Raw genomic sequence first — 144,179 nt, 5'->3', positions numbered from 1 at the left:
TGTTTTAGCAGAAATTACTTTTGAAAACCAACAGCTGGTATGATTTCTTTATATTATTAATAAATATTCTCACTTTTGGTCGATTTTTAATCAATTCATATAAATATTCTGAGCGACATATTGCCAATAGCATTTGTAAAGTAGTCTCACATAACTTATAAATGTGTTTTTTTGTCTTTATTAGCGAGACTTTCAGCCCTGGGCTTATAAATGTTATATTTAAATATTTCACCGAACCTATTCGGAGGAAATGGCGGTTTGCTCAATTCCTGCATCCGTCAACATATTGATTTGATGTTTAAAGTTAGGCCGATACAAATATTTAAAATCTATTTTGTCTCCCCTCCCCCCCCCCCTCAGATTTTTTTTCCCAAAAAATAATATTTTGATGGGGCAACCAAATTTTTTCGAGTAATTTTGAGGATTTTCAAAACATTCTTTAACAAATCCGAGAGGAGTTTATTTTTAATTTTTTTCATTTTAATATTTATATTTTATCTAACCCCCCCCCTTTACCTTTCGGAGACCAGAACGACAAAAAGTTAATTAAATATTTGTAAAGGCCTTACCAAACTTATAACAATAAACGGTAACATTAAAAAATAAAATAAATTATTTAGGAAACACTGTATTGCAACAAAAGGGTGTGACTGGTTATACTGGATGTCAGCTCGATTCATTGTGTTTTTTATGCTCGACCACGGAAAGTGCATTTTGTTTCAATCAGCCGATGTTGTCCATCGAAACATGACAAGTTCGGTGTGCTGATTGAGCTTGGGTCACAGGTTGGCAGCGCTCGTAGATCAACTTTATTGACTCATCTAATGCGACAAGCCGTATCTGGGGGTTTGATATATAGTGTGGATCGTTTAGCATATATGATTTTAAAATTCCTTTGCGTTTGGTGTAAACCGATTTTAGTGAAACGAACGAAGATCGGTCAAAACGATGATTAGTGACGAAATAGTGGCCCGAATATGTGTTAACTCAATAATATTCAGTGATCTATTCATAGGTCACACACTTCTCGCATGGAAATAGTCAGACTATAAACAGATTGATGCGATGAACTTTATTTCAATATTTCCATCACAAGTAAGGTTGGAATAATTAATGTTGCATTGCTGGATGTAATAATGAATTTTAAGCTTGAATATTACTTTTCAAGTAGTTTTTTTTAAATATTTTTATGGCGTTTTAGCGGAAATAGAGAACTTTATCATCTACAAGTTCGTCTCCCCTTTACTTCCACTATGCTTCTTCTTCTCTTCTTCCCTTTTTCTCTTCTTTATTTTTTTAAAACACATTTTTTCATGTGGCCAGGGCTCTGCCAAAGCGAATCAAGCGTCTCCCAAAATTACAAATCAGTCAAAAAGTCGCTTGATGTGTTTTGGCAGAACCCCGACAATGTGAAAATCATGTACCGCATTGAGAAAATATTAAAAATTCAAATAAGGATTCGTATTGATATTTTACATGAGTAATTTACTATGCGCATCCTCGCCTATTGTGGGGCCTCCTTAGTCGTGCGGTAAAACGCGCGGCTACAAAGCAAGACCATGCTGAGGGTGGCTGGGTTCGATTCCCGCTGCCGGTCTAGGCAATTTTCGGATTGGAAATTGTCTCGACTTCCCTGGGCATAAAAGTATCATCGTGTTAGCCTCATGATATACGAATGCAAAATGGTAACTTGGCTTAGAAACCTCGCAGTTAATAACTGTGGAAGTGCTTAATGAACACTAAGCTGCGAGGCGGCTCTGTCCCAGTGCACTATGGTCCAGGATACAGATTTACGCGGAAAGATGCATTTTACGCCAAAACTATATTTTTTAGAAAAAACTGTTGATCTACAAAATTGTTCGAAATAGTAAGGCCATCATTATGGTTCTACCAAAAAATAGGGTGGCCCATCATATTAAAAAAAAAATAGAAAATATTTTTTTTTTCTCGGGATATTGACATGTTATGTTCTACTAGGCGCCTGCCTAGGATGTGGTGGGGTTTGACAGTGGGCCCTGTTAAACCTCTATAAAAAGCTGCATGTATCCGCAAGTAGGCTCCGCCAAAGCGACCGTGTGCCGCTCAAAGCGCACAAGCCCAATTCCTGGTGTTAGGTGGGACGCTAAACAGCCCTGACACGACGGCCCTCCGACGAGACAGGAGGTTTGCGCAGGCCCAATAAGCCGCCTTTAAAAACAACTATTACGAACGACATAGAAGATAATACGACTCGATACAATCGGCAACGACCTAGGCGACGAATAAAGGATCACGATTGGAAGCTTGGAACATGGAACTGCAAGTCGCTAGGCTTCGCAGGCTGCGACAGGATAATCTACGATGAATTACATCCCCGCAACTTCGATGTCGTAGCGCTGCAGGAAATCTGCTGGACAGGACAGAAAGTGTGGAAAAGCGGGTGTAGGGATGTTGAGCCGTTACCTTCGATTGGCACTGGTTCCGGTTAATTTTTGGGTTTCGGTTGGTGGGGTTTTGGTTTCCTTGGATGGTTTGGGGTTTTCCTTCTTCGGTTTTCTCGCCTTTGCCAAATGATCTGTACGCACTTTTACACTGCCAAACTACATTTTATTCACTCACAATACACAACATTTATTAATTTACATTACACTACACATTTTAGACATTTAACTCTTAACATTTATTTCTTCTTACAGACTAGACATTTAGGTTTGTGCTATTCGGTACGGCGATCCATTTTTAACTAACTAATGATGGTGGATTTCTCGGGTGATGGGTTCGTGCTGCTGTATCATCCCTTCGCCAGTTACGTAATCAGTGACCGATCTCAAAAAGGGGTGGGGAACTTATTGGTGCGTTCCTCAACATTCTCCCCCACCCTAAAATTTGTTGAATTTTTGAAAATAAAATAAAAGAACCTCTCGGAACACGGGTGGACGGCATGGCAATGCAATGAGTTGGTTTCTTTGGTTCTCTTCGTCTGGCGGTTGATTAGCTGGTGGTAGTAGGCATACTTTCTCCACAGGACGCTTTAGGTATCCAGTGGCGGTTTTGACGGACACCACCCTAACGACTCCATCGCTGCCAGGATGTACTTCCATTATGCGCCCAAGTTTCCATTGGGCCGGAGGGGAATTTTCGTCCTTCAGGACCACGAGTTTTCCAACGGTGATCTCAACTGGTGGTTTCCAACGCTTTGTCCGGCTCTGTAGTAGCGACAAGTACTCCGTTCTCCACCTACGCCAAAATACCTGTACCCTTTGTTGAATCACCTGAAATTGGGTCAGTCGGTTCGTTGGGAGGTGTAGAAGATCCGGATCTGGTAGCTTGCGGAGCGATGTTCCAATTAAAAAAATGGCCAGGTGCAAGTGGTTCGAAGTTTTTCGGATCGTCTGACATCTCCGTAATTGGCCTGGAATTCAGAGAAACTTCCACCTGTACCAGAAGAGTAGTCCTCGATCGTCGCAGGGTTATCACCGATAACATTCAGGATGTGGATTTTGCTGATCGCACTGCTGCCTCCCATAGGCCTCCAAAATGGGGAGCAGCAGGGGGATTGAAGTGCCATTGTATGCCTTTCTGAGCACTGTCTTGGCTGACCCTGTCCTGGTGATGCTTACTGGGAAGTAGATCGAAGAACTGCTGCAATTGATTTCTTTACCCAACGAAATTTGTGTCATTGTCTGAATACACATCAGAACAAAAGCCTCTTCTTCCAATGAACTTTCGGAATGCCTGGATGAGGTCGGATATTAATTCTAGGTGAACCGCTTTTGTGCACATGCAAACGAAGAATGCAACATATCCTTTCACTGCGGGTTTCTGGGGTCCTGGGCGGATATGGACGGGGCCGAAATATTCGACGCCGGTCTTGGAAAATGCCCCTCCGACTGTGACTCTTGCCGCAGGCAGCTCTGCTGCACCGCGGTTGGCTTTACTCGAAAGCAGCGTTGGCAATTATGGACAACGTTCCTTGCCACACTGCGCCCCCCTAGAGGCCAGTATTTCTGCCGGATTGTTGCCAGTAGCAATTGAGGCCCTGCGTGGAGCAGGCGCTGGTGATAATGTTGGATTAGCATTCTGGTGAACAGATGACGAGCAGGTAAGACCATGGGGTTTTTGGCATTATCCGACTCCTGTGAGTGACCCAATCTCCCGCCGACTCGGATTACATTGTCCCTTGACAACTTTGGATTGAACCATCGTAGTGATGAGCTCTTTGGTATTGGTTTCTTCAGAGAAAGAGATTTCCATTCGCTCGAGAATTCTTCCTGTTGAAGTTTGCGTATGATAGTGATTTCGGCTTCACCTAACTCCTTCACTGTTAGAAAACCGGTCGGCTTCGGATCCTCCTTCCGCAGTATTCGAATCAAACGCTGCCAGATTGCTGTTCGCCTCAGCACATCTGTGTACGAAGGGAACTTGGAAATGTACCAGCCCACAAAACCTTCGGGCTTTTCATTAGCACAATGTGCTGTTGAACGAAACTCTGCTTCAACATCTTGTGCAACGGGAGTTGCTGATGAACTTGGCCAATCTAGTTTCATCTACTTGAGCCATGGTGGGCCTTCCCACCATAGTGTACAGGTATGGATTTGATCGGGTCCAATACCACGGAATATTAAGTCCGCCGGATTGTCCACTCTGGCAACATGGTTCCAGGAATATTGTTCGGTAATTCGTTGGATCTTGGCTACACGATTGCCAACGAATGTTGTCCACATTGAAGGATTTCCCTTAATCCATTGGAGAGCGCAAGTTGAGTCGGACCAAAAGAACACCTCCATTGGAACCTGGATCGACTCTAGGATTTTCTCTGCCAACTGCGCGGAAAGCAATGCTCCGCTTAGCTCCAGCCGGGGAATTGATTGGCGCCTCAACGGTGCCACCTTGGATTTTGATGTCAATAAAGCAGCCCAAACTTCTCCTTTGTGATTCTCGCTCCGGATGTACGCACATGTTCCATATGCACGCTCTGAGGCATCCGAGAAGATATGCAAATGAACCTTCGCTGATTCTGGTAAAACAACGCAACGTTGAATGATCAACTCGTTCAGTCGGGGTAGCTGATGGTGAAAAGCCTGCCATTCTGCCATCAGCTTCGGGGTAAGGGCTGATCCCAGCCTAATCGGTTTCCTTCCTCATCTTCTTGCGTCCAAAGTAATTGCATGAACAGCTTCGCTCGCAAGATGACCGCTCCGATCAAACCAAGTGGATCGAATAATGAGGCTATTATCGAGAGTACCTTCCGTTTTGACAGATCCTCGTCAAAATTTGGAATACCGACCTTAAAGCGGAATTTGATACGATCGGTTCCTGGTAACCAAACCAAACCTAGGGTTTTCACGGATGGGTCGGGGTCTAGCGATACTTCTTCGGTATTGGCGATCGCTAGATTTTCCTTGGGAATGCCTTCAATACTTTTGGACAATTCGACGCCCATTTCCTCAACGAAAATCCACCTTTGGATAGCATCGAATCAAGTTGGGTCCTCAGCTCCATAGCTTCCTCTTCGGTGTTCGTACCAGTCAGGACGTCATCCATATACACGTCCTTCTTGACAGCCCTTGCCGCCATAGGGAATTGTGTTGCTCATCTTCAGCAAGTTGCTGCAGCGTGCGCGTAGCTAGATAGGGAGCAGGTTTGGTACCGTAAGTAACAGTGGTTAGCTCATACCATTGGATTTCGGATTGTTCATCTGTCCGCCACAAAATGGTTTGGAGAGGAATGTCGTCTTGACATATGAGAATTTGGCGGAACATTTTCTCAACATCGGCAACCAACATGATGCGTACCATGCGACAACGTAGGATGATTGATCGTAGATCGTCCTGGATTACTGGCCCTACCAGCAAGGCATCGTTGAGAGACGTTCCTGAACGTGTTTTGGATGATGCATCGAATACAACTCTAACCTTAGTCGTTGTGCTGTCCTGTTTGACAACTGGATGGTGTGGAAGGAAACACCTTTGGAGGGAACCCTCTTTCCCTGTATCGACCACCTTGCGCATGTGCCCGAGTTGTTCGTACTCCACCATGAACTGCTTGTACTGTTCGTGTAGCTCTGGATCCCTATCCAGTCTACGTTCCAACCATAAAAGTCGTCGAAGCGCAATGTCCCTTGACTCGCCCAATTCGACTAATTTGTCATGGTTCCTTGGATACGACACGGTGTACCGTCCATTTTCGGATCTCCGCACGGTTCGCTTGAAATGCTCCTCGCATCTCTCCTCTTCTGGGGAATAGTTGTTGCTGGTTTCCAATTCTTCGCAGCTCCAAAACCGATTGATCAGCTCCTCGAAACCGGTAGCCATTGCTGTGTAGCAGGATTTTTGGACTACAGCTCCGGCATCGTTGACCACACCAGAAACAATCCAGCCAAAAACAGACTCATTCAACGTCGGGAGCCCATTTCCCAAAGATATCTTTCTGGATTTGATGAGATCGAAGAAATGTTGGATACCAATCACCAGATCGACAGCAGCTGATTCGAAGAAGGATGGATCTGCCAGTTCTACACCTTCAGGTATTTTCCAATCTGCACGTCGGACACTTGTAGTTGGAAGGTTCGACGTAACGGTCGGAAGAGTGAGGTATTCCATTCTCTGCGAAAATGGCGAAACTCGCGACTTGGTTTTGGCTTTGACGCGATGTCGCACCTTCATATTGGACTGTCCGATTCCCACAACGTCGATGTTCGAGCGCTTTCGCTTAATCTTCATTTTCTGACAGAGGCGCTCTGCCATGAAATTACATTCCGATCCTGAATCAAGAAGCGCCCGAGTTGGAAAAGCTACTCCTTCATCGTCCTCCACTAGAACGATGGCGGTGGCCAGCAATACTGGAGCTGAGTGGTTGATCGCCATATTGGAAGACACTGTTGTATCGACTGCGTTAGAATTAGTCTCACTGGAAAACTGTGCACTACTGGTGCTTGGTCGATCAGCAGAGGCACCTCTTCTAGAGGTATTTTCGGAATGGAAACACACTAGTGTATGATGCTTTCCCTTGCAACTACGGCAGACATATTTCGACGTGCACTCGTTGGCCTGGTGGCCACGTCGGAAACAATTTCTGCACAGCGAATGGCTCCGTAGCAGTTTATCTCGAGATGACACAGACATCCTCTGAAACGCTGGGCATTGGAAGAGCAGGTGGGATTCTGAACAAGCTAAGCAGCGTAATCCAGTGTTGTAAACTGCATTGTGACTCGATCGGGTGAGCGATGGTTTTCGGGAAGGCATCTTCGGCGTTTCTCTTTTCTCGGAAGGTTTCAACGGAAGGGATCCAAGAATCTTGATCCTGGTCTGCAGAAAGTCGATCAAATCCTTCACCTTATCCTGCTCCTTTGTAGCAGAATTCTCCTCCCAACAGCGCCTTGTGGTTGGGTCCAATCGGGAGCACATGATTTCCACCAACAGCAAGTCCTTGTAATCTGCTGGCTGGACGATTTGATCTAAAGTTTGGATTACACGTTCGAATTTCTCCAGCAACGATTGAAGTTCGGATACAGACTCCTTCCCGAGAGACGGTAATTTGAATAGCGTTTGCACCTGACGTCTTTTCAGCAACTTGCTGTCGTTGTACCGATTCATAAGTGTCTTCCAGGCTACTTGGTAGTTGATATTGGTGATGGCTAGTGGATCTATCAGCGACTTGGCTTCCCCCGCCAAGCAGCCCTTCAGATAATGGAACTTTTCGACATCAGGTAAGTCCGCTTTCAGGTGAATCAACGAAGTGTACAGGTCACGAAAACTTAGCCATTCGTCGATGTTTCCATCGAAGGTTTGCAGCTTAATCTGCGGTAGACGCACGTGTTCCGCCACATCATGCATCCCAGAGCCCTGTGCTCGATCGGAAGTGGCCTGTCTAGGTTGCTCTAGCTGCTTCAGTCGATCCAAAATCCTCGCCTTGTAGTCGTAATAGCGGTTACCATACTCTGCACGCTCCTTGCTACAGCTTTCATCTCCATCGGGATAATCATCATGGGTCTCGATTGCATTCAGCGCCTCGTTGATGTTTTCCCAGAGCCCGTCAAAGTTCTCCATTCGAACAGTCAGTTGATTCGCTGTGGTTTCTGCATTGATTTGATCAACGAAAGTACAGATTTCGTTGAAGAGACACTGATGAGACTTCGCCTTGGTTAACAGAATTTTCATCGACGGCAGCTTAGGCATGGTTACGAATTTCACTTGCACCACAGACACAAAGAAATAAAGACTTCGGTGTAATAACTGCGATTCGTCCTAGCTTCGACAGGACATAAACTGTAGAGTTTTATTTACCTTCGGAAACAATTCGGTGCGCTGCTCTACAGCTATGCCGAATGAATGCTGATGTCAATCAAATCGTCCTCAATTAACGTTTAGTATCGGTTGACTAATCCAACTTCAACTCGATTCCCAAAATTTTCGTCCAAATTTGCAATGCCAGATCGATAATTCGAAAGGAAAACTTCAATGTAGTATCAACGGCTGAGTCCAGCTTCGGCTGGACATATACCAGTTCTCACTAACCTCACAAACAATTATTTGCTCCAAAATATCCAAAAACGGCAAAAATTAAAAAAGTTTAAACTTTTTCAAAATGTGCGTAGAGTGCGTTTTACACCGGCTACCCCCTCGCACATATGTTCCACAAAATTTCGAGAGACGTCGTAGGTACATTTAGCCAGTCAGTCGTGCGCATTCATAACAGATTCGGAAACAAAACAATCGGTGTAGTGAACTGTCGATCCTTGCTTCGGCAAGAACATATACTGAGTGCAGTGCAATATAATTATTTACCTTCGAAAAAGGAATCTCGTACGGCTGCACTCTTCCGGGTAGTGGTGTTGTACGGGTGAAGTGAGTTGGTAGTGTCGATACGCTAAGCTAATGCGATTGTGCTTCGGTGATTGATGACCAGGGACCATTAATCAATTCCAGTGATGTGTCGTCGGTTCGGGATGGATGCCATTGTAGTGTCTCGGTTGTGTGCGTGTCTGGACCGACCAGGGCACCTTGCCCATGGGTTGGTGATGAAGAACGTCGGAATCTGGATGCTTACAGCAGTAAGTGAACAGCTGATTGATGACGACGATCGTGATGGGTTCTCACACAGGGTGATGATGATGCTCCAATTTGCGATCGGTCGCGGGTTTTGGCGATGGCGAAATTTTGTCTTCGGGTGGAAAGGTAAGTGGCGCAATGGTGATTTATGGCGTTGGGGTGCTTCGGATAAGCGCGATTCTCAATGGCGATGATTGAATCCTCAAAGTGCGGGTTTTTTGATTGCCGAATGTCTCCAGACATCCGGTTCGAAGGACCAAATGTAGGGATGTTGGGCCGTTACCTTCGATTGGCACTGGTTCCGGTTAATTTTTGGGTTTCGGTTGGTGGGGTTTTGGTTTCCTTGGATGGTTTGGGGTTTTCCTTCTTCGGATTTCTCGCCTTTGCCAAATGATCTGTACGCACTTTTACACTGCCAAACTACATTTTTATTCACTCACAATACACAACATTTATTAATTTTCATTACACTACACATTTTAGACATTTAACACTTAACATTTATTTCTTCTTACAGACTAGACATTTAGGTTTGTGCTATTCGGTACGGCGATCCATTTTAAACTAATTAATGATGGTGGATTTCTCGGGTGATGGGTTCGTGCTGCTGTATCATCCCTTCGCCAGTTACGTAGCCAGTGATCGACCTCAAAAGGGTGGGGAACTTGTTGGTGCGTTCCTCAACAGCGGGCATCGAGCGGCTACCTTCTACCAAAGCTGTGGCACCACCAACGAGCTGGGAACCGGCTTCATAGTGCTGGGAAAGATGCGCCAACGAGTGATTGGGTGGCAGCCAATCAACGCAAGGATGAGTAAGCTGAGGATAAAAGGCCGTTTCTTCAACTATAGCATCATCAACGTGCACTGCCCACACGAAGGAAGATCCGACGACGAGAAAGAAGCGTTCTATGCGCAGCTGGAGCAGACATACGATGGATGCCCACTGCGGGACGTCAAAATCGTCATCGGTGACATGAACGCTCAGGTAGGAAGGGAGGAAATGTATAGACCGGTCATCGGACCGGATAGTCTGCATACCGTATCGAACGACAACGGCCAACGATGCATAAACTTTGCAGCCTCCCGCGGAATGGTAGTCCGAAGCACTTTCTTCCCCCGCAAGAATATCCACAAGGCCACATGGAAATCACCTAATCAAGTAACGGAAAACCAAATCGACCATGTTCTAATCGACGGTAAATTCTTCTCCGACATCACGAACGTACGCACTAACCGCAGTGCGAATATTGAATCCGACCACTACCTCGTCGCAGTATGTCTGCGCTCAAAACTCTCAACGGTGATCAACACGCGTCGGAATCGTCCGCCGCGGCTTAACATTGGGCGGCTACAAGACGGTAGACTAGCCCAAGACTACGCGCAGCAGCTGGAAGTGGCACTCCCAACGGAAGACCAGCTAGGCGCAGCATCTCTTGAAGATGGTTGGAGAGATATTCGATCCGCCATTGGAAGCACCGCAACCGCTGCACTAGGCACGGTGGCTCCGGATCAGAGAAACGACTGGTATGACGGCGAATGTGAGCAGTTAGTTGAGGAGAAGAATGCAGCATGGGCGAGATTGCTGCAACACCGCACGAGGGCGAACGAGGCACGATACAAACGGGCGCGGAACAGACAAAACTCGATTTTCCGGAGGAAAAAGCGCCAGCAGGAAGATCGAGACCGTGAAGAGACGGAGGAACTGTACCGCGCTAATAACGCACGAAAGTTCTACGAGAAGTTGAACCGTTCACGTAAGAGCCACGTGCCACAGCCCGATATGTGTAAGGACATAAACGGGAACCTTCTTACGAACGAGCGTGAGGTGATCCAAAGGTGGCGGCAGCACTACGAAGAGCACCTGAATGGCGATATGGCAGACAACGGTGGCGGTATGGTAATGAACCTAGGAGCACGCGCGCAGGACATGCGACTTCCGGCTCCGAATCTCCAGGAAATCCAGGAGGAGATCGGCCGGCTGAAAAACAACAAATCCCCTGGAGTTGACCAACTACAAGGAGAGCTGTTTAAACACGGTGGTGAAGCACTGGATAGAGCGCTGCACTGGGTGATTACCAAGGTTTGGGAGGATGAGGTTCTGCCGCAGGAGTGGATGGAAGGTGTCGTGTGTCCCATCTACAAAAAGGGCGATAAGCTGGATTGTAGCAACTACCGCGCAATCACATTGCTGAACGCCGCCTACAAGGTACTCTCCCAAATTTTATGCCGTCGACTAACACCAATTGCGAGAGAGTTCGTGGGGCAGTACCAGGCGGGATTTATGGGTGAACGCTCTACCACAGACCAGGTGTTCGCCATACGTCAGGTATTGCAGAAATGCCGCGAATACAACGTGCCCACACATCATCTATTTATCGACTTCAAAGCCGCATATGATACAATCGATCGGGACCAGCTATGGCAGCTAATGCACGAAAACGGATTTCCGGATAAACTGATACGGTTGATCAAGGCGACGATGGATCGGTTGATGTGCTTAGTTCGAGTTTCAGGGGCATTCTCGAGTCCCTTCGAAACCCGTAGAGGGTTACGGCAAGGTGATGGTCTTTCGTGTCTGCTATTCAACATCGCTTTGGAGGGAGTAATACGAAGGGCAGGGATTGACACGAGTGGTTCGATTTTCACGAAGTCCGTCCAGTTATTTGGTTTCGCTGACGACATTGACATGGTACGTAACTTTGAGAGGATGGAGGAAGCCTACAGCAGACTGAAATGCGAAGCTAAACGGATTGGACTAGTCATCAACACGTCGAAGGCAAAGTACATTATAGGAAGAGGCTTAAGAGAGGTCAATGCAAGCCACCCACCACAAGTTTCTATCGGTGGTGACGAAATCGAGGTGGTTGAAGAATTCGTGTACCTGGGCTCACTGGTGACCGCCGATAACGATACCAGCAGAGAAATTCGGAGACGCATAGTGGCTGGAAATCGTACGTACTTTGGACTCCGCAAGACGCTCCGATCGAATACAGTTCGCCGCCGTACCAAACTGACTATCTACAAAACGCTTATAAGACCGGTAGTTCTCTACGGACACGAGACCTGGACGATGCTCGTGGAGGACCAACGCGCACTGGGAGTTTTCGAAAGGAAAGTGTTGCGTACCATCTATGGTGGGGTGCAGATGGCGGACGGTACGTGGAGGAGGCGAATGAACCACGAGTTGCATCAGCTGTTGGGAGAACCATCCATCGTTCACACCGCGAAAATCGGAAGACTGCGGTGGGCCGGGCACGTAGCCAGAATGTCGGACAGTAATCCGGTGAAAATGGTTCTCGACAACGATCCGACGGGAACAAGAAGGCGAGGTGCACAGCGGGCAAGGTGGATCGATCAGGTGGAGGACGACTTGCGGACCCTCCGCAGACTGCGTGGTTGGCGAAGTGCAGCCATGAACCGAGCTGAATGGAGAAGTCTTTTATGTGCAGCACAGGCCACTCCGGCCTTAGTCTGATGATAAATAAAAAAAAAATGTTCTACAAAGTTGTAGCGTAGCTTATTCCAATCAATTTTGCTAAAAAAACTTTTTCTGTAGCTCTTAAGTTGGCTGATTTAGAGCAATTTTACCTAATTGGATTAGGGTGTACCTCAAAAAAACAGTATTTTTGATCTACTTTTTTTGTTTTAGATTTCTCGTCTTCAGGTGACTTTTAGAGCTCAAAAAAATGCAACTTTTGATGGGTAAATATGCTCAATATCTTTTCCGATCAAAAGTTATAATCGTCAAAATTACATTTTTTTTCAAAAGTTGATATCTCCGGTTAGGGCAGACCAAAAAAACATATTTACACGGCATTTGAAAGAGAAATTAATATTCTTTATTATGTCGAAAAATCGGGGATATGTTATTTTTTTATCAATTTTACTAAAATCATGTTTTTTCAAATAAATTAATATAACTCAACAACGGAAGAAGATACAGACGATATTCTTATAACAAAACACGCGTTTGGAAAAGCCCCAAAGGTCTTCAGAAGATGACATTCGTGAGAAATGGAAAATAAAAAACTACAGCTTAAACACTTTTTATAAATTTTATCATTATCATTGTATTGCAAGATTTACGAGAAAAGATGCATTTTCAGTTTGAAGCATACTTTTAAGAAACAAAATTTGTTCTACAAAGTTGTTCTGGATACTTGGGCCCTTTTTATAGAGTTACCGAAAAATAGGGTGGGTCATTTTATAAAAATAAAATGTTCTACAAAGTTATAGCGCAGCTTTTTCCAATCAATTTTGCTATATAAACTTTTTATGTAGCTCTTAAACTCACTTGTTTAGAGTAACCTTACTTACCAGGATTAGGGTGTCCCTCAAAAAAGAATATTTATGATCTGCTCATTTCATTTTTTATTTTTCACAGATGTCACCTTCTGAAGACTTTTGGGGTTTTTTAAAACGCGTGTTTTGCTATAAGAATATCGTCTGTATCTTCTTCCGTTGTTGAGTTATATCAATTTATTTGAAAAAACATGATTTTAGTAAAATTAGTGAAACTTGAGATAAAAAAATAACATACCCCCAATTTTTTGACATAGTAAAGAATATTAATTTCTCTTTCAGATGCCGTGTGAATATATTTTTTTGGTCTGCACTAACCGGAGATATCAACTTATGAAAAAAATGTATTTTGACAGAAAAACGATTATAACTTTTGATCGGAAAAAGATATTGAGCGTATTTACCCATCAAAAGTTGCATTTTTTTAGCTCTAAAAGTCACCTGAAGACGACTTTTTCGAGAAATATAAAACAAAAAAAGTAGATAAAAAATACTGTTTTTTTGAGGTACACCCTAATCCAATTAGGTAAAATTGCTCTAAATCAGCCAACTTGAGAGCTACAGAAAAAGTTTTTTCAGCTAAATTAATTGGAATAAGCTGCGCTACAACTTTGTAGAACATAACATGTCAATATTCCGAGAAATAAAAAAAATATTTTCTAATTTTTTTTTATATGATGGGCCACCCTATTTTTTGGTAGAACCATAATGATGGCCCTACTATTTCGAACAATTTTGTAGAACAACAGTTTTTTCTAAAAAATATAGTTTTGGCGTAAAATTCATCTTTCCGCGTAAATCTGCATCCTGGACCATAGTGCAGTGTGGGAATGTAATGCCAATGAGAAGAAGAAGAAGAAGATCCTCGCCTATTAGGCCGACTTCCGGTATAATAAGCGTTTTGTAAATTTACTGTAATTGTTTTGTAAATTTAAATAAGACCATGGTGTTGTTATTTTTACAGCTACCTATGCTATAGATTGAAATATCTGTCCTTATTGTTGGGTTGTTAGTCACTATTGAAGTAACTTCCATCACAGATTTCTCTCCCTTTATTTACAAATTTCAGCTCATTTATCATTTCATCACATCCGCAGACCAGCGTCAGCAGAGTCATAAACAAACAAGACGTGAATTTGCAACCAGTATTTACCAACGGTTTTCAAATTTGCATAATTCATCTCGAACAAACTGTTACCTTGTCACATCTCAATCAATGACCCACGAATCCATCTTTTCAAACAATAGACGCCTGGGCTGGAACGTGACTTTCCACTGAAATCTTCCAACGTGCAAATTTGCCACATGTTAACGATCTTCTCCGAATCTGTATGCATAAGACACCCTTTTGTCCATCCTCCAGCGGAGTGAGTCAACCACCACACGGCTAACTAACTAACCCATTTGTTTGCTCGTTTATCTTCCTCCCCCCGAACAGCGCTCAAAGGCACCGCCGACGAATTGCAGGCCGAGGGTTACTACTGTCACACCTATCTGGTGGACATCTCCGACCGGGAACAGGTATACGAGGTGGCCAAGAAGGTCAAGCAGGAGGTTGGCAACGTGGACATTCTAATCAACAATGCCGGTATTGTCGCCTGCCGGACGCTGTGGGACCTCTCGGACAAGGCCATTGAGAGCACCTACGCCGTTAACATCTTATCGCACTACTGGGTTAGTACACGGCAGCGCACGTACCAACAGTTTGGATGATTTACTAATGTCGTTTCGTGTAAATATGTTGTTGGAATAACAATAATCAACTAATTTTTAGACGGCGCGAGCCTTCCTCCCGGAAATGATGAAGTCCAACAAGGGGCACATTGTGACCGTTGGATCGGTTGCTGGACTGCTCGGAACCTACGGATGTACCGATTACAGTGCCACCAAGTTTGCTTGCGTCGGATTCCACGAGGCACTATTTACGGAATTGAGGGTAAGTCTTAGTATTTATGCAACGGATTTTTTCAGTGATGAACTCTTTAGATATTAAGAAAAATCGCTTAAATAAATATTTTTAAAAAAAATGAATAAACGGATCCTGGAGTCGCTGGGATGCCCGTGGGGAACCTGTGAATGGGGACATTTAAGTTTTAGCACCAAAATCAGTCATTCGACGGCTCTTTTTCATGGTTTTTGATCAGGAAGCGAATTAAGAATATGCTTCCAGGACCTACGGATTGGCCCCGGGGAACCTGTGGAAGGGGACATTTTAGTTTTAGCACCAAAACCAATCAACGGCTCTTTTTTCATGGGTTTCAATCAGGATGTGAAGTATGAAGAACAAGAAAATGGAAATCCCTCGACTTTGGGTCTACAAGCGTAACTAATTATCAGTCAGCTTTTTTCATATATTGTACATTCTTTAAGTAACACCAAAATTAGATATACAATAATTAGATATACTGTCCGTGATCTATCCAATTCGGGGTCAATTCCAGGAGGAATTCCTAGTTAAGGCTCTTTTACACGGGATTTCCTGCACGTATATTATCCAGCAAAGCACACCAGACGAAGGGAGCAGACCTCCAAGAATTCCTACGGAAATTTCTCCATGATTTCCCTCGGAAGTTCCCCCAGGAATTTCTCCGGAAGTTCCTCAAGGAATTTCTCCGGAAGTTCCTCAAGGAATTTCTTCGGAAGTTCCTCCAGGACTTCCTCCGGAAGTTCCTTTTTTTAAGCTTTATTTAGGTGTTCTTCAAATCTTAAAATTAAGTTCAACACCGATGTCCTGAAGTTCCTCCAGGAATTCCTCCAGAAGTTCCTCCAGAAATTCCTTCGAAAGTTGCTCCAGGAATTCCTCCGGGAGCTTCATTAGAAATTTCTCCGGAAGTTTCTCCTGGAGTTCTCCCGGATGTTCTCCCATAAATCCCTCCGTAAGCTACCCCATGAATCCCTACTAAAGTACTCCCGGGAGTTCTTCCGAAAATTCCTCGGGAACCACTGGAGACTCTTCTTCAAATCCGCCTTGGACCACCTTCAATTTTTTTTTTTCAGGAATCTTCATAAATTACATTGAGAAATCTATACTTTTTTTCTTTATTCAAGAGGTTTTCAGACCTAGGCTGGCTCACCTCTTAAAATCTATACTATTGACCTCGAAGATCCATCTGAATTCCTTCCGAAATAGACATGGAAATCCTCTAATTAACAAAAATTTAATTGCGTATTTCTCCAGAAAATGTCACGCACATTCTTCCAGAAATTCCTCCATAATTCAACTTGAGAATTCCTCCAGGTATTTCCCCTGAAATTCCTCCAAAGAACTTCTCAAGAAAATTCATCCAGCCATTCGCCCGACATTGTTTCCAAGAGCTTTTTCGAAAATAGCTCCAAGAATCCACAGAGATTTTTCTATGAAAGATATTGAAAAAAACAGCAACTCCCTCGGAAGTTGTCTTAAAATTTATTTAGGTACTTACTTCATGAACTCCTAAAGAAATTCTTCAAAACTTCTTCAAAAACTCGGGCGTAAATTCGTTTTGGAAATCCCCAGAATTTTTTTTTTTTTTTTTGGTGTGGTTACAATGGCAGCTGTCTCTTGCTATTAATCTACACTGTACCCCGCCCATATTGGCTTCTATGAGCCTCCCGTTTTTCATCATCACACAGACGTTCCTAAGCGATGTTGCTCATGTGGTCACTGTTCTGGGCCGTGTTGATGAAAACAAGGATTTGTATAACAGCCCACCCCCATCATTATAAGCACTTAGTATTGTCAAACTACCATCACTAATATCAACGTCACTCTTTTCTTCTTCTTTACCTTTACAAAAGTATATAAGTTTTTCTGCCACTACGAATCATTTCACTCAGTATAAGCAATGAAATCACGCATCATATTCACCTACTATCATTACGTTAATGTTGACATAGTCATCATGATCACCGAAAATTATTGCGGTCACTATCACCGTATCGTTCTTTCTTCACATTCACAACTTCTCCACTATCTTAACTCCCTTAAGCAGGAAACCAGCAACGAGTCACCGAAAAATCACCAAACGGTCAAAACCAAATTACTAAATCGTCGGCACCATCTTTGTTCATAATTCTGTTCAACCTTTCCAAATTCACGTCACGACTTATACTATGTTCACACTAGGGCCTTGTAACATGTTATTCGGCTATCTTGATGAGCTTTCTTTTGTCGATAATTTGAATAACATGTTATTCAGGCCTTATACAAGTCACTGCTTACGATTTTGTTGAACATATATTGCAGTCGTGTGTTTAATGATGAGTCGATTCACTTAATTCACTTCACCCATGACTGCCAACACCGCTACATCATTTTTTACATCAACTATATTTTGCACTTCTCAGTAACCATCCTAAACAACACTTCAACATAATTTCCCACCTATTTCCTAAATCAATTTTTAGGTTATAATTTTGATATAATATACACACACACTCACAGAAACATATATACGTTTTTCACAAATGTGCATATATATATAAACAAAGTACGGTTATCATTTACCAAGTAAACACATATGATATATACATTTAGGCAATGGAATAAAAATATGATAAATTTATAAGTTATTTGCACTTACCATGTATGTATTCTTTCTATCTACTTACCACTTATTAGCTTTAATAAGTGTTTACCAGATTTCAGATTCTTTCGTTCCGATTCCTGACAATATTAGTAGGATCATGCTGCATTTGGTGTTGGCTCGGAGTCTTCTTAATTTCGAAGCTCCATCATAATTTATTATAGTTGAGATCGGGTTAGATAGTGAGGAAAATAATGAAAAGAATGGATATTAGTAAATGTCATTTTATTATTTATGAGGTTCTTTTAAATGGGATTCTCAAAATAGTGTAGTGTTATATTTAATATCAGTCGGATTTAATTAAGTAGCTTGTTTTTTTTTTCTAATTTCAGTTAGAGATTTATATAATAAGTGATTAATTTGGTTACAGCATAGCTGGGCCTTTCGACGATAATATCGATTTATTGAATAATTTTTCCTCAATGTGGTCCACGTTGTCTTGTAACTGATCTAGCAGGAAATAATGAGCACTCCATTTTATAACTTATTTTTAACATAACATGTTTCTGAAGCAAATCCTGGAGGATTTTTGGAGCAATTCTTGATCTGAATCTCTGGAGGATTTTTTGAACACATTCTCGACGGATTTCCCGAAATACCACTTAACATAATGACCAGCAATTTGCAATAGATTGCAATGCTCTATTAATGCAATGCTCTATTAAAGAAATGTACGAAATTCTAATGCTTTATAGTCATCGGTTAAAAATATTCGGCTACGTAAATAAAAAATATTCGGTGGCAAAAAAATGTATTAAAATCGTCTTGGAATAGCTTAGTGATTTCATTTAGAACGCCACTAAGAATTCTTTAAAAAAAATTCTCTTGGGATATTCACATAAATTCCTTCAGAAAATCCATCAGGAATTCTTTCAAAATTTCTACCAAATATTCCTTCGAAGATTCGTTCAGAATTTCATCCAAACATTCTTTTGGAAATACCGCCAGGAATTCCTTCAAAATACCCCCAAGCCCTCCAGGCATCACTCAAAAATTTCGCCTGGAACTCCCCTGGAAGTTCTTCTAGGAATATGTTGGAAAATTCTTATTTACAAAAAATCTTTCGTATATTTCTCCACGAATCTCTACGAAAACATTTTCTGAAAACATTCAAGAATTCAATCAGAAAAATTTCCTGCGACTAAGAAAGGAGCAATTCCAGAGAAAATTCCAACAGTAATTCTTTTAAGAATTCTAGAAGCAATTTCAGGAGATACACTGGCTGTTTGATAACTGCAACATGTTTTTTTTTTCATTTGGCGAATGCCGTTCGATAACTGCAACGCGTTTTAGACATCCAATAATGCTTGTCAGTCGACATCAGATACAATAAAATTGCTTAAAATTGTGCAGGAGCTCCTATTGAATTTGACATATTTTTGAACTGCTCCAGATGTATTTCTTAAGAAAATTTCAGTTTTTCTTGGAAAGATTTCCAGAGCTCCTGGAGAAATTCGCAGGACTCCCAATAGTATTCAAGCTTTTGTGAAGATATTCCCGCAATTCACGAATGAATAGCATTCCTGGAGGCATCTCCACTATTCCAGGAGAGGTTTTTAGCTGTCCTAGAGGATTTTTTCGCATTCTGCCTTCATGGATGAATTTCCCAAAATAAGGTATGTAAGCGTCCATGAAGGTTTTGAATATTTGAATAATTTCTCAAAACACCTAAAAGCGATTCTAACTATTGTTGACATATTTCCAGTATTTCTGTAGAAGTTATCACTATAACATTAAAAAAAATTGAGCAAATTTCTGCAAAAAATATTTTAAAAGACCAATTGCTAAAACAATTCTTTTTATACTATTATAACATTTATATCGGGGAAATATTAAAAATGGTGGGTTAGATGCCTCATTTAACCTCAGTTACTACCTAAGTGGTTAGAAATCTAAGTGTTTTAGATTTTTTTTGTTTTTGAGAAGAACGATGGCTTCTGATGAGAGCATTTTCCTGGAGGGCCTTAGGAAGGAATTCCTTGAGAACCTTCAGTAGGAATTCTTTGAGGACCTTCTGAAGGAATTCCTGAGAGACCTTTTTTTCTTTGTTCGGAATGAACCACTGCGTCCATTTCATTGAACTTCTGTAGTATACACTGTAGTAGTGTTCCTCCAGAACACATTGGAGATCCTAGAATACCTTGTTTAAGTACATCTGAGCTGCAAACCATACGCGTGGGCTCTACAGACTTGTATGGACGTGACTAGTCGATTTCAGATAGCTATCGAGTGCAATTGACCTGGTAGACCAATTGATCCAAAATCCAGAATAGTTTGGAGAACCGAGAACATCTGGTTTAGGCAAAACTGAGTGAAATATCGTTCACATGGCCTTAACGAACTGGCATGGACATGACGGGTTTCCATTGGCACGGGTTTTCGTAGTTTTCTTTGGCAAAATTTGCATATCATCTTTCATCAGTTATAGAGGTCATTTTGGAGTCGCTAGAGATGTCCAGAAGAAACATATTGTTCACACATTGTATAGTCAATGCTAAAATAGTGTTATAAAACATTTTTGGAAACTGTAAGTGTTGTTCACACTAAAATATGTCATTTTACTATATTTTTATTTTTTACTATACCATAAAACCATTATACTATACTATAAAAACCATCCTTACTCACGCCCCTCTAGGAAAAAAAATGACCATCCCTAGAAACATAACTCACCGGGTAAGACATCCGTAAAATAATTGCGAAAATCGGTCAAAAGACGCCTAAGAACCAGCAATTTAGTTCCCATGATTTTCTGATCACGGCATTCGGCGTGTTAAAGTACCGCTATTTATACCCTTTGAGAAATGGCTTATACCAAGTTCTAAACAGCCAGAGGGTTCAGCCGATTCACCAAATTCGTATCCACTTCTTTCCTAATTAATCAGCGCTCTGGAGCTTGAAGATTCATGTCGTCGGCTTCGAAACCAGCCTAAGATTGAGTTACGTTTTTATAATTGAACCGTTTGTTTGAGAAACTGCATATGTAACATTTTTGGCCAAAATGAGATTTTTATATATTCTGAATCCTTTTCCAAACAAATGAGTTTCTCAAACAAATGATTCAATTTACTCCATTGACTCCAACCAAAAGGTGCAAGAGATGAGTCATTAGCAAAGCAAATTATAGTCGTTCTATACACCAAGATTTTTTTATGTACAGGTTATCCGACTTCGTCAGTAGATGGGAATAACCAGCGCGGGGGGGAAACATACATTTTCAGTGCAAAACGTAAACAAACGAGCATAAATTCCATACAAAAATCCAAGATGGCTGAGTTGGAGATATTGACAAGTCGGATAACCTGTACATAAAAAAATCTTGCTATACACTTCCGTTCCGACCATCACTCATAAGTACTAACAAGAATAGTAAAAACTAGAGCACAGTGTGTTAAATCTTACTTCATAATGCACCACAAAAAAGTGTCTACCCTGCATTAAAGGCTCCGTTAACTGCTTGGCTAATTGTTTCACCTTTGACAAATTGGGATTCGGGGTTGAGGGACCTTACGGAGGACTTCCTGGAGGAATTTTTGGGGGAATTTCTAGATGAATTCCTGGGGGGGCTTCCTAAGAAATTCGTTGAGGAACTTCTGAAGAAATTCCGGATAAATTTTAGGCGCTTGCAACTAGTCCACGCAGACCCACGCCAAAAATTATCTGTCACGCCGCAATGCCCTTGTTAATATTGCGATAAAGGCAATATAAATGCAGAAACATGTTCTGCGTAAGGATGATGTGGTAAGAAATGGTAAGCCTTTTTGATTACGAAATATAAATTATTAATTATATTCTTTATCACTAAATACGCGCCAGATTCAAAATTATTCAATTTTGATTCGGGAAATGTGAACACACTTCAGATATCCTTATAATATGTGAGTGTAATCATGCGGGGCTTATTGTACACGACTATACAGGGGATGTCCAAAATAACTGGGATAGGCAAATTTTGGGCATAATTAGATGTGTTGTAACTATGTCAATTATTATTCGATTTTGACAATTCAGGGATGCCTGAACTAGAAATTTAATGTAGTTTCACCAAATGTCCATGGAACCGACCATCGTCATCGGATACCGGAGATATTTCGGGTTTTTTGAAGGTAGGTTCAGAACCGTGAATTTGTGGTGGGTATTAGGATAAGTTGTGGTTAAAAACAGAATAATATTAGTAACCACAAAAAAAGTAGGGCTCTCTCTGATTGGAACCATATGTTGAAATTCGAAATCGGACCAGGATCAAGTGAGATATGGCCATTTGTTTAGAATCGGTGCCGATCGGGAGTTTTAAAAGGGACCAGGCCACAAATTCATTTGAATCAAGCTTTTTGACCGATCTTCCATTATGATTACATTCCAAAAGTCTTCTGATACGTCAATAATGAAAAACCAATTAAAAAGACGGATCCTAAAGTCGCTGGGGTGCCCCCGGGGAACCTGTAGAAGGGGACATTTCAGTTTTAGCGCCAAAACTGGTCATTCGACGGTTCGTTTTCCATGGTTTTCTATCAGGAAGCGAGGTATGAATATAAAATTGACCACTGACGGCTTTGGCCGCTACCGAGACCTACGGATTGTCCCCGGGGAACCTGTAGAAGGGGACATTTAAGTTTTAGCGCCAAAACTGGCCATTCGACGGTTCGTTTTTCATGGTTTTCTATCAGGAAGCGAGGTATGAATATAAAATGGACCACTGACGGTTTTGACCGCTATCGGAACCTACCGATTGTCCCCGGGGAACCTGTAGAAGGGGACATTTAAGTTTTAGCGCCAAAACTGGTCATTCGACGGTTCGTTTTTCATGGTTTTCTATCAGGAAGCGAGGTATGAATATAAAATGGACCACCGGCGGCTTTGACCGCTATTGGGACCTACGGATTATCCCCGGGAAACCTGTAGAAGGGGACATTTCAGTTTAAGCGCCAAATCTGGTCATTCAACGGTTCGCTTTTCATGGTTTTCTATCAGGAAGCGAGGTATGAATATAAAATGGACCATTGACGACTCTGACCATTTCTAGGACTTACCAACTGTCCCAAGGAAACCTATAGAAGAAAGCATTCCTGTTTTTGCGAAAAAACTGATCTTTTGAACGCTGTTTTTCATGGTTTTCGATCAGGAAGCGATGTTTGAATACAGATTTCCTTGGAGCAATGGAAGCGGTCAAAATCGTCAGTGGTCCATTTCATATTCATACCTCGCTTGCTGATAGAAAACAATGAAAAGCGAACCGTCTAATGACCAGTTTTGGCGCTAAAACTGAAATGTCCCCTTCTACAAAATCCCCGGGGACAATCCGTAGGTTCCGGAATCGGTCAGAGCCGTCAATGGTCCATTTTATATTCATACCTCATTTCATGATAAAAAACCATGAAAAACGAACCGTCGAATGACCAGTTTTGGCGCTAAAACTGAAATGTACCCTTCTACAGGTTCCCCGGGGACAATCCATAGGTCCCGGTAGCGGTTAGAGCCGTCAATGGTCCATTTTATATTCGTACCTCGCTTCCTGATAGAAAACCATGAAAAACGAACCGTCGAATGACCAGTTTTGGCGCTAAAACTTAAATGTCCCCTTCTACAGGTTCCCCGGGGACAATCCATAGGTCCCGGAATCGGTCAAAGCCATCAGTGGTCCATTTTATATTCATACCTCGCTTCATGATAGAAAACCATGAAAAACGAACCGTCGAATGACCAGTTTTGGCGCTAAAACTGAAATGTCCCCTTCTACAGGTTCCCGGGGACAATCCGTAGGTCCCGGTAGCGGTCAAAGCCGTCAGTGGTCCATTTTATATTCATACCTCGCTTCCTGATAGAAAACCATGAAAAACGAACCGTCGAATGACCAGTTTTGGCGCTAAAACTGAAATGTCCCCTTCTACAGGTTCCCCGGGGACAATCCGTAGGTCCCGGAAGCGGTCAAAGCCATCAGTGGTCCATTTTATATTCATACCTCGCTTCCTGATAGAAAACCATGAAAAACGAACCGTCGAATGACCAGTTTTGGCGCTAAAACTGAAATGTCCCCTTCTACAGGTTCCCCGGGGACAATCCGTAGGTCCCGGAATCGGTCAAAGCCATCAGTGGTTCATTTTATATTCATACTTCGCTTCATGATAGAAAACCATGAAAAACGAACCGTCGAATGACCAGTTTTGGCGCTAAAACTGAAATGTCCTTTTCTATAGGTTCCCCGGGGACAATCCGTAGGTCCCGGTAGCGGTCAAAGCCGTCAGTGGTCCATTTTATATTCATACCTCGCTTCCTGATAGAAAACTATGAAAAACGAACCGTCGAATGACCAGTTTTGGCGCTAAAACCTAAATGTCCCCTTCTACAGGTTCCCGGGGGCACCCCAGCGACTTTAGGATCCGTCATTTTAATTGGTTTTTCATTATTGACGTATCAGAAGACTTTTGGAATGTAATCATAATGGAAGATCGGTTAAAAAGCTTGATTCAAATGAATTTGTGGCCTGGTCCCTTTTAAAACTCCCGATCGGCACCGATTCTAAACAAATGGCCATATCTCACTTGATCCTGGTCCGATTTCGAATTTCAACATATGGTTCCAATCAGAGAGAGCCCTACTTTTTTTGTGGTTACTAATATTATTCTGTTTTTAACCACAACTTATCCTAATACCCACCACAAATTCACGGTTCTGAACCTACCTTCGAAAAACCCGGAATATCTCCGGTATCCGATGACGATGGTCGGTTCCATGGACATTTGGTGAAACTACATTAAATTTCTAGTTCAGGCATCCCTGAATTGTCAAAATCGGATAATAATTGACATAGTTATAACACATCTAATTATGCCCAAAATTTGCCTATCCCAGTTATTTTGGACATCCCCTGTAGCTTCGGAATGCAAGCGTTCTTGAAATGGGCTATAGGAGCTATAGGAGTTACAATAGAGATATCACCTTCTAGCTCCCGGATTTAAGATTCTTGCAATTATATTAATAAAATGGTTGCACGAATATTCTATCCATAATGTCACTGCCAGCCAGTGGGAGTTAGATTGTAGTAACATACGCACACACACACTTCCTGGAGAAATTCACAAAGGAATTCCTTAAAGATTATCTGAAAAAAAATCTTGAACTACATCTAAAATTAAGTCTTTTAAAAAGGAAGTTAATAAGAAATTTCCAAAAGAAAATATTTTCAAATTTCCAATCAAATTTCAAATAAAATTCTGAAATAATTTCAGACTGAAATACCAAATAAATTGTAAGATGAATTTTAGAGGGCGAGCAATTGCTCCTAGAACTGCTTAACTTCTTAAAGAAAAAATCTCATTTTTTTTAAGTCAAAGTTCATTTTTTACCAAGAATACGTTCAATAGCAAGGGATAAAAATATATGATGACAGGCAGTATAGGTGTCAATGAACAAATAAAAACTGTCACAGATTCATATTTGTCCAGCATATACAGATGTCTTTAAAAAGGATTCGACTTCAATTAGTTCAAAGTGAAAATTTACGGGAAGTACCGTCATGATCCTTTGAAATCTGCCCGAACGGACCTTGGTATCGTGAATTTAAAGATTAACTGAAACTACTTCCCAAGTCTTTGAATTTACCTAATAACTAGAAATACTAAATTAGTTATAGTTTTGCCATTAACTTAGAATAATGATTTTGATTTAAAATTATTATTCAAATTTAAATACTAAAATAATTTCACATTTTTTTTCTTCGTATCACTCTAGACCCACGGTTACGACAATATCCACCTGACGCTGGTCTGCCCGTACTACATCAACACCGGAATGTTTGCCGGATGCAAACCACGCCTGCTGCCCATGTTGGAGCCCAAATACGTCGCCGACAGTATGGTCAAGTCCATTCTGAAGAACGAAGTCAACTGCACCCTGCCGGACAATGTACGCGTGTTCTTGCCCCTGAAATGCCTGCTGCCGGCCAAGGTCTGCTGGGAGATGATGAGCCGCATCATGAAGGGCCCCCAAACGATGATGGGTTTCCGTGGCCGGGGAAAGGCTACCGCTGGTTAGGTGTCCAAAAAACGAACGAAAGGGTGGGTCTTTCTTTTATTAAATTATTGCAGAAGGCTGCTGTTTAACGATTACGGAATTTTTCGCCTCTGACGTTGACGAAGATGCTCAAAATTTTATTTTGATTTTTTTTATATAAAACTATTTATAATAAACAATTCAGAAAAGATTCTTTTCTTCATACGAAAAAATGCAATTTTAATTTTGAAGCGTGCTCCAGAAAGTATGAACAGGAATTTCAAACAAAAATATAAAATAAAATTGTCTACAAACGAAGTGCTTTTATAAAAGGTAACACTTGTTTATATTTTATATTTTCAAAATTTTGCTTTTATCCTATACTCTAAACATGATCATTGTTCATACCTTCCGGAAAATTACATAACATAAAAATGCCTACAATATTATTTACTGTTTTTAGCGGGTAAGACAAAATTGTAACTACTTTAAAATTTAAAGTATTTCCAAATAAACGATATTTTTCGAAACTCTTATATATTTGTGACGATAGTGTGTTACTTAATAATAATTTGTGAAATTCGACTAGAAAAGATCGTAGAAATAATCCAATCCTTGCCCCAGCTCCCACAAAGAAATTCCAGTGCCGAGATCTCTGGCCAACTTTAGTCGCTCATTGATGGAAAACAACGTCGGGTAGAACACCATATGGCGACCGTTGGATGTTCTGAAACAAAACAAAAGTTCATGCATATCTAAATTCGTTAAATCTCCCTGTTTACTCACTTCACTTCAAAGAAGTTTTCCACGTCGTGGTCATCGTACGTCAGATGACCCTTCAAGTGCTTGAGCAGTCCCAAATACTCGTGGCTTACAATCGGTTGTCCACCATTCGGCGTGTAATCGCTGCCATAGAGATTCAACCCTAGCAATATCTTGGCTCGATTCTCCTTCACGTTCTCCGCCCTATCCGGACAGATGTGCTGCACAGCGTTTTTCACCCAATACAGCGGAGCACATGCCCCTGGACGCTGAATGCTCGAGTAGTCATAGGTCATCAACGAAAAAGCCGTCACGACCGGAGCCAACGTTTCAAAATGCCGCCGCGAGAAAAGGTCATACGTTTCCTTGCGAACCGGCGGAATAACCAGGATGCAATCCAAATTGGCGTTGGTAAGGGTTTCGCAGATTTCCCGGACCAATCCGACGAGATATTCGTCTTCGACCCGCGCTGAAAGCTGGGACCACACTTCCAGCACTATACCGTCGAATTTGTACTTCCGCACGGAGTGTAGAATCAGCTTGGCGGCGATTGTTCGTTCCTCGCTGTAGGTTAGCAGCTGGGAGAAATCCGTGTCGGTGAATTTGTCGAAAAGGACACGGGGCACGACTGAAATGTAGATTTGTAATTGGTCTTTAGCGTAAATATAATTGATGATTCACTGGAGGAATTATAGGCTCGAAGTTTTTTTGATAATCACCATATTGAATAAAGATATATTCAGACGGGCTCCATATACTTATAGCTGAATTAAGTTGCAGTTACGAGATTACTCGAGTGCCAACGAGAATATACATGTGTGGCTTAATTTAAAACCAACAACATTTAATACACCTCTTGAACCTCTTCAGCAGAAGGAAAATCAACACAGCGACGGAAGGCACGGTCAATACCATCATGTTGAAAATCGGTTCAGTTTGTAATTTCAAATTCATAATGTCCACAGTTTGTTGCATTACAATGAAATGCAGTAAAAGGAATTTAATCTGATTTAGGTGAGCTTATGAGCAAGAATTATCTTTTTGTTCGAATAACGAGCAGTGATTTAACATATTTATATTTAATCAAATATCTTTTCGATCGAATATCATATCCTTGCGATATTTATAAAATAATTTGTCGTTCGACGTCCGAAGGAAATGACGAAAAAAACCTTTTTTGCTGGCCTTCAGCCTCAAACGCAATTTAGCGGAAAGCGACGGTAACGAAAAATTTGACAGGAAATATTTGGGCTAAGCTGAAAATCTCCGTGATGGCCTTAATGCTACGTTTAGACAAGGCAAGTGAATTGAGCAAGTCGCTTGAATCGAACGCGAACTGAACGTGTAAACACCTTAATTCAATTCACTTGAACGAAAAGAAAGTTGAACATGTTCAACTTTTGGCAAGTCAATTGAATTCAACTGAGTTGTTCAATTCACTTGCCCTGTCAAAACGTAGCATAAGTGATTTTTCCTCAATTGCTCGTCAGTAGGGCTTTCACAGTTGGAAACGAAAATGGGATGAAGGAGATTTAGGTATGTGGTGGACACATTCTGGCGTGACGTTACAACGTTTTGGCATAATTTAAAATAATATTTTGCAGAAAACTTGCATAAAACATCAGTAAACATATGTATATTTTACAATGTTATGAAAACTCATATGTGAATATGTACATTATGTGGAAGATGTTGATTTGAAAAATGTATTGGAGGTAACCACTTTCCCTTCGATGGGACACGAACCCACGACCCTCAGTACGCTAGACTGGTGCTTTAGCCAACTAAGCTACTAAGGACCTCCGAGGAATAAAAACGTTTTTCACTTTTGCTTCGAGAGTTGACCATAGCGACTTAATTATATTGAGGTCCGGCGATTGTGCAGGCCAGGGCAGGTGATCAAAATCATCAGCATGTGCCTCGAACCACGTATTGATGATCTTCGCTCTGTTAATCGGAGCGTTATCATCCTGGAAGATTCCATCCCCACCAGGAAAGACCGATTCCATCATCGGCAGCACCTAACCATCAAATATGCCTTTTTCGTACAACAAAGTTGTATCGAAAGGCTATCATTTCACTCCAAGAACGAACTTTTTATAGAAGGCCCGGAGACCCATAGTGTTATATACCAATCGATTCAGCTCAACGAACTGAGCACATGTCTGTCTGTCCGTGCGTATGTGTGTGCACAAAAGGTAAGGAAAACATTAGTCAACTTTGCATATAGTAATCTTTAACCGATTTTCTCGCAACAAGTTTTATTCGACAGAGGGCAAAGCCTAGTTGATCACTATTGAATGATCGACTATTGATAATGATCGAACGTTGCGTTAAAAAGTTATGAATAAAATGGTACATCGAACCGAGCCATATAAGCGTCATATAAGGTTGGTGTCTTGACTAAATACGAGAAAGGCAGTATCACTACTCGTTGAATTAAGTTGGGTTTTTGTTATAGCCTTTCGCATGAGTCTATTGAAATTCTCACGTCCGAATGTGTGAGTGGCGATCAATGGAAAACAAGCACTCCTAGATGATGCAACTCAGCAAAGCTTGGATTAAAATGAGTATATTTCTATATATGTTTTGACTCCTTTGCCTCCTTTGCCATCATTGTGATGACCCGATCAATTTAGAGGTTATGAGCAGAAGGAAAACAAACATGTATTTACACATGCTGGATTGCACATTAGTGTGCGAGCGCAAAACGTCACTCATCTCTATGCTAGCGCTTTTTTTCAGTGATCACGGTCACAAATGGACTGTTTTGTCTGATTCTTTTGTTCTCATTGCATGGTGGGCAGAAGCTTTGGGTTTATTGTCTATCCGGAATAAACTTAGAACGCTTTTTATTCCGAAGTTGGGTTTTTCTCCAGATACAGGCAAATATCCCAACTTCGGCAGTAGTGCGCTGGATTCGCCTAGAGGTGCGCTAAACAACGCATCATTTAGTTTAACAGATAAAACTTCGGAAGAAAGTTCGGTTCGGAAGTCCCGACTTCCGAATTCTAAGTTGGTGCTACGCTGACAATATAAAAAAAGTCGTCTTCTTGTTGTTTGTTTCATACTGTCGTCTGTGTTATCCGTGTTCCAGTTTGGGCGCATAGTCGGTGCACGTGAAGCAGGTACATCGATTACGGAAACCAGCAAATTGATAGGAGTATCTCCCGCAACAGTTTGCAGAATTATGGCCCAATACAAGGAGGGAAAAACAGCACCAGGAAAAACCGAAGGACGAAAACGGAAGCTGGATGACCGACAACAACGCTCATTGCGACGGATCGTCAAATCAGACCGTCGGATTTCTGCTGTAAAAGCAACTGCAGCGTTGAATAACTCTATGGAAGATTCAGTTTCTACTTGGACCATTCGTAGAGAACTGCATAAAATGAATCTGTATCCAGTTTTCCGCGAGCGGTAATGGCCGCCAGCTTACCTGCGGGTTAGTCTCTGATTTGACGTTTCTGGAGGTCAACTGCACCCACTGTTCCGAGCATTTTGATCAAAGTAGTATATAAGAAGGCTTGAATTCACTTCATCAGCACCTTCTTATTGGTCTGAATGCTCGGTGTGGTGGGTGCAGTTGACCTCCAGAAACGTCAAATCAGAGACTAACCCGCAAACAAGCTGGCGGACATTAGCGCTCGCGGAAAACTGGATAGCCGCGCTGCTATTGCCAAACCGCTGATAAAACCCAAGAATGCGAACGCATGAAAGCGATGGTGCAAAGCCCACAAAGACTGGACAGCGCATCAATGGCAGCAGGTCGTGTGGTCTGATGAATCATCGTTCACACATTTTTCAACAACTGGACGAGTATACGTTTGGCGCTCACCGGAAGAGGCTTATAATAAAGAGTGTCTCCTTCATACCGTAAAGCATGGTGGTGGCTCAGTAATGGTGTAGGGTGTATATATCTTGGCATGGGCATTAGACCTCTTCATGTTCTCAAAAAGTATCAAAAATTCAACCGGTCAGCCCAGAATCACAATTCACATGCTAAAATAAGCCTCCTGTCAAATTTTCAGCTAATTCGGATAAAATTTTGAGGTGGCTCAAGTCGATTTAGTGTTTTTGGGCTATTTTCAATTTTGGAAAAAATCTAACAAGAGATATGAACGTCGAAAACTATAGCAACAACCTCTACACGGAAGCTTTGGGTGTGCTCTACAAGTCTTGTGAACATTACGATTCGTTTCGTTCACGTTTTGTCCATGTTAAAGTGATTTTCAAGCTTTTAAGTGCATAAAAATACTGTTTCCTCCAAAAGTCGTTGTTCTACAAAATTCTTGAGTTTATGACAAATGATTGCTAATTTATTTTTATTATTATTCTTCTTTTCTCCCTGAAAATTTGAGTAACATAATTGTCACTGTGCGATTTATCGCTAAACTCTTAAAAATCAGAAGCTGAACATTTGTCATAAATTTGCACGTTAGGATTTCTTCAAACAAGTTGTTCAAACAAAGAAGCTTCGATTTTACTTGTTACTTCGATGCACTCAATGTTAAAAGCATGTAGACATATGGTGAAATTAACAAAATTTGGAAATTGTTTGTTGTAAGCATCAAATTTTGTAGAACAACGACTTTTGGGGGAAACAGTATTTTTATGCACTTGAAAGCTTGAAAATCACTTTAACATGGACAAAACGTGAACGGAACGAATCGCAATGTTCACAAGACTTGTAGAACACACCCAAAGCTTCCGTATAGAGGTTGTTGCGATAGTTTTCGACGTTTATATCTCTTGTTAGATTTTTTCCAAAATAAAAATAGCACAAAAACACTAAATCGAGTTGAGCCATTTCGAAATTTAATCAGAATTTACTGAAAATCTGACAGGAAGCTTATTTTAGCATGAAAATTGTGATACTAGGCTAACTGGTTGCATTTTCGACACTTTTTGAAAACATGAAGAGGTCTAATGGACATGGTCCTATTATGGCACTTAAGTAGGCAGAACCATACGTACAGTATTTAACGGGACAATCCCGTTTTTAGACCTTATTGTGCTGTCCCGTCGTAAGCTCTTGTTTCGGACAGCAGAACGATCGCGCGGTCGGCCGAATTATTGTGTTCTGCATTGCGCGGCCGGTAATAAAATTCATCAGTTCTGTGCGTGATCTCTCTTGCTTCGGACAGCAGAACGATCGCGCGGTCGGCCGAAATATTGTTTCTGCATTGCGCGGCCGGTAATAAAATTAATCAGTTCAGTGCGTGATTTCTCATGTTTCGGACAGCAGAACGATCGCGTGGTCAGCCGAATTATTGTGTTCTGCATTGCGCGGCCGGTAATAAAATTAATCAGTTCAGTGCGTGATTTCTCATGTTTCGGACAGCAGAACGATCGCGCGGTCGGCCGAATTATTGTGTTCTGCATTGCGCGGCCGGTAATAAAATTAATCAGTTCAGTGCGTGATCTCTCTTGTTTCGGACAGCAGAACGATCGCGCGGTCGGCCAAATTATTGTGTTCTGCATTGCGCGGTCGGCAATAAAATTAATCAGTTCAGTGCGTGATCTCTCTTGTTTCGAGGCGGGCTTGGTAGTCATATGGCTACTGCTTCTGCCTCATACGCAGGAGGTCATGGGTTGAATCCCTTTTTATCTTTCTCTTTATTTCTTATGTTCTAGCAATCGCTAGAACTGGAAATGGACTTCCATACCGTTTTCATTACTATTCCTATACCTTCAACTTGAGTATTCTAACAGTAATCTGCTCGAATTGGAAATGAACTATAGAGCTCGTTTCCTACATCCAATTAGAAATTCCATCAGTTACCTTCTCCTATCTATCACATTGGCAGCTCGTTAACCAAGACGGACCCCTGCCTCTCCAACCTAACCCAGAAATTCCAACAAATTCCGCATGAACTCGTGGCAAGTGCAGAGGTATATTCGGCTTGCAGTGGGCGAGTGATTGCATCATCATTTCCTCCCCTTCCCTACATTGACTTGCATTCTGACGTGGCAGGCGCCAGTATGACCTAACAAATGAGATCACCAGTACTTGTACATTGAAGATGTGTGCTAGTCCCAAGCAAACATCTGTTGGTTCCCTGTGCAAGAACAGCTGATCTGGTCATAATGGAGTAGCAACTACGAGCAGTCAATCAAGCTCAAGCTCAAAGCTCAAGCTTATTGTGCTGTCCCGTCGTAATCTAAAAAATCCTCAATTTGTCCCGTTTTTTCGTAGACCCTTCCAAAGGGCTCCAAAATATTATTAAAAAAATCCATTATTTTTGGCAGGAATCCAAAATCAAATACATAGAAAGTGATTTTTGTGATTTTTTTTGAGTCTTTATTAGTGAGATTTGCTGGCTCATCTCTCAACAAGGATAGTGGACGAAACCCATCAAAAAGGTGTGAGCTGTTATGTTATTAGTGTTGCTTTTAAAAAAATGCTATCTATGCCATTTTGCATTTTTCATTGATCGACTTTTCTTAAGGTTTTTAACAGTTAATGACAACAGGTGCTTCTCCGGGAGATTTTTTCATACAGTTTCATTTCAATGATTTTTTTTCTGCTTATTCCGGAGGCATTTAATTTGGCCAATTTCATCAGTGGATTGAACGGAATTAGTATCTTGGTAAGCAATTCTTTTTGAATCTTCCGAAGTAGGAAATACTTTTTTTTCGAATCTCCTTTACCACATATCTTTCAATCATTTGATTCTCTTAGGAACATTAAGAATCATTCAAAGTCTTTAGGAATAATTCTGAATATTTCGAAATCATCCACTGTAAAAAAACGAAGGCATGAAAAAATAATTTAAAAATCAACTGAACAAAATCGAGTTTGAGGCAGTTTCAAACCAAGGGAAAATTTTGATTAAAGGCTAGATTTGAGGTCACCGCGCACTTCAAAGCTAGTTTACAAATCAGGAGCGACGAAATTGCGAACGTCTCGCCTTTTTGGCAGCAAATGAGAGCAAAATCAATTGACAAGACATTCTAGGTGTGAGGCTAATTTAAGGACACGGAATCCAAGTTTCAAAGTGCTAGCGTTTTCGGGACTTCGACAACTATCATTTTTGTTGATTCAGCTTTGCTGCGTCGCAGCATGCGTGAAATAATAAAAATGTCAGTTGTGCGTTGCTTCCATTTCCATATCGAGTGGTATGCCACCGAAAACGCGAGCACTTTGAAACTTGGATTCCGTGAGGAGTGACCTTAAGCATCTTTTTAATCAATTTGGATCAAAAAAGACTGTGAATTGAAAAAGATTTGACATTTATTCTCATGTGCCATCCATATTCATGGAAATAATAAAACTAACATTTTATTAATGTTCTTTCCTTGTTTAGATTCTCGTTATTCTTATCCACAGATTTTTTCCCACTTATATGCATGAAAATTACTATTGTTTGTTATTTTCAATTGTTGAAAATTGAAAATGTTTATGATATTGATCAATAATCAAATCCTTAATGCATATTTAAGAGTAGATCAAAATGAAATTTCCAAATACTAGGGTAATTCGCCAAATGTTGAACGGTTAATTTCTTCGCCTATTGTTAAACGCACGTGCATTTCTTATGGGAGTTCAATAATAGGCGACAAAATTAGCCGTTCAACATTTGGCGGTTTCCCCTACTTTTAAAAATATTGAAAGATACGTAATTTTCTGTTCCTTTGTGTTTTAACCGCGTCTCTTTGAAGAGAGAAATATTTGTAGTTCAGTATCCACAACTAACTTAATACAATAGAATGTTATGGTGGTGAATGACTCATTCTAAAATATTTCTAATTTCTTATATGGAAAATGAAAATGAAATTTCCACAGCACTTAAATTTTATCACAAGTTTTTTGACATGTCCCTTTTTTTCACCGAAATGATCTGGTCAGCATACACTTAAGCTGCTGATGATTTTGATCACCTGCCCTGGCCTGCACAATCGTCGGACCTCAATATAATTGAGCCGCTCTGGTAAACTGGGTGAGAAAACTGAATGCAGGCGGTCATTTCAGTAAACCTGTTTCCGGATACTATGGTCAATTATGTATATCCTTCCAATCACGTATATATTATCCGGAACCATATCAATATTGGCATCAAACATTTTGATTTTTCATGGAGATGCTTCAGGAAGCATATTCAGGACAATCAATTGCCCTGACCACTCTGTAGTAGGTTCCAGGTGCCCCAGGGGAAGTGGCCAATTTGGAAAACGTTCAGAACCCTATCAATATGGGTATCAAACTTCAAGATTTTTTGAGGGGATACTTCTAAATGCATTTTCAGAACCAGCAGCTGTCATGACCACTCTGTAGTAGGTTCCAAGTGTCTCGGGGAAGTGGCCAATTTGCAAAATGTTCAAAACCATATCAAAATGAGTATCAAAGTTCAAGGTTTTTCATGGAGATGCTTTTGGACTCTCCTGTCGAAGAGTTCGCGCCGCATAAAGTTGACCATCTATAAAACGCTCATTAGACTGGTTGGCCTCTATGGCCACGAAAGATGGACGTTGCTGGCGAAGGGCCAACGCGCCCTTGGAGTTTTCGAATGGAAGATGTTACGGACCATCTATGGCGGGGTGCAGATGGAAGACAGTACGTGGCGGAGGACAATGAACCACGAGTTGCAACTGTTAGGAAAAGTACCCACACGGTACAATTTTGGCGGTTACGGTGGACCGGGCATGTAGCCAGAATGTCGGACGACAACCCGATTGAGATGGTGATCGATAATGATCCGACCGGTACAAGAAGATGAGGCGCGCTGCGGTCAGGGTGGATCGACCAAGTGAAGATGGCTTGCGGACCCTTCGCAGACTTCGAGGCCATATAAATCGAGCAGAATGAAGACGGCTTCTTTATACAGCGAAAGCCACAGTGCCTTTGGTTTGTTTATAACTTAATAAATAGTTGAAATGATCACTCAATTAGCTGATAATCGATCCATTATAAATTTATTTCGGATATGCGTTCATTTTTTTTTGTTTTCATGAGGACGATGCATTTTATAAATAGCGAGTGGGGCCTCCGTCTGCCGCCAGAACCGCCTGGATTTGACGGAGGATGGATTCATATAGTTGTTGAACTGTTTTCAGAGGAATGTTTTCGTCGATAAGCATTTCCTCCAACTGCTTTAACGAAGACGGAGGAGGAAAAACGTTTCTCACCCTTGTTTCGAGAGTTGACCATAGCGGCTCAATTATATTAAGGTCCGGCGAATGTGCAGGCCAGGGCAGTTGATCAAAATCATCAGCATGTGCTTTGAACCACTTATTGATGATCTTCGCTCTGTGAATCGGAGCGTTACCATCTTCAAAGGTTCCATTCCCTCCAGGAAAGAACGATTCCATCATCGGCAATACCTAACCATCAAATAAAAAAAAACAGATTAATCCACCTAGCGTTGGTGGTGCCTTTTTCGCATTTAGTTAAGACACCAACCTTATATGGGGCTTTAATCAACGCAATGCCGATTTCATTCTGGACTTTGAAAATGAAAGTATTCTAATTCCAGACGTTGGGGACATATAACATAGCAATTTATTTTCGACTCTGCTTCTAAATTTGGGCTGAATCAAATATTACCCATATCAAAAACAGACAGCAATGTTATTCGAATTTTTTGATAACTAACGTATATGAAGATTTATGTGTGAATGTATCCTTAAATCCATTGTGGAAAAATGGAGCGTGTGTTGTATGTGTGAAAAGCAATCGAATATTATCAAATCATTCACGCAAAACAAAGGCCCTACGACTATGAGTATACGTATACGAGGAAGTTTTCGAATACCATTCAGCAGACTTTGAAAGAATTAAACTAAGATTAAATAGTATTAATTGGCAGTCAATTATAAGGAATGAAGGAAATATCGAAACTGCTGCTTACACTTCTAACGAAACTTTACAACATATAATAAAACAAGAAATTCCATTAAAGAAAATAGAACAAGGAACAAAAAGCCCAATTTGATGCAACAACCACATCAAAAATTTAATGATCGCGAACAAATTTAGCAATATATGTTGATACCTTGAATACTGAGCTTGAAATTAAGTCCTGTCCGAATAACATTTTCGATTACGAAAAAACAAAATTAAAATCGAACAATTTTCCATCTGTAATGTAATAGTGGACCCCCAACCAAAAGTGGACCCTCAAGCCATTTTTGCATTATTACAGCACAATGTAAACATTTTGCTATGAAATTCCATCGGGAGAACCTACCTGACAGTCCTATGATTTGATTACATGCATTGGAAATGCTATGGAAAGTAAAATTAGATGATTTTTTACAATTTTATAAAAAATAAACACGAGAGTGTCCATTATAGGAATATTTTGGGGGGTCCATAATAGGGAAGAAGAACGTCACGAAATGGAACATGAAAATCAAATGAAGTGTCGACTATAGGGAAGCAATTTCCTATTATGGACCCCTAGGGGGTCTACTATAGGGCGAATTCAGTCAGACTTTAAAATGTTAATTTCAACGAATAACGTAGTGTATTTCAGTGTTTTATGTATGTATCGTGAAGAGGAGATGCAGAACTTGTTATTAGATATCCTGCAGACTTAATATGTTGAAAATTTCTACTCCTTATGCCAGGAAGAGCAAAATTCCGCTACTAGGGGGTCCACTATTGGGCATTTTACCATACATCTCGACGGAAATGTTGGGGATAGCGTGAAAAAAAATGGTTATTTATTTGCCTATACTGTCTAGAATCCAAATAAATTATTTCTCGCGTTTTCGGAGGCATATAATATAATATAAATAAATAAATAAGCAACAAATAACTGTCATCTTTTTATCCAATTTTCCGCGAGTGGTAATGGCCGCCAGCTTGCCTGGGAGTTAGTCTCTGATTTGACGTTTGTGGAGGTCAACTGCACCCACCGTACGCGCATTCTGAACAATGTGACATATAAAAAGGTGCTGATTAAGTGAACTCGAGCCTTCTTATCCAGTTTTCCGCGAGCGGTAATGGCCGCCAGCATGCCTGCGGGTTAGTCTCTGGTTTGACGTTTCTGGAGGTCAACTGCACCCACCATTCGAGCATTTTAATCAATGTGGTATATAATAAGGCTTGAATTCAATGAATCCGCACCTTTTTATATGCCACATTGGTCAGAATGCTCGGAGCGGTGGGTGCAGTTGACCTCCACAGACGTCAAATCAGAGACTAACCCGCAGGCAAGCTGGCGGCCATTACCGCTCGCGGAAAACTGGATATACCGCATTGATCAAAATGCTCGTACGGTGGGTGCAGTTGACCTCCACAAACGTCAAATCAGAGACTAACCCGCAGGCAAGCTGGCGGCCATTACCGCTCGCGAAAAACTGAATATTAATATAATAAGTAAAATATAAAGTAAAATATAAAAATGACAGCAACTCGTTGCTTCAGTATTGATAGTTGTGCCCTTGAAAACGCGAGGTGGAACAAAATTGGATTCTGTAAAGTTTGTCCTTACCTGGCAGGATTATATATGCAAATATATTATACAATAATTGTTAGATTTTGTTTTTTTGGCTGATCTTTGAGACGACAATGTTCCAGCGGGGATGTAATGCCAATGAAAAGTAGAAGAAGAATACTTTTCACCGTATGTCCATTAGGAAAGAATCCTTCATACATAAATACATACATGACCTACACCTAAACATTATCTGCTTAGTCTTACCTTTGGTGTTGATCGCTTCCCCTGCTTTCTTCACGTCCTTCACCCATCCGGCATCGATATCGTGTGCTCCTCCAAGTTCATACTGCTTTGGACCCTTGCGCAAAACTTGCAACCACACCGGAGAAACATAGTTGAATTTCGCTCCCCAAATTTTTGCCACGTCATATCCGTGATTGTTCCACTAGAACAGAACTGGTAAATATTTTATTCACATTAGATAAGTACGACTTTGATTTAATACCGGCGTGACGTATCCCAGCACCGTGCCTTTGAAGTTCTTCAGCGCTGTCTCTTCATAGTATGCACCACTCTCGACCAGGATGTCCTTGGCGGATGGTTCCTCCTGAATCAGCCCCCGATCGAAAACACTCGATGATTGGGGTCCCTGTTTAACTTTCAGCTCTTTCACTTTCTTACCTTTTCCCTTGACGTCCGAAGGCGATAGGGTCGCACCGGAAAAGTGCACCAAAATTAGCGATAACAACACTATTGGCCTGAGCATGTCTTTCATTTTTATCACAAAAAATATCAATTTCCTTAAAATTAGAAGCAACTCTTATCGCCACTTTAAGTTCTAAGACTGAGTGGCAACCTCCCGATACTATGTGTTGTGAATGAGAATGAATGATTTTCATTGCTGCAGTATCTGCAGTATACTGGGTTCATCCAATCAGCTGGGATAGATGGGGGCAAAAACATGTAAACATATCATGCCGGCAAATCTGATCAACGAGATATACTCAATGTACAACAAACCCACATATTGTCGGTGGCCTTCGAAGAATGACATCAGAATTGCCTAATTTTCATTAATGGTAATGTTTCATAACAAATAAAAAGTTATGGTCAACTGTAACAATCATTACAATATATGTTGAAGTTTATTTTTCCTTTTTATGGCTATTACAATTAAATCAAAAGGTGTCATATTATTAACATCGTCTTCTATTCGGGTTACATAATGAATTTCATGAACATTTTTCATGCTTCCATGAAATATTGCATACAGAACTTACTTGCATGCAATTTCCTTTAAAGATTGCATCAAACTATTTTATCTTATAAGAATTCTGATCATATGTACCGTGCGGGACCGCACCGAAATCCGTCCACCTCATGAGATATCAATAAAGTTAAAGGGGTTACAGATAGGGGAAAATACCTATTCTTGGCAGTCTAAGACATTCGCCAAATTGAATGATAAAAAAAAGGAATAATTACACTAAAACACAGGTACAGTTTAACTGGTATACATTTGTATGCTCTTTCTTTTATGATTGGTATTCACTTAATATAACAGCTTTTACCACAAACTCAGTAAATTTAATATAATGTAACAGGTCAACGTTTCTTCTATTGGCATAGCAATTTCTATTATCAGCAACGAGTTTGCTCCCTTTAGCAACTAGACATGGAAGTAGAAAATTGGTAATGTATTGGTGCCAAATGCTGGTTGTTTATATCCACCAGTAGTAAAATTCATTCATAATAATCGGCCGCACGCTCATCTCGCTTCACTCAAATTTGGAACAAACTTTATTGTTTATCAAAACTGTCTTAAAACAAAACATGAATTTGTATAGTACATCACCAAATGAAAACAGCGCACCACTTCCGAAGTTAGGTTTAACGTATGGATTGTGAGAAAAATCCAACTTTGTTAGCGGGTATAATTCGGTTTTGCACCGAATAGATAATATAATGCATGGTCTGCGTAAAAAATATGAAGCATTTGTATTTTAACACTTTTTTTTAAATAAATGCCATCGCCAGATATTTTGTTCGTATTTTTGCTAAAATCAACTCACATAGAATTGTGCGTATCTCCTTAGCGTGCGTTTGATATGCACACAAACACATTCTCTCGCTCTATTCCGAAGTGTGCTGCTGTCAAAGAAAACAAACAGTCCCGATTTTATTTAGTGAAATATAGAGCAAATATTGCTTAAATTTGCTCTTTGTGGTGATAATCAAGAGGTGATAAAGTGTAAAAAGTAGTTTACGTACTTAATTTGTCGTGTCATACGCAATTAAGAGGAGAAACAGGCGATCCAAAAAAGTAAGTAACAGTTTGCTTTTCGTGCGCTGCTTTCTTTGGCAATGCAATAATGGCAAGGATTTCGTAGGTGCAAATTTGTTTCGGTGATTAACACATCAAATCTTGCTACTTTTACACAAACAACTTATTCAAATGAAAGCTTAGACTTGAAATTGTGTGATTGAATCAAAATTATGTTCATAAATATTGTATGTTTGCTGGAAAACGCAAATATTTTTGAGGGTGCCAACAACTGTCGCACCCTGCCAATGCCGTATTCTACCCTATTTAATGTAGAAATAATTTAATTTTTTTAAAGATTGCATCAAACTATTGTGTCTTAAAAGAATTCTGATCATATGTACCGTGCGAGACCAAAATCCGTATCCGTCCACCTCATGAGATATCAATAAAGTAAAGGGGGTTACAGATATTTAATGTAGAAATAATTTATCGTATCCTGTTCAGATACTTGGCAGTAAGCTTTTAGAAAATTGAAATGGAAAGGGCTTTGAAATTAAAACAACAAAAATCGAAAACAAATCTCCACCCACCAAACGCGGAGTTTTTGCCGCCATTTTGTTTTCGGGTAGAGCATAATTGCTCCAAAAGTAACTGCGTTTTAATCACTAATTGCGAATCATTACATAAGATAAGCGGAATACAAATCGAAGGGATCGCTTCTCAAGGTGCGTATCGAGCTATTTACAGTGGTAGTTTAGTTAATTAAGTTAATCAGAATGATTCAATTCAAATATTTAGTTAAAAAATGGGTGTACGGATTTTGATCCTTTGATTCGAAATCCGTCCATGGTGGACGGATTTCGAGTCAGGAGTAATTAATTTTGTTCATTATTTTATCATGTTTTCGTAGTAAATGAGTAAATGTGAAACACTTCAAAAGTAGAAGCCTTCATGCTCCGGTGTCAATAACAAACGTTTTATTTACATTCGATTCCTATTTTCTAATGACTTTTTTATATACTACACGGAAGAAAAAAAGTACCCAAAATTGAGTATTTTTAAACTTACTTTTGAGTGATTTTTTCTCTTCTCTTTCATCCACTCTTTCTTTTGTTGTCAAAAACAAAAGAGCCAAACAATCCAACGACGCCAGTTCAATACGGGAAGCCAATTTTGAGTTTTATTACCTGAGGTCGAAATTGAGTGAATTAAACTCACATTTGGGTAAATAAATTTTCCGTTGGGTACTTTTTTAACATGGGAGTAAAGGCAAACTACTTCGACCCTACTTACTCAATTTTGGCTTCCCGTACGGATGTTCGAGGTTGGGTGAATTAAACTCACTATTGGGTAGTTTATATCTTCTGTGTAAGGTGCTTAAGTGTACGGATTTCGATGCCCCACGGTAGCCATATAAGACAAAAGTATGTAACCTTTGGTCCAATAAAACCCAATAAATTTTTAAAAGCAAAATGTAAATCGAACATTCAAATATTCAAATTAAAATCGCAACGCTCAAACCCATGGGGCAGTCCGGCATGGCCATGTTGGATGTCGACTGGCTTAGCAAAATGGGGATCTGGATTTTGGCGGGAGGCTGAAAGATTCGTAGGGTACTCTGTGGACGGCCATTGTTCACTTTTAATCAGGCGAGCGTGTAGACCAGAAGTGCTAAGTAAATTCGTGAACCCAGAAAGTTAGTGAAAAAAAGTTGTATCCAGCTTTCCACGCTCACCATAATGGCGGATGCTATAAAAAGTTTGACAAGAACTGTTTCCCGACACTGAACTGAAATTCATATCTAAGCAAACGCTGATTGTTCCCGTTACCAATGACACCTATCGAATTGTTTATTTTTCTATCAACAAGAAAATTCACGCAAGATTTCTAAATTTCTAATTATTAATTATGCGAACATTTTCTAATGTTTTTCTTATTTCAGATACGATAAAATGATCCCGGAGTAAACAGTCATAAATGAAGAGTTTTGTAATTTAACGGTTCCCTCAATTGTCATAAAATACGCCTAAGGTGCCCGCCAGAGTAAACGCGACGCGACAGTGCAATTTGACAGCTTGTTGATAATGATTGTTATTCTTTTACGTGAGTCGCGTCGCATCGCTCGTCGCGTTTACTCTGGCTTGCCCCTAAGGGTGGCGCAATCCGTTGCTAGAAGGTGTGAAGAAGTCTTATCAGTCTCCTTGAAATCAATGAGATATTGAAGATCCTCATCAATATCAATTTGAAATAGCGTTTATTTAAAATTTTCGTATTATCGAACACTTTGCCAGAGATTTACAGTTTTTGGTATGTAATCCGGTGTTTTCAAAATGCTCAAACGCCGGTTTCACGAAAAACCGTCTGGATCTGGATGTTATCTGCCATAGCTTAGGAACGTAAGACTCGTGTCTAAAACATTTGTATCAAGATATGATATAAGACATATGTAAACCGCGAAAACTCTAGCTAACAATGCTCCACGCTTCCGCAATATGATCGCGGGGAGTTGAGCTGCGCATCGTAGGATCGTATCACCCAAGGTGAATACAAACAGGTGTAGCAGTATGCCAATTACATGATTCAGCCATCTTGGATTTTTATATGGGGAAGCCACCGAGTTTGTTTATGTTTTGCACTGAAAATGAATTTTTCCCCCCCGCGCTAACGTCTCCCATCTACTGTCGAAGTGAGTGAACCCTGATATAAGAACCCTGGTATCACCTTGCTAAATTGTCAGATATGTCCAATACTTTTTTCCTTTGGTCGTACAGCATGAGTAAAGAACCATGAAAGTCATCAATTCAGGACAACTCTCACATAAATTCCTGATACCGACAATTCAAACTGAAACATTCGATAATTTTCTCCTCATTCGAATAACATCACAACACGATATTCGTAGATTTAGCCCAAATAATTTCTACCCAACGCAACTACAAGTCAACACAAATGCATGCGATTGTTTCAAAATGTTGGTTTCAAAGACCCTAAATCGCTTTTATCAGACTTTATGAAGCTCTACTGTATACCCAACATTATATGCCCAACTCATTATGTATACAGAATATGTAGATACACTGCTGTTGATCACATGCTTCTCAAACTGCACGCTGCACAGCCATGTTAGAATTGAAGATAAGTTAAAACCAATGGAATCTTAATTGTATGCATATTTCCTCGCATACTTAATTATCCGATAATACCTGAAATAATAGGAGTTAGAAAACATAATAAATAAAAATTATAAGATTTGGAGCCTTGCGCAAATGCTTTTGTTGATGGAATAATAAACAAATTATTGTGTATCGTTGGTAACGGGAAAAATCGGAAAAATCAGGGTTTGCTGAGACAAAATTTCAGTTCAGTGTCGGGAAGCAGTTCTTGTCAAACTTATTATAGCATCCGCCATTATGGTGAGCGTGGAAAGCTGGATAAAGCCCACGATTGTTCTCTGGCCAATAGCCATTATCGTCAAGGAGGAAAACCTACTCGGGCTGTGGCCCTAATCATAAAGAAGTTAACCCTTCACGGTTTGACAAAGGGCGGCCTTGCGGTCGTCAACCGGATACGTCAGAAGGAAGCGCCTGAGCATCTGAACCGACTCTATATCGCTGAAGACCGTCGTTCCAGCCAACCGACCGAAAATCTGATCCATTACCAACCCCAACCGACATTGCTGCCACCGTGAAGATCCTTGAGGAGGTGCAGAAGAGACACCACCGGATTTGATCCGGTAACTCTCAGCGAGCGCTCGCAGGATTGCTGATCGACGAGAATGACGTATATTTTAATTTCGCGAAACGATTTGCCAGAGGATTTGCGATCTCACGCATGCATCCATCCCCACACACTAATTTTTTATCGCTGAAAACCAGCAAAATTTTGCTGTTTTTTTGTGCTGTTTAACCAGCAATTTTTTCAGTAAAAATAATTGCTGATAAATCAGCAATGTCTGACCCGACGAATGTGACAGTATGTTTACTGGATGTTCAGCAATACCGAAGCTTTGTTTGCTGATTTTCAGCAATTGATAGGTTGATGAGTTTTGCTGTACTTCCAGCAACACCCAGATTACCTTCCATCATTTTAAGCTGAAAAACAAAAAAAAATGATCAAGCATCAAAACTGAACTGAATAACAAAAATGTACTTACAGGGATTAGATTGAAACGGCAGGACCACATTTCCTCTTTTATGAGATGGAAAGATGGCTGTCTGTGGAAAAGGAACGTTATATTTCAACATCTGGTTGACAAGTAAGGAATTGCTGGCTCTCAGCAAAACAAAAAAATGCTGATATATTTTCAGCTATTGAATTTTGCTGGATCACGGTGTTTATGGAATCGTTTGCTGGTTTTCAGTAAAACGTCGCACGAAATACTGACTACCAGTCAAAACTTTTTTGTTAGCTGGTTCTCAGTAAATATGTGTACTGTATTTCAGTACACATAGAACTCAATTGCTGTATTTCAGCAAAACGATGAATTACTGATAGTAATCCAGCAAATCAAATTGCTGGATCATGAATCAAAAATTTGGTGTGCACTATAGATAGCACCAACGCGGGTTCACTAAGGCGAATTACCGTTATGGAACTCTGTTTCCTTTTCTGTCCTGATCTCAAATTTATTCCGACATGGACTGATTCCGGTGTACACACCAATTTTTTTAAATTAGTTTAGTCTAGGGTGAAGTTGTTGGCGATGCTTCGCCTGATCAAGGGGTATACTCCGATAGCCCAGCATTTGTTGACGGACGTTGTTGTATAGTTCAGGTTCTTTCGATAGCCGCTTCTCTAAACACCTCAATCGCTTTTCTGCCAATGGACAACTATTAGGAAATTCTAACGCGTCGTGTTTCTATAGGAATCCTGTCTGGAATCTACCGCTACTCGTTCGCTTAGTCGTTTGTACTAAAATTCTACGGGCTCGTTGCTCATCGGCTCCCTCCAACTGCGGAACCAGCGCTATCCCAAGGCTTTCAATAGAGAAGAAACTCTGCACGTAGTGATGTAAATCATCGTCATCTGGTTTTGCGCAAATGTGAAGCTGCCGGTGCTCCATTACATCCACATTTCTGCGTTGACATCCGTAAACAGTCCAACCGATACGTGTTCTCGTCACTATGGGCTCGTGTAGTCGACCTTCACGAAGTTTGAATGTGGCCAACAAGTGTGTGTTGGTAAGACCGATTAGCACACCTGGCACTGCAGCGTCAAAGCTTTTAACTGGCAAGCCTTCCAAATGTCTGAACCGTGTCATCATCTCGTCGAATTCTAACGATTGTTCTGGTAGTCCAAGGTTTTCAACAGTGTAGACTTCGTTGAGTTTGAAACGCTGGTTACTCCCTACTGCCGATATCTGAAGTTGCACTAGATTTGTATCCGTAATCTGTTTTTTCATGCCTCCTGTCCAGTGAATGCATAAAGATTCTGTTCGACGAAGTCCACTCCATCCACTCCCAGTCCGCTAATCAACGACTGTTCGATCATTGTGACTGACGAACCGTCGTCCAGAAACGCTAATGTATCCACTTGACCGTTCTTCCCGTATAGAGTCACCGGAAGTACTCGGAATAAGGTAGATGTACTGATTTGACGATGAACCGCGACAGTTGCATCCGTTTGATTGTGGGTTTGTTGATACTCCACCTGATTGTTGGAATGTAGCAGACGATTGTGCTTCCTTTGACAGCCTCCGATCCCACAAATTTCTCCTTTGCAGGGCCACCGCGTGTGCGGAGTGACAGCGACGACAGAGTTTATTTTGCTTTACTACTTTCCGGCGATCGTCCATCGAAAGTCTCTTGAAGGTTGCATATCCTGTTGCCTGATGATTTCTCGCTCCACATGCAGGACACACCTTGTTGATAACGACCTGCTTGTCGAAGGGCTTTGCAGGTTTGGATGAAGTTCTCCATTCACTGGATGTGTTTTCACCGTACTCGCTTACGCCTTCGTGCGAGGTTGTTTGTGCGTTCACGTATACTGCCTTCTCTTTAATTCTGGTCTCCTTCAATGGTTTATGTTGGAATGTGTTGAAGTAAGTCACGCTGCTGGTTGCGGACACAATCTTGCCCATGTAGTCTCCAAACTCACTAAGGCTCACTACCGGTATCTGTTCTTGGTGAAGTGCCCAACTAAGTTTGACGTTAGCTGGTAACTTATCGACTAATTCTTGCAGCAGCATGGGGTTTGACAAATGCTGCTCCAGTCCGATTGCCTTTAAATGTCCGCAAAGATTCTGCACTGCAAGACCAAAATTCACGAGTGTTTCCAATCTGTCCGCTCTTGGCGCAGAAATTTCGCGTACCTTGGAAATCATGTTGTTGATGATATGTTCAGGCCTCCCAAACAGCGTTTGTAGGGTAGACATCACCTGCGGTACTGTGGAGGGGTGAAGTAGAAAGCTGCTAACCGCTTCCCGGGCACGACCCTTGAGGCTTCGTTGCAAACGAAGCAGATTCTCTGAGTTGGAATAACCGCACGCCTGGGTTGAGTGCTGATAGCTACTGAAGAAGATTGGCCAGTCCACTGGATCGCCAGCAAAAACGGGTAACTCTTTCGATACAACTTGCCTAGTAGCCAGCTGTTGGGATGATGGGCCATGCTCCACTGGTTGGAATCCACTGCTTGGTATTGCTGCGTTCATCACAAACGAATTTGGATTGAAATGATGACTATGTAGACCAGACGCAACATGGGGGGATAAAATCGGCGGACATTCTGACACATTGTGATAACTCCGACCACCCACAGGGGTCGGTAGCGGCGATGGAGGGTAGTATTCATTGAAAGAGTGGTACGGATACGAGGGGCTAGTATTTATTGATGCGTTTTTAGGTTTGTTAGGATTTATGTTCTGGGAACTTACCGGTGGCGTGATGGTACAATACGGCATAGAGTTGTTACTCACTTTCCCGCCATGTCGCAACGTTGGTTGTTCGCTGACCATCGTGGCGGGCTGTTGGTGAATTTCTGGACGGATGCCAACTGGAACGGATTCTGGTACACCAACGTATCCGTTGGTTTGTTGCTGCTGCTGGGGTTTGAACGATTTCTGCTTCAGGAACTGTTGCTCGATTTCTCGCAGCCGCTGCAATTCGTCCTGCATTGCGGCAAACTCTAGGAGTTTCTGTTCCTCGATATGGACTTGGTTGCGTTCCGGCTGCTTCAGCTGTGCTTTTAATTCCGCCTCACGTACTCGCTGAATCTGCTGATCCTCTCGTGTCTGAATTTCCAGCTTTTTCAGTTTGTTTGCCAGGTCCAATTCTCGTCTGCGTCGTAGGTCGTACTCCTTTTTATGCTCCGTCTCCAACTCCTTGTACTTCCGAAGATTTTCAGTTTCTAAGTGCCACTTTTCATACGATGTTGGATTCTTTACCAACTTTGGTACCGCACCTGTGATCGACCCGATAGTGTTCGGCTTTTCCAAGATCTGGTTGAACATCTGAATATGGTGATATCGGACGATAGCCTGTTCGCTGAGATGGTATTGCTTCGCTGCTAATCACGCCTTGTTCTTTATCATCAACCGTATCTCCAACCGTTATGCTACCAATAGTCTCGACATCTATGGCCGCTGCAAGCTGGTCCGCTAAGTCTGGTATGAGATTAGTGTTACCACCAGTTGCCCTCTTTGGCGTCAGCGGTGTCGATTACAAATTTGCATCTGGGAGGTTTTCCGCAAACGTAACTGACGGTCGATGCATAGACCCCGTACCAGAGAAATTGGTCCGCTTAATCGCGGCATTGGATGAACCGGCACCAGTAGACACACGGTGTTCTCTTACCCAACTTTCGACTCTTTCGACTCTACCATTTGGAGTCTCACTGCTAGTATTGCTCTCATCGTCATCTTCCACGTCCCCTTGATTGAGAAGTTCGTATTTTCGTGCGATGAATTGCCGTTGCCGTTCAAGCTACTATCTTCTACAACTTTACTGGATCATTTTTCCTTGTTCAACCTATTCCCGGTGTACTTCTTCTTCTAGTTGTCTCTCCTCCTCCAGTCGCTGTAGCTCACGAGCTATTCGTGCTTGTTGTACATTAGACGTAGGTACTTGTACGACCAGTCGTGGAACGCGTTGTTGGTAATAGATGTAGCCGGACACACGACGAACAAACGAATGGTTTTGCATGAACCATTTCGGACGATACATTCGCGCATGAATAGTGGTAGCAACACTGACAATCCCGACACACATCCACCACAGCCCAAAGCATTTGTCTGTTCGTTGGCTACCACCACATTGTGATTGCCCGCAGATTGCTGCACGATGCCTATTTGGAGGTTAGCTTGCTGCTCTCGCAAAGCTCTTGCCTGGGATCTCGTCTGGCGAACGTCGTGTCCTTGTGACATGATTCCTTCAGGGTAAATCTTCGAGATTTGTTGCTGACAATTCGGATCCTCGGAAGCAAACCAGATTTTTTCTCTGAAGTTAGTTCGAAGCTGTAAATTGTGTTTTTTAAAATTTGCATGCTATAGATGATGTTTTCATATAACTCACATTTAGTTTCCACGTTTTACACTTTTCAGCAATAAATTCGCTTTAGACACATAGTTTAAGGTGATTATACAATCAAGCCAAGTGGTGAATTTCAAATTCATCACACGGTTTCTACTCCTATTATGAAAAAGTTCAAATCTAGCGTAATAATGTTCGTACAATGCTGAAATTAAAGTCGATTGTTTAGCATAAGTAAGCAAACGATCTACGGATGTTTCCTCTCCATAGGCGTTGTGGTTCTCTCAATTCGTGCTCTTGAAAAATCACTAGAAAAAGCACGTGGTTTCCAAGATGGCCGATTTGTGGCTTTGTTGTATAACCACCTTAAGAACGTATCCTAGTTTAAGAACAAATTAGGTGTTGGTAGTAATAGATTATAATATTAATTAGCAATCAATTCTTACGTTTTAAGTTCAACAATATTTTAATTCTTCACTGTCTTGTGTTTTGCTCAGTAACAGATTACGAATAAAGAATAGATAATGAAGGGACAATTATTGATACTGCGTTTGGTTGCGTGTTGTATGTATTGGTAATTAATCTAGGGTGAAGTTGTTGGCGATGCTTCGCCTGATCAAGGGGTATAATCCGACAAATATTCCTAACAAGTGTAATAAATAATAATTATATTATATTATATTATATACAATTATTGTATACTGCAAATATCTTCAAAGAAATAATTTTCAAATGTTCTAAAATTTTAGGTGACATTATGTGACGTCCTCTTCTATTTCTTGGTATTGGCTGGAAAATATGTTGAATTAAGCACACATGATTATTTTTCCATAATTCAAAGTTTGATATGAAATACTTACCGGTTACATCATGGATTAAAATGGCAAATATTACAAAAAACAATAATTGTAAAAATAAATCATCAAGCTAAAATGGCTAATTTTTCCTAAAGTTTGACAGCAGTGCCCGTCGAAGAAAAACGCTGAACGATCAGTAATCTAGAAAAGTATGCTGATTTTCAGTTAAGAAAAATCGGTATACTGATTTTCAGTAAGTTTCAAAATTGCTGATAATTCTTCAGTAAAGCATTTTGCTGAAAAACTTTTTATGATTTTGGTGTGTACAAAGTACTTTACAATCAAGTCTCAATTGCATTATAACTTCAGATGTAATTATATACAATTGTTGAAGTATTCGTGATATATAATTCTGTTTTGACTTTAAATTACCTTTCGTATAACTAATGATATATATGTGACCTTTGAACAATTTTCCATGACTTTTGTTTGATTCATATATGAGTGCGATGTGGTCTGCGAACATATATGACTTTTTTTGTACATTCATATACGATTGCTGGTTTGCTGGGTGGTTGGTGGGGCGTATTGCCCAGGCACTTTTTGAAATCCATTTTTTCACGACTTTTCAAAAAAGCTTTATTACGTGTTATCTGTAATATTTTAATATGACTTTCTTCTTCTTCTTATTGGCATTACATCCCCACACTGGGACAGAGCCGCCTCGCAGCTTAGTGTTCATTAAGTACTTCCACAGTTATTAACTGCGAGGTTTCTAAGCCAAGTTACCATTTTGGCATTCGTATACCTATCATGAGACTAACACGATGATACTTTTATGCCCAGGGAAGTCGAGAGAATTTCCAATCCGAAAATTGCTTAGACCGGCACCGGGAATCGAACCCAGCCACCCTCAGCATGGTCTTGCTTTGTAGCCGCGCGTCTTACCGCACGGCTAAGGAGGGCCCCTTTAATATGACTTCTCATGGGCAATACATTTGCGACTTCCTGGACTAGCAAATAACACAAAGTTTGCATAAATTGCGTTGAAAAGTAAAAAGTTATCAAGGAGTTGCCTTAGGGGGGGGCATATTATGCCGTCTTACCCTACCCTTCCATACACACGGCAACATAATCGTAGTCGTCTAGCGATGGAATCGCGTTGCGTGTGTTTGGAAGAACCTTTAATTCTGAACCGTCGCATTGCAGATCAAGTATTGTACTTCTCTATTCACGAATATTTCGCATTTTTGCGATTTACGAACATTTTCAAGGAGAATGCGATTATCAAAACGAAACTATTAGAGGAAAAATCTGGCAAATAGCATAACTCTTCCATAAATTAATCCATAGATCAACTAACTTTAATTCATGTAGAAAAAATAAACGATCCAAGTACCTACCTAAATTTAATAAAGACCGTACACATGTTTTTTTCCTTAGAATAAACAAAACTGCAACTACCTACTATGCAAACCACATGGCCATGGATCACCCGCTAGGGCTGATCATTTATACGATACACTGTTACATATCACAAAGGAGAACCCAGTTATAGAGTGCAACAAACTGCACCAGCATAATACACGTGGGCGGTCGCACCGCATGAAAGTGATCTACACAGTCCCTAATAGTAACAGATCCAATGCACCCACCCAACCCTCCTGGTTCGTAAAATCATGAAAAACGCCTTCCTCCACCGAACCGGCGAGAGAGTCAACTCCCTTCATCCATTGCACATCGAGAGTCTTTCCTTGAGTGGATTGACGGTAACTATCGTTTGGTTCGATCAAGGTGAAAGAAAATACTGCCTTGCCTGCAGTTTGCGCCTTGGAGGGAAAACGTCCAACCTCGCTACAGAGTCAGTTGCAAAGTAACGTTCGTAAAGTTTGGATCACTCCGGCGAAGGTAGTGTTTAGTAGTGCATAAGATATAGGTATCGGATCGGCTCAATCGGGCTTCCGCGTTTACCGTGATCGCATGTAATCTAAATGGTCGAAATTTGTGGGCACGTGCTTCTCAAGATTCAATCTGCGATTGTTCCCCAAACGAGATCGATCTGTCGCCATCATGCATCAACATTCAACAGCCTATCGACTGAGCAAGTACCGTCCGCTTCGGTCCGTTCACTCACCTGAAGAGGGTGTAGATGGCCAACAACGAACGTTTCAAGCGATCCGATGATCGGTGTTGTGGGCGATGCTACAAACGTCGGGTGATGAACGATGGAGCGTTAGTGGGTGAAAATGGAAAAAGTGAAGAAATTTCTATCTCTTTGCACTCTAATTACGTTGGGCGTGCTGGTTGCTGCAATGCGGTTGACGTTGTGGAAACGATACTGTGTGTATAGGATAAAGTGATGAAAACGAGTTGAGTTTGTCCAATGTGGTTGAACAGATGGATTCGTTCTGGTGATTGACGTATTTGTTGAGTTATATGACGGGGTAGCGATTGAAAAAGAGTTTTTATGATGAAGCGTAACTTCGACTTTTGTCAGTTTTATAACACTGTAAAAAGCAAGTGTATCAAGTTTAAACCGAAAATGGTTTTCAAACTACCTATATCGACAAACCTCTTTGCTGAAAAAGCAAAGAATATCGAAAATATTATAAAATTTTCACAGAATAATTCGTAACTGCAGTGATGAAATTCTATTCAGTGACGCTGGGTTATTTCGGTTTCACATTTTTGAGTTTGAAGCTGATATTAGGCAATATCTAGGACAATATGAATAAAAACTTACCAAAAATTTAGATAGGGAAGTTATTGCCAAAAAAGAAGGGCGAAGCAAAGTTTTTGCTTGTATCATCCACCTATTATAATTAGGATCGAGAATATCAAGAGTTCTGACTCATTGATTTCCGTTCATTTCAATGTTTTATTATGAAGAACATGAAGGATTTGTTTTTTTCAATCTGAGAGTTTGTTGAATAAATTTCTTTTCTAATAAATTAGAAAAATCATCAGCTGAAGTCTAAAGGCGTCCAATATATTTCAATGGCTAATTCTCAGTAGGATAACTGTATAGAACTCCTTCATATTCAGTGAACTGCATATTTTTTACTAAACGTGCTTGCATGTCTACCACATATTTATGCTGAAGCCTTGTAGCGAACATAACTGTCGAAGAAAAACTATATGTTAGTAAAAAATGTAATACGCTATCTTAAACTATACTTACAAGTGGCTCCAAGTCCACATAGTATTTGCAACGGCTTCATAAAAGCTTGTAAATTTGGGAAGACGGAATAAAACTCAAATTTTGATAATCCTAAGCACCTAAGAATGAACGCTAGGATTTTTTAAAAATTAGATCTAAGATTATATTCATTGACTGCTTTGATTTCTCTCTTTTTTTGGATAACTTGCCAAAAAATACAATGAGAAAAAGCTAATACCCTCTAATACCTAATATTGATCAAATTTAGACGTTTTAGACGATCATGATCACGATCATGAGGCGAAAGTACCTATCTATATAGATTTGATAGTTCCGTTAGGAGCATAGGGTTATGCGCTAATTCGTCCATGGCGCTAGTATCCGTCATATTAAATTCTAAATCACTAAATACTCGCGAATCGTAAACTAAAATAATCAACTAACCATCTCGCGAGATAGAAAAAAGTGTACACTACGATCTGCATTCATTTAAATTACATTCCGGTGTTACTTACTCGAAATACAGTTAAATTTAACTTTGCAACTGAGACTTTTTGCACAATTTCCTACGTTATCCGTGCGACGAAGGAAAATCCAGTTCGATCACTGCTGTAGAAGACGCGCAACATCGTCACCAAAATCAACGTAATTCACTGATTTTCACCGCACTTTTTCACATAAATTTCCCACTGCGCACTAAATAAAAGTAATGTTTATTGCTCGAATAATTGAATAATAATTGAAAAATAACTGCCGGAAGGCGTTCAAATGATTTGTTTTTTCAAACTTTAGAGCGTTTGAAATTTATTTTCTTCGTCGCCTTGTTTACAGTCGAAAAACGCGTTGCCAAACTGGCGGTTTGAACTGAAACAATCTTATGTTACACATCTGATAATACATCATGCAGTCAATAAAAGTGGGTTTTATTTTCCGCTAGCATAATAAAAGTAGTCTTCCAAATAAATATTTTTTATACACACTCGTCATTCATACTAAAATTTTCTACTATTCCAAAAGTTTGAAACAGGAGAAATAATTTCATACTAGAAACTTGTTGACAGCACTACCCACGTACATGTTAAGCATGCACAGAAAAAAAAAATGAAAAATAAACAGCGCGTAAAACTTGGCATGCGGAAATTTACGCTATTCTTCGCCGAAATGGTCCTCTTCCTAACAAGATTGCTTACAACTTGTATGCAATATTGACAATTTACGTCAAATATTGTATACATTTAGGCTATATCCTGTGTGGAATTACGCTAATAATAGCGTTCCATTTATGTGCATGATTTTTAACGTAAATTTCAGTGGATTTTTCTATCTGTGTGTGTGTTAGAGTGTGTGAGAGTTTGTTGAATAAATTTCTTTTCTAATAAATTAGAAAAATCATCAGCTGAAGTCTAAAGGCGTCCAATATATTTCAATGGCTAATTCTCAGTAGGATAACTGTATAGAACTCCTTCATATTCAGTGAACTGCATATTTTTTACTAAACGTGCTTGCATGTCTACCACATATTTATGCTGAAGCCTTGTAGCGAACATAACTGTCGAAGAAAAACTATATGTTAGTAAAAAATGTAATACGCTATCATAAACTATACTTACAAGTGGCTCCAAGTCCACATAGTATTTGCAACGGCTTCATAAAAGCTTGTACAGCACTACCCACGTACATGTTAAGCATGCACAGAAAAAAAAAATGAAAAATAAACAGCGCGTAAAACTTGGCATGCGGAAATTTACGCTATTCTTCGCCGAAATGGTCCTCTTCCTAACAAGATTGCTTACAACTTGTATGCAATATTGACAATTTACGTCAAATATTGTATACATTTAGGCTATATCCTGTGTGGAATTACGCTAATAATAGCGTTCCATTTATGTGCATGATTTTTAACGTAAATTTCAGTGGATTTTTCTATCTGTGTGTGTGTTAGTTGTTTGACAGACTGAGGCATTTAACTGAATGGCAGCACAATCAAAACCATTTTTATGCAGTCAAAATGGGATTGCACTAGGAAATATTTGTTAACTGGAACCGAAAATAAACTGTCAAAATTGACCGAAATGATAGTTATTCTGCACTAGAGATGGGCGTTCAGATCCGGAACCGTTTAAATGATCCGGAACTTTGAAGTGAGTGAATGATTCGAAGCTCACTTCATGAAAGATCCGGTTCACCAGATCAGCAAATTATCGAGAGAGGGGTGAGATTATGGTCTGTACGAGTCAAAAGTGTGGTTCGTTTCAACATTTTGCATTCTCCTCACGTTTTGATCCAAAGATCCGATCCGTATGAAAGATCCGGATCATTAGAATGAAAGAACCAGATCTGATCCGTTCAACGAAGTGAGTTGCCCATCTCTATTCTACACAAAGTCACAGATAAGTCGCCCAGTTATCCAAGAAATGGCTTGAGCTCTACTCTCAGGAACAAAGATTTGCAGTCCTGTTTTAAGTATGGTACATGCTCCTTGTGGTACAGAGAAAGGATACGTAGATGATCAATTTTCCGGTTTCAAATATGGAACATGCTCTCTGTAGTACAAAGAACAGAATGCGTTCACAGCATATGTTCTTGGTCATCCCAGAAATTCCTGGAGTAAGGACTTTCGATCTAAACGCGTAACTAAAAATCAATTTTCCGGTTTCAAATATAGCATGTACCACAATGGGTACATTACATATTCAAAACAGGCCTTTAGATCGTTGGTTACGCGTGTCGATCTGAAGGCCTCCACTTCAGGTATTTCTTGGATATCCGCGAACGGCTTTCATACGCAGATTCTGTTACAGTAAAACTCCCATGAGTCGATATTGAACGGACCCTACATTTACAAAACAAGCCTGTACATCATTGCATTGGTTACGCGTGTAGACCTGAAGGCCTTCACTTCAGAGATTTCTTGGATAACCGTGAAGATCTTTCATACGCAGATTTTATCATATGTACCACAAAGAGTACATTACATTTACAAAACAAGCCTGTAGATCATTGGTTACGCGTGTAGATCTGAATGCCTCCACTTCAGGTATTTCTTGGATAACCGCGAACATCCTCCATACACATATTCTATTCTATATTTCACAATGTACACATATAATATTCAGAACAGGATAATATTAATTGAATTCATTTTATTTTTATTTAACACGGTATGATGTGGTATGATACCGCATAAAAAAAACTAATTTGGTGTAGGTACTTGTGGAAATCTCACACCAATACCAACTAATTTATTTGACAGCAATCCATGGAATTTTAGACTGGACGAATGAAAATTCTCATGGACGTAAACAGATTTTCATAAGACAAATTTAAAAAATTTAAAGGGTATTTTTGATTACCGATTCTCAATATACTATAATTTCAGTTCAATCAAAGGTAATTGCCTATTTCCGGGGATTAAACCACCCGACTTGGACGTTAATTTACAATGTTATGAAAACTCATATGTGAATATGTACGTTATGTGGAAGATATTGATTTGAAAAATGTATTGGAGGTAACCACTTTCCCTTCGATGGGACTCGAACCCATGACCCTACAGTACGCTAGACTGGTGCTTTAACCAACTAAGCTACGAAGGACCTCCGTCGGCCTTCGCAACCTAGCGGCTACTGAACGAGCTCGAGATTCCCAAATTGGACGCATAGTCAAATCTGGCAACTGGCGACTGGCAAATAGCTTACACAACCTCACTTGATCAGTACCGTTGCTGATGAAGAATGTGTATAGCCGCCAGACATTCTAAATACTCACGCTCCTCTAATGTGGAGGTGTACAATACACATGTGGAAGTATTGGCTTGATAAATGGATTGCGAGTGATTTGACTATGCGTCCAATTTGGGAATCTCGAGCTCGTTCAGTAGCCGCTAGGTTGCGAAGGCCGACGGAGGTCCTTCGTAGCTTAGTTGGTTAAAGCACCAGTCTAGCGTACTGTAGGGTCATGGGTTCGAGTCCCATCGAAGGGAAAGTGGTTACCTCCAATACATTTTTCAAATCAATATCTTCCACATAACGTACATATTCACATATGAGTTTTCATAACATTGTAAATTATACTATAATTTGTTCAATGCGCTAATAGTACACAATGAAAACTAGGAACACTAAAATACGTGTTACATACAACATAGTTAGAGTAAGTAGTTGGGCTAGCGTATAAATTAGATTTGGAAACCAAGCACTACCTACTACGACGGGAATTAGCTCACTACCCTACTGGCGTTTGTTGACGGATTATTACAGGGTCTATCTAAGATGCGCGGCTACAGAGCATACATTGCCCATTCTGGGTTCGATTCCCGGGTCCAGACTGTTTCCCAATGATTGGAATAATGCACATTGGCATAACAAATGGAAAAATCTAGGGTTTTTTTTAAGTTTTTCTATTTTACAGTCAAAACGCAGAAAAGCATATTCAACACATCTATAGACGACTTGAATATTACAAATGATCCCTTGTCATAAGACGAGTTTGTACAATTCCATTTAATTCCACTACTTTATTATACCTTTGACTCCAACTTCTTTGAGCAATGACATCAGACCCTGGGAATCAAAGGAGCGTAAAATCCTTCGTGCATATTAATCGCAAGATATAACAATTGTTCGAAATTAGAAAACAAGATAAAATAGTTTCAAAAAGAAATCATTGATCAGTCATAGCGTAGTTACGTATGTATTGCCATAATTTGACCGCAACTCCGGGAATAACCGATTCGAAATGCGCTACTTTAGTAGAAATATTTAAGTATTCTGGCATCTCGGCATTCGATCCACTGCTCGGCTGTGCTCCATGTATATGCAATATCCCACTAGCCGACCTCAAGGAGATCAGCTGTAATCCAGTAGAAAGTAAAAGTTATTGCCTAGCTCAGTTCTGTTTTGATCCGCATGAAAGCCAACAGTATAGCGAGAGGCAATACAGTAAATGTAGTGTCCTGTACAAATTATGTTCTTAATTGTGTAGTGATAGTCTGTAGTCTGTTTGGTGATCAATAAAATAAGTTAAACCTACTTGCCTCTGTACTGAGAAGAAACCTGTGCGTGTGGCCATTTCAATTAGTGTCCTGGAAAGAAGGAAAGAGATACTTACCTACGCTGGATTTGACGAATGTGTTAAAGATATCCTGTAACGAAAGCTAGTGCTTTGCAACTCGATTGCTGCTCTACTATGTTCCTGTGGGTGGAATAACAAAATTATACACAACGTAGGGACTCATCGAACGTTTTTGTGGAAATAACGACCAATCATATATCGCTTTGACTCAAATCCCAAAAATACTCATATTCCGAACACTCCTCACTTGAAGATTTATTTGAAGCACTTCGTTATTTTTGCATAAATAAACGAATTTGCTCGACAGGCATACAGATCAAGGATATTATAATTGTCCAATATCGGAATAACGTTGAAAATATGCATTTTAGTGCTTTTAAGGTGGCGTTCGGAATTTGAATCAAAGTGTTCGGAGTTTGAGACAATTTTTACCCATAGTTCGGCATACGAGACAAAGTTCGACAAAATAAAATCATCAGTATTGATAAAGTTCAATTCATTCGCAAGCTGATGAAAATTGATATTTTAATATTTTTATTCATGTGTCATAAAGACCTCCGAATTCAAAAATGTGCCTATGGGGCCGTACCCATATTACGTAAGCACTTATCTGGGGAGGGGGGGTCGGTCAATATCTTACGCTGCATATAAATAAAAATTCATTTGTATGAAAAAAATCTTACATGGGGGGAGAGAGGGTCGAAAAACCCAGAAAAATTGCTTACGTAATAAGTGTACGACCCCTATGTGTTCGGAATATGAATCAAAACAGTATGTGCAAAACTTATGCCAAGAAACAAAACAATCTGGAATCGTCGTCCACGTCCACGGAAAACCGAAAGACCCACTGTACAAGATGATAGAAGAAGCAAATAAGACTCGACAGAAGGTCGCACATCTGATGGGTGACGTGAAGCTTGAGAAAAGGTTCCATATTCCTAATCCGAAAGTGGCATCTTTATACTGTCTACCGAAAATTCACAAAAATCCGGTGGGAATGCGGCCTATTTCGTCAAACATTCGCACACCAACCGAGAACATGGCTGCGTGGCTTGTTAATGAGTTAAAGAAATACTCGATATCGCATGGCAGCAGTGTGAAAAATTCGGTAGACTTAGTAAAACAGCTAGAAGGGTTTAAGCTTAGGAGAGGTGAAATCCTAGTGTCCTTTGACGTTGCCGCGCTACAGGTCGGACTCGATTATCCGGAGTATCGATTTTTTTTTCACTCCGGATAATCGAATCCTCCGGATAATCGAATCACTAGAAAAAAATAAAATCTGCAGTAAAATGACGAAAAAATTATGTTTTATTGTATTTGCAGTGGTGTAGTCAGAATTTTTTTTGAAAAAACTCGGATTAATCCGCCTAACGGTATCGGTGATTTTCTGGTATACAATGGAAAATAGTATTTTTGCCATAACTTTTGAGTCTATAGTACGATCCAGCCAATTTTCAATATGTAATGATGAGACAGGATTCCCATTTGAATCGAACTTGATGGTTGAGCATAGGTGCCAAAAAAATAACTAGACTATTTACGCACTTTTTGTACAAAAAATAGTATTTTGGTCATTATTTCTGAACCCAAAGTTTGATCTAGTCAATTTTCAACAAAAAGCTATGAAACTTTTGAGTCAATTGTCCGATCTATCCATTTGTCAATAGGAAACAATATAAAGGCTCCCCCAGACCTGAGTGATTTCATCGCCTCAACGGCAAAAACTAGTCGCCGCGATTTTATCGTTGGGTCGCTGTATTTAGGCAATGTTCCAGTTACTCTTCCACTCCAACGGCGACAGAATCGCATTCGCCAAGCGTTAGAATCGCGTCGCAATTTTTCGGTCAAGTCACGTGTGTTAGGGGGAACTTAATAAGATTTCCCGTTAAATGCAACCAGTCGCAAGCAAATTGGATAAGGATAAGTGCCAAAAATGGGCCCCAATTCGCCGACCATAGACGGTCGGTAAATAATTCTATAAAGCTCCGAGACATCTAAAATATGTTTGTTTTTGGAGAAAACAAATAGCCTTTCGGTATACTTTGTGTCCGAGGGAGACAAAAAGTGGTCTTTCGAATCAAACATTAGGCAATGATCCGCGCATCAAATAGGCTAGATGTACCAGTTGTGGCTATAGCACCAGTTGTCGCACTAGTGCTGTATATGCCAAATAGCCAATCAAATCACCGCAAACCAAGTTCATATCGATAAAGCATATTCATATGATACGATAAAACCTTTGATCTCCTCCAAAACAAGCAAAGCATAATTGTAAAAAATGATTTTGCTTAATTTTTGATGTCCTTTGCACCAGTTGTCGCACTAGCAGGGAATCAATTTTTCTAGAATGCGCTTGCGAAACAAGCGACAAAAGAGAACCAACGACAAAGCTTTGTTTTTGTCGGAGATAATAATGACAAAGATCCGACAATTTTTGTCAGCAACAAAAAAGAAGACAATCTTGTTGCTAACTTTTCATCCCGTTATTTTTCATTATTTCTAGAGCAAATTTCGGTTTTATGCTATCACAGTTTCTGCTTTTATGGAAATATTCGAGAATCGAACAATGATTACAATATTAGCATCGTATTCTCGGAAATATCAAAGCATGCAAGGCAAATGATTCTTGTCATATTGTGTTCGGGTTCTGATAAAGGTTTGTCGCTAGGTGCGTTTGTCAGTAACAAACTCTGTTGACGACAAAGGGTATATTGTTAGGCGTTGCTCGAATATTGATTCCCTGCGCACTAGTGGTCCCTATTTGGCCAGTCCCATAAGAAAACAATGGGATTTGCCAAATAAGGAACCAAAATTAAGAATAGTGCCACAACTGGTGCATGCGTTCCTATTATGGATTAATCAATTTTGATGATTAAAACAAATTTTATTGTGGTTTTCACAGCTGTTCTAAGGAGCAGGAAGTAAAACCTTTCGCTTGATATATAAAGTTCACCCACACGCCTTTTACTTATTTTTAAAAAAAATAGTTGTTCTTATGTATGGCGACAATTGGTACACCCACCCTAACCATTTACAGGTCCTTGCAATCTCTTCTTGGTAACGTGATTCCGTTTGTTGCTGAAGATGTTCTTCTGGAAATTCGCGATTTTTGCGTTACGTAATTAATGGATTATTCCTTAAAGGGTGATATTCTGCAATATAAATTCCTTTAGGATAACTCCAATTAAAAGGTCATTATTGGTACTGATGGAGCATTTTGACTTGTTTTGCATCATCTTCAATGGCAATTGTACTAGAACAAAGCGTTTTATCACAACGTCGGTAGGGAAATATTTCTCTGCCCCTTTTATCGAATTTGTATCAGGTGACGAGCAAATTGTTTTCATGTCTTGATATGATGAAGAAAAAGCCTTATGCTTTATGTCCATCGTCGTTAATTATAAATTGAGAGCGAATTCTGCAACCAATGTTATACATCCAAACACATCGTTTCATGGTGGCAAGGCTTCCACGGAAATGTTTTTTTTTTCTTTATTAGGGAGGCTTTTAGCCCGAGGCTGGCTCGTCTCCGACCACGGAAAAGTTCTTGAAGCGAGAAGTTTGTGGACATGTTCTGAAGAAAATAATTGATTCATACAAATAAAATAAATATGTAGAACAACCCTATTTCAGTCCCTCCCATACAAGCTACGTTCATATTTATTCATATAAACCTATTTTGTATGAATATAATAGTAATATAATCATTTGAGTTCATGAAGTTGATATACAAGCCTATAGTCAAATTTCAATATACAAAACGACCACTTTTTCATCCCCCTCCTACAACCTAGATACGCCACATTGTTAAAATAATCATAGTGTATATTATCCTACTGAAAATAAAAATTTAGAATTAAAAAAATTTGAAGAAAAAAAAAATACTCCGGATAATTGAGTCTAAAATTCCGGATAATCGAACCCCGGATAATCGAGTCCCCGGATAATCGAGTCTCCGGATAATCGAGTCCGACCTGTATTTCCGAGCGTACCAGTTGGTGAAGCACTGCATAGCCTTCGCAAGCACTTGGAACGAAGCAGAGTACCTCCTAATCACGTCGAGGCGTACATCTCCGTGGCTCAGGTGTGTATGGACCAAAACTTTTTTACCTTTAGGGGGAAGTTTTATAAGCAAACTTTCGGTCTTAGCATGGGTAGCAAAATTTCACCACTGTTAGCTAACGTCTTTATGAGCGACTTTGAAACTGAAGCTCAAAATGATAAACGTTTTCCTAGAGTTTGGCGGCGCTATGTAGACGATATTTTTGCGCCCGTGAAAGAACGCTACCTAGAGCAGACACTCGAATTTTTGAACAACCAACATAGTTCAATTAAATTCACTGTGGAAAAAGAGGTAGATGGCAAACTCCCCTTTCTTGATCTTATGATCACGAAAACAGAAGATTGTGCCCTGAAGTTTGAAATGTACCGAAAACCCACATCAACTGATCGGTACATTACATCCGACTCCAATCATTTTGGAGCCCAGAAACAAGCAGCGTTTCACTCTATGGCGCATCGCCTGTACAACATACCCATGGATAAAGCGGAATTCGAAGAGGAAGAAAACCGGATTTATAACGCAGCTGAAGTCAACGGGTACGACAGGAAGTTTGTAGAAAAGATTCTGCGTAAGCACAAACGTAAAAAACACCGTCAAGAAGTCACTACACTGGAACCAGAAACAGACAAGTGTAGAAGAATAAGTGTACCATTTTATCCCAGACTAACAAACCCAATTAAAACTGCACTTCGACGACAGGGATTGCAGATAGTATATAAAAGTGAGAACACTTTACGTGATTTACTCTGCAACCTAAAGGACAAGGTTCCACCGGAAGAGCAGTCGGGAATCTATCAAATTCCTTGTGATGACTGTTCTGCAGTTTACATCGGTCAGACCCGCCGCAAGATAAAAGTACGTTTAAGGGAACATAAAAATGCTGTGGAATCACACAAAACAAACGAATCGAGCGTGGCTGTACATGCAGTAAACTATGGTCACAACATTAACTGGGAGAATTCGAAACTGTTAAAAACAGTAAGGAAAAACTCCCAGCTGAACGCTTGGGAGTCTATGTTCATCACAAATGCCAAAGAACAGCTGATGAATGAAGACGATCCTCCCATCGTATCCAACCTTTTCGGCCTGGCCGATACAAACCTTCCCTAACTTCAATTGCAACCGAACGTGTACGAGCAACGTACGAAAAGTAGTCAGTTGGACATAGTCCTGATGATGGGCAACATCGCGCCCGAAACCGGTCGACGTAAAAGGTAATTTTTTAAATCTTAGTTGACGAATGTAAAAACGATAAGTGTTATGTCTTGTCTCGCGTCGCGTTTTATTAGTGTCGTGCTGTTTTTACGTTAGCATAAACCACAAAATCAAAAGTGGAACTATAGCCCCCCTTCTTCTTCTTCTTCTTATTGGCATTTCATCCCCCACTGGGACATTGCCGTCTCGCAGCTTAGTGTTCATTTAGCACTTCCACAGTTGTTAACTTCGAGGTTTCTAAGCCAAGGTACCATTTTTGCATTAGTATATTATGCCCAAGGAAATCGAGACGATTTCCAATCCGAAAATTGCTTAGACGCGCATCGGGAATCGAACCCAGCCACCCTCAGCATGGTCTTGCTTTGTGGTCGAGCTAATGAGGGCCCCAATAGCTCCCCCTAGCCCCCTGTAGTTACACCAATAATAATGCAAGGGGATGCAACTACGATTGAACAACGGGCGGTTATAAGGTGTGCTTGATGGTGGCGGTATGGGCAATGTGACAGCGACCTAATCAGAATCTGCTGATACATGTTGAGAGTGGCCAGATGGGAAATTTACAGATTGACACTCTGAAACCTAAATCGGAGTTATAATCGAGATTCCTATCTCATCTGTTCAGGAATGATGACGGTTTTGAATGCCTGCAAATAAGGATGATGTTGTAATCGAACAAACAATTCAGTTCTCCAAATGAATAACAGTGTGCGTGATTTCGCAGTGTTTGTGACGTGTTTTCTGCAACTAGATTACCACCCACTTTTGATTTATACATCTTACACAATGACATTAGTGTTGGTGATTTTTAATTTATTATCAGACTAAGGCCGGAGTGGCCTGTGCATAAACGTCTTCTCCATTCAGCTCCATTCAGGATCATGGCTTCACGTCGCCAACCACTCAGACTGCGGAGGGTCCGCAAATCGTCGTCCACCTGATCGATCCACCTTGCCCGCTGTGCACCTCGCCTTATTGTTCCCTTCGGATCGTTGTCGAGAACCATTTTTCATCGGATTCCTGTCCGACATTCTGGCTACGTTCCCGGCCCACCGCAGTCTTGCGATTAGCGCGGTGTGAACGATGGATGGTTCTCCCAACAGCTGATGAAACTCGTGGTTCATTCACCTCCTCCACGTACCGTCCGCCATCTGCAACCCATCATGGCACGCAACACTTTCCTTTCGAACACTCCCAGTGCGCGTTGGACCTCCACGAGCATCGTCCAGGTCTCGTGTCCGTAGAGAACTACCGGTAATAAGCGTTTTGTAGATAGGGGTCCTCCTTACCCTAGCGGCAGTTTTCGGATTGGAAATGTCTCGATTTCCCTGGGCGTAAAAGTATCATCGTGTTAGCCTCATGATATACGAATGCAAAATATTCGGTCGGAGTGTTTTACGGAGTCTAAAGTACGTACGATATCCTGCCATGATGCGTCTTCGATTTTCTCTGCTGGTATCGTTATCGGTGGTCACCTTACTGGTGACTGGCCCAAGTACACGAATTCTTCAACCACCTCGATTTCTTCACCACCAATACAAACTCGTGGTGGGTGGCTTACGTGTTGGTGATTCTGGCCGTGGAAAACTCAATAAACGGCGAATTGTTAACGTGGGTGCAGGTTTTTACCTACTGGTCGTAAAACTGGCGGGACGACGATAAAAACTAGAGATCCTACATTAATATCTTCTTCTTCTTTTAGGCATTACATCCCCACACTGGGACAGAGCCACCTCGCAGCTTAGTGTTCATTAAGCACTTCCACAGTTATTAACTGCGAGGTTTCTAAGCCAGGTTACTATTTGTGCATTCGTATATCATGAGGCTAGCACGATGATACTTTTATGCCCAGGGAAGTCGAGACAATTTCCAATCCGAAAATTGCCTAGACCGGCACCGGGAATCGAACCCAGCCACCCTCAGCATGGTCTTGCTTTGTAGCCGCGCGTCTTACCGCACGGCTAAGGAGGGCCCTTACATTAATATAGGATCCCTAATAAAAATAACACAAATACAGTGATGCTTCCTTAGTGCAACGGTAGATTAGACGTTGAAACAAGGTCAGAACGCTCCTCCATGGTTTTGCCACCTCCACCTTGCGTTATATTTTGTTACACTAAAAGTTACGCATAACGCGAATCATTTTTTTTTTTATTTTTAAATTTGATTTTTTTGAATGAATGATTGAATATTTTTCAAAAATCCTTAAAGATACCGAACTTTGTTCGAAAAAATAGTAAAAATAACATCTAGTCTGTTTGCCACATTGCTGAATTCCTGCGCTTTTTAGTCTCGCGATGAATATTCACCATTTCTGCATATAATGTTATTTTATGGGATGACACTTATAGCATTTTTTTTTTGTTTTTTGGAACCCCCTCCCCCCCTTGTAAGATTTTTCCCAAACAAATTATTTTTTGTTTGATAGACCCCCCATATTTGCTTACGTAATTATTGAACTACCCCTTCCTCGGCATAATTGAACCGTTCTTCTTCTTATTGGCATTACATCCCCACACTGGGACAGAGCCGCCTCGCAGCTTAGTGTTCATTAAGCACTTCCACAGTTATTAACTGCGAGGTTTCTAAGCCAGGTTACCATTTTTGCATTCGTATATCATGGGCTAACACGATGATACTTTTATGCCCAGGGAAGTCGAGACAATTTCCAATGCGAAAATTGCCTAGACCGGCACCGGGAATCGAACCGTTAAACCATTGTAATGGTCACTCGTGGCCTCAAATTATATTTCCGAATTAAAAACTAAACTGATTTCAATGAAAATGAGTTTTTTGAACAATTCTGTACTACGCAAGTAAATAAACGTTTTTCTCCACAATTAATATTTTATATCACGGAGAAAAGCAACGGACTTGGTAGTCATATGGCTACTGCTTCTGCCTCATACGCAGGAGGTCGTGGGTTCAATCCCAAGTCCGTTCCATTCTCCTACTTTGTATCTTTCTCTATATTTCTCATGTTCTAGCAATCGCTAGAACTGGAAATGGACTTCCAAACCGTTTCCATTACTATTCCTATACCTTCAACTTGAGTATTCTAACAGTAATCTGCAAGAATTGGAAATGAACTATAGAGCTCGTTTCCTACATCCAATTAGAAATTAGATCAGTTGCTTTCTCCTATCTATCACATTGGCAGCTCGTTAACCAAGACGGACCTCTGCCAAGACGAAAGTGCAGAGGTATATTCGACTTGTAGTGGGCGAGTAATTGCATCATCATTTCCACCCCCTTCCCTACATTGACTTGCATTCTGACGTGGCAGGCGCCAGTATGACCTAACAAATGAGATCACCAGTACTTGTACATTGAAGATGTGTGCCTAGTCCCAAGCAAACATATGTTGGTTCCCTGTGCAAGAACAGCTGATCTGGTCATAATGGAGTAGCAACTACGAGCAGTCAATCAAGCTCAAGCTCAAGCTCACAATTAATATTTTATATGACGGAGAAAAGCTGTTCGAATACATTCCGTGGTTTCCCAGGAAATACTTGTTTTAGCAGGGACATTTGGAACTGTTGCCACTACTTCAGCAGGTCACCTTCCTGTTCCAAGGAACATTCCTGAACACCAGCCGTCTCCAAAGAAGTCCCTCCACTTATGGACAAGGAACTCAGCAGCTTTCAGCATGCGACGGCACTCGAAAGCTTCTGGTACGGTGTTGGCTCCAGACAGGATGTTGTCGACGTAACAGTCTTCATGGATGAACTTGGCCGCCATTGGGAAGGAGTTGGCTTCGTCAATGCAAAACTCTAGCAAGCTTCTGGTTGCGAGAAATGGGGCGCACACTGTTCCATATGTTACCGTTGTCAACCGCTCGCCATAGGATCCATTGAAAGCACGAATGAGGTGGATTGACTTTGATCTGCCGATACATTTTCGATACATCAGCCGTGAATACAACAAAGTGCTTTCAGAAGCGAACGAGGATGATAAAAATGTCGTTTGGAACAGCGGCTCCCACTAGAAGGCCTTGATTGTTGATGCATCAAAGACCACACGGAGTTTTGTGCTGAAACTAGATGGGGCATGTAGTAACGAATCTTGTTCGGCTCGTCGAATTCTTCTCACGGCTGTGTCCATGTGCTTCGTAGTCGTCAATAAACTTGATGTATTTGATCTTCAGGGTAGAGTCCTTCTTAATTCAGAAGAGCCAGTTCTCGGTTTTCCCTCAGCTGGGAATCTGACTTCACCGACTCCCGTGATGGGTACAGGTGTCGGTACTTTTTGGACTGACAGGCAGTCTACCATACTTTTCAAAATAAAACTCACCAGAAGCACGCAGCCAGAGTCCAGAAGCACGCAGCACGGTATATCAGGAATAAGAGAGCCGACATGAGCATCGCCGTTTTGGGTTCCTCCGGTTGAGTGTTCGGAATGGCGGTGTTTGAGGACGGACGAACAGATAGTTGAGTTTGCCGTTCTGGCAGCACTGTTGGAGCCGTGTGCACCGGCCTTGTGCACCGGTGGTGCTTGCTCGGGTTCCTCACGCAGAAGGGTATGATGCAGGGGTTCAACTCCTACACCTTTTGCCTTTCTCGTACAACAAAGTTTTTTTTAGACAGAATCACCGTCGTCGATCAGAGGTCGTACAAATGAACACTTAACACCTAGCATGAGACAACGGACAGGACATTTATACACAGAAAAAAATAATGAAAAATAAACAGCGCGTAAAACTTGACATGTGAAAATTTACGCCTATCTACGCTGAAATGCTGCTGTTGCTAACAAGATTGCTTACAACTTGTATGCAATATTGACGATTAACGACGAATATTGTATACATTTAGGCCATATCCCGTATGAGATTACGCTAATAATGGCGATCCATTTATGTGCATGATTTTTAGCGTGAATTTCAGTGGATTTTTTTATCTGTGTATAACACCCAAATGATCAATGGAGATTTTTTCGGATCACGAAATGTTTTTTTCCTTACCCGAACCCACACACTCCGCACATGCGTCTATCTATACGATTGACGTCGCTAACCGCATAGCCACGAAGGCCCCATTTTGTATTACGTTGAACTGAGGGTCACTTGTCTAACGTACGGCACTCGTACTGATGATGTTTCTTTGGGGGTCACTGCGTGTGCTTTCTGGTTTGCGAGCTGCATGGATGGCTTGGGATTTCCTTCCTTTACCATAGCTGCCTGGTGTCGATTTTGGAACCTTCCCAAAACGAAGTCTGGAAGTTTTCCGTGGTCCTGGGTCCTCTTCCACAGCTGAAGCATCCAGTCGTCCAATCTTGTCGTTACTATCTTTAATATAGCAATAGAGCTGACATCGCGTCAACTTGGATGCCTTGATACTCCAGACCTCCAACGTGCCAATTAACTGTTTTCACCAGCAATTCTTTATGGTTCCTTTCCGCGATGGGTAGACCTGCCAGATGAGTGTCGACGATAACACGAGGATTCCCGAACTGGTCTTTCGACTGTTACCAGGTCTGCTTAAAGTTGTTGTATACTGGATCATTTTAGCTGTGATCTATCCAGAGGCGTCACCGACGAGGGCCTTATCAGGATGGTGCAGCTTCATGGCGTCAGATTCATTGCTGTGAACGACGATGACTTCGAACATCGTCCGGAACATGTTCTCCACACGCTATGTTTAAAGGCAACTATTATGCAAAGTGAATGCACCTCGGATGTTAAGCCATTAGATCATAGTTTTTGACCTCTAGTTTAAGGATCTGTGTCGATTAAAATATTTCATCGGTGAAATTTTGACTTTTTTACTATTTAAGGTAATATTTTTAACCTAAAAAGCCTTTTCTGATTTTTTTTAAATTTTTTGAAACAATTTATATAAAATCCAACCACAACTTTTTTCCTGGTGCTTTAAGAAACATTTTCATATAAAAACATTTTTCATATGATGAAAATAGTAGAAGTTATATTAAAATTATTGCCAGTCTTAAATGTTCTTACGGTTTATTATGAATAGTTCTGGAGCCTTCCTTAGCCCCTGCGTTAAGTTACACTGCTACACTGCAAGACCATGCTAAAAGTGGGTGAGTTCGATTCTGCCTTGTTCAGCAAATATTCTCGCCTTCCTTGGGCATAAAGTATCATCGTAGCCTCATGATATACGAATGCGAAAATGGTAACTTGGACTACAAACCTCGTAGTTAATAACTATTGAAGTGCTAAATGAACGCTAAGTTCATAGGCATATGTCAGAGTGGTTGATGTAATGCCAATAAGAAGAAGTATTATTAAATTTAAGAACATATTATCACTCTATAACACTTCAAATCAACAAAAAGTTAAAACTACGCACTAGTTCAAAGTAGTATTTATGTTCTGTATTTCAAACTTGATTGAACCTCAATGGACGTCTGCATTATGTGACCACTGTTATATTAGACTGGCCCAGGAAACAAAAAGTTGTGTAATTCCACGGGGCACCCCCCAGGATTGTGTCTTTGGGTGAGAAAATCAATCTCTGAAAATTTCAGCTCAATCGCTTGTTGCATAAGCTGGCGCATTTGATTTGAAGTTTGTATGAGGATTTCAGCCAAAATGTATAGGAAAATACACCTCGGTCACTCATTCGATCCGGAAATTGGTTCTGATTGCTCGATTGACCTCAGAATTGCAAAAACGGCAGTTGGTATGCTACATAACAATTTCACAGAACATTGTATGATGATTAAATAGGTTTTAGCTGATGCGATTCGATCAAAAAATCCAAAAATACACAAATCAGCTCCTAATAAATCAGCCGAAAACTATATAAAAGTTCATTCAATCATCATGCAATGTTCTGTGAAATTGTTCTGTAGCATACCAACTGCCGTTTTTGCAATTCTGAGGTCAATCGAGCAATCAGAACCAATTTCCAGATCGAATGAGTGACGGAGGTGTATTTTTCTATACATTTTGGCTGAAATCCTCATACAAACTTCAAATCAAATGCGCCAGCTTATGCAACAAGCGATTGAGCTGAAATTTTCAGAGATTGATTTTCTCACCCAAAGACACAATCCTGGGGGGTGTCCCGTGGAATTACACAACTTTTTGTTTCCTGGGCCAGTCTAATATAACAGTGGTCACATAATGCAGACGTCCATTGAGGTTCAATCAAGTTTGAAATACAGAACATAAATACTACTTTGAACTAGTGCGTAGTTTTAACTTTTTGTTGATTTGAAGTGTTATAGAGTGATAATATGTTCTTAAATTTAATAATACTTCTTCTTATTGGCATTACATCAACCACTCTGACATATGCCTATGAACTTAGTGTTCATTTAGCACTTCAATAGTTATTAACTACGAGGTTTCTAGTCCAAGTTACCATTTTCGCATTCGTATATCATGAGGCTACGATGATACTTTATGCCCAAGGAAGGCGAGAATATTTGCTAGACAAGAGCGGGAATCGAACTCACCCACTTTTAGCATGGTCTTGCAGTGTAGCAGTGTAACTTAACGCAGGGCTAAGGAAGGCTCCAGAACTATTCATAATAAACCGTAAGAACATTTAAGACTGGCAATAATTTTAATATAACTTCTACTATTTTCATCATATGAAAAATGTTTTTATATGAAAATGTTTCTTAAAGCACCAGGAAAAAATTTGTTGTTGGATTTTATATAAATTGTTTCAAAAAATTTAAAAAAAATCAGAAAAGGCTTTTTAGGTTAAAAATATTACCTTAAATAGTAAAAAAGTCAAAATTTCACCGATGAAATATTTTAATCGACACAGATCCTTAAACTAGAGGTCAAAAACTATGATCTAATGGCTTAACATCCGAGGTGCATTCACTTTGCATAATAGTTGCCTTTAAACATAGCGTGCTCCACCTTCCCATCGAAACTGGAATGGGAGCTCGCAGTAGCTGTTTCTGTATTACATATTATCTGGAGTTTTCCGGTTCCACTTGCTGGAGCTACGGTTTGTTTTGAAGAGAGCCGCTCGAGTTTATCAAGCGTCTCGATATGGAGCTCGCCAAACATCATCAGCATTTCATGCTGATCCTCCTTCTAGGATTTCTCGATGCACCGGTGCGGTGCTAAGTACTCCTGGTAGTGGACATCAAGTTTCTTCGCGAAGACCTTCAGCAACGTTTTAGTCACCATGGGGCCATATTCGGTTTCCTCGAGGCTGTTATTGATGACTCTCCGTTTCATTTGGCCACGCGGGTGAACCAATCTCTTTAATGCTTCCGGGTTACCCACATCGGTTTCACGTGTGTTCTTGGACTTGTCCTTGTCGGACTTAAGAGTGTTATCTACACCCATTCTCACACGTCACGCTTACACAATTGCTCTATTCTCAACACTCAGCCTTTTTCTATTTTTTCTGGGTTCGATATGTTTACTTGAAAAAATAGCACACCGTCAAGCAAAAAAAACTGCCCAGAATTTGTGAATCAACTTAAATACGCCGTGATTCAAGTAACGGATTCGGGATTGGTTTTATCGAAAAAAGAACTATAAATAAATGGAAGTTTCATTAATTACACATGGTTTGTTATAGGCATCCAAAAAATATGTGAATAGTCACGTTATTGGAAGCCTCTCTTTCTTTCTAACAATATGACAATTTCCAGGGCAATTACAATACGATTCAACCACATTGGACATTCTTGCACTTCCGTCGAATCAATTTTCACTCCAGTTCATCGTTCATTATCTCTTTCGGATGGTAAAAGATCTATAATGCATGCATTAATTAGGAGTGCACTGATCCGCTGAGCGAGCATGCACGTTTGCCGCCTGTGTATTCCTCCATACGAACGCTACAGTTAGCGAGAAGTGGTTGAGTGGTTATACGGGGCGCGCGCGCGATCGAACTCGATCTCCTCAGCTCGCGCTCCTTCTTTAGTAGTGGATCAACCACCATACGGCAGTCGCCTATAAGCCAACGCAACGCAGAAGATTCATCGCACATGGTGCACCAGAGCGCTGAGTGTTGACAACCCCGCGAGCAGAAAGGAAAAGTGGTCCCGATCGCGATCGCAAACTCGCTCATGCTCACGGCAGTTTCGCATCGGGCTGGCCGTGCCGCTTCGTCGATCGTGTCGGCGTTGTTGTTGATCGCGCGCCGCTGCATTGCGTCGCGTGCAGCGTGCAGCAGAGGTAAACCAACTGCGAAGGAGATCGGATGCGCGCGCGTTTCGCTCATTATTGGTACTCGGAAGCTGCGACCGTGCAAGTAAAAGTCGCAATCAAGATCAAGTTTGGTGGCTTTTCCATCGCGTGACGACGGTGACCCGCGATGAAAGGGAAAACTTGTGCCTGTGGGTGAAAAATCGCGTGTGACAAGTCTTGATTTCAGGGCTGGTAGTGGCAAGTGATGGTGTTCAAAATCAAATACCTGGTCTAATATTTAAAACATGCTCTTGGTCCCTTCATATTTTATAAAAAGGAAAAAAAATATAAAGATTAATAAAATATAAAGTTTCAAGCAGAAAGCTAAATAACAGAATTGTTAAGTGTTATGGTACATGGCATGTTATGGTGTTAGCATATTTTGAACTGTGAAAACAAATTACTATAGAGGTCAAGCACTAATTATGTATGGTAAAAACAGTTGTGATGAAGAGAGCTATCTGACATTTCTTACATTCTTAAAATAAGTCTCTAATTAATTGTGAAACTTCTGTTTAGAGGTGGCTTTGGTTGTAAAGTGCTGAACAATCTCTAACGTAATTGGTGAATGACCATATATCCTATTCGAATCTAAACTGAAAATCAAATATCTACCAGCCCTGTGGTTCGACTATAGTGAAACGGGTAATGCGTTCAATTGTGAGTCTAACGATCGAGTTTGTATAGTTTAAACCAAATTTGAAAAAGATCAACGATCGCAACCATGAAAGCGTTGCAATGAAACACAAACAAAATTTCCAAAAGTGAGTTCATCAAACAATCAACAACTGGATGGTATCAACACAATATCGTTCGGCGTGGGAAAAGTCGGAGCAGAATAACGAAAATACGGTGCGCGCCGTTAAAGTAAAAGTGTGTGCAGTGGCCTTCCGAATCAGGCGGAAACCGAATAATTGAATTAATATCTGCATCGCTGGAAAATCCTCACCCGAGGAGGGAAACAGACGGAGATATACAAACATTAACCGCAAACGCCTCCGCCTGTCCGATTGATTCGGCGCGCAAGACAGCTGCTGCCGGAATGGGTCTATTTATACTTTTCGCAACGGCCGCGCTATTTACTTTCACTGGAAACGGTACGTACCAATAACCCGTAAACGAGATGCTTTTTTTTTTGGTTAACTGCAATGAAGAAGCTGTATAATTAGTGTTGATGTCGGTCGGGTGGGTTCTGGACGATGGAGGTTACGAAAACAACATATGAATAGTTACTGCTGTGGCAGGTTGTTGCGTAATTTCATCGGGACAAAGTGAAAGTACGTAATGCCGACGTATTTAATTTATGGTGGAACAGGAGCATTCAGAAAATAAATACAAGGTCTGTTGGCTTGCATTTTTGTACATCTAGCACAGTGATCTCCAAAGTGCGGCCCGCGACAACTTGCAGCCGCGATTCTATCGTTGGATCGCTGCAGGCAATGTTCTATTTACGCTTCCATACCAATGGCGACAAAATCGCTGTCGTCAAGCGGTAGAATCGCGTCGCGTGTGTTTGGGGAAACCTTTACTCTACGAAAAATATTTAACGAAATCAAGTTTTTTTTTTATGTATAGAATCCCAAACATATTTGGTTCAGAATCGCGAACGTATCCTATTCTGAATCTCAAGCGGATTCTTTCCCGAATCGTAGACAGATTCTTTTCGGAATCTTCAAACGAATGCTGTTCATTCCCAAACGGATTGAATTCAGAATCCCAAAAGGATTATGTTCAGAATCTCAAAGCATTCTACTCCGAATCTCTACCGGTCTTCTGTTCAGAATCACAAACGGATTCTCTTTACAATTCCAAACGGATTCTGTTTAAAACTCCGAACGGATTCTATTCAGAGTCCCAAGTGGATTATTTTTAGAATCTCAAACAAATTCTGATTATTCTCAAAGGGGATCTGTTAGGAATTCCAGAAGGATTCTGTTTAGAATCTCGAATGAATATTGCTATATTACAAAATACTGAGTGGATGCTTCATAGAATCTCGAGCGGATGCTGATCATAATCCCAATAGGGTTTTTCTCAGAATCTTTTAGCTACTGACGCGAAAGGATGCTATGGCTTCTCGTGTCAAGCCCGCTATTGCAAAATCGGTAGGTACTTAGACCTGTGCGCCGCCGCACCACGCCGCCGCCGCCGACACTTATTGACGTACGCCGACGCCGGTCAAGGTGTCGGCGGCGCGCCATACGCCGGTTGGCTCCACGCCGCCGAACTTCGTATTTCACGCCGATGATTGAGCAACACAAACGCAACCTTCCAAACCAAAGCAACCTATTAGACATTAAGGCCCAAATTACCGTAATCCAGTCATTGACAAGAAAACAGCCACGTGCTTGTACCACCCCCAGGAAAAAATCCGCCCACTGAGGAGAAAATGCATTCCCCAGCTGAATCGGGGAAGCACTCTTGTTTTAAAACTAATCAACATATAGTGGTGACTTCAATACATCCGCTTCATTTGGATGAATTTCGTAATATTATTTGAAAAAACTGCCTTTTGCAGAAAAGATTGCAAAGTTGAAAAAATATTTTTCCAGGAGGGGAAACCGACGATTTACTCTCACGCTCTCTTAAACTTTGCAGATACTCGAAAAGCATCGTTCAGTGTTGCGTGTTGATTTGTTCTATATGTTATGCTTGTTTTCTCGAATATGTACGTAAACATCAAGCAATAATCTATGAAAATGATGCTTTTCATGCTATATATTGACACTAAATTAGGGGCCCTCCTTAGCCGTGCAGTAAGACGCGCGGCTACAAAGCAAGACCATGCTGAGGGTGGCTGGGTTCGATTCCTGGTGCCAGTCTAGGCAATTTTCGGATTGGAAATTGTCTCGACTTCCCTGGGCATAAAAGTATCATCGTGTTTAGCCTCATGATATACAAATGCAAAAATGGTAACTTGGCTTAGAAACCTCGCAGTTAATAACTGTGGAAGTGCTTAATGAACACTAAGCTGCGAGGCGGCTCTGTCCCAGTGTGGGGATGTAATGCCAATAAGAAGAAGAAGAAGATTGACACTAAATATAAGATGTAAGAACTGTAAAAACGCAAGCATTCATAAGCAACGCAGGTTATTTATTTTTTCATAATTCAAGTGTTGATAATGTAATGTAATGCTAAAATAATAATGTAATGCTAAAACGGCATCACTTTTCATGTACACAGAGAGAAGACTGATCATATGGTCATGTAAACAATCCATTGAATCTGGACGAACATTTGAGAAGGTAGTCAACTGCATCATAATTTTACATTCATTTAAAATGCATGTAGGAAATTGTGTAATTAGGAGAAGGATGCACAACAAATCAATCTCAGATGCATGTTTGAGGTTGTTTATTCGTATCACTATAATCTGTGCGCTGTACAGGTATTGAAAAGGACGTTAATATTTTGTGGAAAAATATAGAGTTTGATACCTTTTGAAATGTTTGTGTACTTTGTACAAAATCAGATCTGAGCGAATGAGTAGGCTCTCCGCAAAAAAAAAGAAGCGAACAGCAAGAAAAAGAAGTCGATTTGATGTATGACATTTGAACCTTAAATAAATTGCTATTATAACTTTAGCAGATGTGTTTGCTTTTATATTTGTCACTGTATCGATGTGCTAAATGATTTTGATTGTAAAAAATGATTTCGATTTATTTGATAAACAATTTCCAAAGAAATTTTTTGGTTGCCCTGAAATAATTTCCGAATGAAGTCCAGGAGTAATGAAGGAAGTTCAGAAGTTCTGAAGGAATGCATGTATAAAATTCTTAGAGTCGTGAGGTATTTCTGGATTTATCCCTGTAGTAATTTCTGGAGGATTTTCTGAAGGAACGCCTGGCGAAAATTCCAAAATTCTTGGAGGAATCCCAAAAGAAATTCTTTAAGAAATTTAAGAATGTCCTTTGGTTCCTTTGGAAATTGCTCTAGGAATTCTTACGGAGATATCTAAAAATACGTCCTAGAATTTTTAAAGGAAATGGCGGAGAAAATTCCGAAGGAACTACTAAATGAATTTCCGAGGGGATAGAATATCTTACGGAAAAATGTAAAATTTCCAGTGGAATTGTCAAAAGAACTTCCGAGGGAATTTTGTAAATATTTTTAAGAGTATGCATGTATGTATGTAGTTATACACCATCCTGGCTTGAGTCTTGCTCTGCATACGGCTCCACCCAATAGTTTTCATTCATTTATTTAGTCTAAATCTAAACATATAACACTGAATCAACAATTTGACGCCACAATCCACGGCTCTCCATCCTCGAATGCGCCCCACGCTCGCCAAGTCGTTTTGCACCTGGTCTGCCCATCTCGCTCGCTGTGCTCCACGCCGTCTCGTACCAGCTGGATCGGAGCGAACACCATCTTTGCAGGTCTGCTGTCCGGCATTCTTGCAACATGTCCTGCCTATCGTACCCTTCCGGCTTTAGCTACCCAATAGTACAGTCAAATTTAATTACCATTCTGATTTCAATGCACAGCTGTATGAAGGCCAAAACATGGAAGTGGCGGACCCGTAAGCAGAGACGCAAAGCCCGCGGGATAGAGAGAATATCTAGAGATGTCGCAAATTAATCGATTACTCCGATTAGTTGATTCATCGTTGTGTGTTGGTAAAATCTCAAACTCTCAAATCTCATCCACGATTCAAATCAAACACGAGGCAAACCATACCCGACTCATGGCTCAGGGAATCGCCCATGATTCGACTCGCGGTTTGCATCATTGCGTGATTTTTGCTCGGAATAACTTTCATCGGAATAACTTTCTGTGCTTGAGACAATGGATAATAAATTCATACGTAAACATAAAATACGCTTCGATTGGGTTTTGACACTTTTCAGAGCAAAATCATTTTTCGGCGAATGAGCGAAACGATGCGATTCTGCGTGAAAAACTCATGCGCGATGTTCTCCATGCAGAATCGCAAGCGAGTCAGCTCGCGCATGAGGCTTAGGTGAGTGAGATTTGAGCATGATTCTACCAACACTGGTTGTGATAATCGATTAATTTTGAATCGATTATTACCCAACGATCAATCGATTCAATAATCGAGAGGAATAGAGAGTAATCGATTAGTTACTAATCGATAATTCAGGATTTTACGACATCATAAGGATGTTGCAAATTAATTGATTACTTCGATTAATCGTTGTGATAATCGATTAATTTTGAATCGATTACTATTCAACGATTAATCGATTCAATAATCGACAAGAATCGAGAGTAATCGATTAATTACTAATCGATTAATCGGGATTTTACGACATCTCTAAGAATATCCTTTCAACAGTGTAATCCGACAGACTAATAGATTCGCATTTTTTTTTTAGCTTTCCGAGGAATGGTTTCTTTGAGGAAGGGCACGTCAAATCCATTACAACTGTGGGGAATTGTACCCATCTACATGGGTAGAAATTTTTAAAAGTATTCCAAAAAGTATTTCAGAATGAATTCCTGGTGGAAATGTCAGAATTAATTTTAGAAGAATTTTTGAAGGAATTTCCAGAAGAATTCCTTAAAAAAATCTAAGACCCTAAAAAGTTCCGAAGTAATTCCTGAGGGAAATTTCAATTCAATTTGGTTTCATTTGTGGAGGTTTTCTAATGAATTCCTGAAGAAATTCCCGATCTTCCGAATTCTTGACGAAATTTTTGAAGGTATACTAGAATGAGTTTCTTGATGACTTACCGAATCAATTTCTGAATATACATTTTCGAAAAAACTTCTGCAGTAAATTCCGAAGGAATTTTTTTTATCCGCAATCTCGATATTTTGGGAGTTTTTCTTGTCTTGACTCAAGAATGAAAACTGAGTTCATTTTACTACTGTCAGGATTATCGAAGAAATTCCTGGAAAATATAGGAGTTTCTATAAAAATTCCAATAGCTTTTTTTTCTGAACGCTTAATAAAAATTCCTTCATAAGTTCCTTTCAGAATTCCTTCTGATATTTCTTCAGAAATTCATTTAAAAATTCTGTTCGAAAATCTTTTTAGATTGTCATTGGGTTATTCCTTCAAGAATTGAGTCGAAAATTCCCCCAGGAATTTCTCCGAAAATCTCTTTAGAAAAGCCACCAGGAATTAATTTGGACATTCCTTTAGTAAACCCTCCGGAAAGGCCTTTACAAACGAAATTTTCGAAGATTTCCCAAAAAAATTTCTGCAGAGATTCTAAAAGAATTTCTGGAGAAAGTTCGTAATAAATTTCAAAGGGAAATTTTGAAAGAATACCAAAAATATCTTCCTAGGGTTTCCGAAGAAGTTCTTTGAGGAATTACTGGAAGAATTTCTATTAGAAATTCTGAATCCTTAATAAAATTCAGATAGTGTTCTCCTAAAGGCATTTTCGAATGTATTCCTTAAACAGTGTCCGTAGGTGTTCCTAAAGAAATTCTTGAAGAATTTTCCATGGGTTCTTCTATTTTCTAAGGAATTCTTAAAAAAGTTTTCGAATGAATATCTAAAGAAATTCCTAAAAAACTCCACAAAGGAATTTCCGAAGCATTCCCCAAGGAAAATCCTGAAGGAATTTTTGGAGAAATATCGGAAAGAATTTCCGAACAAATATCCAAATAGATGTTCAAGAGAATTCTTAGGGAGATTCTGAAGGAATTCAATAGGGAAATTGTAAATTAGTTCTTGGAATTCATTCTTCGAATTTTCTGAGGAATATTTTGAGTAATTTCTAAACGAATTTCTGGATTTATATTCGAAGTACTTTCCAATGAACTTATGTGCTTTGATGCGGCAGTGCCCTAGAAGATGTGATGTAAACTTTTGCTGTGGACGGAGATACAAGCTATAGCTATTAGGATGTTCCCTCCATCAGTATGAATGTAGCTAGCAATTGTACAAAAAGCCCTAAAATAAAATTCATAAAAAGCTTGATATGCCTTGCAGCGTGACATTTTTTTTCTGCTCAATATTCTTCACGCCGATTCACGCCGCCGCCGCCGAACATTGCTTACGGCGTGACGCCGCCGACACCGCCGCCGCCGCTCACAAATACTTCGGCTCACAGGTCTATAGGTACTCACTCACTCATTTACTACTACAGACTTGAAGCCAGGTACAGCGATAAAACCTATGTAATTTTCTTTCAAAAAGATTCAGGAATAAAATATTTTGTTCAAATATTCAATATTCTGTAATATTCAAAGTGAACTGAAAAGCAAATGTTTCAAATATACTGCGGCCCGCTTCAAAAGCTTAAAATTTCTGTGCGGCCCTTGATATTAAGCATACTGGGGACCACTGATCTAGCATAATACCGAAAAACTAATTAATCTATCTCGTAGTAATACTACCTTGCTCGAAAATAGCCAAGACACCAATAGGTTTTTGTTTGATTCGCCATTTTCTTCATAGATTTTGAAAGCAATGATCGATCATGATCAATTCCGAAAGTGATCATCAAGGCATCCTCCCTATCCTCGCCAGTAAAAGATGTTTCGCCAGTGACGCCAGCGACAGTCTTCCTCTATAGTTTATTAGCTCTATTGTATTACCCCATGGAATTCCTTGAGGTGGTACTAATCAGTGCCGAAACGTAGGGACAAATATAAAATCATTGTTCCTGACAGAGTACTAGAACTGCACTGCCGATTATACCAACATGAATTACAGATTACATTCAACTCCATATACATTTATTTATTACCAGACTAAGGCCGAGATGGCCTGTGCAATACATAAACGTCTTCTCCATTCAGCTCGGTCCATGGCTGCACTTCGCCAACCACCTGATCGATCCACCTTGCCCGCTATGCACCTCGCCTTCTTGTTCCCGTCGGATCGTTGTCGATAACCATTTTTACCGGATTACTGTCCGACATTCTGGCTACATGCCCAGCCCACCGCAGTCTTCCGATTTTCGCGGTGTGAACGATGGATGGTTCTCCCAACAGCTGATGCAACTCGTGGTTCATTCGCCTCCTCCACGTACCGTCCGCCATCTGCACCCCAACATAGATGGTACGCAGCACTTTCCTTTCGAAAACTCCCAGTGCGCGTTGGTCCTCCACGAGCATCGTTTAGGTCTCGTGTCCGTAGAGAACTACCGGTCCAATGAGCGTTTTGTAGATAGTCAGTTTGGTACGGCGGCGAAGTCTAATCGATCGGAGCGTTTTGCGGAGTCCTAAGTACGTACGATTTCCTGCCATGATGCGTCTCCGAATTTATCTGCTGGTATCGTTATCGGCGGTCACCAGTGAGCCTAAGTACACGAATTCTTCAACCACCTTGATTTCGTCACCACCGATAGAAACTCGTGGTTAATGGCTTACAAATGTGACCAGATATATTTTGTGCCAGCGCGGGACAAAATGTTTTAAATCCTTGTTTTTATTCAAAAAGTCAAAACTTTAAAATTTGATAAACCCCTCTGGGACTCACTTGGCCCTGAATCAATCACACAATCCCACCTCTGTTGTGAATGATTCTGTTCAACTTTTTACAACGGTGCGAGTTTCTGATGACTAAACTTATTTGTATTGATTACATGATTCATTTAACTAACATTCAAAGTGATCGTATTATTCGTTTTATGCAATTAGGCAGAGCGCTCAAATTTGCTCAAAATGCCTACAACTTACTCAGGTTTTTATTATTCCCCGCAAACTGACAGACGATTCATCATAAATTTTTCCATGAGCATGAAACAAAAAACCCAATTCACCGAGTGGTGATACTGCATTTCTCGCATTTAGCCAAGACACCAATCTTATATGGCGTTGATATGGTTTGATGTACCATTTTCTTTATAACTTTCAAACGCAACGGTCGATCGCTTTAAAATTCAATAGTGATCAACAAGGCTTCGCCCCCTGTCGATTGAAAATTGTTGCGAGAAAATCGGTTAAGAATTACTATATGGAAAGTTGTCTAATATTTTTCTTAGCTTTTGTGCAGACACATACACACGGACAGACAGACACTATTGAATTTGATAACGATCGACCGTTGCGTTTAAAAGTTATGAAGAAAATGGTACATCGGACCATATACGCCCCATATAAGGTTGGTGTCTTGACTAAATGCTAGAAAGGCAGCATCACTACTCGATGAATTAAAATGTTTTTTTTTATTATTTCTAGTTGTTTAATTCTACTGTAGTGTTGATTTTCGAGATTTTTCGGCTATGCAGTCTGATTCATTAGAACAAATTTTTAAATTTTGTCCAGCGTTTCGTCATCGGGTCCGATGTTTTCTTCCAGAAGAAAAAAAATGATCGCTTTTTGTTAAGTATGATAGGCGTTCCGTTACAAAGAACAAACATTTTTTTTTCATGAAGAAGACATCGAACCTGATACCGAAACGTTGGACAAAATTTAAATTTTTTTAAATAAATTCTGAAAAATCTCGAAAATTTATTATTTCTGTGAATTTTGAAATGATTCCAGTTCTTCACTTTAAAAGCATTGTTATTGTTGCAGATTGAGTAAAATATTCCTCAATAGCATGTTCAAACCTTCCATTTTACTTATTACAGCTCTTTTAGTAGGTATCAAATTAAACATCTTTCCTCGTTCTCGTGTCCATGAGGATTTGACTAGGATCCCTAGAATACACCAAAGCACGCTTTTCAAAATTCCTCACTAGAGTCAAATATAATATATTAACAATATAGTCCACTCTTGCCAAAAACAGGCGAACGCAACCTCAGCGCTGCAACGGATGGCGGTCAAACTATTTCATCAAAGCAACGCGTTATGTTGATTAAATCGTAAAGGTGCATCGTCGCTTTCATAACAATCTGAACAAATCGAAGTACACTGAAAACCGAAACTACCCAAAAGTGGGTTGTTTGCACTCAAAACCGTGGTTTGGGCCAATAACCCAAATTTGAGTAAAATGACTTTTCTGGCACTAGGTAGTTTGCCTTTAATCCCATGTAAACAATTTACCCAAAGCGGAGTGTAATTTATCCAAAGCGGATTTGAACAACTCAAAATTGAGAATACTGAATTTACTCAAATTTGGGTTATTGGGGTGAGCAACCTCGGTGAGGTGTTTGCATCTTACTCTAGTTTTGATAGCAATCATGGGAAAAAAAGGGAAAACTACCCAAATTTGGGTAAATTTTTTCTGCGATATTCTCAATAGTGCGTATATTGAACTCAAAGTTTGGGTTGATTTATCTGTCCGTGTAGGTATCAGCAGGTAAACGTCATGCAGGCTGGATTTGGTGTTAAATTTTTGAATAATTTGTTCGATTCACTCTTTCTCAACATTGTTTCTGCAGCCATACACCGGTCATTAGTAGCAGATTACTAGTTAGGCTGTGAACCATTCAACCGATTCGTTTAACTTTTAGTTAAAATTTGACAGTTCGATGGTTATTTCGCCGTGGTTAAAAATAACCCTGCTCCGGAGCATGGTTAGATTTGACAGTTCAATAGTTAAACTTTGTTCGCGAGAGAATTGGCGCCAAATCCATTTCGTTCCGAATAACTATCAATCTGTCAAAACTCAAATGGGTCGGCTTCGGAGTAAAATTTTAACCACGATGGGAAAATAACCATCGAAGTGTCAAATTTTAACTAAAAGTTAAAAGAAACGGTGGAATGGTTCACAGCCTTAGTGCTTCAGTGATAAATAAGGCAGCGTTCGTTGATGGCTCTTTCGAATTAGTGCTTCAGAGATGAATACAAATCCTATGAGCCCAGAGGAGCTAAATTAGCATCTCTCGTCCCAATTTCTTCCTCCAAAATAAAAGTATAGATTTTGAATGCATATATTGCGCCTCACTGATTCTAAGAACACAACTAACAACTAAATACGGCTCAATACTCGAATCTCGTCATTAATTTGATTGGATCTTCGATTGAACTGGGATATTTATCTACTCCCTTATAAATTATTGAAAATTTTGGATTTGTGTGTTTTATAGAGGAAACAAAGGAATATAAACTGCTCATCGTGTTTTCTGCATACACATATAAACATTTTATGCAGCGCAAAGATCATCATCTAAATGGGACTACTAGAGTGGTTCAAAAAATCGATTTTGCTCCACAGTGCTTATCTGTTTCTTTATCATGTTCTGAGTGTCCTCTGAAAATTTGAGCTCATTTGGATTTAAACTGATTTAGCACAAGCCGTTTCAAGTTTGCATGTAAATTAGTATGGGGAAATTTATTTTTTCATTGTGCTGTTAATGACGCTTCCCCATTAGGGGCAGGTTAAAAGAAAACCTACATAGCTGAAAGGAATACTCAACAGCTTTCACCCAGTGAAAACCGCGTCTTAATTAATCTTTCCAATAATTAGTAATCGAATTAAATTTATACCGTGGTTTTCTGGAGATAATTGCATAACTCCTCAACAGGCAACATTGGCGCGAAAGATAGCACACACAAATTCAGGCTACTATGTTGCACTGCACATTTCAGTGATGCCCTCAAAGCAGTTTAACGATCATGACTAAAGATTCGCATCCTGTCTTAAAATCGATTACTAATTATTGGGACTACGTCTCCTGCTTAATTTGTTTGCATGGCATTGTATCGATGATACTGATGATACTATTTAGCTAAATTCGTGTAGCAAAAACTAGTAAAGACGTAATATTAGTTAGCTCATACCTCAGATGTGTTTCATATTTATTCAAACAAGATTAGAGTGAAAATAGATAATTGAAAAAAAATCATCCGCTTAGAACATCGTGCAGTGACATTTCAATAACATTATAATGTCAGAGATGACTTGATCTTTTTTAATGAAATAGTCTGACTTTTCCCCATAAGTTGGCGCTGCCCTCACTGAAAAGTTGTTCGCCAGTGACATGTATGGAAAATTGAAGAGTGGACTATCTTGTACTTTAAAATCTTTGCTAGAGTTTAGGATGAAATGAAATTGGAAACCAACAAACACGTTATAATTTTGTGGGAGACAGAAAGATACAAATGACGTTGATGACAATATGAGAAACCCTTGGAGACACCTCTTTTCTGCGTTCAAATTATATTTCTTACATCTTAAATAAAATTATCATCAGTAACAAACAAAGTAAGGAAGAGCTAAACAAATTTGTTTAAACCACATGCGAGTATGGCCGTGGCGTTGGATGAAAGACTACTCATCAAGCCTCTGGAGCGATGCTTTGTATGTGACGAAAATCGAAAACCATTAATCAATATAATAAATTTAAAAAATCTTATAAGTTCTTGGAGAACATTCTTGATTTTGCGGGACATTATCTTGAATTAAGTGAAACGCGGGACATCTGGTCACCTTAACATTGACCTCTCTTGAGCCTCTTCCTATCATGTACTTCGTCTTCGACGTGTTGATGACTAGTCCAATCCGTTTAGCTTCGCTTTTCAGTCTGATGTAGGCTTCCTCCATCCTCTCAAAGTTACGTGCCATGATATCAATGTCGTCGGCGTAATCGGTACCACTCGTGTCAATCTCTGCCCTTCGTATTACTCCTTCCAAAGCGATGTTGAATAGAAGACACGAAAAACCATCACCTCGCCGTAACCCTCTGTGCGTTTCGAAGAGACTCGAGAATGCCCCTGAAACTCGAACTACGCACATCACCCGATCCATCGTCGCCTTGATCAACCGTATCAGTTTATCCGGAAATTCGTTTTCGTGCATTACCTGCCATAGCTGGTGCGATCGATTGTATCATATGCGGCTTTAAGTCGATAAATAGATGATGTGTGGGGACGTTGTATTCGCGGCATTTCTGCAATACCTGACGTACGACGAACACCTGGTCTGTGGTAGACCGTTCACCTATAAATCCCGCCTGGCACTGCCCCACGAACTCTCTTGCAATTGGTGTTAGTCGACGGCATAAAATTTGGGAGAGTACCTTGTAGGCGGCGTTCAGCAATGTGATTGCGCGGTAGTTGCTACAATCCAGCTTATCGCCCTTTTTGTAGATGGGACACACGACACCTTCCAACCACTCCTGCGGCAGGACCTGGTAATCACCCAGTACAGCGCTCTAGCCAGTGCATCACCACCGTGTTTAAACAGCTCTCCTGGTAGTTGGTCCACTTCAGGGGCTTTGTAGTTTTTCAGCCGGCCGATCTCCTCCTGGATTTCCTGGAGATTTGGAGCTGTAAGTCACATGTCCTGCGCGCGTACTCCTAGGATCATTACCACACCGCCACCGTTGTCTGCCATATCACCATTCAGGTGCTCTTCATAGTGTTGCCGCCACCTTTGGATCACCCCACGCTCGTTTGTAAGAAGGTTCCCGTTTATGTCCTTACACATATCGGGCTGTGGCACGTGGCCCTTAAGGACTGTTCATTAAAGAAAGTGGACACCTGTTTTTCAAAGGAACATGTTTATTTTGGAATAAATTCATAAGGTTGCTTTATATAAATGACAATCAAGATGCATATGAACGAATTCACGTGATTTCGAATATTTACTTCTCTTTTCTGAAGAATGCTCGGACTTTTCACTTGACAGCTCCCATTAGATTCTGCACAACTTCTTCCGTAACTTTTCATTGTGCCGCAGACAAAAATTTTCTTGAAGCAGTCAACAGAGCTTGCTTCTCTCCCATCTACCTTAAGATGCCGCGTTATTATTGCCCAGTATTTTTCGATAGGACGCAGTTCAGGGCAGTTTGGTGGATTTAGGCATTTTTCGACAAAATCGACTTTTTCCTTCTTCAGCATCTCCAACGTAGCAGAAACGTAGTGAGCCGATGCCAGATCCAGGTGTGCGGCAAAAGTAAACAATTTATTTACACACAGAGCGAAAATTACCAATTTTTCGTTAAGTTTTAACCTTAAACCATTCATATTGTGCATTTAGACCAAAACTGTTTATATGACGCTGATGAACTGGCAGCAAGGCCCACTTCCGACGAGGTTCACACGGAAAAATAAAATAAATACGCGGCACTGCACGGTGTTATCTGTCACAAAATCGAGCTTGTTTTGTCGCTGACAACGTCGCTGGCACCAAATTGAGGTTCGGAAGTCGATTTCCACACTTCCGAACGCTCTTCCGACAATGTTTTGGTAGCAAATTCAATAAGAAAATTATTTTGAGCTTTTTAGTGGAATGTTTTCACCTGTCATAAGACGAGTTTATACAATCCCATTGAATTCCACCACTTAATTGTATCTTGACAGATACGTATTTCGACCTCAACAGTAAGGCCGTCTTCAGTGTCTCGTAAGTCGAGTAAGTCGAGTCAAGTACGAGACACTGAAGACGGCCTTACTGTTGAGGTCGAAATACGTATCTGTCAAGATACAATTAAGTGGTGGAATTCAATGGGATTGTATAAACTCGTCTTATGACAGGAGCAAATTCAAATTTTGTTCTGACGTTCATGATGTCGGAAGTAAGTTCGGAAGTAAAACGTCGGAAGTCGGAATACAATTTAGTGATGGCGACACAATAAAAAGGTGTCCACTTACTTTAATGAACAGTCCTTACGTGAACGGTTCAACTTCTCACTTTCGTGCGTTATTAGTGCGGTACAGTTCCCCCGTCTCTTCTCGATCTCGATCTTCCTGCTGGCGCGTTTCCCTCCGAAAAATCGAGTTTTGTCTGCTCCGCGCCCGTTTGTATCGTGCCTCGTTCGCCCTCGTGCGGTGTTCCAGCAATCTCGGCCATGCTGCATTCTTCTTCTCAACTAACTGCTCACACTTGCTGTCATACCAACCGTTTCGCTGATCCGGGGGCACCGTGCCTAGTACAGCGGTTGCCGTGCTACCAATGGCGGATCGAATATCTCCCCAGTCATCTTCAAGAGACGCTGCGCCTAGCTGATCTTCCGTTGGGAACGCTTCTTTCTCGTCGTCGGGTCTCCCTTTGGACTGTGCACATTATGATGATGCTATAGTTGAAGAATTGGCCTTTTATCCTCAGCTTGCACATCCTTGCGTTGATTGAATGCCACCCAATCACACGTTGGCGCATCTTTCCCAGCACTATGAAGCCGGTTCCCAGCTCGTTGTTGGTGCCCCAGCTTTGGTAGAAGTTAGCCGCTCTATGCACGCTTTTCCGCACTTTCTGTCCTGTCCTGCAGATTTCCTGCAGCGCTACGACGTCGAACCCGACTAGAAGGTCATATCAAAATTATATCATCCTATGTTATTATGTTATACTAAATTTTTATAACAAAATTTGTTAGAAACATGGTGCAGGATGTTGTTAAAATATCTAAATTTCTATCAAAAACTACACTACTGGAAACGAAAAACTATCTAATTTTGTTACAATTTTATCATAAAAATAACATATTTTGTTAAAAATTTATAGCAGAATCAGATACAAAATATATTGTTTCTGTGCAGTTGGACTTTTTACAGGTCGTGATAGGTCTCCAGATTGTGATCAACAATCATAATTTTTTTGTTTTTGTCTGAACAAGAATATTTTTCGAGAACATGAAATTAACAACATTACAAATAAGGCAACCTTTTCAAATTATATCAGCGTTGTGATATCTATGACTGGGAGACTTTGCTACATCTATTTTAATTGCCTACTGTTGGGCAATTCGGTGTTGAGCATTTTTCAAATCATATTATGATATAATCCTGTTACAACATTTGAAAGATAAAGGCTACTGAGAACAAAATTGTATCGAAATAAGTTATAAATATCACAATATGTTAAAATTGTGTTCAATATTTGTTATGCTGTTCTAGTCGGGAAGTTGCGGGGATGTAATTCATCGTAGATTATCCTGTCGCAACTTGCGAGCCCAAGCGACTTGCAATTGCAATACCAATAGGACATAATGTTAATTAAATATTTGTATCGGCCTTACGACAAATGAGGTAAATTGAACTCAACAAAACCAAGATAAATTCACTCACCTGAAGCATAGATTCAAGTGAAAAAAAATCCCTGCATAATTTGTTAATAATTAAAGCATTAATTTAGTTTGTTCAACTAAATTCCTCGAATGGTTTTGGTAAATTAATTCACTTTTCAATAAAAAGTTTGTTCCATTGAACGTGACTACAAACAGTGCTTTTTTTTCTCATAAAGACAAATGAATGGTAATACATTTGAGAGCTGTCTGCGATGCAACAAAATAAAGTTAAAAGAGAATCGTCACAAACCACCAGCAGCAGCTGCTTAGCCCAACCGCAAAAACAATGAAGCAAGAAGTGAAAATTGAAAAATTTACAACCCAACGCAGCTACATACCGCCGTGTTATGAAACAATAGTGAGAATTTGTAAAAATCACACCAGCCAACATACTTGCTAGGCCGTTATCGTTACAAAACGCATCGGCAATATGAGAAAAAAAAACTTCTTTTCTTTTGAAGATTGTCTTGAAAATTCGATCTTAGCCCTGTGGACTAGAATGATTCACTACTTCGTGCGAGACATAACAATATCCATATTGATTGATATGTACGTTTCGTTGATAACGGTTAAAAAGGCTCAATCAGATTGATTGTGTTCAATCGATCAGTCAGATTGAGATTGGTCAATTTTAATCGACCACCAATTTGGGCCATTTTTAAACTTTCACAGCAAGCTCACACGTGGATAAATGGCTCTATTCGTGCTGCCTGTGAATTGCCTAGTTATGGACTGAAGCCGGTAGTAATTGCACACGCGCTTCTCACATGTTTAACCAGCCACTGATGGCTGTGACATCTTCGTCGAGTATCATACCTACGGCTTAACCAACAGTTTATTTGGCGCCCGCTTGTTTCTTGCGTGCTTCCTGGTGGTTAACGTCTGATTAACTTGAGCGCTTCCGTCTACCTGGGGAGATGATCTAAGATGATGATGAGTGCCTGTGGCGATTGGTACTTGATTCAGTGTTTGGTTTTCTACTTAGGAGAGTGCGTGGTTTTCTCTTGCATGCCTTCAGCTTCAATAACCGGCTGATCTAGATGAGAATTGATGGAAATCTGCAAGCAATAATGAATATGTTGATAGCCCGAATTGCACATGATACTTCCGTTAGAGGAAATAAATTATGTTTACAGTTTTTATTGGCTAGATGACATACTTATTCAATACGATTCATTACATTTCAAGTACAGCCAATCAATCACGCTCTGTTGAATACTGGAATGCTAGGGACGGATACCGCTCCTGGACTCCATCCAATACCCCCTCCTGTTCATCCCATCAAAAACGAAGCAATGTAAAGGAATTTGAATTGTTTCTTATTTTTGTAATTTTTTGTTTCAGCAGTGAGCCCGTATGTTATAGCAAAGAGAAGCGATGAAACTGGTGCTGTATTTCGTTTTTCGCGAAAAGTTTCGCATTCATTGAACGACCCCATCAGAGATGTCAAGAACTAGTCAAATTCTGTGGATTCCACTATGAGTGATGTCCAAAATTTGTATGATTCCGGAATTACTCTAAATTCCCTGGGGAACATTGATCATTTTTCGCCTTTCTCGTACAACAAAGTTGTACCGAAAGGCTATATGATCACTCTAAAAACGAAGTTTTGATAGAAGGCCCGGAGACCCATAGTGTTGTATACCAATCGACTTAGCTGGACGAATTGAAAATGGTTAACCTGATCAATGTTACCCCGGCGATCAAAGTTCCTCCAGTTTACGGTATCAACAATTTGGCGTTTGAGGTATTTCAATTTTTTTTTCAAATGGAATTCAATTTTTGAAATGGAAGTCTTCTGGAAGATCCATAAAGTACGTCACGCAAAAATCGGCGATTTTCGACCCCCTCCCCTACGTCACACTTTTTGTAATAAATCTCTAAAATTTTTGTATGGATCGTCACGCTGCTCCGAATCCCCCTCCCCCTAGAGGCGTGACGTACTTTGTGGACGGCCCCTTCTGAAACATTACAGAAGAATAATGCTATACTAAGCCTGATTCTATTAAGCTACTCGTCAACTAAGAAACCAACACAAGACACAAGAGACTCTGTGGCAATATCACGGTCGGCTAGCTACTGGCTATGTAAGTATTCTCACGACAAATTAACTTCGGCAACATTCATCAACTCGAAATTATAGGCCAGTACATTTAGTAATGCAGCCAGATTTTCGATAAAGTTTTTCGGATGACAAAATTTCAATTTTACATTTCAATTCAATGTAGAGTTCGTAAAAGCATCTCTCCATCTATGAATCTACATTCCAACTGGAGTAAGACCTTGTTTTTCAACTTATGATGTTGTATTAGCATTTCCACCGTTATTGTTCGAAAGCTTTCCTATGTCTGCCATTGTATGAATATGTGTCTTGTGTGGCATGGTAATGTTTTGGACCTGCTAACATCTTAGATCGGACCAAGAATCATACTTGTAATCTTCGGATTGATAATCCAGGGCCTTTGCACGCAAATCCGGCATGAGAAGATTTCTTCATATCTGCTTTAAATGAATAGTTTTTTATCCACTGCAGATACAGACATGATCAATATTGGTAGCACTTTGTAGTCTCCTTTGTCGTTGGTTTTTTGCATTTTATCGACAATTACACTCCTTTAATTTTATATTATACTAGTTTATTTGTGGACGCAGTAGCGCCCGTGGCAAATGTTTTTTTTTTCAAAATGTACACGTCTGTTGTCTGCGATTTTTTCATCAAATGCTGCGTCTGGTTGTCTAAAGTTGTCACTGGTTTTGTTTTCTGCATCTGATATTAAAAAAGAATTGAAGAGTCAAATATTTTATTTTTTGTCAGAATTTCCCCGCGTGCTGCGTCTGGTTGGCTAGTCACCGGACAGACAAACAGGGCTATTATATATAGTATATGTTGGAGGAAAAGGAATTCAAGATTCTTATTTATAGTTATAATGTTGTTTTCATTATTGAGCTCACTTCACGTTTCATTTCTCACTTGTCGCGTCTCAATTTTTACTTCTCACATTCATTTCTTTCAGCGATCTTTAGACTAAATTCGCGGACAACGAACGTGTTTTTTTCCGGACGCTGGACACCTTCAAAATTGAAATGGATTCACCGAGCGGATCCCACACTCACTTTCCACATTTTATTTCTTACTCTTCACGCATTTCATTATTCACTTCTCAGTTCTGTGATTAAACTTCTTACTTTTAACATCTTCCTTCCCACTTCTCACAACTCATTTCTCACTTCTCGCGTCTCAATACTCCATTTCTCTCTTCTTACTTTTCAATTTTTCTATTTCAATTCTTGTTTCTAATTTTGGACTTCTCACGTCTCGGTTATCAATTATCGCATTTCTCAATTCTCACATTTCACTTCTCACTAGTCGCTTTTCACTCCCAACTTCTCACAACTCATTTCATACTTCTCGCGTCTTACTGCTCATTTCTCACCTCTCGCTTCTCAATTCTCACGTTTAACCTTTTTCATTGTCACTTTTCACTTCTTACATCTCACTACCTATCACTCAAAACATTTCGATTATTACTTTTCACTTTTTTCTTTTCCTACTTTTTAAATAACATTTAATGAAAATATTTTCGATTCACTCCCTTTTTATACTATGGCTTCTATAGACAAGCTTATTAGACAGCGTTTTGGCCTGCTTCAACGATCTTATCGAACGTTCCTCCTCGGTAGGTTTGGTCATCAACGTCAGCAATCCCCAATCGCTAGATGTGAACGCGATCCCTTTCAGCTTTTTATTGGCAACCAGGTGGCTCCTAATTTAGCGACGACCTCAATAATAGAAGATGGTATGCGCTTGGGATACATAAGATGTAAAATAACAAAAAAAATACTGTTGCGGGAGGTGCAACTAGACGCCGATTCTTCCAGCAGACAGACAAATAATATTGACATTTTGGTCAGCTACAAAGCTGTAATAATACACATAATCAAACATACTACAGCGTATTCCTCAAAAATTCGGTAAAATTATCACGAAGTACAATAAGCTCCTGCTTTGTTACACCTCCTCACAAGTTACAATACGTACATTACTGGGACGGGACTTGCAAAGAGGGAAAAATGTAACTTCATCTGCAACCAGCAAGCGCTGTCACGAATTGTCAGATGCAACCAGCAGCTTTTTGTGTGAAAGTATTGGTATCCCTCGAAAAGTATTCCGAATGATTTTATTTTACGAGTACTTTTTCTTTTTGAAAACAGGGTGTCGACTCAAATTTAAGAATCAAATTCCCTGACTTTCCAGACCATTCCTCTAAGAATTCCAGGTATGAGAAATGTTTTTTTTTTCAATTCCTAGAAGCGTATGAAAGTCTCTTCATGTGTGAATCTTTGAAATCCATATGAGTTCCTGAGCTACTGGAAGCCTAATAACTTCTAGAAACAGAACATTAAGGATTTTTAGAATATCGTAGGTAGTTCTTGTCGTTCACAAAGTTTCAAGTAAATGCGCAGAGCTCCTGAAAGATTTTCATAATCCACATCTTTCTAAGATTGGCTCCAATTAAAGTTGTAACTTTTCTGGTGCCTTCATCTACCATTCGGAATTCTCACGGACTCCCTGGAGTCGCAATAGACCTTTAAGACTATTGACGGACTACTTCAAATCGATAACAAAACGCTAAAGAAGTTTTCAAGTAGAAAACGAAATACGTATCTGATGATACATTAGTGATTATAGTGGTAATAAATGAAAGTTTGAAATTTTTTAACCTTGTACTTCAAATCGTTAAAGTTTTCCTTATTATTCAGGAAATTTGTGTGAAAGCTTTTGACACAGAAGTTTCCACACAGAAAAAAAATCCATGGTAACAATTACTATTTTGTAGACTACGCCATGTTTTTAAAACAACCACAAATTTTCAGTTAAATTAACCATGCATTCGGACAAATTCACCACTGATTCAGTGCATGTAACAACATTTCACTAGGACCACAGTTGATTTTTACTGCGCGCATGGTAAAATCAAACGGGTTTGTTGTCTGCTGAAAATCGTCGGTGCGTATTCTTAAATCAACCCTCGGAATGGTAGTTTCGACCGCAACATTTTGTTGCGTGTAGATATCCTTCTAATGCCGTTAAAAATTTTACGGATTAGGTATTTTCATGAACACCGAGAAACCTCCACTGGCTCTCAAGTATAGAATTCTTGTGTGAATAAGTTTTTAGACTTCTGTGGAGTTTTTAGACTTCTAAAAGAAGTTACAGACCAATACCTACAAGCTCACATAAATCTATGCAGCACTTACAGTAAGCACAGCAAAATATTCTAACCACTGAAATACTTTCAATATTTTGATCTGAATACACTCAGGTCGTAAAGCAATGGTCCCATCCAAAATATGCATAGAATATTAGGGCGTGTTTATGGAGTAGTGGCATAACTAGTCTTAAATGCTAAGGGGAGCTACACCTACTCCATTTATTTGATTGATTTTATGTTGTTTTTCAAAAATGGTCTTGGAGTTTCAGTATTGCTTTATTTATAGAAAGGCAGACAACTGCAACAAGCAATTAAACTTAATAAGGAGCATCTAATAGAGTTTTTTTTTAAGAACTCGTGAAAAAATGTTTAAAAACTCCTTGGCATATTTTTTATATGAATCCCTTCACGAAGACATTCAATTCAAATTTGAGTAAACACCATACAATCTACCAAGTTTTCGGAGCGGACCTTTTAAAAAAATCTACTGAACATCCATCGAGGAGCTTCAGGGTAAAAAGTATCGAGACAGCTTGTTTAAATCCTTTGAGATTTTTTTTTATGTTTCAGTGAGAATTCTGAATTAATTTCTGGAGAAAATTCTCAAAGATCAACCAGAATATTTCCCGATAAAGTTGTTTTATAAACATCAAAAGCTGTGAATGTGAAACTGAAACATTATTATTGACAACAACTTTATCTTAAGATTCCTCTTGCGTCCGAGCATGATTTTGGAGTATCGAGTAACGTTTAATTGAGAACATCGCCACCTACGTTCATGAGGTAGACCATATGTTGCTTTTATCCGTTATCATTCTCTCTACATGAGGATCGACTAATGACTTTATAAGCCCGTCATCAAATGGAAGTTCACGAAATGTTTTTAAAACGTTACCTACAGAATCTTGTTTGAAGATGATGCCGATACTGTGGAGTGCCGTCACAGGTCTACAAAGATACTATTCGGCGTTTTCTTTTAACAAGCTTCCAAATATCTAGTTGTTGGTTGTAGGTTGAACATGTTTGGTGATTGTTGAACGGCTCTGAACTATGCCCTATTTCAGCTATTTGATTCAGTTTCGACTGCTTTCACTAGATATATTTGGGCGTTACATTTTCTTCAATAGGTAATGTGATATATTAGGTTTTTCATTAGAGTTGGTTACTAATCAGCAATTGGAATTTATCAAGATAGATCGCATTTAATGAATTTTTCCTATATCATAAATACAACAACATAGTTTGATAAGGAATTGCTCTCGCGATTGATGATTAAGTATTTGAACAAACTTCCAGAACTTCTTGGTTGATGGGAACATGACTCAAACGCTAATAATAAGGAAACTGCAAAAAAAATCAAATCAACTCCGACACAAAACCACACCATCTAAATAATCTAAAATATTAAAGGGGACAATATGGATCAGGTCTCAACAGTGACCATTTGAGCAACGTGGCTTTGGGACGTGGCTGTTATTGCTTAGAGATTAATAGAAACAAACTCTATTACCATGGGGAACATGAAAAGGGTCCGGAGTAGACTTTTAGTCTAGAGACTGCCAACGGCCACACACAAAAATAAGCTTTATAGCTTGATAGTGGAAATGGTTGTCGACTGTAACTGCCTCGAAGTATTGTTTATCGGCTATGAAGTCTGATGAACAGCTAAAACGTTATATTAATTCTGATCCGACGTTTCAGTACCTTGATTGGTCCTTTTTCAATGGATTAAAATTGGTTCAGAGTTTCATTGTCATAAGTAAGTTTAGTATATTGTTCGAATTAATAAAAAATCACTATAAATTTTCAATAGTGGGTTTTGTGATTTTTTTCCCTGACCTCAATTAAAATTCCCTGACTTTCCCTGACATTCCAGGTCCAAAATGAAATTCCCTGACTTTCCCTGACTTTCCAGGTTTTTCCAGGTAGTCGACACCCTGGAAAAGTATTCTACAATAGCCGGACAGATTATTATTGAACAGTTATAAATACATGTTTTATTTCCGATAGGAAAATCTTTATAAAAATAAGTTTACAAATACGTAAATTGCAAACAGTTATATTGCGCTCAGAAGATTCTACCCGGGATTTAGGTGAAACACTCAAGGAAACAGTTGAGAATTGATGGTCAACTGTGATGAAAAGAAGAACAAGTGTCAAAACAAGGAAAAAGAAAGCCGTCTTTGCAGGTCTCGTCTCAGGTACATTACACATAGAGCTACTGTGGTTCTAGGGATGCTTAAACTTTATAGAATTATCAAATATTAGAAGTTCTAATTTAAAATGCGTTTACGCAACATATACCAAAAATTATTATGCAAAATGTTTCAGAACGAATAATAATTTGATACGCGTTTGGTTGTTTGGTATTGTAATAACAAAATAAATTTTGCGTTATCAATTTTTGGTATTATTTTTTTGGTATTTTACCTTTCATGCACATACCAATTTAGGGTATCAACAATACACGCAAAAAAATGTTGCGGTCGAAACTACCATTCCGAGGGTTAATTTAAGTATACGCACCGACGATTTTCAGCAGACAACAAACCCGTTTGATTTTACCATGCGCACAGTAAAAATCAACTGTGGTCCTGGTGGAATGTTGTTGCATGAACTGAATCAGTGGGGAATTTGTCCGAATGCGTGGTTAATTTAACTGAAAATTTGTGGTTGTTTTAAAAACATGGCGTAGTCTACAAAATAGTAACCGTTACCATGGAATTTTTCTCAGTGTAGAATTAAGTATCATAGTGCTATTTACTTCTGTTGCAGTGTGCGGTGGAGTTTTCAGCTTCTTGCGCACTTATTTGATTTTGCTTATCGCCGCGTAAACACTCGTGCAGTATTTTACTTCGAACTTGACCACTTTAACTGATCCACGTGTGTCACTTTTTACTACATCTGTGTCACGATAACGACCGCTTCCTCTGGAAGTGTGAGTTTTGTGAAAAGAAATGCCATGCATTGGAGTGCAACGACATCGTGAGCATATAATAAATACGGTGTCCAGACATCTCACGGAAAGAAGCCGATGTTAGAAAGCTGCTTAATCAACAAAAGCAACTGGAGAACGCAATTCATGCGCAAACGAGCGCCAAGCATACCGCATTGCTGCTGACCTAAAAATGTTTTTTTAGTATCAGAACTATTTCACAACAAAGAACAGTGTAGGAACCCGAGTAGACGAAAATAGCTCAATAATATCAAATGTTGATAAGATAGCAAAATGAGATATGGATCTGATTTATATAAGAGATAAAAGATCAGACGACAATATCAATATTTTGCACTAAAATATCATGAGAAGATCAAGTTATGCTATTTGTAATAATTGATCAATATCATGCGCCATTAGTTTGTTCTTATCAATAGCATATCTCGATATTTAGATGATATTTCGGTGCAATTTTTTGATATTGTTGCCTGTTCTTTTATCTCTTATATCAATCAAGTCCATATCAAGGTTTGTTATTCTGTTCATGGCTTCTGTCCGGGAATCAATGTTTGAAATAACAAAATCTAAAGCAGAAAAATATTACTATGACATCAAATTGAAAACTATTTCTGCTGTCGATGAAAGCAAATTGAAAACTTATTTTGATGTTTATTTATGATAACGAAATAATTAATCAATTTCATATCAGTTCATATAACTTAGAAATCAACAGCAAACTGAAATCAAAATAAGTAATTAATTATGAACAAATTATGATTTCAAATTGATTTCGATATCAAAATATGTTTTCTATTTGCCCTCCTTGTGATATCAGACTTTGCTCGGGTTATGTGTTCTCCAAAGTTTGACCAAAGAACTTCACGCAAATCTCAAGCTTAATGCGGCAGGCATCTTTAATAAATTGTTCTAATTCAGCTGAGCAAGGGTTAAAATGTTCCATGTTCCAATTTACGTCTCGCGCTAAAGGTCGTTGATGTTAAATCAGTCCCTATCACTAGTCATAAGACGAGTTTGTACAATCCCATTTAATTCCACCACTTAATTGTACCTTGACAGACACGTATTTCGACCTCAACAGTAAGGTCGTCTTCAGCCCATCGTGGTGGAATTAAATAAGATTGTACAAACTCGTCTTATGCCAAGTGAAGACATTCCACTAAAAAGTTTTATGCCAATTGGTCTAAATTGATTGGCTGTCATCTGAAATATATGTTGCTTCCGAAGGACAGCATTTTTTCATCAGCATCCCTGTCACCACACAACCTGCACACAACCAAAGTTCTCACCAGGGTTGGTTACCCAATTTTTTGCAAATTTTCCACAGCATTCAATAATTAGTTTTTGATTTTATAATCTTTTCGGTTTTTTTTTTCATAGTTTGAAACAAACGTGGTTATTTCAAGGACTTTCGAATAGCGTATAATGCGGAAAAAATAGGTAGTAAAACATCCGAAGGTGCGACGAAAAAATAAAAATTATTTCATACAGAATGTTCCATATGGAAAAAGTTTCTTAACGTTTCGCCTAGGGACCACCACTACGACTTTCTTTGGATTTCCCAGAATGCATTAAAACTAAATCCAGCTGCTTATGGCTGCAAATCTGCAATTCCGATCACCTTTTCGAAAAAAAAATCCCTAACTTTGAAACACTAAATTTGGGTATTTTTATAATATTCGACCGACTACGATGGGCTAGATACCTACTTCATACATGTGCTAAAAGGGCATCAAAAGTAGATTAAATAGAGAGAGTAAATAACTTGGAAGCTAATGCTTGGCTTATGCAACTTGCAACGATACTCTATTAGGCATTGGCTCACCAAGAGAAGGCAGCCCATTATCTTTTATGTAATCAAGTAAGTAAATATGAAAAACAATGGACTTTAAGGGTAAATATTCTAAAAGTTCAAAAAAGTGTATATCCTTGACTAGAATATTTACCCACGGAAAGAGACAGAGATAGGAACACTTATGGAAAAACTCCGTTACTCGCATGGATGCGATTTTTCGAGTGCCTTCTACTCATATCTTACCAAATAGATTTTGAAAAGTGGCAACTATAAAAGATATTAAAGTGCTTGAAAGGATAACGGCATATACAGAAATGGCTTTATGATAGCTTCTGAGCCAAGCCAAGTGAAGCAAGATCAGATACAGCTGGGAACATATGTTTAGTTTAGTTTAGTTTATTTTCTTGTTTTAACATTATTCGGTTACAATAATAGTTTTGAGCTGAGTTATGGAATTCCTTTCAACAGCTATATAGTTCAAATAATATTGAAAGTTACTGGTCTGGTTCAATCTACAGTTTTGGCGATTTAAGGAGAAAGTTGAAAAAAAAAACCTTGAAATAGCATAAAGTTCTAATATTCTATACCCTAATATCACAGACCGTAGCAACGGGTTTCAGAAGTAGCACATCCCATCCAAAATTTCGGAAGTATACGTTGGATCCAATCGTCGATTCGTTCTAACTTCGCGATTTTGTGGACGTCATTGGTGGGATGGAATGCATCCAAATTCAGGATCATCTTCAATATCCGGCTCTGCTTCACTTGAATTTTATTCCTATGGCTAGCGGCGCAGCTATACCATGTTGGGAAGCCGCAGGTTAGAGATGGCTTGAAGACAGTCTTATACAGCAGGATCTTGGAGTTGACATCCAAATGTGAACGTCGGTTTATGAGCGGATAGAGCACTCTGATGAGTTTGTCGCATTTACTCAGGCTGTGGTTTATGTGGGTAGTGAAGGTTAGCTTCTGGTCCATTGATAGTCCTAAGTATCGAACCTCATCCGACCATAGAACTGGGAGACCCCAAACGGATATTTCGCTTTGCGGAAGTTTTTGCGAGCTTCGCTTGCGAGTGAAGAAAATAGCCTGCGATTTTACGGTATTTGTTTTTATCTTCCACTTTTTCTGGAATCTTTCGATGACATTTTGAGCTTCTTGTAGTTTCGCTACTACAATGGATGGGTCGGAATCCGACGCGATGAAACCGGTATCGTCAGCAAAAAGAAAATATTTGACATCGTCAATCATCACAAGATCAGCGGTGAAGATATTGCAGAGCGTAGGACTTAGGACAGCTCCTTGTGGGACTTAATGGAACTTCGTGTCGATCAGATGTGTGTCCATTTACCGAGACACAATAGGAGCGGTTCGACAGGAAGGAGCGAATAACTTTCAGAATATACGGGGGAAAATTACCTAGGAGCATCTTATGTAATATTGCTTCTTGCCACACAGAGTCGTAGGCTTTCTCCACATCAAGAAGCACCATGCCTGAAGATTTTCCTCGTGCAAAATTCGTTCGTACTGTTTTTACACGTCGAACTAGTTGGTGGTTAGTTAAATATCCTCTTTTGAAGCCGAACTGCTCATTAGGAATAATCCGATAGTTCTCATCAGGTGTTGCTTAATGCGTTTCAGGTTCAGGATTATCCATTCCAAAAGTTTACTAAGACTGGCTAGCAAGCTTATGGGTCTATAATTTGAGGAGATTGTGGGGTCTTTGATGGGTTTCGGGATTGCAACAACTACTGCGTGTTTCCATTTCGACGTAAAATAGCCTAACCGAAGATAAGCGAAAAAGATTTTCGCTAGAACAATATGGGCCTTCCGAGGTAAATTCTTCAGTAGCAGTTTCTAATATTATCCTGACCGGGAGGCTTTTTGGACTTGAGTCTTCGAATGATTTGTGCGACTTCCTTGGGATGAATCAACCACAGGTGACCATCATCACCATGAGTTTGGTCAATGTGTATGATCGACTCGTGCACTGCAGCGACAGTATCTGGATCATCTTCCATTTGGTTGTGATGAGCCTGTGCGAAACTCATGGCCAGTTGTTGGGCTTTCTCCGTGGATGATGCGATAATATTGTTTCCTTGTCGCAATGGTGGACTGTATTTGGTAGATTTGCGTAGAGCTTTGGTGATTCTCCAGAGTGTGTCACGGTCATCGTTAAGCGTGCGCAGCGTTTATTTAAATTTGCGAAAGTTGGCTTGATCACACTCCTCTCGGATCCGGCGGTTCAGTGATGTGACTATATCCTGATAGATGGGATCCCTTCTTCTGTACCATTGGCGCCGACGTTTATTTCGCAGCGCTATCAACCTTCGGGTGCTCTCTGGAATTGCCGCAGTTTCGTAGGTTCGTTGCCAGGGATCGAGGCTGATTCTGCCTCCAGAACTGTCGACAAAATGAGCTCGATTGCAGCATCTATCTCGGTTTCACTAGTTAGAGCCGCAACTGCTGGATCCAACAGGTTCAGCTTAGAGTTCACCTCGCGTTGGAAACGTGGCCAGTTTGCTCGTGCATAGCATCGGAATTTTTGCGTTGCTAGTGTCATTGGGGTGGTAACACTATTATTGAACATAACTGGGAGGTGATCCGAAGACAGTTCGTTTAAGGTGATCGGTTTGGTCATGTCTAACAGGTTGTTGGAGAGAGCTGGGAACATATGTCAACGAGCGTTTTCGAATCCAAATCTGTTGAGTAAAACATTAGATGTTAACGAAGAATCAATAAATAAACCAGTTCTGGAACAATCTCGTTGAGATAAACTGCCAAGAGCTGTTACTTATTTATTTAGGGGGAAAGACGGCTTTGGCAGGTTTTGTTCTAATATTGGCAGGCGGGTTTTTGTCGACCAAATTTTATGAAATTTGGTCACAATTTTCTTTGATATGCAAAGAATGTTTAGGCCAAATTTGAGCCTAGTCAGTCATAAAAAACCCCCTGCCAATAATAGAACAAAACCTGCCTGTCATTCCCCCTATTTATTATTTATTTATTTAGTTTACATCTAAACAATAACACTGAATCAACAATTTGGCGCCACAATACACGGTTCGAGGCCGCATCTCTCCATCCTCGAATGCGCCCACGCTCGTCAAGTCGTTTTGCATTTTTCTGCCAGTGGTTTTTTGACCACAGTTTCTTCTGGAGCCCGTAGTAGGCCCGACTACCACAGATGATGGGCCTTCGTATTTCACGACTAACATTATTATCAGCCGTTAGCAAGGATCCAAGGTAGACGAATTCCTCGACCACCTCGAAGGTATCCCCGTCTTTCGTAACACTGTTTCCCAGGCTGGCCCTATCGCGCTCGGTTCCGCCCACAAGCATGTACTTTCTCTTTGACGCATTCACCACCAGTCCAACTTTTGTTGCTTCACGTTTCAGGCGGGTGTACAGTTCTGCCACCTTTCCAAATGTTCGGCCGACAATGTCCATGTCGATCCGCGAAACAAATAAATTGACTGGATCTGTTGAAAATCGTACCCCGGCTGTTACACCCGGCTCTCCGCATGACACCTTCTAGCGCAATGTTGAACAACAGGCACGAAAGTCCATCACCTTGTATCAGTCCACGGCGCAATACGAACGAACTGGAGTGTTCGCCCGAAATCTTCACATAATTTCCTCATAGCTCTACGCAGTCTATACTGCCGTATGCCGCCTTGAAATCAATGAACAGATGGTGCGTTAGGACCTGGTATTCACGACGTTTTTGAAGAATTAGCCGTACAGTAAAGATCTGGTTTGTTGTCGAGCGGCCGTCAACGAAGTCGGCTTGATAACTTCCCACGAACTCATTCACTAATGGTGACAGACGTCGGAAGGTGATCTGGGATATCACTTTGTAGGCGGCATTAAGGATGGTTATCGCTCGAAAGTTCTCACCCTCCAGCTTGTCGCCTTTCTTGTAGATGGGGCATATAACCCCTTCTTTCTACTCCAACGGTAGATGTTCAGTTTCCCAGATTCTGACTATCAGTTTGTGCAGGCAAGTGGCCAGCTTTTCCGAACCCATCTTGATACCATCCTTACCAGCTGCTTTATTGGTCTTTAACTATTGGATGGCATCCTTAACTTCCCTCAAGGTACGGGCTGGTTGGCTTCCATCGTCCGCTGAACTGATGTAATCATCTCCTCCGCTGCCTTGTCTTTCACTACTTGTACTCTCAGCGCCATTTAAATGTTCCTCGTAGTACTGCTTCCACCCTTCGATCACCACACGTTCGTCCGTCAAGATGCTCCCATCCTTATTCCTGCACATTTCGGCTCGCGGCACGAAGCCTCTGAGGGATGCGTTGAGCTTCTGATAGAACTTGAGTGTTTCTTGAGAACGGCACAGCTGTTCTATTTCCTCGCACTCCGCTTCTCCCAGGCGGCGTTTCTTCTCCTGAAAAAGGCGGGTCTGCTGTCTCCGCTTCCGTCTATAACGTTTTACATTCTGTCGGGTACCTTGCTGCAGCACGACCGCCCGCTCTTCCCATAACATAGTAGATCACTTTGACGTGGTTTGTTACGGTGTAATATCTACCAAACAGAGCCCTAGATTAATCCATTTTTCTAGCTAGGGCAATAAGTTGTGGCAATTAAGGATTCATCGTATTTAGTCCCCGCTACCAACAGCAGTCTTAATGTTACCTTGCAGACAGTTGAAAGACTCGGAATGCACTTAAACACTAAGAACAGGAAAAAAATGCGTGTGCTCCCGATGAAGTTGAGAGATTTTCAGTTCCACGAACCGAGTTTCCAATCGCTAGTCCGTTTTCGTCGCAGAGGTCTTCGCTGATGGTTCCGGTCCGTACTCTCTTGTTGATTTTTCGTTGCGTGAGTTTTTTTTAAGGCTGGCTTTATAGCTGCTAGGCTAAGGAGGGCCCCTTTCAGTCCTTTTATGTAATTCAAAATATGTAGTCAAGAACAGCTATAAAAATGTTTAATTTCGCTTTAGTGCGATTAATTGCACGATTATTAACCCCATTTACTTATTACGAATCGAATTACACCATTTACCATAAATACATGGACTGTTTCTCTACAACGAACAACATAACATTGCATGATAAGTATATTTCAGACAAACGCCCCTGAGAGATTTATCCTATCGAAAGTGAAAACAATCACTGCACTGTCTAGAAGAAATGTGATCTGAGAGCGCCTCTAATTTCCCGATACCAGCAAAACCTACCGCTCATTAAAATCCATGGAAATGCGCGCATTTTAATCCAATTTATGAGCTCGTTCAAATGGTGCTGCTCGATTGGAAGACGGTTTTTATTTTGAATGAAATCGAAAGTGGTAATGTTAGGGTGTCGAAGGTAGATTACACTCCAGTTCAAAGGTTTATAGTCGAGCTGTGAAAAATTAAAACTTTTGTAATTCACGTTCTCGTACTACTCGCTGAAAAGCTCATTAAATTGGATATTTGGACTAGAGGTTGTTGACTCTGTTTCAAATATAGTATAGAACCTATCTTTTAAGATTGTCGCTTTACAACATGTAATTTAAAAATATAATGTCAGATAATTATCGAAATATAGATCAGTTGAAAATTATAAAATGTTGTAATAAAAAAATATTAATTAAGCTTAGCTTTTCTATTTACCCAATCTCGTAACCTAGAGTGTATCTTCATAAACATATCTGCTCCGGTACTGATGACGAGTTGTTGGGACGAAACATCGAACCGACACACCGAACATGCGGAAAGGAAGATAGCGGAGTCGTTTGTAACATCCAGTTTGGCATAATTCAACGGTTCGCGCATCTTTCGCACTCACTCCGCGTGTTATCCAACAGCAGCATAAAGCGATCTAAGATGCGGTAAGGCTGCCAGGTGTCTGCAGTTAAAGCTGGGGCGTGCGGAAGAACCAGAAGAAAGTTCAGGTGGTTTGGGTTTTTTTTTCTGTCTAGCCTATCCGGTCGTCGCGGGCGAGCCGCGTTTGCGGTTGTGCATCTTATGAAAGCAATGTATATCCGAATGGTCCTATTAATTATGTCGCTACTCGGAGGCGATAGGATAGCAAGAGCAACTTTTACCTGGATCAATAAATTTTCAATCCAACAGCCAGATGAACGGGAATGCAAAATTGTTATGTGGTTTTGTGAAAGATGCAAATCCGTATGCCATCGCATTCTGCTAACACTACAAGGGAGGGTATAAGACCAGGCTTAAGAATATGGCCTGACATTTTCCTGCAACAATTCCTCGATTTTCTTATGGGAAATGGGAATTTTCCTTATGGGAAATTACGGCTTTGGAAATTTTTGACCTATTATTGTCAGTGTTTTTTCTACTTTACACTAATTTAGCTCGCAAAATCTTTATATGTGTGTAAACGATTTATGTTGTCAAATTTCAAAATGTTTGAGCTTAAGAAATCCTCGTGATAATAATAGGTCAAAACCTGCCAAAGCAGGTTACAAAGCCAAAACCTTACAGAAACTGTAAAAGTTTGGCATATACATTATACAATTTCGAAACATTTGAAAACACAAAATGTTGTATTATTTCAATACAGTATTTGTATAAAAAGCTTACATGTCTTGTATTAGAACCTTGCAGAATTATATATGGCAAGATTTTATACAATAATTCAAGACAAAATTTTCAAAACGGTTTATCTGCTTTTGTAAACAAAGATTCAAACAACGATTTGACGAATCTGATAGCTCTCCCACACAAACCAACACCACCAATAGGTAGGTGAAGGTTTCCGCTACCTGTTGATGGTGTTTGTTTGCATGGGAGAGCTATCAGATTCGTCAAATCGTTGTTTGAATCTTTGTTTACAAAAGCAGATAAGTCGTTTTGAAAATTTTGTCTTGAATTATAGAATTGTTTTTTGGGTGCACAAATAGTCAGGATTAACGCAAAGCTTGAAATATTTATTTGTTCATCAGGCAACGAAATTCGAAATACTTTGGTGTATGAGAAATGTCGTTCACATAACAATAATACACAATGGTTAATTAGGATTATCTTGTTAATATAAAATCGCACCTGACCACATAGCACTCAGTCTAACTAGTCCAACCGACCACCGGCAGAAGAAAAATCAACAAATTGTTTATCTCCCTCTCGACATGTTTCAATTGTACTCAAGGCTTTGTCCACTTGATGTCAACAGCAGGTGAAGCAACGAACCCTCTTTCTTCAAGAGCACGGCGGACAGAAGACAGAATAGTGCAATGCAATCGTTTATGTTTTACTCTCTAGCAAACTGCTGCTCTGAGTTTCTTGCCGCGATCACTTGTGGTCGTGCATTTGCTATAATGTTGGGCCTATGGGAGGGAAATTGTCATTTTAGCCGTCCCTACAGTTGGTTTATAGATGATGGATCTTGATACGGATAATGGACCACCGTCTTCATTTTTTATCTTGCTAATAAATTGCAGCGTTGTCGCGAAGATGGACAATTGTTAAGGCCAACAGGTAATAGGGTTTGTCAGTTAAATGGTTTTCATAATATAATCATTTTCATAACACTCGGTTGAAAGTCGAAGGTTTATTACGGCACTATTTCCAGCACATGGTCAAAAACCAAGAATAGAAACAACATTTTACTCCACTCCAAACAGACGATTGCTAGGGGTTCCGTGTTTGATTAACAAAATCAACCTCATTTGCTATGATACATTATTAGTGTTTATTAATTAATACATTCACCCAACCAGTGATTGTTAGATTTCCTAACAATTCTGTATAAGAACCTCTTAAAACCTGTGCGAGAACTGGGCAGATGCAATAATGCTAGATTCTTATACAAATATTATATGAGACCTTACAATTTTTGCAAGCTTTTCTTACAATAGTTGTTTGTGGATACTGGGTCATTAAGCCGAAGGCCATTAGGTCGAATGGTCATTAGGCCTAAGGAAGAAGGAAGACGGAAGTAGAAAGAAGGAATAAGGAAGAAGGAAGAAAGAAGATTGTCCTCCGGAAATATTTTTATATTTGTGTGTGTCGCGATATATTAGAAAATTTCCGGTCTCAGGCATTCAACAGATACAATATTCGCATCATTGGTTGAAGATCTCTTTAACTTCGTTTTTACGATAATTTAGTTCCGCACATCTTTTGCTGGCTCCGAAAATTTCTTTTTCGATAAATGGGTTATAAATGGGGGAAGAGGCCCCAAAACGTTAGGCGAAAAAAGTGTCAAAATAATAGATGGGAATGTAGGAAAAATTAGAATTTTCCACATTTTGATGAATGATATCCTACAATGTACTCGCGTCTCCACGCACTGTCCATACCAGAATGCTGATGCGCATGGTACGTTGTTCCCTAAGAGCTGCCGGCTAAAAGGCGTTTTGCCTCATGAGTTTTCCGGCAACGAAATATCACCACTTTTTTTAAATGTGAATATTATCAATATGATTGAGATTTTTTCTAATTTTAATATGGCATCAGCTAGCTATATTGTTTAACTGTTGCGTGAGGTAGAAACACCCATGAAAATCGTTATAGCTAAGGCATAACAGCAGCCTATGCTTAGCTAGGGCATATTGCCCCTCCTTCCACTCGTGTTAATCCCTGCTCTTCGTATTATCCCTTCCAAAGCGATGTTGAATAGCAGACATGAAAGACCATCACCTTGCCGTAACCCTCTGCGGGTTTCGAAGGGACTCGAGAATGCCCTTGAAACTCGAACTACGCACATCACCCGATCCATCGTCGCCTTGATCAACCGTATCAGTTTATCCGGAAATCCGTTTTCGTGCATTAGCTGCCATAGCTGGTCCCGATCGATTGTATCATATGCGGCTTTGAAGTCGATGAATAGATGATGTGTGGGCACGTTGTATTCGCGGCATTTCTGCTGACGCGGAGGCAAGGCCAGTATATCATTACCGGCGACTTGAATGCCAAACATCAAGCCTGGGGCAACAGTCGCGGCAATCGAAACGGCACCATCTGGAGCAACGACATGGAAGAAGGCCACTACACGATCTTGAGCCCGGATTCCCCCACTCGGCTGAGTCGGTCCGGTGTCCACGCAACCCTCCACCTCTACATAACAAACTATCACCGGGTGAACTGGCAGCGGTTCCAGCAGTGCGTCGATAACACCGTCGATTACGAGGTGCGTCCGGAGACGCCGGAAAGTATCGACCGCCAGCTTTGCGCTATCGAGAAGGCGATCACGGCGGCCCGGGAGCAACATGTACCGACGGCTCGGCAGGTAAGCAACTCCTTAAACATAGATACACTCACCAAAGATTTGATTCGATTGCGGAATGTCACTCGCAGGCAGTTCCAGCGTACTGGATTGCCTGAACTTAAGGCACACTGCAATCGAATCTCAAAAATTATCCAGGCCAGAATGGTGGACCTCAAAAATAACGACTTCTCGAATAAGATCCGCACTCTCCCAGATTATGCTAAGCCGTTCTGGAAAATGACCAAAATACTAAAATCCAAGCCTCGGCCCATTCCACCTTTGATCCCACTAGACAATAATGGCTCTAAGGATCGCTTGATAACTCCTGCAGAGAAGGTCGCTGAAATAGGTCGTCACTTCGTCAGTTCACACAATCTTGGGCAGAACATCGTCAGTCCACACGAAGCAGCCGTCAACGAGCATGCTAACAACATCCATTTGATTCCCAACGTTTTCTCGGAGGAGTTGGAGATCTCAGCTGGCGAATTGACGGCCTATATCAAATCATCGAAGAACATGAAGGCCCCAGGCTTCGATAGCATCCTGAATCTCGAGCTCAAACACATGAGTACTCCGTTCTTTAAGCACCTCTCGCTGATCTTTATCCCATCGTCCTGGAAGTCAGCGAAAGTCATCCCCATCCGGAAGCCTGGGAAGGTTCTTCCCCCCCCCCCCAGAAGTTATCGTCCCATCAGCCTTCTCTCAGGGTTATCCAAGCTATTCGAAAAAGCTATTCATCACCGGTTACTTGAGTCTGCCGAAAATCTCAACATCTTGCTCGAGGAACAGTTTGGTTTCCGACGCGGTCGGTCAACTGTACACCAACTGACTCGAGTTACCAACGTCCTCAGACGGAACAAGTTTGTCTCAAAAACATCCGCCATGGTCTTACTCGATGTCGAGAAGGCATGTGACAATGTATGGCATGATGGCCTGGTGTACAAACTACAACGCTACAATCTTCCCAGCTACCTGGTGAAAATCATCAACAATTACCTGTCGGCAAGGACATTCCGGGTCTCAATCAGCGGAGCAAGTTCCAATGCGCACAACATCGTCGCAGGCGTCCTCCAGGGCAGTATCCTCGGGCCCCTGCTTTTCAATCTGTTCACCTCCGACATGCCAGAACCTCCAGAAGGCGGCATTCTGTCTCTGTTCGCAGATGACACCTCCATCGTCTACAACGGTAGAGTGATCAGAGCGCTAGTGGCAAAACTCCAACGAGGCCTGGATGCCCTGACAGAGTACCTCACCAGCTGGAAGATCTGTATCAACGCGGCGAAGACCCAGGTCATCATTTCCCCCCACTCCAAATCCCCTAAACTTGTTCCGCCTGGGGACTGTTAAATCATCCTCAATGGCACGACTGTGGAATGGGCCAATGAGGCCGACTACCTTGGCTTGACCCTCGACAGCAAGCTTATTTTCAGTCAACAGGTTGACAAAACGGTGAAAAAGTGTAACGTTTTGTTGAAACTACTGTACCCTTTGATCAACCGCCGGTAGTCATTGTCCCTGAAAAATAAGCTTGCTGTCTACAAGCAAGTCATCCTCCCTGTGATCGAATACGGCATGCCGGTCTGGGAGAGCTGCGCCAAAACCCACCACCTCAAACTTCAACGGGTCCAAAACAAATTCCTGAGGATGATCCTCAACACCCCTCCCAGGACAAGAACATCCGAGGTCCACCGTCTAGCCGGAATACCTTACATGAACGCTTTGGGGAGTGTAAAGAAAAGTTTAGGGTCCGTTGCTTGCACTCGGGCCAAGAAGCGCTTAGGGCGCTAGTTCCAATCTAGGTTATCAAATTTTTATTGTAAATATTAGTGTACATAGTAGTTAGGTTATCAAATTTGAAAAAAAAAAAAACACACTAGCGCCTCCTGAAGGCCGTCATGATACATTATATTTTAAAATTAAGTAACAACATGAAAATAATAATAATAATAATAATAATTAATATTGAAGTTGGAGGGCCGATCACTGTACATGTTAAAAATAATTGTAGAACAAACAATGTTTAAATAAAGAAGAATTTTACTACTACTACTGCATTTCTGCAGTACTTGGCGAATGGCGAACACCTGGTCCCTGATGGAGCGTTCGCCCATAAAACCCGCCTGGTACTGCCCCACGAACTCCCTTGCAATTGGTGCTAATCGACGACATAAAATTTTGGAGAGTACCTTGTAGGCGGCGTTCAGCAATGTGATTGCGCGGTAGTTGCCACAATCCAGCTTATCACCCTTTTTGTAGATGGGACACACGACACCTTCCATCCACTCCTGCGGCAAAACTTCCTCCTCCCAAATCTTGGTAATGACCCAGTGCAGCGCTCTAGCCAGTGCCTCACCACCGTGATTAAATAGCTCTCCTGGTAGTTGGTCAACCCCAGGGGCTTTGTTGTTCTTCAGCCGGCCAATCTCCTCCTGGATTTCCTGGAGATCCGGAGCCGGTAGAATTATGTCTTGCGCGGGTTCCCCCATACCGCCATCTTCGTCTGCCACATCGCCATTCAGGTGCTCTTCGTAGTGCTGCCGCCACATTTGGATCACCTCACGCTCTTTCGTAAGAAAGTTCCCGTTTATGTCCCTACACATATCAGGCTGTGGCACGTGGCCCTTATGTGAACGGTTCAACTTCTCATAGAACTTTCGTGTGTTATTAGCGTGGTACAGTTGCTCCGTCTCTTCACGGTCTCTTTCTTCCTGCTGACGCTTTTTCCTCCGGAAAATCGAGTTTTGTCTGTTCCGCGCCTGTTTATATCGTGCCTCGTTCGCCCTCGTGCGGTGTTGCAGCAATCTCGCCCATGCTGCATTCTTCTCTTCTACTAACTGCTCACATTCGCCGTCATACCAGTCGTTTCTCTGATCCGGGGGCACCGTGCCAAGTGCAGCGGTTGCGGTGCTACAAATGGCGGATCGAATATCTCTCCAGCCATCTTCAAGAGACGCTGCGCCTAGCTGCTCTTCCGTTGGGAGTGCCACTTTCAGCTGCTGCGCGTAGTCTTGGGCTAGTCTACCGTCTTGTAGCCGCCCAATGTTAAGCCGCCGCGTCCAACTTCGACGCGTGTTGTACACCGTCGAGAGTTTTGAGCGCAGGCATACTGAAACGAGGTAGTGGTCGGATTCAATATTCGCACTGCGGTAAGATGAATGAATTTATCGTCGATTAGAACGTGGTCGATTTGGTTTTCCGTTTCTTGGTTAGGTGATCTCCATGTGGCCTTGTGGATATTTTTACGGGGAAAAAAGGTGCTTCGGACTACCATTCCGATGACCGGTCTATACATTTCCTCCCTTCCACCTGTGCGTTCATGTCACCGATGACGATTTTGACGTCCCGCAGTGGGCATCCATCGTATGTCTGCTCCAGCTGTGCATATAACGCTTCTTTCTCGTCGTCGGGTCTCCCTTCGTGTGGGCAGTGCACGTTGATGATGCTATAGTTGAAGAAACGGCCTTAAATCCTCAGCTTGCACATCCTTGCGTTGATTGGCTGCCACCCAATCACGCGTTGGCGCATCTTACCCAGCACTATGAAGCCGGTTCCCAGCTCGTTGGTGGTGCCACAGCTTTGGTAGAAGGTAGCCGCCCGATGCCCGCTTTTCCACACTTTCTGTCCTGTTCAACAAATCTCCTGCAGCGCCACGACGTCGAAGTTGCGGGGATGTAATTCATCGTAGATCATCCTGTCGCAACCTGCGAAACCTAGCGACTTGCAGTTCCATGTTCCAAGCTTCCAATCGTGATCCTTTATTCGTTGCCTAGGTCTTTGCCGATTATATCGAGTCGCATTATCTCTTATATTCCAGGCGGCTTATTGGGCCTGCGCAAACCTCCTGTCTCGTCGGAGGGCCGTCGTGTCAGGGCTGTTTAGCGTCCCACCTAACACCAGGACGTGGGCTTGTGCGCTTTGAGCGGCACACGGTCGCCATTGTTTCCCAAGTCATCTAATTTACCGTCGTATGGTGAACTTCTTCGTAAGTTCATGTTTCATTTGCGAGAAGAGAAACAAACTGCTAAACAAAGTACGCAAATAACAACAGAAGCATTGATAGCTATTGTATGAGGTAAATAAATTAATCAAGTGATTGGTAATAGGGCAATTTAATTTTAAAATTTTATATGCCATAAAAATTGGAAAGATCTACAGAAAATAGGCTGCTAATGTCAACGACTGAACTTGAGAAGAGGCAATACTTTTCTGATTCGATGGAAGTGTAAACCGGAGAACAAGTTGGAAAAGCAAGCAATGCGCTACTTGCAAAAACAGCGACGTGGACCCACAGATACTATTTCATGCAGTGACTTTGAGGAGGCAGATGAGAATCCTGAAGACACGAATGAACCGTACCTTACAGAAACTATCTCGACCAGTACCTTTGAAGAAGAACAAACCAAACAAACAAAATTCGATGTGGAAAATGTATCAGATCTAACCAAAACTGGTGAGAAAAGCCAACAACGAGGCTTTCGTGTTTTAACAGCAAGTGATTTTGAATCTTGAGCTTGAGCTTGAGCTTGATTGACTGCTCGTAGTTGCTACTCCATTATGACCAGATCAGCTGTTCTTGCACAGGGAACCAACAGATGTTTGCTTGGGACTAGCACACATCTTCAATGTACAAGTACTGGTGATCTCATTTGTTAGGTCATACTGGCGCCTGCCACGTCAGAATGCAAGTCAATGTAGGGAAGGGGAGGAAATGATGATGCAATCACTCGCCCACTGCAAGCCGAATATACCTCTGCACTTGCCACGAGTTCATGCGGAATTTGTTGGAATTTATGGGTTAGGTTGGAGAGGCAGAGGTCCGTCTTGGTTAACGAGCTGCCAATGTGATAGATAGGAGAAGGTAACTGATGGAATTTCTAATTGGATGTAGGAAACGAGCTCTATAGTTCATTTCCAATTCTAGCAGATAACTGTTAGAATACTCAAGTTGAAGGTATAGGAATAGTAATGGAAACGGTATGGAAGTCCATTTCCAGTTCTAGCGATTGTTAGAACATGAGAAATAAAGAGAAAGATACAAAGTAGGAGAATGGAACGGACCTGGAATTTAACCCACGACCTCCTGCGTATGAGGCAGAAGTAGTAGCCATATGACTACCAAGCCCGCTTCGAAACAAGTATCACGCACTGAACTGATTAATTTTTTGCCGGCCGCGCAATGCAGAACACAATAATTCGGCCGACCGCACGATCGTTCTGCTGTCCGAAACATGAGAGATCACGCACTGAACTGATTAATTTTATTACCGGCCGCGCAATGCAGAACACAATAATTCGGTCGACCGCACGATCGTTCTGCTGTCCGAAACACGAGAGATCACGCACTGAACTGATTAATTTTATTACCGGCCGCGCAATGCAGAACACAATAATTCGGCCGACCGCGCGACGGCTCTGCTGTCCGAAACATGAGAGAACACGCACTGAACTGATTAATTTTATTACCAGCCGCGCAATGCAGAACACAACAATTCGGCCGACCGCGCGATCGTTCTGCTGTCCGAAACATGAGAGATCACGCACTGAACTGATTAATTTTATTACCGGCCGCGCAATGCAGAACACAATAATTCGGATGACCGCACGACCGTTCTGCTGTCCGGAAACACGAGAGACTACCCACTGAACTGATTAATTTTATTGCCGGCCGCGCAATGCAGAACACAATAATTCGGCCGACCGCACGATCGTTCTGCTGTCCGAAACATGAGAGATCACGCACTGAACTGATTAATTTTATTACCGGCCGCGCAATGCAGAACACAATAATTCGGCCGACCGCGCGATCGTTCTGCTGTCCGAAACATGAGAGATCACGCACTGAACTGATTAATTTTATTACCGGCCGCGCAATGCAGAACACAATAATTCGGCCGACCGCACGATCGTTCTGCTGTCCGAAACACGAGAGATCACGCACTGAACTGATTAATTTTATTGCCGGCCGCGCAATGCAGAACACAATAATTCGGCCGACCGCACGATCGTTCTGCTGTCCGAAACATGAGAGATCACGCACTGAACTGATTAATTTTATTGCCGGCCGCGCAATGCAGAACACAATAATTCGGCCGACCGCACGATCGTTCTGCTGTCCGAAACATGAGAGATCACGCACTGAACTGATTAATTTTATTACCGGCCGCGCAATGCAGAACACAATAATTCGGCCGACCGCGCGATCGTTCTGCTGTCCGAAACATGAGAGATCACGCACTGAACTGATTAATTTTATTACCGGCCGCGCAATGCAGAACACAATAATTCGGCCGACCGCACGATCGTTCTGCTGTCCGAAACACGAGAGATCACGCACTGAACTGATTAATTTTATTGCCGGCCGCGCAATGCAGAACACAATAATTCGGCCGACCGCACGATCGTTCTGCTGTCCGAAACATGAGAGATCACGCACTGAACTCTTAACAGCAAGTGATTTTGAATCTTCGTCACAAACTTATAAATTCGATGAAAAATTGTTTTCGCCACAAGATTTTTTTTCGAAATCCCAAAACAGTCGATTTTTTTCAAAAAGGTAATTCTCAAAGTTTAATGCATTTTGAGTCATTTGGCATAAAAACACAAAAAAAAATATTTCCCCTTGTGAGAAAAAAAAAAGTTTCGATTAATTTTGATCAACCCTAAATCATGGCCGATTTAGCTCAAATTTTGCATAGGGGGATATTTTTGGCTGCGAAAACGTTTGTGCTCGTCCAGTGTAAAATTTCGATGAAAATAATTTTCTCATTAAGTTGAGCGTAGGGGTCAGATCTATATGGGCAATTTGTTTAAATAATCATATCAGTCAACCGTCGAGTCAAGTACAAGACACTGAAGACGACCACACAGTTGTGGTCGAAATACGTATCTGCAAAGATAACGAAAATTAACTGGTGGAATTAAATGGACAGTACTTAATTCATCTTAGACGGTTGAATACATTCCACTAAAAGAGCTATATATATTTTTCTGATCATATCAGTGTTTAGTTTTACAGTAATTTATTAGTTTACGCTATAAAAAAGTACTCACTAACTGATATTCGATCCGAAATTGTCAGTGTCCAGCCGAATATGAATATATCTAGGAACTTTTTTCAAATAGGCGTAACTGTACTTGACCTTGAAATTTGAAACAACTCCTACTCTCTCTATTCAGCATATTTCGTTAAACTGACGTTAAACTAATTTAAATTAAACGCACATTCGCTATTCCAAAAATGAAGGTCAGAATCAATTACGCCTATTTGAAAAAAGTTTCTAGATATTACAAAAAAATGAATTCACGTAGTCAATTATAAACCACACTAAACAAGATTAATTATTGAATAAAAATTCCTTCATTGCATAACCAATATAAACCACTGGTAACCGACATAACTTTTCATCGGCATTTTCTTTCATTTCCATTTTCTTCCGCACAGCACACGCCGGCAACCTGGTCAAGCGCAGTTTGAAAAACACAGTTCCCTGCTTAGAGGATGGACGATTTTACAGGTCAGCTATTGATGTCACTTTTTGCAACTTATTACTATTCGCTATCCGGTGTAGGTATATCTTTCCTATACCAATCGTATTAGATACTGAATGAGCTTTTCCTTCTGCTTTCGTTTGGTATTTCCTTCTTTACTCGTGTTGTCACAATTCCCGCTGATAAGTAGTGCTTGAAATGATTGAACGGCGATTAACCGTGGCTAATGATACCGCCGATTGAATCAATCTTAAGGTTTATTAGGTCTCTATTGCAGTCATCAATTTCAGACCGTGTAGCTGTACGCGAGCTTAACTAAAATAAAGGGAAATTCCAATTTCGCTTTCTTTTTATTTTGCAGAAATCCAGAACGACCAGTGCATAAAATGTGGACCAACGTCGAGTGTGCCAAGTACTACCTATGCCTCGATGGTGAGGTGTTCGAATTCAAGTGCTCCGTTGGGTTGCTGTTCGACGTGACCCGCCAGATTTGCGACTTCAAACAGAACGTAGACAACTGCGAAGTTACGGCAGGTAATGGGGAGCGGTCGGGGTTGGGATATGATCCATAGGATCTACGAAGGTACATCAGTATTTATCAATTATTTAACTATTACTGCCCTGTGATAACCAAAAACCCAAATTAAACAATCTAGTAGCGGTACTGCATTTCTCGCATTTAGCCAAGACCGTTTTGGTTTTGTGTGGATCATTATCAAATTCAATAGCGATCAACAATGCTTTTCTACCTGTCGAATGCAACTTGTTGCAAGAAAATCAACGATTACTATAAGAAAAGTTGTACTATATGAAAAAAAAATATTCATCTTTTGTGTACACATATACACGCACACACACACACAGACAGGGCTGCGAAATGGTGAGTTGACATCTGGGAAGGAGCGACCTAAACAGCTCTGGTCCTCACAAGTTCCAATCTCACGCTTCCACGGGTCTTCCGATGACAATTGACCGCCAGCTAAGGGTTGCGTACTTAGCTGGTAGTGCAGCTTGAGCACTGTTGTCCTTCTGACATCAGCTAGAGTGAGTGGGTGCGACCAACGGGACCATCGTCCCTAATCCCAAGGCGTTAAGCGACCCGTGCCGAGGGGATGCATGGCCAGGGGGGTGAAATAATGAGCTAGGCCTTTAACGGAGCCTGTGGGGTACCTGGGCACTAGGGCAGTTCAAATTTCAAAAATGTTCGAAAATTCCAACTCCCATATGTCTATTAGCATCATTTTGATAATATAGGAGTCCTGGCAAAATTTCAGGCAATTCGGTGGCCATTTAGGGGTGGCGCGAAGTCAATTTATGTTTATAAGGAAATTTGTATGGGAAAAACTTAAAATTTATTCAAATCCCCCTACAACTCTTAAATCGTGGTAAATTCAAATAAACATCCCCAACCTCCAATTTTGGAATCTATTTGAGCTCAACCAGTGGATAATTCGTTAATTTTGATTTATATTTCTACTGCTACTTTGAGGCACCCTCCACAGTAATTGTCCCTTACCGCGTCATGCTGGGCTCTGGCGTGGTGGACTTCTTTTCTCGAGCAACTCGTGGGACCAAAATGGAAAACCAAGTCAATTCTTCAATTAGTGGTAGTAGTGTAGGCGACAACCCCTTCGCAAGAGGTGGGTTGTTCAGGTCTCCGCCTAGGAGGCCAGAGGCAATAGTCGGCAGCTCAGTGCGCAGCGCCAGCGTGGGTCACTTAACCATCTCCCAGGCTCCGCTGGTAGAGGTTATAGACGGCCCATGGCTTGTGAAAGCGATGAACCGCAAACGCGATGGGCTTTCGGCCTTCGAGGTGGCGACGGAACAGCTGGACGCCATCATCGGCTTTGCGTCATCGAAGCATAATATGAGTAAGGAACATAAGAGGAGCTTGCTAAAACTTCGAAAGTCGATGTTGGACGCCAAGCTGGAGAGGGCGGTCGGGACGGCCAATTGTAAACCCGTGAAATCTGTGGAGTCGAGGTCTACCCAGACTGAGGCCCAAGGATTCGCGGGCACTTCGGGGGTCACTGCTCCAACGAAGCAGACACAAAAACGAGGAAGACAGTCTCCAGGGGATGTGATCCCTGGGGGCCGCTCCAAAACGCGGAGGGTTACTACCCCGAACAAGGGTATTGGGGCTGGGAAGCTGAACCCCGGCCAGGTACCTCCCCGAGGGAGGAAGGACCTGGAAAGGTCCGTCCACCCAGGAAAGACGGTGGTAAGGGGTTACGGCAGGCTGAGAACTCTAAGCCGCCCCAGACCAGCGAAATAGAGGGGGATGACGCCTCCTGGACCCTGGTCAAGAACAAGAGGAAACCGAAGACGTCAAGGGCCGAAAAGAAGGCCCAGGCGAATGTGGGTAGCAAGAAGTCTAGGGTAGGCGCCAATCGCTCCAGGGGCGATGCCCTAGTCATCAAGACGGACGAGGCTAAGTACTCGGACGTCTTGAAGGCGATGAGGAGTGACGTCAAGCTCGGAGAACTCGGCGCCGACGTACGTCGAATAAGACGTACCCGGATGGGCGAGATGATCCTCGAGCTGAAGTGGAGCGTCTCGCAAAAGGGCGCCGCCTACAAGAAGTTGGAGCAAGTCATAGGCGAGACGATTCGGGCAGCAGGGACCATGTCCAAGGGCTGGACGACCCCTCCCCAGCCGTCTGTGAGTCGGGGTTCTGCCTAGGAGGTGGTGGGGTTAACAGGGGGCGCTGTTAATTCCCTCCCAAAAACCACATATCCGCAAGCAAACCTTATCAAGCGACCGTGTGCCGCTTAAAGCATACAAGCCCCTAACCCTGAATCCCAAGGTGTCAGGCGACCCGTGCCGAAGGGATGAATGGCCTGGGGGGTGAAACAATTAGCCAGGTCGTTAACGGAGCCTGTGGAGGTTCCACAGAGTGAGGGCTGCTTCGGCGGCAAGCGGGTGGCAGTGGGTGGTACCCACACACCCCAAGTGGTGCACATATGGTGCAAACGAATGGGAGCTGGGGGTATTACTCATAATACCTCCACAGAATGAGGGACCGAGTGTATGGGTGAGCACACAAGTAAGTCTCGCATGGTACGCATGGTCGGTAGTGTTAGAATGACTGAAGTCTGGTGAGGCCTGGCAGGAGTGTCGGGGGCAGATACCTCTGCGGCACCTCAGAAGTAGGGGACACGAAAGTCTCGCTGCGTCTGGCAGGAGTGTCGGGGGTTGATGCTTCTGCGGCACCTCAGAAATCGGAGACATGTAAGGTAGTGGTACGACCCTGTTCCAGGATGGGAGACCACCGCATTGGCTGAGGACTACCTGGGCTTCTGGAAATGTCAGTGGGTGGGTGCTACCGGCAAAGTACATTACGGAGACCTATTGACAGTATCAAAGCCTGGGTAGGTGAGTGTTAGGCACGCTTGAAGTGCCGGGTGTTCCACGCCCAAACGATGCACAGGAGGTGCACAGAGTGGATAAAATGGGAGATGGGGTATTACAACCCCCACTGAGTGAGTGACTGAATGTCAAAGAGAGTGGTGCACAAGTGGTGCAAGCGATTGGGACTGAATGTATGAGCGAGCACACAAGTTAGACTCTGCATGGTACGTATGGTCAGAGTGGCTGCTTAGGCAGTAGTGTGATCCGGCTGTCAGGGACGGAATGAGTGAAGTCTCGCTAAGCCCAGCAGGAGTGTATGGGGGCAAATACCTCTGCGGCACATCAGTATTAGGGGACACGAAAGTCTCGCTATGTCTGGCAGGAGTGTCGGGGGGGTTGATGCTTCTGCGGCACCTCAGAAATAGGAGACATGAAAGGGTCTGCCTCGTAGCTGAGGTAGGAGCGGCATAGGAGCCACCAACCTAGGGTCGCCTCCGGCTTGGTAGACAAGTGGTGCCACCCTGTTGCAGGACGGGGTGAACACCACACTGAGTGAGGACTGTCTATGTTGTGAGATGGCGGCATGGGGTACCCCCTGCAGGGTACCTATAAATTGGTTCCTTGCAGTCATTCAAGCGGCATAGGCAGGTGAGTGTTGGGGCACATGTGGTGCCAGTGTGTCTTGTGCAAATGTGTTGCATGGGGAGTGTCGAAGAGTTGAGGCGCATACGTGCACTTGTGTACGTCATGGAGGGAGCGCAATGCCCAATAGTCATCCCCGAAGTATTGCTTAATTGCGGGCCGGGGGAATGACTGGAGAGGAAGGAGTTGGTTTTAGTGGGTCGGGAGTGGTGATCCCATCCCCACACTACCTGGGTTCGCCTCCCCAGGTGTCTGTTTGCAGATTTCCATTACCCTCGTTAAAAAAAAAAGAAAAAAAAATGAGGCGAGACGATCAAGGTGAGGGCACTCACGACGGAGGTGAATCTAAGGGTTAAAGACCTGGACGAGATCACCGAAGTCGAAGTGCTCGTCACGGCGCTGCTGCGACAGTGTGTAACGGCCATTCGGTCCGTTACAGTTTTGTAAATATTTAGTATAATTGAATATGAACTTGATTTAAATATAGAAAGTAGTTTAATTAATAGTTTTTTTTAAACTTATGGGAATCGTGATACGGATTCACTTTTTAAAAAAGACTTAGTAACTCTAAAACACTTTATTAATAATACTAACACAATACAGCACCACCGGTGATTGTCCAAAGCTGCCAAAGGAAAGAGAACGCGCCACGCGTTCGCGGGTTATTTATAATGTACAAACTGCTGATCTAGCAGTTTGGGTCGTCCACGTTGTCTGACTGCAATTGGTGCACCTGAGTGGCACGATGTTCTGATGTTTCCATAACGGCTCCTCTTTTAGTTTGAAAGCCGTCCTCGGCTTTCTTCTATTGCTGTGGGATAAGTGGTATATCTCTTGACTCGGGACATCCATCAGTTGCTAGGCTGAAATTGATATGAATATCTTCTTTTGTGTTAAGTGTGAGATGTTTTCTCCAACTAAATATTTTAAAGATGATGGCTATGATCAGGCCCAGGATACATATGATTATAACTGTTGTTGATAATGAGGTTAACCATCCAAACATATGTAGTTTCCAATGCAGATTGTTCGTAGTTAAGTTGAGATGATCTATATGGTTTCTGTGTTCTAAATGTATCTCTTGCAGGTGCTGTAACGGGATATTGTTTATCAGTATAGTTGGACTGACCTTAATTCCTGTGGTAATTTCCATGTCGGAGTTAGCATACTCCTCGTCGTCCAGCTTCACAGTACAATTGGAGTATTGTATGAGGAATGACCCATTGAGTAATCGTTCGGATGAACAATTTGATGAAAGTGTAATGTTGGATCCTGTAACCATGATGTTGCCTTCTGTGATTTTACGAATAGTTTTAGCTTCGTAAATTCGTTCCATAGGACATTTGGCTGTGTGTTGTCCTGAAACTAATTGTTGAATGCACTCCGTAGGCGGTTCCAAGTTGCTGGTGAACATATAGAGAGATCTTTCATCTTTGGACACGGGTTTTTGACATAAATGCGTTCTCTCCTTCAATATAAAATTGTGCCGTGAGATGAATTCGTAAATTATTGGCAATTACGGGTTCAATCAAACCAATTTTGTATTGCTCATCCTTGATTTTTGGTATTTTGAGTATATACATGAACATCTCGTTGTTATATACTGCGTACGCGCTAGCAATGTTCAACATATCGTCGACCGAGTTCAATCGAAAACCGTTATCGTTGAGGGTATGGCGAATAACCGAAAGTTCTTCAGGGTGGATGATGCGGCTGCTTGGGATGCTTCGTCCGGCTAGTGTTATAGATTCTTCAATTATCTCTAAATAGTATAATAATTCATCAATCTCAAATATGAAATTCAAAGAGTCTAAATTATCGAATGTTACTTTTTCCAAATTCTGCTCGTTATCTAACAGTGAATTGAAAGTTTTTGTCAAGTTTCTCATACGTTTCTCAAACAAGTGATTTATCTGAATTTGTTTATTATTTTCATCTACCAAGGAGTTTAGAGAAGAGTTTATGACTTTAAGATCGTCGGCGTCTGGACTTCCAGAAATGTATTTCCACGCTCTACCTAATGATTCCCATCGTTTGATTCGCTGTGGCCTAATTCTATTGAACAACAGATTAATTCTGCCTATTTTTCTCCTGATAGATAAGTCGAAAAGGTCTGATTAAGCTTTCCGGTTTGGTCTACATTATTGTACACATCTATTGTCGATTCAATGGTGGTAAGGTTTATTGGATGCATTATTCTGAAAAGCTGTTACTGATCCTAGCTTCTCCTAAGGGAATCATTAAGATTGGATTTTGTTTTACATCGTGTAGTCTTAAATCCGTTAGAGTCGTCTGCGTCAGTATACCGAGCCATAATCTGTAAGGCAGTCGGAAAGCAAGTTTGAGTCAGTTTGTTACTTCTTTGTATCTTTTTTATGAATTTTGATTCCTGTTGCGTCTGTAATTGTTTTTTGTTTTGTTCTTTGATATCTACTAGTCTATATCGGTTGCTAAAAGGCGAGGCTTTTCCCTTCGTTTTAACTAAAACCGTATCGTCTTCAATATCCTCATAGTCTTTGTCCTGTATTTTAATTTTGGAATTATGTTTGTTAGCCTCAAATACAATATTGTCTCTTGCTGTCATAATAGTGCGTTGTTTTGTTAAGTTAATGTCATGTAAGTCTAATGACGTCGAGTTTCCAAATACTATCTGTCTCGGTGCTAAATTCGTCGTGGCATGTTTTGTGTCGTTGTAAAGGGCAGTCGTCATGGACGGTCCTTGGTATAGTGAAAGTTGGTCGAATTTCCTGCGGTTGGCCATATACATTTCTAAAAGTGTATTATGGAACCTCTCGATGGTGCCATTACTGTTGCTACTACTAGCGTAGTGAACGGCAACACCATGGGTTTCTAGAAATTCCTTAAAATTTTGACTGCGGAAATAAGTGGCTTGATCGCAAGTTAATTGTTTCGGTAGGCCAAAAATTTTGAATTGCTTGATGAGCGTTTCGATGATTTCTTCTGAAGTTTCGTGAAGGATTTTGTAAATTTGCGCAAATTTGGAAAAGGAGTCTATAATTGTTAGAAACTTTTCGTTTTCTTTCACGTAGACGTCCATGAATAGACTTTCTAAAGGTCTTTCATAGATTCTACGTGTGATTGGAATTTTAAAGGGATGACGCTCATATTTAGCGTATTTACAATCCCAGCAATTTTTTACAAAGGTCCTAACAATTGAAGACATGTTTGGGAAGTAGACTGATTGACGAATCTCTTCATATGTGAGTTTCCAACTTCTATGATTAAAGTTGTGACTCTTACGAACAAATTCGTCTTGGTCTTTTTTAGAAATTAGATCTGGTAGCTTAAGATTACAGAATTGTACTCGCATTCCCTTGAAATGTTTATTTAGAATTTTAGAGCACAATTTTGCAATATTAGGTGGGGCAAAGATTCCATTTGTTATTTTTGGAGATAAATGAGCTTTAAGAATGTTTAATAGTTGTTCTTCGGTATATTCCTCCTGGTGGAATACATGTCTACTATAACCTGAAAAGATAAAATAATAAATGTGAGGGGACTTTCTTCTATTATTGGTAATATGAATGATGAGCTGATGTCTGAATTTATTTATGATTTCCGGCCCATATATAGGATCGTTTTCATGTACTTCGTTTTCTAAAATGGTTTGTAAATTTATTTCAGATTCATCCACGCGAGGTATTCGAGATAATCCATCGGCTACCACGTTTTGTTTTCCTTTCTTGTAAACCAATTGGAAATCGAATTGCTCCAGATATAACCGTTGACGAGTTACTCGTCCTGTTGCATCTGTTAATTTAATTTCCTTCGTCAATGGCTCATGGTCCGTGTAAATAGTAAAACTTCTACCATACAAATATAATCGAAATTTCTTTGCAGCGAAATAGATAGCTAAAAGTTTTTTTTTTCGCAGTTGCGGAATACTTTTCCTCTGCTTTTGTCAGTGTTCGCGAAAGGTACGCAATTGGTCTTTCGTGTCCATCTACCATTTGCGTCAGTACTGCGCCGATAGCATAGTTTGATGCGTCGGTAGTTAGTATGAACGGTTCGTTAAAGTCTGGATAACTCAAGAGTAGTGTTGTACTCATGATATCCTTTAACTTAGCGAAGGCAGATTCATATTCAGGATTGGTAGTAATTGATTTATTCTTGCCACGAAGTTGGCTAACAAATCTTCTGTAGTAGGAGATTGTTCCAAGAAACGACTTTTGATGTTTTCGGTAGAGGCCAATTTTTAATTGCCTCAACTTTCTTTGGGTTCGGTTTCACCCCGTCTGTAGAGACGACGTGTCCAAGGAATTCTACTTCCTTACGAAGAAATTCAGACTTATCCCATTGTACCTTAACCCTTAAATGCGCAATGTTGTTTTAAAACAACAAACCGAAAATACGTTTAATGTTAATAATTTCAATGGTTATTTACGTTAAAAATATTTCCGACGATTTCTAAAAAAATCGCCTTGCGCCTTTAAGGGTTAGGGTTAGCATCTTTAAGGGTTTGTAAGATTTTCTGAATGTCCTTCATATGCTCGTCTAAAGAAGTTGAAAAGATAATGATGTCGTCCATATAGACGAAACATCTTATCCCCAGATGTTTTCGTAGAACAGCATCCATTAAACGTTGGAATGTCGCGGGCGCATTCTGCAACCCGAACGGCATTCTCAAAAACTCGTATTTTCCATTATCGACATTGAATGCCGTCTTTGGAATATCATTCAACTCCACCTCTACCTGGTGAAAACCACTGGCTAAATCGAGTAAAGAAAAGTATTGTGCTTTTCCGAGGCGATCCAAAATCTCGCTAATCTCGGGTATAGGATATCTATCTGCTGGCGTTAATTTATTCAGTTTCCTATAATCTACAACTACGCGATATTTCTTTATACCTGAATTATCCGTTTTCTTTGGGACCACCCAGATCGGGGAAGTCCATGGAGAAAAGGATTCTCTTATGATTCCAGTCTCCAACATTTTCTGAATTTGCTCACTTACCTTTTCCCGTAGATGGTATGGGTACTTGTAAGTTCGTTGGTGAATGGGGTTACTTTCACCGGTTTCTATTTTGTGCTTTACTTGATGGGTGAAATCCAATTTCTGTCCATCATGGAAGAAAACACTCTTGAAGGGCCGAAGAGTTTTGGCTAATAATTTAACCTCTTCTTTATTCAAATGTTCTGCAGGGAAGTTAAGCTGCGGAAAAGTTTCATGTTGGTTGAGAAAGAAACGTTCATTCTCAAAAGGTTTTAATCTCTCCAGTTTGGCTTGCCTAGTAGTAAACAAGTGTACAGTGGCATGATTATTTCTAGCCGCATAAAGGCCAGGTCGTAATGTGACACCTGTCGTCAAATTAATTTCTTCCTCAATGAGAAATGCCCCGTCTGCAGTAGTCGGTATCTCTATGAGGGTTTCCGTTTGTTCCTGAAAGTTCATGGAACTTGGGTAATATTTATCTAAAGGATATTTTATATTTCCAATCGAAAGTTCATGGCTACCGGTATCGATTTTGGCATTCATAGTAGCCAAATTTTCATATCCGATAAGACCGTCAAAAAAGTTATGGAATTTGAATACGTGGTACGGTAGAGTTTTATCAAAGCTTCTAGGAAACATATTGACTTGCAATACTTTATCAATAACAAATGTACCATTTTGATTAGTCACTATTGCGGGTCGATTGGTTTCCTGGCACTTTAACACATGCTCCGGATTAATGTACGATTTATTCGCTTCAGTGTCTATCAAGAAATTCAATATCCCTTTATTAGACTTGTAGCGAATAAACGGTATAAAATTGTTTACGTTGTTTGGAGATCGTCTTCCTCTAAGTGAAAATTTGACACGTTGGGTTGCATCGTTCTACCTTGCACATTGTCATCCTCATCGTCATCGTCGTTGTCATCGTTATCTACGTCTACTTCGTTCGCGTGGAACTCTGATTTAAATTGTTGTTTTTGCATCGGATTCCTATATGGGGGTTTTGAATTTGTATGCTGCTTAGGGGAGCTACTCGAGGGGCCGTTGCTTTTGTTGGGAAATTTGTTGAATTGAGATTTCGCGGGTCTAGATCTAATTTCCGCGTTCTGGTTTATACACACTGACTCGTATGCATCTTCTAACGTTTTAGGCTTGGATAATCTAATGATAGCGGATAAAGGTTCTCCGATATTGTCAAGATATCGAGTAACGGTTAGTATATCTATGATTTCCTTTCCTGTGATGGGATTGGAATTCAAGTTAGATTTAAGTCTTGTGTTAATCTCCTTGCATTCGTTAAAGAATTTCAGGTGACTTTTATCACTTTTCTTAATGTTAAACAGTGTCGACACATTTGTCGCAAAGTCAAATCGATCACCGTATTGTTCTAACAGGATCTGTTTGATACCAGCAATGGTATCAGGATCGCCATTTGCGCATACAATCGCGCGAGCGTCTCCTCTTATTTTATTTTTGATCGCTCTAATGTACATAGAGCTTAGTGAATCGGGCTGGCCGTTGGCCCCCTTTATCTTGAACATTTCATATAGCTCGTCTACTTCCCGTAGCCAGCTTGAAAGTTCTTTCTTACCACCGGAAAACTCCGATAGGTTCTTGATGGGATCGGGGATAGTAAATTTACTACTGTTCCCCGATGTCATCAATGCCTTGTTGCTCAATTTCAGCCTTCAGCGCCTCAATCTCTGACTGCCTAGTCTCTGGCATTGTTTAGTGGATTGTTTTATAAAAGATAATAAAAATGAGTTACTCACGTAAATGATATCCACATCCGAGGGGTTTGATGATCACGTTGTTGCAGGTTCGCGTGCGACGGGATTTTTACCACTTTTTAAACACCTCACGATCCCGCTCCTGACACCACTTATGGGAATCGTGATACGGATTCACTTTTAAAAAAAGACTTAGTAACTCTAAAACACTTTTATTAATAATACTAACACAATACAGCACCACCGGTGATTGTCCAAAGCTGCCAAAGGAAAGAGAACGCGCCACGCGTTCGCGGGTTATTTATAATGTACAAACTGCTGATCTAGCAGTTTGGGTCGTCCACGTTGTCTGACTGCAATTGGTGCACCTGAGTGGCACGATGTTCCGATGTTTCCATAACGTAAATAGTACCAAATTTGAAATTTCCTAGCATTCCGTTGTACCGCGTTTCCAGAAAATCAAAAAGCTCTTCTAGCTTCCAAATTCTCTCGCGCTCGCGAAGCAAAGAACGTTCTAGATCAACAGATCAACGTGCAAACCATGTGTTGGCAAAGGCGAGCGCATGTGATTACGTCACGGAGTCGGTTAGTGACCATCCACCTGGGGAAAATCCCAACAAAGCCTCTTTAATAATTTTCGGGAAAGATCGGCAGGTAAAGTAGGCTGTAATCCGAATGGATTAATTGCTTCCTGCACTTCGATCGTTAGGAGGGGGAAATGCGATCTAGGGACTTCGTGAGGTCAAAACCGAAGGCTAAGAATTAGGACAATCTTACATTTAATCTGAGGATTCTTGACTGTGACTCGTTCACTTTGATCTGGATTGTGGAAGAGGCAGGAGTTGTCCGATTTAGTTTCGCGTCGTGAGGTGATTTGTAAGGTAGAACAATAGTGACATGGATGCCCCTTGAACTTACTAATTCAAGTTAAAACTTCTCTCTCATAGCTAAAAAGTAAGTCGATCGAACTATCGTGCGATCAATCAAACGTGCTAGCAGTAGGTAGTGTGCGAGTGTGGAGCGTAAAACAGGTAAATCACGTGCTATATAAGGTGCTTCATAGTGTGATGGTAATAGCGTGGGAAACACGTTTCTTTCCCAGAGTTGTGGCAAGTGTGCCGGAGACTCGTCACCTCACAGGTTTTAGCCAGCGACTACTCCTGACCCCACCTTGCAGCTTCAAAGTTTCCCGGCAGTCCACTTTGCCGAAAGGGGCCGCGATCGACATTTTCGCGCCCAGGCAGGGCGAAGGCAAAGCAAGTCAGCAGCAACTGCAATCGTTTCCCGCTGTCGGTGACGACCGAGAGCGCAGCAGCAGCAAAGTCCACATCTCGTTGGCGAGGCGCCGTCGGCGCATGAAGTAATTCCGTAGCGTAGAAGGAGGAACCGCAACAGAGCGCGCACCACGACCGCGGTGTAAGAGACCAGCATCGTTTAGATGAGCCTTGGCAAGCGTCGCCATCTCCGTCCGTGGAGTACGTGCGTAGGCGTCGTCCGCTCACCAGGCCGCCTGCGGCACCGCACCGTTCGTCGACCGGTCAACAGCATCGTCCGGCAAGCAACCAACAGCAGCGTCCCCGTCGTGGAGTACAACGGCAACAATAATACGAATGGTCCGTAAGTAAACGCATGCATGCAAATAAAACTGCCCAAGCGCGCTTGGCGAAGAATATTTTTTGATTTGCCTGCTCCCAATTTTGGTTGGTGATGCGTGCCCGTGAGAGGCTACTTTTTGATTTAGCCGATCCGACAGAATGTGAATGCCCACACCGCACAATATTAAGCACGTGATAGGAGAATAGAACGATAGTGGAAGATAAAGAGAAGCGAATAGAGTTAGAGGATAAGAAGGAAGAAGAGAGAGTTTTTGAATTATAGAATGTAGGCCTACGAAAACCATAAATCGACGTTTATGATTTGAACGGTTTAACCATTGTGTTTGAGCTGGAATAAAATGATATAAGGTACCACAGACAATCCGACTTGTTTAGTTCACAGAAACGAGAAGAGGTAATGTAGAGGAGGTTTCCATGTCACCCGGTTTCGTTATTTTGTAGCATTTTCTTTTTGATTGTTTTACTGGGGAGGTTGGCCCTGAATCCAACCGACGGACACTCTCCATTTTTTTCAGATTTTGGTCGGGGTGAGCAGTTGAAAGCCAACCGATGATGATAGACGAATCCAAGTAAAAATAAGAAGAAGACACACGACGGTGTTAACTTTGACAGATCCTACAGCTCAGCATAGGGAGATCATTTTAAAATGCTTATAATAAATTCTAGACAAAATGTAATTAAAATCTGATTGATGTATGATACGGAAAAAGTTCCGAACTGTATGATAGATACATTTTTGGAAAATATTCAAAAAAATTGAGATAAGCTTTGAGATATGTAATTCAGAACTTTTTCCGTACCGCACATCAATCAGATGTTAATTACATTTTGTCTAGAATTTATTATAAGCATTTTAAAATGATCTCCATATGTTGAGCTGTAGGATCTGTCAAAGTTAACACCGTCGTGTGTCTTCTTCTTATTTTTACTTGGATTCGTCTATAACAACTGTAAGCGGATATTCTGCTTTCGACTACACTCTTAGATCAGTTTACCTATTTATGGGTACTCAATTCACCCATATTTAGGTAATCTGTATTATAGGGTAACCGGCGGTAATGTTGGCCCTGGATGTAACATTGGCTCATCACGCAAATTAATCAATATTTCAGCGATAATACGTCGATTTCCCTACAGATATTAATTACTGCTTCTTTAGAAAAGTGTATCAAACATATATCTGCTTCATAACTCTAGATTTATACACTTCTTAAACTAATAAAAGCAATTATGTTGCGTGAAAAATCACTTTGACTCGGTTTTTTAGCAGCCATGTTTCGTTGACTTATGCAGGCTGGCTGTACTAGAGTTTTTCTTTTGCCCAATAAAAGAGTTTTCTGAATGAACATACCTGCCTTCGCACATCAGATGAATGGATACCAACCACATTATGTCAGCTATCATTTTTATTTCACAATTTCTATAAGTATAGCGACATTATCAACCAAAACTTTTCTGGACAATACTGGGGGCACCCGTAGTCAAATGTTGGCATGCGCTTTCGATTGGAAGCACTACGTTAGTATAGGTGAAACTCTAAAATCCAAACATTCTCACCAATAACCCGTACTGGAGAAAATAACCGAAAGCTGCAGATAGAATATCCGATGCTTGCGATTGAGATGCTGAGAATTTTTGTAAACACAGGTTAATCCACTCTGCGGTTAAGTTTCATTCACACATTACATAACGCTAAAATCAACCCACGCCAAGCCTCTAGTAATGCTTAATGTATTGTAGGGTTGTGAAATTTTTAAAGTCCTTAACACTCAGACAAGTACCCTCCCACAACCTAAAACGTCATGTAGTTGGAATGGGCCTTATGATGCTTTTCTGGAAACACGATATAATCGCTTTCATTCGCAGAACATACCAAAAATAATTGCCTACCTTACGGCTTCCAAACATGATTCAAGCGAAAGCGATTTAAGCATCAACCTTTTGGGTTCGATACACCATTTTCTTCATAATTTCGCAAATAAATGATTCAATTAGTGTATGAATATCTTCTTTCGCACGAATCCTACAAACATTTTCTCATTTAATAATGGAAAGATACAATGGATCGTATATTTCATTAGATAAATTTTCAACGTCATTTCATGTGAATAATTTCAAGTCAAATTACTTGACAAATACCTTCATCATAATTTAGATCTACTTATTGCTTGCAAAAAGTATTTTGATCTGTAAAATGATACCGAAAAAGTATTCTTTCAACTCGGGAAGTTGAAACACGTGAGAGATTTGAGAGGATTCACAACAGCTGATCGATATAGAGAGGAGTGGAGTCAAACGCACGTAACAATCATAAAACTTCAATGCAGGCAGAGTTTAAAACAAGCATCCAATAATTGTATTTATGAATAATTGTGTAATAATATCAGGTAGTTGGCTCAGTTATAACTGTTTATGCACAGTACAAAGCAAAGAATTGCCTAGAATAAGTTTTACAATTGGCTTTCTTCAGTAGTGCGTTATGCATCATCCCCACCTAAACCATTGTTTACGTTTTGGAAAAAAAGTTTCTTTAAGAGTATCGCGAGAGCGAGAGCAACACAACTGCCATGGTTTCAACAAGCAGTAAATCTCAAAATTATGCGGCAGCCAATAATTAACGTATGCAATTTGTTTGAAGGCACAACATGAGGGCTAGAACATGTAGCCTTTTTGCAATTGCAATTTTTAATACAGTTTTCATATTTCTAAACTTCTTCACTTGCAAATATGGTAAATATTTGGGAAATAAATGATTCATATAATAGTATTTTCGTTAGCATGTCCTTGGTAAGCGTGCTATTGGGGGAATCAAAAACGCACTCTCACAATCCGTGTGGTAGTATTTTACATGCAACCAATTAGAATTCACGCTCAATCAGATGATTTGATTTTCTCTATTTGTTTGCATGCTGCCTTTATTCAGCGCAAGCAAAATGACTGGTACTACAAACAGCAACCCATCTTTATCTTTCGTATGTTCGAAATCAACAATCACTCGTCCCAAGTGGGCTGAAAAATGATCCACCTGATAGGGACAAGGATGCCGACATTTTGTCAATTTCTCTCGAGCATTTCGCTGGTTTTAATGAGATATTGCGGACATTCATCGCCGTTTTTTGCTATTTGGCGTCAACACCAAATGTAAGCAAGCCGGCTGGTGGAATAATTTTGGTTGGAAATGCAATATATGAAGATTTATAACGATAAATGTGCTCAACCGTAGCATAATGGGCCAAGGTTTGAGCCGTTACCCCTAGGTGAAATGTACTGAGAAATATCAGTGAATTTCACTCATATTGTTGGAAAAATGCTTTTACTAATATATGGGTAAATCCATTCACTCATATTTGGGTGAAAAAATTAGTCTTGTTTGTTTTCTTTTCAACGAAGGTTTGAAAGTTTCGCAGAAAATATAATTTCGCACTATTTCGGAAAACTATGGTAAGTAATTTATTAAAATCTAATGAGTGTTCTTCTTGTCCTTAATTTTAATTATATTTATAGATACCGCTAAAAACGCTAGGGCACACTTTCGACATCATCCTCCCGCAGTTCCCGGAACCTCGGAACAACAACTCAATGTTGAACCTCGGAGCAACGATTGAATAGCAAAAGCGAACCGCGAGTGTGGTGTGTTAAATTAAATTGCGATCCGCTTTTCTTCGATGTCGCAACAGCCATTACACATGCCCGAGTCCCGTCATCAGGATCAGGTAAGCTTATGATGATGCACGATTCCAACATACTATGCCATTATTTCCGTTATCCTTACAGAAACTCCAACAGCTGTGGAACAACAGGCCACTCATTAAAGGGTTTGGCGCTGCTAGCTTTGCAACCCGGTGGAAACTTGTTTCATTATCGTCTGAGCAGTTCGTGGAAATGGTGGTGCTTCTCACCAATCGCCGGCATCTAAACAAATACAGCTCTTTAGCTGTAGTACCCCGCAGGATTCTTCCCAGATTGTTGTCAACCTATAACTGGTGCCAGTGAAAAATCGAAGCAACAAATACCGTTCCTTCCGGCCAATGTCGAAACAGAAGACAGGACTACTATCGGAACAATAGTATTAACGGTGTTTCGGACGAGGTTTCGGCTGGCGTTATTTCCTTCACGGCTATGAAGATGCTCACAAGGTCATCGGCTGGTATTGAAAATTACCCTCACGCCCTAGTCGCAAATTGGGCTTTCGTGGGGATAATTCATCAACAAAATCCCCAACACGACATAACGGACTTTGCAAGACACGGATCTTAGAATGCGGAATCCACCTACTGATACTCACTGAATTTGTAGTAGACGCCGTACTTGCCAGATGCATTTGAGGTAAGTTTTGATCATTTTAAGTTGATCAGTTTAAGTTAAGAAATTTTCCTCATAAGTTCCACGAAAGTGCTAAGTTTTTTTTCCATTGGACATAACGATTTGAGCCGTTACACAAGTTGGGTTTAATTCTTAATGTGTGACAAAAAGTTCTCTTGTCGACAATTCCATAAATGAACTACATGAACCTCTTTTCTACTAAGAACATATTCTCTTTACAGCACTGTCAACATCGTGATCCATGTTCGCCAGTACCATAAAGTGCCTGCCACCTACAAGCATATTCCTGATTCGAGAGTTCAGCAAATGGCAGATGGCCCCATCAACCACTTTTTCAAGTGTTGGTGCAGCACTCGAGGCAGTACCATCTTATGTCCTATACATTTAATTTTGGTATAAGCTAGTCAAATAAATTATAATTTCAACTTTTATGTTTCAATAAATTCATATACTTTTCCAAGAAATCGGTTTATTTTTATTCAAATAAATATAAGAATATTAAAAATGTTTCAAACAAAACAAACACTAAAAATTCACCCAAATTTGGGTGAAATTTACCAAAAATCGCTCCTCCTATAGGTTTACCCATAAATAGGTAAAGGGCATTTCACCCATATCTAGGTATGTGCACTTTTTGGTGATTTTAGGTACTGTTCACCTATATTTGGGTAAACTGAAGTAAGCGTGTAGGTTGTCTTTGTTCTTATTAACGATCGATCGTGTTTTGAATGGGAAGTAATTTTTCTTTGGAATCCCTATAGCCTGTCGATCTTCGCGCTTCCCTTCCATTATTGGAAAATAATAACCCTTTCCCCTGAAAGGTCTTAGGCCGGGCAACCCTAAAACAGGTGGATGGTCTCCATTAGGAGTGGCGCTTAAACCATCCGCTAATCCTTTCGGAAGGCGCGGACGGATCGTACGTTTATAAGTGTGAAGTGGAGACGCCCACCGCAGCCGTTCGGCTACGGAAAGGTCCGGCAGGGACGCAGGTAGCATTGGTTCGGCTATCTGTAGCGGACGCCTCCAAGGTAGTCAAGTTAGGGAGCGTCATGGTGGGATGGTCTGTGTGTCCTATGGGAATATACGAGCAACTCGAAGTTTGCTTCAAGTGCCTGGAACCGGGGCACAAGCAATAGGACTGCAAAGGCCTTGACAGAAGCAAGCTCTGCCGATGCTGCGGATTGAAGAGACATACGGCACAATGCTGCACGAACCCTCCCAATTGTTTGATTTGTTCCAGCAAAGCTGTGAACAGCAAGCACCTCATGGGGGGTACGAAGTACCAGGCGTTTAAGCGTGCTGCAAAATCACAGTGCAAGTAACGCAGCTAAACCTGAACCACTGTGATGCAGCCCAGCAACTGCTGTGTCAGACAGTTGCTGAATGGGGGGCGGATATCACCATCATAGCGGATCCTTACCGGGTACCCGCCAGGAACGGTGATTGGGTCACCGATGGGTCTAAAATGGCGACGATATGGACAACGGGGAAATACCCAGTCCAAGAGTTGGTGTCTTCGACACACGAGGGCTTCGTCATTGCCAAAGTCAACGGGGTCTTCTTCTGCAGCTGCTATGCGCGTCCTCGATGGTCGATCGAGCAGTTCGGTCATATGCTGGATTGTTTGACGGCTAACTTGATGGGGCGTAGGCCGGTGGTGATAGCGGGGGACTTCAACGCTTGGGCCGTGGAATGGGGAAGCCGTTCCTCGAATCAACGGGGGTAGATCCTGCTGGAATCACTGGCCAATGTCAATGTCGGTACCAAAAGTACTTACATCTGGAACGGGGCCGAGTCGATTATCAACGTTACGTTCTGGAGCCCTGGCCAAACGAGTAGTTCGAACTGAAGGGTAGATGATGGCTACACTCACAGCGACCACCTGGCGGTTCGCCACAGTATTGACTATACGACCAGCATTCAGCGGATGGAAGAAGGGGCGAGGCCTAGCCCTCGTATGTGGAAGATATCGTACTTCGACGACGAAGCGTTTAAGGAAGCGCTCCGCCGCAAGCACAATACTCTCGGTATGAGCGGCGAGCAGCTGGTAACAGTACTCTCGCGTGCATGCGATGCCACCATGCCTAGGAAAGTCCACCCTAGGAATGGGAGGCCACCGGATTACTGGTGGACTCAAGCGATTGCGAACCTGCGCCGCGCCTGCCTACGGGCAAGGAGGCAGATGCAGCGAGCACGCACAGAAGAGGAGCGTGTTGAACGACGGGTGGCGTTCGTAGCTGCTAGAGTCGCTCTGAAGACTGAGATTAGATTAAGCAAAAAAGCCTGCTTCGAGGGCCTGTGTCAAAGTGCCCACGCAAATCCATGGGGTAATAGGGTCGTAATGGCCAAGACACGTGGGGCGATGGCCCCTACAGAGCGGTCTCCAGAGATGCTGGAGAGGATCATCGCGGGGCTCTTCCCACGTCACGACCCAAGTCCCTGGCCTCCCTTTGTGGAGCTGCCAGGGGCCAGGGTGGCCGACGAAGGAAGAGTAACTGTGGCGGAACTTGCGGGGATTGCACAGTCCCTTAGTGTAGGTAAGGCGCCAGGGCCGGATGATATTCCGAACCTGGCCATCAAAGCGGCCATTGCTGACGCTCCCGAGATGTTCAGATCTGTTATGCAGAGATGCCTGGACGAGGGAGTCTTCCCTGAAGCATGGAAAAGGCAGAGCTTGGTCATATTGCCAAAGGCGGGAAAACCACCGGGGGATTAGTCGACATATAGACCAATATGCCTGCTTGATACGGCGGGGAAGGTGCTCGAGAAGATCTTGATACGCACGGAGGGTGCGGATAGTCTATCGAGTAACCAGTTTGGCTTCCGAAAGGGTAAGTCGACCGTAGACGCTATCTTCCCAAGCAACCAGAAATTCGGATAAGAAGGGCTATTTTGGCTTAATCAGCTCTCATTTCAAGTAATTTTTTGTATGTAACGGAAATTTAAGTGAACTTTAAAGTTCCGTTAAGGATGCTTGGAACTTGATGTGAACCATAGTGAACCAATTAGTTCGGTTAAGAGAAAATTTAAGTAAAATCTGAACTTCTGGTTGCTTGGGTTGTCGGTTACCAAATCCGCGGAGATAGCTATCCAGCGTAAGAGGAGGGGAGTTCGCTATTGTGCAGTAGTGACTCTCGACGTGAGGAATGCATTCAATAGTGCCAGCTGGGCAGCTATTGCAGATGCGCTCCTGCGTCTTGGAATTCCCGAGTACCTGTACAAGACTCTCGGAAGCTACTTCCAGAATCGAGTACTGGTATAAGACACGGAGGCGGGGTGAAAAGCGTTGACATAACCTCAGGGGTTCCGCAAGGTTCCATACTGGGTCCGGTGTTATGGAGTCATGTACGACGGTGTCTTGAGGTTGAAGTTCCCGGTGGGCGTGGTAATCGTCGGCTTCGCTTACGATATTACACTGGAGGTCTACAACGAATCGATCGAAGAGGTGGAGTTGACTGCAGCCCACTCGATCGCAATGAATCGCCTGCTTTGAGCGTGCTTACAGCGGCACACTAGGAGTTAACTTTCTGAAATCAGTATGGCGAAAGGCATCTAAGGTTCGATTTCTCAAAATTAAGCACTTTCATCAAAAAAATATTTGGTAGGCATGGTAGTGGACACCTTCCTACATAATCGGTACCAAATAGTTTTTCATGAAAAGTTTCTTATTTTGAGAAAACCCGCGTTAGATGACTTTCGCCATACAAATTTCTGGCGGTTAACTCTTGCTGGCTATTTTGCGCATATACTATAGCGCCTGGATGTGACAGCGGCGGGTAAAAAATCAGCCACTGCCAATAATTCATTGTGGAGGAGTGGATGAATTCCAGGAAGTTAGAACTGGCTCAGTCGGAGCAACAAGCGGTGATAAGGACAGGCAACTGCGCGGTCACCTCTGAACGCTCCGTCAAACTCTTGGGGGTAATGATCGACGATAAGCTCACCTTTGGTAGCCACGTCAATTACGCCTGCAAGCGTGCATCTACAGCTATAGTGGCATTGTCCCGGATGATGTCCAATAGCTCTGCGGTTTATGCCAGCAAGCACAAGCTTCTGGCTAATGTCGCTTTGTCCATACTGAGGTATGGGGGGGAGGGGGGTCAGCTTGGGGCACGGCCCTGTGTATTAACTGCTACAGAACGAAGTTAGAAAGGCTCATGTGCCTAAAAGTTGCGAGCGCGTACCGTACCGTGTCGCACGATGCACTTTGCGTCATCACTCGACCTCGCCCGAGTGTCCGGTGTGCGCAGGTTTAGAAGAAAAAGGGGAACACGTGTTGTTCGTGTGCCCCTCCATTGCTTAGGAAGAAAAAAAACACACACACACATCACCTCAATTCGTCGAACTGAGTCGATTGGTATATAACGCTATGGGTCTCCGGGCCTTCTATAAAAAGTTTGTTTTTGGAGCGAACATATAGCCTTTACGTATACTTTGTATACGAGAAAGGCAAAAAGCATTTTGAAAGGTCAATAGTATCTAACTTTCGTTTAATTTCAGAGGCTCGCGTCCCTAAACCCCTTCTGGATGCCGCTGAGTGCGAGGAACGATCCCAACTGGGTTGTGGCGATGGCACCTGCTTACCAAACGAGTATTTCTGCGACGGATCTATCGATTGTCCCGACGGTTCCGACGAAGGCTGGTGCGACGTCGAAAATGATCCTAATGCAGCGGATCCGTGCGATCTGTCGGTTTGTGAGCTACCGGACTGCTTTTGCTCCAAGGATGGCACAATCATTCCGTCCCGCTTGGAGAGAACGCAGACACCGCAGATGATCGTACTAACGTTTGATGACGCTATCAATTTTGAGAATTGGGAACTTTACACACAGAAAATATTTACTCCTAACCGAAAAAATCCCAACGGATGCCCGATCCGAGCGACGTTTTTCATCTCGCATCAGTACACGAATTATCAACAGGTGCAGAAAATGTGGAATGATGGTCATGAGATTGCCATCCATTCAATTACTCATCGAGGTCCAGAAGAGTGGTGGTCCCGGAACGCCACCATCGAGGATTGGTTCGACGAAATGGTCGGACAGGCGAACATCATCAACAGGTTTTCCAATGTGCGAATGGAAGAACTTCGTGGGATGCGAGTTCCGTTCCTACGGGTCGGTTGGAACCGACAGTTCCTCATGATGAAGGAGTTTGGCTTCGTGTACGATTCGTCGATGGTGGCTCCGTTCTCCAACCCGCCGCTGTGGCCGTACACGTTGGACTACAAGATGCCACACGCCTGCAATGGAAACAACCAGTACTGTCCGTCCAGGAGCTACCCGGGCATTTGGGAGATGGTGATGAATCAACTGGAAGCCGGAGAGTACACGTGTGGGATGGTCGATACTTGCCCGCCAAATATGAACGGAGAGGACGTGTACAAGATGTTCGTGCACAATTTCAAGCGGCACTACCACACGAATCGGGCTCCGTATGGACTGTACTTCCATTCGACTTGGTTCCGGAAGCAGGAATATTTGGAAGCATTTTTGGTAATTATTAATTACTTTTGCTTTATACAATCTATTAACATTATCTTCCAATATTTCAGCGCTTCCTAGACGACATGCAGAAACAACCGGACGTGTATTTTGTGACAAACATCCAAGCCATCGAGTGGATCCGTAACCCGACGCCTCTGAACCAGCTTGGCCACTTCGACCCGTGGTACTGCCAACCGAAGCAACTGGACCCGAACGAGCTGGCGTGCAATCTACCGCGTACCTGCAAGCTGCACAGTCGAGTTCTGCAGCAGGACCGCTATTTGTTCACCTGCAACGAATGCCCCGCCCAGTATCCGTGGATAAGAAACGAGTTCGGGTTGGACTGAACCGGCGCTTGACATGGCTAGGGGAAGCCATCATCTTGGAACGACTGCAGCAGTATTGTTAATTATGCTTAATTTAACACGCATCACCGATTAGACAGTAAGGATCTCGCATTTTGTTTTTGGCTTTCTTTCGAACACAAATCCTAAGAAAGATTGATATAATTAAGTTTATTGTTTTGTTATTTTTTTTCTGTTGCAATATTTAATAACGTAGAGCGTAAATGAAATTGTTCATAGGAATTATTTTAGGTGCCAAAAATGCAGATGGAAAACAGCAGAAGCCGATACAGTTCTAGTTATAAGAAATTCATAAATAATTATTGAGTTCAATGATGGAATGAATCCACTTTACCCTAACAAATTTAAATTTGCAATTGCATTGCGAATGAAAAAATAATAATGAAAATTGTACAAACGTAGTCTACTGTTCGGAGCTACTTCTTTATCTTGAAAAATCAAAATAAATTAAATCTAAAACCTTGAACTGTGTCTTGATTTTTATTTTGTCCTGAGAAACCTCATAAGCAACACATTACTTACCCCTCCTGTGTAATGAAAGGATTCTGTATCGACTCCATTCCCTCCTGGGGACATATCAGCACAACCGACGTCCCCCGACACACGACTAGCCCCAGATGTCGCGTTTCCTCTGCCAGTTTGTAATCATCCGGATCGCGCAAAAACTCAACCGTATTGTCCAGCACCAAATTAAGCAGCGGATCGTAACCTTTCAACACGCCGGCCGCTTCTCGGCCGCCGGAAAATTTTACTCTGATCGTTTTCTCCAAATACTTGCTCAGATCCAGAATCGATTCCTTCCGGCGTTTTTCCTTGTTGTCTCCACCACCACCACCTCCACCACCGCCACCGCCACCAGGCCCTCCGCCACCACCGGGACCACTGGGGCCGGACTGAAATCATTCACCTTGTTGAATTCTAATTGTATGACAAGTTAAAATTTTTACATACCTTTTTGTCTGCCATTATGATGGAAGAAACTTTATTGAGCGTTCAATTAACTTCAATAAAAAGTTTAACCTTTAAACAATAAACAATAAACTTAATTAAACAATAAACTTAATTATATCAATCTTTCTTTCTAACGGAAGTTCATCCCACCTGTTAAATTAATAACTGTATCTTCCTTGACCTGAAAAATAGTTTTTAACTACCACTACTACGTTATTACTAATAAATTACAAATTACAAACCTATTACAACAAATTTAACGCACAAAATCATGAAAGAAGAAACGTTTTTCAATTTCTTGTTTTGTTTACAAACAAACCGCGGCAACTTTTGACACTTTAAAATAGTGCCCTGCGAATTTGTTTTCTCACGAAACCGCCAAGTACTAAAAAGCTAGGTTCCCTTTCGACTTCTGGAGTTGAAAAAATCAGATGCGCTCAGGATGATAAGCTTTATCGTTCTCTATAGAGTAAAATTGAATTTCGATTCTTCACTCAGAAATTAATTTATGCTATTTAGTTTAAAAGTCATTCTAACTGGCTATTCGCCTGGTTGACCCCAAACTTGTATTTGATCCAACAATACTGGGGTAGTATAAACTTAAGAAATTCGCTCTCTAGTATAAGTTTGGTTTATAATTGTTTAGTTTATTTTGCATTTGGCTATGGTTTGTAGGTTATGTTCATTTGTTTTTATATTTTTGCATTTCGAAAAGAAAAATCAAAATGATTATATTTTTATTAGTTATATACACTGAACATATTATACACGCTCATGCTACTGGTTTCACACGTGATTTTTCACTATTTGTGATTCATTGGTTATCCACAAACTTTACACGTTAATATGTGGTGAATAAATCCATTTATTTTACTGAGGTAAGAAAATGAATGTAACATCTATGACATATTATATTCACGTACGAATATGTAGCATTTTATCGGCTTTCGGACCAGAAATGCCTTTTGTTTCTTATGAAATGAAATGGAAATAGAATTTTGTTATTATAATATTCAACTAATGTTCTAATATATTTATAAGGCCAATAAATCACGATAAAATCCAAGTTTGTAATATAATCAACATTTTATTTAACCCGTAAATGCCCAGGACGAACTTTTAATTTTGAAAACCATATATCTCTGAGGTTTTTAGAGGTTTTTACTCGGAATTTTCACTAAAATCAAGGGGAATAGTTGTACTTTTAGGCACATGCAAACCCTCCCCCCTTTTTATGGTTGAGAAAACTAGGTGGCCCAAAAGCGTAATTTTAGGCAGTGATATATGAAACTGGTCATATTTGGAGATTTAATAGTCTGTTTAACAGCCCGTATGCACAGAGCTATTCAATATGATTCAATTGAATGCGATTTGTGCAAATAATGTAAAAAAACTTTTTTAAGGCCTCCAATACATCTGGCATATTGTGTTGAAGTTGCTCTGAATAAATAAAAATTTTATGTCCCTGAAGCATGAACTTCTAGTGATCCAACAAATCTATATAAATCCCTAGAGCCCGTGCGAATGTTTCACCATTAAAATATGTCCAACTCAGATGTTCTAGGTTCTCCAAATTATCCGGGAGTTGAGTTCAATTGGTGTACCATGCCAACTACGCCCGACATCAAAACGACAGCGACCCAGCGTGTCCATATAGGTCCTTAGTGGTCATGCAAATGCAAGGGGCACGACACTTCCGCTTTTATAGAAAAAATCACAAAAAACTCATCAAACTATTTTTGATTTTCAAATGTCCTATCAAATTCATCTAAGCGTGCATTATCATCATCTATTCTTTGATATCTGTTTCTAATCTTTAATATCCCATCCAAGAATATGCCAATTTTGGCAAAAGGCCTTTTCATGAGACGTTTAAAGACAACTGAGTTTGACAGGACATGAAATAATGGTGAAATGATACAAAAGAGATACACAAAAACAATCAAGAATCTTCAATGAATCCAACCAACTGTGCAGGAACCGAGACAGGAACACCTGAGGGGGATGCAGACCATTTCGTTCTTGCTTCGGTTTCTGTACCATTCGTTAAATTTACGGCATGATACATTTTCAAGTACATTTTCTTCACAATGCCCCATAGATCATCATCCATCATTCACCATCATCCGCACGATGCATTCAAATTGTTTTAAATACACAGCTCTGCGAATAAACGGTGTTCATCAAGCTCTCCCCGATCAATGGTCGGAAACGGCACAGGGGCCGGATCATCTAGGAATATCATAATATTGATCAGGAGCGAGGACATCGGTGACGAAGATGCATATAACCTCGATAACTTGTTTGTCAAAATCTGTAAAGGTTATTGTGTAGAATAATAACACAGACAAACAGACGTAACAGCTGGAACAATTTGTTTCAAAACCCATCGCCCAGTTATCTTACCACCACCTAACGTGCATGTTGTACAAAACAAAGTTTAGTACAACAATGTCAACAGAAGGCGCTAGTGTGAGATGCCAAATACAAAGGAATACGATGCGCGCGCCCCTGGATGTGAAACTTGCAAGCAGTTAAATATGAAACGACCGTTGAGCTCATGGTCGATGGGAATTTCTCAGTGTTACGTCTGTTTGTCTGTGATAATAACAAAACAAAACCAAGGATACTACACACAAAAAACAAACATTGTTCCACAGAATATTATGCACTTTACATTTGAAAAGTGCTCCGTATTTTCAGAAATGAAAATGAAATTGATCCATTTCAAAGTAATTTTCTTATTTTTAAAGTTTTTCTTTCCTGTTCCCATTGTAAAAATAAAAGTTCATCCATTCAACTAGAAAATTGTAGATCTGTCAAAACTTCTGAATTTCGAGGGAGAACAGGAAGAGCGAACATCGAGAACATCGTTTACTTCTGTTTACCTAGTTCCACTATGGACTATCAGATGGTAATAATTATAAAATTTATCGAGATGTACATATATTTATTTAGATTGTCATCTATGTTATTGGTTGAATTTGTCTATTTTTTATATGACCAGGGAATCAATATCCGAGCAACGCCTAACAATATACCCTTTGTCATCAACAGAGTTTGTTACTGACAAACGCACCTTGCAACAAGACTTTGTCAGAACCTGAACACAATATGACAAGAATCATTTGCCTTGCATGCTCTGATATTTCCGAGAATACGAGGCTATTCTTATAATCAGCGTTAGATTCTTGAATATTTCCATGAAAGTAGAAACTATGATAGCATAAAACCGAAATTTGCTCTAGAGAGGAATCAAAATAACGGAATGAAAAGCTAGCAACAAAATTGTCTTCTTTTTTGTCGTGGACAAAATTTTTCGGATCTTTGTCATTATTATCTCCGACAAAAACAAAGCTTTGTCGTTGGTTCTCTTTTGTCGTTTGTTTCGTATGCGCATAGACGAAAAATTGATTCCCTGTATATGACTATTACTTTCGTACAACATTTAGGACAATAACATGTGTTAATTATAAAACTTTTTTTCCCATTGTGAATAAAATTATGTTTTGTCCATTAATTTTTAGAAAAACTCCCGCAGTATCTCCTCTCTGCTCTCTCCATGTGCATCGTCGTTTTTGCGTCCCAGGTTTTCGCCTCTATTCGTCGCGAAACTTCTTGACTGCGAACGGCGACAACAGCTCCAAGTCGCGGTAAACTTTTAATTATCTCCTCAACCATGAGTTCCGGAAACGCCGAGGGAAAAGCGGTGCTAGGAGCAGTGAATAACCCACGGAATTGGAAAGGTAGGTCATAATATTATTGTGTAACAGCATGAAAATGTCAGACAAAAATACCTAACCCACTAACGCAATGGAACGAAACGGATATGGAAGCAGTAGGATTTGACTGAAAATGTATCTGTCCAATCTCGCCGTTTCCGTCGGAAGTTTCGTTGTATTGCGCAGTGTGCTTGACGTAATTTTACGGAATGCAAAGATTTAATGGAATGCGAAAATTTCTTTTTTTTTTACAGTTTTTTCCTCATATTGTTAAACCAAACGGCAAAACATCTTATGCAATGCACACCCAACAAGCGACTTTGCAGATTTTTTGGAGTCTACATGTTGATTTAAACTATGAAATAAAATAAACAAAATCTATTATTATTATGTAGTAAAAATGCGAAAGAAAATTTGAATGGGTAAGGGGTGGGTGGGAGTCTTTTTTTTTGGGTGGATGAAACTGTTTTTCTTTAATAAATCTATTCCACTCTTTTATTTACGATTTGATAATTTCTTTTTGACAGTTCTTCAATTTTGTTTTAAAAGTTCAAACTTTTAATTTTAGAATGAAATGCAACTTTCGAAACATAGCGGTTGCAAAAGTCAACGTACTTTTATTCTGAACATTTGCAACTCTCTACGAAAAAGAACCAACGCAACTTTTTATTTTTACCAATGGTTTTTTTAATTTTCTTAAATTCATTTTTTTAAATTCATTATTTCTTTCTGATTATATATGTTTGCTTGTCATTTGTCTTTACCATCTCCCGTTTGACCATCATTCTGACAGCATCTTGACAATATGCCACACGGAAATATCCCGAAATATCCGTATGATGTTTACTTTTCACCCACTTTCTCCAAAACAAAATTTATCCAGATGGGTGAAAAATACACATTATAGGCTAAATAATTTAGCGGTTCAGAGGATTTGGTAATAAACTAATATTGAAACAAAATATTTAAATTATATAACACAACACGTAATTTATTTATTGCTCTCCATACTCGTCTCCATAATAAAATATACATACACTCAAGACAAAATGGTCATTCGATTCATGTGCAAACCCACATGGATTTTTGCAATGGGGTTAAACTTATGAAAGGTATGTGTGAATTCAATGGATTGTCTCCAATCTTCATTTTCGTCAAATTCATTAGTGTAGTAAATGGGATTCATGAAGATGACACATACTATTGATAGAATCTATAAATGAAATATATTTATTTATCAAATCATTTCAATCGCTGGTTTTTGTTGTATATTTACTATTTTATTATGCAATTTACGTTTAGGAAAGAACGAACAATATAAACACAGAGAAATTTCAATGAGTGCAAGACGCATGTTTATTAATGAAAATGAAAAATAAAAGTGTAAAGCCCCAAACACAATGTCAGCGGAACGGCAACGGAAACGACAAATTTGACAGTTAGCCCAATTTTTTTGCTGTCAAATTTGCCGTTTCCGTTGCCGTTCCGCTGATATTGTGTTTGGGCCTTAACGCTAATGGTTAAACTTTTTGAATCCGATGAGTACTTTGATCCTCTGGATCAGCTACTGAGGAATTCGGAGCAATGGCAATTCGAAAGTATGACGACGAAACCGAAATTTGGAATACGGTGATTGTGCTTTGCATGATCTGCAAAATGGAAACACGTTTTTTTGTTTCCAGCATCCGGAGCAGGAGCTTTTTCTCCGGATCGGCAGCAACTTTCAGGACAGAAACATTGGACGATGGAATTCCGAATTGCTTCCTGTTTACCAGCAGCTAACTCCATCGGCGGATTTTCACGAAGCACTGTGTGAGTACAATTGTATATTATGGTCGCTTCCTTCATAATAATAATACCTAATTTACTTACCAATTCAAAGTAAGAAGCTATAGAATTGAATGCTAACTCGCATTTTTTCCAACGCAGTAGAAATGTGTGGAACAGCAGCAGCCGCAACTAAAATCTAAAAGCGCCATTTTTTGTTTGACTTGACTCCACCAGATCTGTTGGTCGGCGAATGCTCGGGGAACATTCAATGAAGCATTTTATTTAAGTCCAGCGCATATACAAGGTATGTGCCACAAGTATGATGGATATAAGGGACAAATAAAATCAATGAGAATGAAAATATGAGCCACGTATATGTCGTTCCACATACATTTAAGGAGTCAATTTTCTTGCGTGTATTATAACTTCAAACTAGCTATTTGATTTCTTTTTAACTAAAACTGCTTCTCAAGTCGAGTCAAGCTTCTGGATGGATATTCTCATTTCCTCAAGTCCAGCCGTCATTGGATAAAACAATTTCGGGACGGTGATAATCTATATGGGAAACACAAAATTAATGCCTTTAAAGCAAGCTTTGAAGTCAGGGATAATTGGTA

At 40.9% G+C, this 144,179-nt stretch overlaps 4 protein-coding genes across 9 annotated transcripts in view; 2 read left to right on the top strand and 2 right to left on the bottom strand.

Annotated features, from left to right (window-relative positions):
- Positions 1–26,421, top strand: part of LOC134212766 (estradiol 17-beta-dehydrogenase 11) — a 74,964-nt gene extending 48,543 nt beyond the window's left edge. Inside the window, exons 3-5 of the mRNA XM_062690908.1 lie at positions 14,770–15,005; positions 15,106–15,267; positions 25,625–26,421. Coding sequence (XP_062546892.1) covers positions 14,770–15,005; positions 15,106–15,267; positions 25,625–25,927 — 701 coding nt within the window. The 3' untranslated portion in view covers positions 25,928–26,421. The remainder of the gene's footprint in view (positions 1–14,769; positions 15,006–15,105; positions 15,268–25,624) is intronic.
- LOC134212765 (chitinase domain-containing protein 1) lies at positions 25,991–38,926 on the bottom strand. Its single transcript, XM_062690907.1, has 4 exons — positions 38,540–38,926; positions 38,299–38,479; positions 26,672–27,275; positions 25,991–26,612 (listed from the first exon to the last, which is right to left on the bottom strand). The coding sequence occupies exons 1-4, from the start codon at positions 38,807–38,809 to the stop codon at positions 26,471–26,473; spliced, it is 1,197 nt and encodes a 398-aa protein (XP_062546891.1). The 5' UTR covers positions 38,810–38,926; the 3' UTR covers positions 25,991–26,470.
- Positions 38,927–51,378: 12,452 nt separating this feature from the next.
- Positions 51,379–137,585, top strand: LOC134212771 (chitin deacetylase 1). Of its 4 annotated transcripts, none has more exons than XM_062690920.1 (6): positions 51,379–51,470; positions 72,822–73,300; positions 114,603–114,675; positions 115,011–115,183; positions 135,769–136,763; positions 136,823–137,585. In XM_062690920.1, the coding sequence occupies exons 2-6, from the start codon at positions 73,246–73,248 to the stop codon at positions 137,099–137,101; spliced, it is 1,575 nt and encodes a 524-aa protein (XP_062546904.1). In that variant the 5' UTR covers positions 51,379–51,470; positions 72,822–73,245; the 3' UTR covers positions 137,102–137,585. The 4 variants fall into 4 exon arrangements, with proteins under 4 accessions (XP_062546904.1, XP_062546905.1, XP_062546902.1 ...); XM_062690921.1 differs by having other exon boundaries at positions 51,431–51,470; positions 72,891–73,300; XM_062690918.1 differs by lacking the exon at positions 51,379–51,470 and adding an exon at positions 72,198–72,352 and having other exon boundaries at positions 72,891–73,300.
- Positions 137,255–138,394, bottom strand: LOC134212774 (U6 snRNA-associated Sm-like protein LSm7). 3 transcript variants are annotated; one of them, XM_062690928.1, is made up of 4 exons: positions 138,313–138,375; positions 138,221–138,251; positions 138,071–138,139; positions 137,255–138,012 (listed from the first exon to the last, which is right to left on the bottom strand). In XM_062690928.1, the coding sequence occupies exons 3-4, from the start codon at positions 138,083–138,085 to the stop codon at positions 137,638–137,640; spliced, it is 390 nt and encodes a 129-aa protein (XP_062546912.1). In that variant the 5' UTR covers positions 138,086–138,139; positions 138,221–138,251; positions 138,313–138,375; the 3' UTR covers positions 137,255–137,637. The 3 variants fall into 3 exon arrangements, with proteins under 3 accessions (XP_062546912.1, XP_062546913.1, XP_062546911.1); XM_062690929.1 differs by lacking the exon at positions 138,221–138,251 and having other exon boundaries at positions 138,313–138,394; XM_062690927.1 differs by having other exon boundaries at positions 138,071–138,160; positions 138,221–138,374.
- Positions 138,395–144,179: the final 5,785 nt, after the last annotated feature.

This window comes from Armigeres subalbatus, chromosome 2 (genome assembly GCF_024139115.2).
Source record: "Armigeres subalbatus isolate Guangzhou_Male chromosome 2, GZ_Asu_2, whole genome shotgun sequence".
Taxonomy (NCBI): Eukaryota; Metazoa; Arthropoda; class Insecta; order Diptera; family Culicidae; genus Armigeres; species Armigeres subalbatus.
The sequence above is the reverse complement of the archived record's forward strand: the minus strand, read 5'-3'. Positions and strand labels throughout refer to the sequence as shown.

Excerpts from the sequence above, each read along its gene's own strand:
- LOC134212771 (XM_062690920.1), top strand. The coding sequence starts at position 73,246 with ATGGGTCTATTTATACTTTTCGCAACGGCCGCGCTATTTACTTTCACT. Across the intron at positions 73,301-114,602 it reads ATTTACTTTCACTGGAAACG|CACACGCCGGCAACCTGGTC; the intron begins GTACGTACCAAT and ends TCTTCCGCACAG. Across the intron at positions 136,764-136,822 it reads AATATTTGGAAGCATTTTTG|CGCTTCCTAGACGACATGCA; the intron begins GTAATTATTAAT and ends CCAATATTTCAG.
- LOC134212765 (XM_062690907.1), bottom strand. The coding sequence starts at position 38,809 with ATGAAAGACATGCTCAGGCCAATAGTGTTGTTATCGCTAATTTTGGTG. Across the intron at positions 27,276-38,298 it reads GGAAGCGATCAACACCAAAG|TCGTGCCCCGTGTCCTTTTC; the intron begins GTAAGACTAAGC and ends TCTACATTTCAG. Across the intron at positions 26,613-26,671 it reads GAAAACTTCTTTGAAGTGAA|AACATCCAACGGTCGCCATA; the intron begins GTGAGTAAACAG and ends GTTTTGTTTCAG.